Source organism: Sceloporus occidentalis, unplaced genomic scaffold (genome assembly GCF_023333645.1).
Source record: "Sceloporus occidentalis isolate IW3139 unplaced genomic scaffold, rSceOcc1.0.p SCAF_3, whole genome shotgun sequence".
In the NCBI taxonomy this organism is placed as follows: Eukaryota; Metazoa; Chordata; class Lepidosauria; order Squamata; family Phrynosomatidae; genus Sceloporus; species Sceloporus occidentalis.
This window is the reverse complement of record NW_028316983.1, coordinates 43,531,126-43,669,167: the sequence shown is the minus strand read 5'-3', so window position 1 is coordinate 43,669,167 and position 138,042 is coordinate 43,531,126. Positions and strand designations below refer to the sequence as shown.

Sequence of the window (138,042 nt, the reverse complement as noted above, 5' to 3'; positions counted from 1 at the left end):
TCTCATCTATTACCATCTATAGTCGCTGAGAAAAATCAGTGGAGATTTAATTTCTATAAGCGCTACTCAGAGTACAGCAGAAATTTAAGATTTGCAGCTGGGATGGAACATTTCTGTTTGTGTACAAACATAAGCCCACTCTGCAGCCTGAGTGTGCTGGGCAGTGTGCCAGGGAAGAGTATCTTCATTCTCTCTTGTGCTGCTGCCAATTCAACGGGTTGCATGCCAGCTTGGTGTGAAGTCAGTCAATGCTGAGGATCTGGCTGACTCCAAAGGCAGCTGAACTGTTTGTCAGAGGAGTCCAGAGAAATGTCTATATTTGGGCATTTTGCATAGACTGGCCCAAGCAAAACTTCATTCCTTTGCTCTCCCTAATACCCAGAAGCCTTCCAGCTACCCAGAACTGCCAAAAAGAGGTGAAATCGGGATCTAGTTCCCTTATACTGCTCTCTCTGCTGGAGTTGGAAAAGTTACTTTCTTAGGCTTGAGTCCTATTGGTTAGTCTCAACTAGATTAGATTTATTCAATCAATTGCTGACTGGCACCAACATATAGGTAAACCCCATATAATCATGATTATTAGTTTCAATCAAGCCTTTATTACATTTAACAAACCATAAGGCAGAATAATATTTATTTCCTACTCGCCTCTACCCATGAATTGGGTGGGGAACAACATCAAATCAGCAGTAAACAACATGAATTAATACTCATTAATTTGAACACATAATAGTTTAAAAGAACAAACAAGACATTCTGTAGTGGTTTGAGTGCTGGACTAAGATTCTGGAGTCCAGGGTTTGAATCCTGGCTCAGCCTTGTAAACACACTGGGTCACTTTGGTCAAGTCATGATCTCTCCGCCTCAGAGGATGACAATGGCAAAACTCTTCTGAATAAATCTTGCCAAGAAAACCCCATAATATGATCACCATAAGTCACAAATGACTTGAAGGTACACAACAGCAACAAGAAATTCACATTTTAAAACTCATCTGAATAAGTCTGCCATAAGAGACTGGTCTTCAGTGCTGTTTTAAATTTGGACAGTGTAGTCACAGCTGTCAATTCTCCTCTGGCAGGTTGTTCCACAATCTAAGGGTGGCTGAAGAAAAAGTCCTCTGGCTGACAGTTGTCAACCTAGTCCTGGCTGACTCAAGTAAATTCCCCTAGAAGACCTGAGTGTACAGGACAGATTATACATGTGAGGCGATTCCATAAGTAATCTGGCTCCAAGTCATGTAGGACTGTCAAGGTAGTAACCAACACTTTGTACCTTGCCTGGAAACTAATTGGCAGCCATTAATCAATGGGTCTACTCTCAGTAGGACTAACAATAGGATTTAAGCTTTGGATTGCAACCCTAGAATCTCCCAGTCAGTGTGGCCAGTAGGATTCTGAAAATGTTAATCCAAAACGTAATGTTTCCCAAGCTCTGTGCTATACTACATTCACAGACAGACAGACAGACAGTCCTTGCCTTAGCTGGCACTCCTTCCACCTGTGGTCCTCTTGTCATTGCCACAATGTTATTTACCATCTAACAGCACATAGGCAGCTGTCTTCTGTTATGAGAACACCCAGTGGACCTTCTGCTATCACCAGATGCCCCTCGGTTCTTGAAAGGCAGTGCCACATTTCAAACTGTCCCACAGGCGGCACTTGAAAATAGAAAAGCTAGCTGTATTACTTTCATAATATCAGGTTGCATGACCCGGCTAAAACTATTTGATGATTATGTTCAAACACTTCAATTTTTTGACTACCCAAAAACAATGTTTAGCCTGGGGGGGAGGGATAAAGTGTTTTTAATTGTCATATTTTATATTTTACTGTTGTTAACCGCCCGGATTGGTTTGCCAGAGGGCGGTATACAAATAAATATTATTATTATTATTATTAATCCTGTTGGTGTGCTATGCTAGCCATTGCACTTTCCCCCCAGGATTTTGCAGTAGTGGTAAGGGAAGGCAGACAAAATCCCTTCACTTTCTCAGTTTTGTTGTTAACTGCTCTCAAGTCAGCCCTGTGTCATGGCAACCCTATGGATGAGACATCTCCAAGACTCCTGGTCCTCCACTGCTCTGATTAGGTCCTGTAAATTCATTCCATTGATCTCCCTGATTGAATCTATCCATCTGATGCACAGTCTTCCTCTCTTTCTACTTCCTTTTGCCTTTCCTAGCAATATTATCTTTTTTAGTGAGCCATGTCAACTCATGATGTGGTCAAAGTACAACAGCCTCTTAGCTTCCAGGGAGAGTTCAGGGTTGATCTGTTCCAGGACCCATTTGTTTGTCTTTTTTTGGCCATCCATGGTATTGTCAGCACTCTTCTCCAACACCACATTGCAAATGAGTTGGTTTTCTTTCTGTCAGCACTGTCCAGCTCTCAGTATCCGTGCGTAGTAATGTGGAATTAAATTGCTTGGATGATGCTAACTTTAATGCTCAATTGTATATCTTTATGATCTTGTTTAATTCTTTCATCACTGCCCTTCCCATTCCTAATCTTCTTCTTATTTCTTAACTGCCGTCACCATTCTAATCAATATTTGATCCAGAGTACAGGACTCTTTAACTATTTCAATTCCTTCATTGTCTAGGTTGAATTTATGTATGTCTTCTGTGATCATTATTTTTGTTTCCTTTATGTTCAGCAATAAGCCTGCCTTTGCGCTTTTGTCTTTGATCTTCCTTGCTAATTATTTCAAGGGCCATTCACACTATGTTATAAACCGGTTTGCAAACCGGTTTAAAAGGGAGTTGTTCACACTTGCACTGGTTTTTCCTGCCCTAAAATCGGGGGGGGGGGGGGGGCAGGACAAATCCCCCTTAATCCAGTTCTTTTGGGAATGAGAATTTCCCCACTTCTTTTCCAAAACACTGGGTTTTATTGGGTGCCACCAATGGGAACTTGCTCCTGATCCCATTCGGGGCATCCAGGAGGGAGGGGTTAATGTGCAGGGGACAGATCATGCCCACTCCTTTGCTCTCTCCCTGCAAGCCAAGCGCCATTGTTTTTCCATCTCGGCACTCGGTTGCAAGAGTGAAAAAAGCACAAATACAGTGGATTCAAACTTCCCACGCTTTGGAAAGTGATCTCTTTAAAGTGCAGCCTGGCTTTTTTTTCTTTTCTGCCCTTATCTGCACGGAGGTCTGATTTCCAGCCCAGAGCTCACCTAGGGGGTTCTCCTGGGAACATCATTAGACAATGTTTTTTAAAATAAATAAATAAAATTTGTCAGCTTATGCACATCTTTGCTATTGCATGACCACAGTAGATAGCATCTTTAAATACTCATGTCAGCCATATGACAAAAGTGTGCATGATTTGCTTGATACTTAAAAAAAAACAAAAACCTAACAGCAGTGCTGTGGGTTAGAGCTTGTTTTTTCCTATTTCCAAAGAAATAAAACCACAACAGACTCTGCTCCCAAGTTGGTGTACAGACATATTACATTGCATTTCTACCCTACATTTAGGGTTGTTGTGGGGCTTGCCATTGCCATCCTCTGAGGCTGACCGGGGGGGGGGGGGGGGTGTTGGCCAAACAATGTGACAAAGATGCACATCATTTGATTGACAGTGTAAAAAAATGAGAACAATTGAAATGGCGGCTCCATTTTAAATCGATACAGATGGTAATGTGAACTTCATCAGGGTAAACATAATGGGAACTTTGATTCGGTATCACATCATTGAATCTCCCTGGATCAACTCATTACAAAAATGCTAGTGTGAATGGGGCCCAAGTCTGTGATGTTTTCCACTAGTATTATGGAATCGTCCACTTACATTAAATTGTTGCTGTTCCTTCCATCTTCACTCCTCGTTCTTCTGAGTCTAAACCTGGTCTTCTTATGACATTTTCTACATGCAGTTGGCCCTCATTATCCACGGATTTTTTATACACAGATTCAAGCATCCACAGCTTGAAAATATTCCAAAAAAAGTATAATTTCCCAATAGTAAACATTGATTTTTCATTTTATATAAGGGACACTATATTGCTCTGCCGTTATATTTAATGGGACTTGAGCATCCACGGATTTTGTTATCCACAGGGGACCGTGGAAACAAATTCCAGTGGATAACAAGGTCCCATTTTTCTGCTGCTGCTGCTGCTATCTACACTGATGCAGGGTTTGCTGGTTTAAACCAGGTTGATTTAATCAATTACTTTTGAAAAAACACTCCTTTTTTAAAAAAAATATTATTATTCATTTTTTATTGGCTATTCTCAATATTTTCTGTTTTCCTTACTGGAACAGCAATGTTTGAATTCAAACATGTTAACTTTAACAATTCATTGGCAGTTGTTCATTGTTAGACCAGTATCCAGTGTTGGTTGCCTCTTTTTAATCACTTTATTTTATAGTGCAAGAAATGCCATTCAGAAACAAATATTTCAATTCACATAAGTTCAACCAAAACAACTTGCTTTGAAAGAGCACTTTTTAAAGAACAATTATTATTTAAGCTAGTAGCCATAATGTCTGAACTGCAGCTTACTAATGTTCTGATTTAGTCCTATATTGATGTATTTTGATGTGGTGTGGTCCTATATGCCTATGTATAGGCTACTTGTCAATGTAATTCCCAAAGTGTTATTGAAAGATGCAAATCATATCAAAACCCAATAGCCATGAATTGTTAATGTTGGAAAGTATTAAAACGTTTGTTCCATGGTATGGGAACTCTTTACTTCAATTTCCTCATTGTTTAGGTTTCTATCTTCCTAATACCTAAAGCTTTCTAATACATAACATTTCTAGCTTTCTAGCTTTCTAACACATTAGATCAAGCTGTCGAATACATAAAGTATTTTTTCACAGTAGTACTATCAAAAGCAGGATTGAATTTTTTCATTAAAGCATTAATGCAAAAAAAAAAAAAAAACCAAACCACCAAACAAACCAGTATAAACAACAAAAACCCAGGTTTTGAGGGATTTATTTATTTATTTATTTATGCAGACAAAAAATTGTCATGATTGATTAATATCTGGAGAAACTTTATAATTTGAACTGAACTCAAACTGTACATTTTACAATCACACTCTGTTTGTAAACAGTTGGAAAGCCACTGATGACTTTTGCATCTTCAGACACAATAGTTAGAATTAAGGCAATGAAATCAAGCCAGTTTAACAAGCTTCAGGTAGTATGTAAAGTTTTCAATGGTTTGGATTACAGAAGGGTTTCTCTGCTCTTTGTCCTTTTGTTGTTTGTTATTGTATGCCTTCAAGTCGTTTTTGACTTATGGCAACCCTAACGTGAACCTATCCTAGGGTTTTCTTGGCACATTTCTTCAGAGGGAGTTTGCCATTGTCATCCTTAAACCATTTCACTACATTGGACTCACGTTCCTTGAAATATTTTCCTTGAAAATATTTAATTGCTACAAAATCTACTGTGGACAGACCCCTCTAGGTAAGAGAGAAGGTTTGTTGCCCTGCTCTCCAAACCATTATGCAAAAAGAGATGATCTCAGAGGATAACAAAACCAAAAAGCCCTCCCCGTCCCCAATGTACCATCTCATTTTTCTATCCCACAGCATGAAAAATAGTCACTTTCATTCTGCAACAGGGCTGCAGGATTTTCACTATCCTGCTTTGGATCTTTTGGATCTTAGGAAAGACAGCAAGTGATCCTGAGACACCTTAGAGACTAACAGATTGATTACCATAAGTTTTTGTGGGCTACTAGATGATGGAGAATGGCAAGCAGTCTCTGGTTTTTGACTGTGCCTTGGTAAATCATTTTGCATCCAAACAATATCTTTATTGGACCAACCAAAATGCACAATTACATGTTGCAAGCTTTCCAAGTCACACTGGCTTCTTCATCAGGCAAACAGGAGAAAAAAATTGAAGATGTTAGTCATCTTAGGCCTGCGTTTTTCTGTTTCTGGTCTTAGTTCAGACGGTAGGAAGGCTATCTGCAAGCTGGCACCTTGCCCTTTATTTGGCCATGCGGTCACTGGTAGATTTTCAAAGTCAAAGAAATTCAATGTCCATTTGCAATTCAAGGGAGATGTTTCCTTGGAATCCAGCATGTCTTTACTAATCCAGCATTGGTAAAGCTGTTAAACTTTTAAAGTGCCACAAGACTCTGGACACATCATCCATCTTTAAGCATCCCGTGTTTTTCCACTACTGCTGCTGCTTTTATTCTATGTTGCCACACATGAAAATCCATCAAGGGGGAAAGATAATATAGGTGTACAATGAATGCACTAGCAGCAGAAGCACCCTTACCTTTAGGCTCGCCTAATGCAGCAATGCCCCCATGTGGTGGATTCTTACCTCTCATGCTCAAGTGAAGACAGAAACATCAAAAATCTACCAAACAATGATACCCTTATTGGGCCAACCAAAATCTCCATATACAGTACATGTTGCAAACTTTTTTTTTCACATGTCACATGTTGCAAATTTTTGAAGCTCCACTGGCTTCTTCATCAGGCCATACAGGAGAAACCCATTTCCTGAACCTTGAGAATCTCCCATGGCCAGAAGGAGGTGCCAGCCTGCAAAGGATACCACTCCATACCATCTGAACTAAGAACAAAGCAACAGAATGGAGGCCTATGACTAAAATATTCATTTTTTTTCCTCCTGTATGGTTTTTAACACCTTGCCTGATGAAGAAGCCAGTGGAACTTCAAAGACTTGCAACACGTAAATTCTGCATTTTGATTGTCCCAATAAAGGTATCGCTGTTTGGTGAATTTTTGATGTTACTGAATTTGCTATATGGCCAACATAGCTATCCCCTGGATGTGCTCAAGTGAAGAAACACTGTCAGTTCATCCTGACTGCCCAAATGTGGGAGGACATGGCAGTTTTCATCGCTGTACTGTTTTTCTGTCATTTGTAACTTGATTGGGGGAGTAAAGTTTAATTTTTTAATGAAATGATTTGATCATAGATAAGTATGGTGAAGCACTTTGTTGTTCTTGTGTGCCTTCAAGTTGTTTCCAACGTATAGCAATCCTAAAGCAAACCAATCATGGAGTTCTCATGGCAAGATTTATTCAGAGGTTTGCTATTGCCTTCCTCTGAGGCTGAGAGCGTGTGACTTGCTCATGGCCATTCAGTAGGTTTAATGGCTGAGCAGAGAATCGTACCCTGGTCTCCAGAGGCGTAGTCCAAGTGCATCACTCAGGCTCTCTATAATAAGCACATATTTAACTCTTCTTTTGAAATCAGTGAAATTTTAAGTCAGCAATTTTTTATTTACAAGTTGGGAGAATTGTATATACTCATGCATAAGTCTAGAAATTTTAATTAAAAAAGTGACACCAAAAGCCTGAGTCAACTTATCCATGGGTCAATGTAGGTACTGGAAGTATATATTCATGTATGAGTCTAGAAATTTAGGTCAAAAAATTGATTAAAAAAATATGGGTCAACTTATCCATAGGTCAATGTAAGTATTGTATCTTAATTCTTATTTAAAAGACGGAACCATCCCTGGTGAAAGGCATGAGTATAATCTGTCCTGGAAGCACCGACCCCCTCTACTCTCTCATCCATCCAGCCTTAAAAGAAAGCAGAAAGAGGGCTGGTACAGAACGCTGGAAAATGGTAGTCTGCAGGCGCCTATTTTATCTGCAGAGGGACACCGCAGCCACTAGACCACACAACATCCCTCTGGAGTTAAAAGAACCCGGTTTTTCTGGGTTCTTTTACTGGTGCCTGGGTTACGTTGCGAGTGTGCCAATGGTGCACTCGTGAGTAACTGTTGTGCCACAACGTGCGGACACTATGCGTCTGTTACATGAAAATGGTGGCAGCTGTGCGGCCGGGATGAAACCATCAGGCCACTGACATTACATACTAGGGGTCCAGACTGTACGGTTGCTGCATGGTCTGGAACCCTAGTATCGCCACAGCCACGCCCCTTTTGCCCCGCCTCTCTCAGGCCAGAGTTATATCTGCTGGAATTTTCTAAGTTCTTTGACATCATTTTGCTTTGCTTCATCCTTTAGATCCTTTACTATATGCTCCTAAGTCTTAACCTCAGCTTATCCACAGGTCATATCAAAATTCATAATTTTGGCCCTCAAACCTGTCCTCAACTTATACATGAGATTGACTTATAGTTCACTATATATGGTATTTTAAAAAGGAAGCATCCCCTAGTGAAAGGCAAGAGTGTAATCAGGCAGGACTTGGCTATGGGACTATTGTCCCATCTTACTTTACATGAAATTCATTCTTTACTTTCCTCATCCAACAAAAAGAGGGCATTACCTCTCCTGTAAGCCTCTTGGAGTGGCTTTTAAATAACCTTTTAAATAGATTGCAGGGAAGTCTTGCAGTGCTTCACATTAAACAGCTGTGTGTGTTCCCCCCCCCCCCCAAAAAAAAAACTTCTGACCACTTGTGTCTCTCCCCAATTTTTGCCAGTCAGTGTGGCCCCTGAAAGGTCCCAGAGATGGGAAAAAATTAGCTCCTTCACACACAACAGTTTCTCATAGTGTTAGCATGAAATACTTAAATTGTTGGGATAAAAAAATCCTGTTAGGCTTCTTTGCCTGGACAAAATCCATTCAGTGGTAAAAGGAAAGTTTCTTGTGGCAAACATTAGAAAACTGTCTTTTTTATTTCAAATATTTCAAAAAAACACCTCTGTGTATGTGTGTGTGTGAGAGAGAGAGATTGTGAAAACATCCCTGTTAATGACAAACACATTTTGGGACATTAAGATCACTCAATAGTGATCCAAGAACGTATGATCCGTATAACACTAGTTAGGTTGTAGGCTTCCTAAATATCTATGGAGAGAGAGAGAGAGAGTTGTCTCATAATGGGATTGTTGTTAACTGCCCTCGAGTCGATCTCGACCCATGGCGACCCTGCTGATGAGATATCTCCAAGACCCTCTGTCCTCCACTGCCCTGCTCAGCTCCTGCAAACTCATACTCTATAAGAGTCCATCCATCTTGCATGCAGCCTTCCTCTCTTTCTACTTCCCTCTACCTTTCCTAGCATTACTGTTTTTTCCAATGATTCATGCCTTCTCATGATTGTGTCCAAAGTACGAAAGCCTATGTTTTGTCATCCTGGCTTCTAGGGAGATTTCTGGCTTCATCAGATAAACAGTTGCAAACTAAGTCAAGAGCAGGAGATGCTTCTTTTGATCTAGATTGAGGGACAGCCTCTTGAAAGAACTATGTATTTCAAAGACAGAGAGGAAGATCTGAAGTGCTGTAATGTGGAAGAAGAGAACAAACCTGTAAATAAAACACTGGGCTTCAGGAAGGGAAAAAGCTGAAGGGTTTTTTTCCCCTTTTATATCAAGGCTGCAGATCCAAATTGAAGCTTGGTTGCCATGGGGATCAGCTACTTAAAGATACTTTGGCTGGAATCATTTGGTCTAGATTTTTTTTAAAAAAATAATTTCTTCCTTTACAAAGCAAGTCTGTGTACACTTATCTGCAAATAAGTCCCATTGACTTCAAGGGGCCTTACTTCTAACTAGGCATGTATACAATTGTACTGTTAACTATACTGAGAATTTCCATTTTAAGTATGAGTAAAACTTTCCAGTGTTTTGAAAATATTGCTGTAATATTGTTTCCCGGGTCTCTCAATTGCCTATGGGTACTTTTCGCACAAGCAAAGGCGGCCTCACTCACATTCTCTCCCACCTCCTTATTCTCATTTTTCCCTACAAAGTTCTTTATTATTCCAAAATAAGAAAAAGGAAGCTTTTTCCTGCTACAGCACTATTGTCTAAGGTCCAAAACACAGCAGAAATAATCCAGGTCTTTAAACAGAGGCTTGATGGTCATCTGACAGGGCTGCTTTGATTGAGAGTTCCTGTATGACAGGGGGGGTTGGACTAGATGGCCCTTGTGATCTCTTCCAACTTTATGATTCTATGAGTTTGAGACTACTTTAATTGCCCTGGCTCTGTGCAGGAAAACTAGGGAATCCTGGGAATTGTAGTTTATTGTGGCACCAGAGCTCTCTGACAGTGAAGATTAAATGTCTCATAAAACTACAGTTCCCAGAATTCCCTAGCAGTTAAAGCCGTCTCAAATTGGATTATTTCTGCAGTATTTTGGACCTAGGACTATCTGTCTACTATGCCAGAGGCGAGGAACCTTTGGTTGTCCAGATCGTCAGTCTGAAAAAGTCCAAACCAGATGTCCAAAGCTAGTAGAGGGTTAATAACCAATACATCTGGAGGACTAAAGTCATCTTAGCCTGGGTTGCCCCCCTCATTCTACCCACTTGGTATGAGGCCAAAGAAGCAGAATGCATAGCACAGACACACGCACCCTTATTTTCATGGGCCTGGGCTCATCGCCCCAAACTTGTCAGAATCAAGAATATTGCTAGAACCCTGCAGGAAGAGTCATTCTCTTACTTTGTGAAACCTTCCTTTATGAAAGGGTCCTTATTTTGCATAACCACCCTCCAGAAAATGAACACCTGGCCACTTCTGGTATTAAAAAATACAATTTTAGAAGGAGTGAATCTTGCAACAGCTCCTATAGTGATGTGTGTCAAAATTAAGTGACCTACATTGGTAGAACAATACACACAGAGAGAGAAAGCAATAGCTTTAGTATTTACTTGTTTAATCCACATTTAAGCAAACATTTTGTGATGCAAACACCTGCCATTCTGACTCTTACATGACACAGCAGTGGTAAGTGCTGCTGGAACACAGACAGGTCATCCCCACACAGTGGGGGGGGGGAGGCTTGAGCTCAGGCGTTTGAGGCTATAAATCCCTCCTGCCTCCAATTCAGATATTTTCTTACAGTACTCAAAGACATCAAAGCGCAAGAAAAGAGAGACACCCAGAGGATGTTCTCAACACTTAGGTAATAAAGCTCTGGGTCTGCAAGATTGTGCTTTATTTGAGAGACAAAGCCCAAAGCAAAAAAACATAAAAACCCACATGCACAGTGCATTGCCTTTCTTCACAATGGGGCCATTGACTTCCCTAGTTGCTAAGTGTCATGAACCCGTGGTGAATTGCTTCACTGCTGGGAGATCATCATGCAAATGTATTCCCCCATCCTACCTTGCACAAGGACTGCCTTTGTACCCTGCATGGTGCCTTTGTTCCCCAAACTCACCCACACTGCTTTCTCCTGGGGCCTTAATTTTGCTTTAAGAAAATTAAACACAGTTTGCAATACTATCTGGAGAAAAGGCAAAGTATCCCTGCAGCAGGTGAAACATTACCTTGCATCCTCATCTCCACAGACAGAATACTGCCCTTGTCTGAGAGGAAGGACAAGATTGAGTGGCAGACTAGTGAGCTATAGGGCAGCAAGAATACACACAAAGCACTGGGAAGCTCTACAGCAAATGTGGCTTTGCTACAAAGGAGAGAGAACTTCATTTTCAAGATCTTAGTGGACATGCTCCATCCCTACTGACCACAAACAAAGCTGAGACAGCTGAAGTAATCATTGTTATATAAAGGTGCAGATCAAGGAAACAAGAAGAATGGATTAACTGGCTGAGTTAGAATCAGAACTAGTTCTATCCTTGGGTAGAATGAGATGAGCAACTGTTTTAGGCAGTAAATGCAAGAGGTAGCAGTGACAGTCCCTTGACTGCTCCTCCTGAGCTGAACCCAGGTGTTCCACTACTGGAATAGACCTGCATGTACTACATAGCCTGTCTTGATCCTCTTATTCTGCTGTTAGCAAGATTTAACTGACAATGCTATCAGCTTCTATACAGGGGAGTACACTATCTTTTACACATATTTATACATCAGTGGCTATTTGGATGGAAAGAAAGCTATACTCAGGTGCCATCTGACAGCCACTGAACTACTGGGCAAACCACTCATGTAAAGGGGTACTGGATACCTCCTTACCATAACATCATACAAAGCAGATCCACTACTGCAACTCCTAGCTATGTTAGCACAAAGCCTGAACAGGATTCTGGCTACTGGCTATTCTCAAAAGGAACTGAAGTAGGAAGGAAAGGCAATAGGAGCCTGAAAAAGATTCTAAAGGACAGGGAAAGAAAACAGCTGACTGAGTTTATTTGCATTTGACTATCTGATTTTAATCAATGCCATACCCCTAGGTCCAATTTCCTCTCAGCCATATGGTCAGGGTATTCTCATTTATGTGAGGACCTTGTTGCTAAGCTAGTTTCAATCAAACCACCCTTCCACCATTAAGTGCAAGATCCAGCCAGAGTCTGAAAAAGTTTTATTTTGGTGACTCCCACCTCACAGAATGCCCCAGCTGGTACAGTCAGTGGTCATGCTTGCTGGAAGGATTTCTGGAGCGGTAGTCCAAACAAGTAACATTTCTAGGCTCCTGAATCTTCCAGGTACTTTTTGCATTCAGCTTCACTGGTAAAAAATGGGCAATGCCAGTACTTTTAGCTGAATTAACATGTACAAACTAGCAAAACAGGGCTACCGCTTGTCTCATCATGGTTAAAGACTTCATATCCCTGCACACACCAACAGTTGTTTTTCACTTCCAGATATCCAAGCTTCATTTTATTCTACAAAACAGATGCAACCATTTCAGTGTAGCTTTCATCTGAAACCACAACATGACAAGCTTTTTGTGCTCCCTGAAAATTTGAAGTATGCCCATCTACCTTCATTGCCTTTTTTTCCCTTGTCAGTGCCCAAGGAAAACACAGCCTCAGTTTGCAAAAGAACTTCAGAAATGTCCCTTCAAATTTGCAAAAGAAGGACAGAAGGGACACTTGGCCTCAAAATCCTCAAATCCTACAAAGACACTGAAACTTCCTCAGTTTGTGCTAAGCACCACGTAAAACAACACTTTGCCTGCTCCTCCCAGAATCTCATCCCATCTCTTGCAAGGGTTCTGCTCTAGGTATGGAATTAAGTAGGAGGCTCCAGATATTGCACTAGTATTCCCACATTCCCTCATTGTCTATGCTGGCTAGAAATCATAGGAGTTGCAATCCAACAACAATTGGAAAGCCTCATCATCCCTACCCATGTTCTAGGCTCATACACCCTTTCCAATTTATGTTAATATTTTCCTTTTGGATAGCTCAGAGTAGGCTACATAGGACTTCCATATTGTATCCATTCCATACACCAACCACGCTGATACCCATGTGGTTCAATGATGTGTAACAGTATAAAGTTCCTCTGGAATTTTGACATATTCTGGCACTCTCGCATCCATCTTTTTAAAGGATCAGGTCTTTCTGAAGACACCAAACTGCAAGTGGGCAGAAGTGTACAACATGCCACATGACTGAGCCTCATGCTTTATCAGGAAAAAGGGAGAAGCAATGTCCCTATGTGAGAAAGGCTGTCTTCTTGCCAGGTGAAAGGTTGCCTCCCCTTGTTGTCTTGAGACTGCTGCTTTACCAGCTCCCACTAAAGAAGCTGAGGTGGATTTGGGATGGGGGAACATTGATGGCATTTGAACCAGCCTTGGTCATCTGTGTTGGTGCCATAACTTACTGAGCCTGGGTGGGAAATGAAGAGGACTGGGTGCTTCCCTCAGTGACAGTGGCACGAAGTGTGGGGAATGCTGGCAGCAAAGAAGTAGAGTCATAATGCTTCCTACCATGCAGAGCATAAAGGCAGCTAGTAAGGAAATTGGCCAATACTGAAGCTTGTGCTGGAATTCCAGTGCATCAGGAAGTCCATACAAATTCTGCAGAGATGGATCTGACAGGTCCAGAGAGAAAAGCTTTCATTGCATAGTCTCTGCAAGATCCTCCTCAGGTGCTAGCCTGTGATGTCTGTGGTGGGAGATAGGGTGGAGGAGCTGAAAGCAAAAGTAAAACACCAATATGTCAATATGTGTGCTGTGTAATTAATGTATATTTTTATAAATATTATTCAAAATAACCTTAATAAAAATTATTTGGGGGGAAAAAGTAAAACACCAATATTCAGAATATAGCTTGGAGGCACCGACCTGTATGTTGCGCAGGGGTGGACAAAACATGGCCTTCCAGATATTTTTGGAATGCAGCTCCCAGCATTCCTACTAGGCTGGTCCAAACAAATGGGAGTTGCAGTGCAACAATAGGTGCAAGGCTACACATTTGCCTATCTCTGTTGCAATTTATATCTTTATTTATTTTGCACTGCAACACCCAGAATTCATCCAGTAAGCCTAGCAGGCTGACAGGGAGTTCTTGGAGTTATCCTCAAAAAAGTAACTTTTGCAAGATCATCATAAAGGTTTCTGAGATATAAGTAGGCAGTAACCCAGTGTGGAACACACATAAGACACCCTCCCCCCAATTAGAACCAGCCAAAAGGACGTTTCTCAACTAACCTCTATCCTGGAAATACTGGTCTAAAACCAAAATTATTCAATTAATGCTACAATACTCCCTTTCCCACTTGGTAGCTGGTCTCCTTGTAATACTTTCACCTCTAGGGCAGGTCTTCTGCCCAATAATGGGGATTAGATGCTTTTAAGACCCATTTATTAGGAGAAAGTCTAGTATAGTGTTTTGAGTATTGGACTACAGAGATTATTGCACCAGACTTTGAATTGTGGTGTCCAGAGTCTAAGGAGATTATTGTACCACCTTTCCTCCTGTGCTAGATACAGGATGTAAACTTAAATAGGCGCATTTTGTCGTACACCTCTGTGCCCAGGCAGCAGGCATCCTGCGGGAGAAGCCTGGATCGGATATGGGAAGCCCGCTGCCTGGGCACGGGTGTGCGTGATAAAATCCACCTATTTAAATTTACATTCCACATCTAGCATGGGAGGAAAAATGGTGCGTTAATCTCTGGACACCAGGGTTCGAAGCCTGGCTCAGCCATGTCACCCACTGGGTGACCTCGGGCAAGTCACACTCTCTCAGCCTCAGGATGGCAATGGCAAACCCCCTCTGAAGAAACTTGCCAAGAAAATCCCATGATAGGTTCACGTTAGGGTCACTGTAAGTCAGAAACAACTTGAAAGCACACAGCAACAACAATAAATTGCTGCTTCACACTTTTTTCTTACCTGAAGGGTTGTAATAGGGTGGCCCAGGTGGGTATAGAGGATACTGTGCAGCTGGGGCTGTAGGGGGGTATGCAGCCACAGGTGCATATCCAGGATGAAATGGTGCTGGTCCTGCCTTGGGATCCATAGGGTAAGGGCCTGGAGGCTGAGGAGGGTAGCCAGACAATGGGATCTCCTGACCTGGAACCAAAATAAAAATAAAAACACAATTACCTTGAGCGTTTGCTGAGCTGCTGCTCTAACTGAAGCCCTGAGCATTGCAACTCCACCCAGTGCAAGCATACTTCAGAGATGCCCCTTTAAAATCTCTCCATCACAGAAAACAGGAGGGCCGACACTACAAAATTTGAAATCCATTTTTATTTTTAGTAGAACAGCAAGTTCTCAAACCAGAGTCTGGTATGAAACAAACATACACTTGGAATTCAAGAATTCTAAATCTTGAATTTGTTTTGAGTACCAGAACTGAAAACTGCTCATAGTCCTTCCTTCTTATTTTAAAGTGTCCTTCATTTCATCAATATAACTGGGGATGGACATCATTTTATTTCTGCTTCCCTAAGTAATTAGGGGAAGACATCCTTCCAGTTTACTGCTGAACACTTTGATACGGACTTGACTGACTGATTCAATATCCTTCCTTCCCTTCTCCTAGGCAACTTACAACATGAAAACAGAAAAGAACTAAAAGCTGATTAGTTATAACAATGAAAAACAATTTAACAATTAAATAAACTGTCATATTAAGAAAAAACCCAAGTGCTGAAACAAAACAGTTTAAAAGCATTTTAAAAATATAACAAAGGAGGGGACATCTAACAGAATCTGCGGTCTGTCAGAAGATCTGGATCTATCTACTGGCCACTGTCAAATGGTAAATATAAAAGCTGCTCCTGGTTGTTGCAGGATCTTTCAGAGCAACAGTGCAGAGGATAGTGCAGAAGACTGCAGTCAGCAGAAGTACTGGCAAAGACAGGGTGACCAAACTTGCACAAATCTTTTTCATGATAAATAGACTGCACTTACTCTTTGACAACAAAAGTCAATCTCTGACCTTCAGCTTCCAGAGACTGCAAAAGTAGAGATCTGGGCCTTGGGTACATGAGATTAGATTTCTGAAATATCTCTGGTTATGTCTGTACAAGCACATATCTTTTGGGAAAAAGGCAGATTATTAATCTCTGTAAATCTCACTAATGATCTTTCAGCATTGCTTTCAGATAATGCTGCAAATTCTCAATGGACCAGGTAAAGATGGATGTTTGCAGAAGAGCTACAGAGCACATACAGCTGAAAACACACAGTAACCTGGAGACCCACATCTTATAATGTCTTTGAGGAGATTAGTGGCTTAGAATTGTAAAGGAGACAGTGTCAAGACCTGAACAAAATATTATATGAGGATTGCCTTCCTGCATCAGACCAAGGATCACTCAAGTACAGTATTTGCACAACAACTAAGTCAGATGCCTCTGGAAAGATTCTCCATCGGAAAGCTCATCTGCGCAATTCAAGCCCTGCTATAAAATACAGATGTATTAATATGTATGAAATTTGCTTCATGTCCATCACATTCCATAATTAAAGTACTCTCTATATGATTTAAACTCCATTGTGAGAGACAGATGTATCGTAATATCTAGAGCAGGAGCAATCTGTGAGTAAAGATAAAAGCATAATTCCCCTCTCATCTGTGTTCCCAATGGAGAATTTGGCTGGAGACAGAAACAGGATTCCTGAGCAACAGATTGGATTTCCCCAGTCTGAGACTGGAGATAGCAAGGACATTCACTCTGCAGAAAGAAGCAAGAATTCTATATTTCCCTCTGCATGGAGAAGGGGGGAAAGGAGGGGAAGACTTGATGACCTCAGAAGAGGGGGAAGGGATTTGGGGCAATTCAGCCCACTGGCTTGATCCCAAGGAGTAACCCAGCCATCCCCTTGGAGCAATCTATTTCTCCATCTGTGCTTCATGGACCAGTGCCAGTCCCTTAACCACAGTCTACTAGTCCCTGGTGAGTTCCATGAAAGAAAGATTGTAGCTAATGAGAATTAACATGGTACTAAACCCTGGCACACGGGAAAAAACTATTGCTGGTCACCCACATCAGACAGCTTGAGATGCTCTATTGCTGAGTTCAGAAATTTTGGAGGACCTCTGCAGTCTTTTAGTTATTTACCGCTATACATGGCTGGCACATCCTGCAGCAATTCTTTTTTGATTGCCCCAAGCACTGATAATAATCCTAAACACAAAGGCAAATATACAGTATGTGCATTAGACTGTGTCAACTATGGATATTCACAGCATCTTCAGTTTTGGCCAAGAAGAAAGGTATTGTCCACAACAGTAAGAACTTTCTTACCTTGATAAGGTGTCTGGATGTGATGCCGTCGCTGGTACAGGTAGCAACAGGAGCACAGAAAGCAGCAGACAATGGTGGCAACAATGGCCACAAAGAGTATCACAGCTGAAGCAATGCCAGCAATGGTTCTTGGGCTATGGGGAACATATAGAGATGGTAACTGGGCTGTGCATACAGCAGCATTTGATTCCAAATGAAACATTAGTGACTATTCCAATACATTAACTTTTCTGAAATATTTACTCTGCATTTTACAAGTAAACTAGATACCAGATTACTTTTGACTCTACTTAAAAACAGACTCAGCCCTGCTCTTATACTCAAAATTAGAAAGCATAAGAATTCACATTTAATTTAAGATTCAGCACTGAAAGACTGGATTAGATCCTCCAACTATCCTTTAATTATCCTGATGATAGGTGAAAGAACATAAAGGCCTGAATCCTCTTGGTAGCTTACACATGCGTAAGATTCCCTACAAAAAAGGTTGGATATTTTTGTCCAATACAGAATGAACATATTCAGTTCAAGGTAACACAAGCTGAGTTGCAGATGTGCTACCACTGCACATTGTGCATTGCTGGGACTGCAAACTGATGTGCATACATGCTGCACATAGATGCAGTGTTCAGCGTGCATACAAATGTGTGTGAATATTTGGTTGTGCATTCAGTTGCACAACATTGCAATTCACTAGCAAGACAGAGTTGTGCAACTGTTGCATAACTCATGAGTTATGCTCCAACTCCTCAATGTAGATTCTCAATGGGAACTAATTCAATTATGGCATCAGTAGAAAGCCAATCTGGACACACTGGACACAAATGTTAAGGTGCACACTGTGCATTTAATACAGAATTTCATTTAACTCTTAATAACAAAAAATATAAACCATCAAACTGTTTCCACCTCTTTTACCTTATTCTTTAGAGAGGTCTATCAGCCTTAAAGCATAACAACCATATCTCTTCCTACCAGTCTACTTAGTTTTCAAATGTTCTTACTTGAATGCCATGCAGTGCTTTTGCTGCCGCTCAGAGATGAGTTTCCTGAGGTCGGTGCAGCAGTAACGATGATAGCAGTCACCACAGCAGAAATAGGGAAAATAGCAGTCGAAGCCATGATGCAAGGAGCCATTTCTGTCCATGTACCATTTGCAGTCCTCATCAGCTGAGCCTGAAGACATATCAAAGAAGCCAGTCATTAGTTTTTATATGCTTAGACAACTACACAAGATAACAGTTTAAAACTTCTCAAAAACACATTACAATGAAACTATTCATAGGTTTCTTATAACTTAGCCTCCTGAGAGTGAACTGTGGCTTGCATTTAGCAACCCTCCCACTCTATAAAACAGATAAGTCTATTAAATTCAGCCTACTGTTTTAGCCAGAAGGCCATAAACCTCAGGTGGGCAACGTCAGAGGAAGCTCCCCATTTCCCTCCCCACACTGCCACAGTGGGTCATATATCATATTTTAGTGCACTGATCTTCAGTCTCTTTGTTTGTTTGTTTGTTTGTTTGGGAAAAGCTGAATAGGTGGGGGAGGACTCACAGGGTGGGAGAAGTAAATGGTCACAGTTGCAGCTAGTTAGAGTTGACTTCTCGCACTTTGGGATGAAGAATTGACCAGATATCAGTAAACAAAATGTACAAAAAAATGGAGCAGGGCTGGGGGCTTTGAAGGGATTCAGTGGGGCTGCATTTTGCAGTCCCAGAGGCCTCATGCAGCCCACGTATATTTGTCAGAAAAGGCAGTGTTTGGCTTCTTTAGCAAAAGAGGGAGACGGAAGGATTTAGAAGGCCAGACTAACAGACAATCCTCTTTCTGGGTATTTTTCCCACCTAAAAATATAGCAAATCTCTCCTTTTTATAGAAACTTCCATTGCAGTATTTAAATATTATCACCAGCAACAATTGCAGGTAGAAAGAAAGGGAGATAAATTTGCAATCATGTGGGACTCTTGAATTGCAAAGTACCCTCAGATTTTCTAAATGCATCTGAGGAAGTAGGCTTGAGTCTATGAGAGCTCATGCTACCTGTTTCTTTCTTTCTGTTAGTCTCAAAGGTGCTACAAGAGCCCTTTGCATACTAAAACTAATAGTTTATGAACTCCTGCGTATGCAGTGTAATTAAAAAGTTAAGAACAACTGGAGCAAATCAAAGATCATATCTAATCCTGTATCCTGTTTCTCAGACAGCCTATTTGGCTCTACAAACAGAAAAGCACCATGGGGGCGGGGGGTAATCCTGTTGTTCATTAATGCCAGAATGTCACCAGGATTACTTAAATTTCCACTAGTAGATTTGAATCCTTAGTATATTGCGCCCAGTGCATTTGCAGAGTGCATTTTCCTTACCTACTGTGGATCCTTTCCCCCACAACATTAATTCAAACGAGAACAGCAATAATGGCTATTACTAGTACAGTCATCTTTTTTGAAATTATAACCTGCCTTGGGTACTGGACTGAGAGAAAGGTGGGGTTCAGTTAATTAATTAATTATAAAATATAACTGTACTGAAATTCTCAGCAGTATTCAGTATCAGATAGCACACACTAGCTATTTACTCTGGAGCACAAACCACTATCATTTAAACGAAGGGTTTAGGATACATTCTGAGCACCTTGTGTATTTGCTGCTTAGAAACCATTTCTAGAGGGACCAGGACATATAGGATCCAGCATGTGTGTGTATGTGCTTTCAAGTCACTTGTCAACCTTTGGCAACCCCCTGAATTTCATAGGGCTCCCTTAGGCAATGAATACTCAGATGTAATTTAGCCAGTTCTTTTCTCTGAAATACAGCTGGGTATTCATTGAGTATCTCTCTTCCAAGTACTAATCAGGGCTGACCCTCCTTAGCTTCCAAGATCAACCAGGATCTGATGTGGTGTTATATGGCTTCCTCTAAATACAATGGAAATTTCCTGCATGCATACATGCAATTAGAGAGGAAATCAGTTTTTCATCACACTCATCCCTCCACTTATATCACCATGAGAGTGAATCGACTGGTAAAGCAAGAGCAACTGACCCTTAAAAGATTGTACAGTACATGTAAGGCAACAACACTATGGCAAAAGCAGTCCCAAAATAGAATGGTGTAATATAATAGCTACCCTCACAAGAACCTTAGCTCAAAAAGTTCCATTTGTTTGGGAAAGTGAGCTTACAAAAATCTAGCAAACTAGGCAAACCCACCTGAATGTTCCCACCAAAATCTCCTACTGACAAGGATGAGGGAATATTCCAGTCTTTTGCAGACTGCCATACAGCCCCCTGAAACAATATTTCTTATTTTTCTTCAGACCATTTTTATTGTTGTTGTTGTTTTGTTCTTGCCTCCTTATAGTAGCACACAATGAGGTGATAAAAACTGAGTATGGCTGGTATCCTTGCTCTGATTTGACTCAGCTGGGCTCCATACCCTTAAGCTGCACAAAATGATCCAACACGATCCACTGCTGACCTCAGATTTGCCACAGAACTGGTGCTTTCCAAATTATGATTCAGTGACAAGTGAATCAGAATAATTTGTAAATGTGATTTCCCCAAAACCTATCCATTTAAAAGGTCTGGTGTGGGCTCCCAGCCCCTCCTCTTTGGCCTCGTGGAATACTACCATTCACCATAACTCCCTGGCTATTAGCCTTGCCTGAGTATGGTGCTTCTTGTTAATACTTTTTCCTTGGTTTCCCAGATTAATTAAACCAATCTCACAGCCCTCTCTTTGAATTCAAGGCATATGAAGCACAGAGAGGCAATGGCCAAGATCCTATGTCAAGCAGATGGAATGGAATGTTCCCCTGTGCAATTCTACATCCTCTCCTCTGATAGCTATCAGACCCTGGGATGGGATCTTGCTGTTGTTGTAACTTACTGGTAAGGAGGGGAGAGACAATTTGTACAGTGAAAAAGCAGCTGGTCTTGGCTTGTGGGGGATGAAATCAGGGTGAGGTCACAAATACAGAGCTCCCTCAACATTCACTGATGTAGGGGTGAAGAATGCCAGTGAATGTGGAAAAACCACAAATAAAAAAAACATTATTCTTTTTACCTGAAAGAACACCTCTCTAAGAATCTCCAGGTCCTCAGGTGCAACTCTATGATCCACATCTGCCAGAAGTTGATCAGAGAATCATGCTAGAGGAACTACAAATGCCTAGAGAAGTGATTTCTTTAGGAACTTCTAGGCTCTTCAGCACAACTCCATTGTCAACTTCTGGCAGAGTTGCACTGGAGGACCTAGAGATTCCTAGTAAGAACATATTAATCAAAACTGCAAATATTTGTAATCAAATCCCCAAAAGTCAAAGCAGCAAATGTGGAGGGCCAACTGTATCTCTTTTGCTTCACTTGAGAGCCCAGGACAGCCATGTCTTCATTGTCTGGATTGACTACCACTCGTGTAATTGGTAAACCTCAGTTTTTAAATCTGCAATCTATTTTGTATCTGAATTTTGGGGGGAAACCAGGATGATGATGATGATGATGATGATGATGATGATGATGATGATGATGATGATGATGATAGAAGAAGAAGAAGCAGCAGCAGCAGCAGCCACAGCCACTGCTGGTGCTATCTCTCCCTGAGTTTGACAGCTTCCAGAGGGGCACATTTCCAATGGAGTACAAAGAGCTAAAAAATAGTTCCCTGTGCTCCATCCAAAAAGAGACATCTAGTCGGCCCTCCACGAATTCTTCATCCACAGATTCAAGTATCCATGACTTGATTTTGCCATTTTATATAAGGGACACCATTGTACTATGCTATTGTATTTAATGGGACTTGCATATCCATGGATTTTGGTATCCACAGGGGGTCCTGGAACCAAACCCCAGCAGATACCAAGGATCCATTGTATTTGCACATTAGCCACATTTGCCCACACATATTCACTAACAGGATGCTTCCTATGCAAATGGTAAAGGGCTATAGGGATGCATACACAAACTCTACCATCACCATCCCTATCCTCACTGGTTTTACTGTCAAACTTCCTGTGGTAGAAAGGGTCTAAAGGGGACAGGAACTTCTAGGTGTGCTTAATGTGATGTGCTAAGACCTGTAATTTGAAACCTTGATAACTATTGATTTCCTATCATGGAAGGATTCTAACTACTGCATTGCAGTGGTTCCGGTCCTTCCTCTCAGGCAGGTCCCAGAGGGTGCTGCTCGGGGACAGTAGCTCCAGAAAGAGGGAGCTCCTTTGTGGGGTCCCTCAGGGAGCTATTTTGTCCCCAATGTTGTTTAACATCTATATGAAGCCGCTGGGTGAGATCATACGGAGTTATGGTGCTGGGTGCTATCAGTACGCTGATGACACCCAAATCTATTTCTCCATGTCTCGTTCGTCGGCCTCGAATTCTAATGGCACCTCTTCTCTCAATGAATGTCTTCGGGCAGAAATGGGCTGGATGAGGAAAAACAGATTGAAGCTGAATCCGAACAAGACGGAGGTGCTCACGGTAGCGGCCCCGAAACCAAGAATTGGGTTGCAATCACCAGTCCTGAATGGGATCACACTCTCCTCCAGTGACTGTGTTTGCAGTCTGGGGGTGCTTCTTGACTCGTTGCTCCTGATGACAAATCAGGTAAATGTGACGGTCAGGAGCGCCTGTTATCAGCTTTGGCTGATATGCCAGCTGTGCCCTTTTCTCGAAGTAAGGGATCTCGAGACTGTTGTACACGTGCTAGTAACCTCATGCCTTGACTTCTGTAATGCGCTCTACATGTGGCTACCCTTGTGCCTGGTTCGGAAACTACAGCTGGTTCAAAACATGGCAGCCAGGCTTGTGTCAGGAACATCTAAAAGGGACCATATCACTCCGGTTCTGAGGTCCCTCCACTGGCTGCCTATTGGTTTCCGGGCCCAGTACAAGGTGTTGGTTATTACCTTTAAAGCCCTAAATGGCTTGGGTCCAAGCTATCTCAGAGACCGCCTCTTCCCATACAATCCTCCCCGCGCCCTCCGGTCCTCTGGGAGGAACTTGTTGCAGCCTCAAAAACTGAGGCTTGTAGCGACCTCCCGGAGGGCTTTTTCTGCTGTCGCCCCCAGGCTCTGGAGCAGCCTGCTGGACGAGATCCGTCAATTAACATCTTTGGACAGCTTCAAAAAGGCTGTCAAGACGGATCTCTTCAGGCAGGCCTTCCCAGACTGAAATATCCCGGCCTCAGGATCTCAGGATCTCCCCCCTCCTCAGTAATGTCTCCAAAGCCCCCTTTTCTTTTCTTTAGAACTGAAGTTGCAGTGGTTTATTGGTTGGTATTATTCTGTTTAATTTATTGTTGTTTTAACTAGTTATTGTGGTTTTAAATTAGATATGCAGTTTAATAACTTTTTAAGCGGGGAGGGAAATATATTGTTTTTATGCTGTATGTCATTTTAATGTTGTAAACCGCCCGGATTGGTTCGCCACAAGGCGGTATAAAAATAATTATTATTATTATTATTATTATTATTATTATTATTATTATTTCATCTAAACATGCAAACTTCAACTATAAACTCCACCCAAAGTGTAAACTCCTCTGTTCCTCTGCTTTGCTAAACAGGTAAAGCAAAATATCAACAGCAGCATCACTCCTCATCTCCTTCTCTTTCCCTCAGGCTTCATAGTAATGAAAAACAAAATTGACTCTATTGCTCCCCACAAACTTTATAAGGGTACTTTGCTACATTAATTGTAAATAAGCCAAACTGTGCACATTGAATGTGGAAACTGGATGTTTCTGGACAGATAGCAACCTATTTTCTGGCAGGATAGTGCCAGTATTGCAATGGGATATGGTTTACCTAATACATTTGAACTAAATTCACAAACCTAACCCCATCCAACCTTTCTCTGAACAAGTATCCTGTAGATGTGTATCTGCATATGCTCCAAGCAAGTGTTGTAACAAATCAGTCTTTGCCATCATCTTTCACATGTGTATTCTTAGATCCATTTTTTTTCTGCCAGGCAGATGGCAAGAATCACGTGAAGTTATTCTGCTCTTAAAATAAGTAGGTAAGATGCAGATTCAAAACCATGTCCATGGTCCTCGGATACATGGATGAACAAGCACATATGAAAGCTGTCGTAAGAGAGAAAAACACACATACACATAGAGATCAAATTACATTACAGCTAGAACTGCCCATAAGTTGAAGCAGTGTTAGAAGAAGAAATGGAAAACTCCTGCACTTTGCAGAATAGGTTGGGCAGTTGCTGTGTGGTTTCACATTACCAAAGTATTGAATGTTGTAGTTTACAGTCATGCTCCAAGTTCCCTTCTCTTTAAACTGTGATCTCATCATACAGAATATGACCAGCTGTCTTGGAATGCCTAGAGTGCTACCAGTTCAGCTTTGTAAACATATTGCAATTTTGACTGTACTAGCTGTCCAAGTCTGGCAAAGAATCTATGTTCTCATAGATCTTTGTTTTTGACTTTTTGGCTAGTAACCACAATAGATCTTTTATGAAGTTATAGATGGTACACTAGGCATTCAGATTTTTCTTTTTAGTACTAAGAAAAAACCCCAATATTTAACAGTTGCAGAGAGAAAAATAGAAAACAAAAACAAATTATACATATTTGGATGCTATACTAATGATACACTGTTGCATCAATTAATTTAAATATAGTATTATAAACTAAATTTATAATAATTTTGTTTTATTGTTTTACTGTTGCTTCTGAAAGTAGTTGCAAATCAACAGGGTACAGTTATCTGGTTGGAATGCACATGAAATTATTTTCTTATGCCCCTGAATTAAAGTGTTTCAGAATGTGGAAAACTGACATGTGAGAAAGCTAGGCAGGGCTTGGTTTTTCCCTTCTGTCTTTCACCTCTTTAATGTTCATTTAACAACATTAAACTCCAGAAGAAACTGCCCCAGAGATCAGCAACACACAAATCATTTTATCATTGTTTAATTTACTTCCTATTTTTCCTTCAAAACAGCTCAGTGATATCTGTAATTCTCTCCTTGCCCCCACTTTATCCTCAAAAACACCTGTGAGTTAGGTCAAGAGGCAGTGACTGGCCTAAAGTCGCGGGGGAGGGGGGGGGGGTTACATGACTGAATGCAGATCTGAACTGCCCAGTCCTAGGCCAATATCAGTAACCACTACACTGGACTACATTTTATTAAAATAGTATGGAGGCTTTACACAAAAGTGCAGTGTCAAAAAAGAAATCTTTAATGCCTACCAACATTCCCCTTAGAGATCATTTTGGTTTCTTATTGCTAGAGAACATTTTGAAAGATACTTTAATTGCTAGCAGCCTAATTGTTACTTCGAACTACAGTTGATCCACTGGAGAGACAAAAAACACCTTATTACTAACAAGAGTAAGTTCACACTTATGTAAACCCCACTGATTCAATGAATCTATTCTAGTTGGGACCAGCAATTGGATGTGTACACATTGAGTTATGTTTAAATTAATGATTCAAAATTAATGACTCATGATGACTGCAGTAAATGATATTCCTACATAGTGTGTTCTCTTTATTTCAGGTATCCCAATTTTCTGCCATCTGTCCTCAATCCATGCAAGTCACATGGGCATCCATATCCATCGTGCACCACCTTCCCCACTTGGCTACTGACTGGATGAAAAACAGACAAAATCAAAGCAGAGTTTTGTTGACTTGGAAACTGGGCAAGGAATATGGCACTTCAAGATCATATTCATCTGGCCCTCAAACGAACATAATGGAAATAATTATTACTTCTCAGAAAGGACAAACTCTAGGATTCACACATGGTCTGCTCACTCACTGAGCCAGGACAAGTTTGCTGCCCGCCCGCCCGCCCGCCCGCCCGCCCGCCCGCCTGCCTTCTTTCCTTCCTTTTATTTTTCACAGGAGAAAAAGTGTATGTCTCTCTCTCTCTTTCTTTCCCCCAGATGACTGCAGCTACAGCATTCTTTTTCTTGGCACTATTAGACCACAAGGGAGAAAGTGCGCACATAGACACCATTAACACTGTTCTGTTAGTGCTTCATGAGTTTTAATAAGTTGCAGCACAGAGCAGAAACAGCTCTGTAATTACAGGATGAAGAAGTGAAAAACCAAGTCCTGCCTAGCTTTCTGACATGTTGGCTGTCCACATTCTGAAATGCTTAGTTAAGGGGCATCAGGAAATAATTTCATGTGTATTCCAACCAGAAAACTATACCATATGTCCCTCTGTTGATTTACAACTACTTTCAGAAGCAGTCCTGAATAAAATAGGCTTGCTTTTGACTGCATTGTCAATTGCAATGATGACAACAATGCAAATAGCAATACAAGACAGTCTACAGTGTTACCCAGCCAAACCAGACCAAGACTGGCTGTACATGTGAGGTAGACCTATATAAAGCCCACCTCGAGTCTCAGAAAAAGAGGGCCTCTTGCAAGAGTCCTAGAATCTTGTTCAATCAGAGATCTAATGGGAACTTTATACGCTCATGAGAAGACCTACTTATGCCGGACCCTGAAGGCAGTAGCCCCCCCATGGAAAGGTCTTTAGGGTTTGGCACAGGGACAGCCATGCTGGACCTTGAAGGCAGCATTGCCACCACCTGGAAAGACCTTAAGGGTTTGGTGTGGCTGCAGCCATGCCAGACTCTGAAGATAGCACCCCCAAGGCCTTCTGAGTCACTAATAAGCACTAAACACACTCAATAATAAGCACCAAATACTGGCAATATTGTGCAGCACATTATTAAAAGCCCTTTCCTCATAAGCCAGGAATAGGAGAAGCAAAGCCCCCCAAACTCACTTCTGCAGTCTCCCAAGCCCTCCTGATGATTCCCCAAATCTCCCCCCCCCCTCTTTAACATTTTTTCTCTACAATGTTTTTTAAAGTGATTTTTTTGGCTCCAAAATGACCAAAATGCCTCCAAACTACCTGTTAACACAGCAGATTGTGTAATCTGCTTTCCCAGAAACCTCTGGAAAAAACCCTGGAAAAGCAAAAAGAAACTGAGCTGAGATCACTTTCAATGCATCCAAATATACCAGTGCAGCCATGGGGGACAAAATTTGGCCTGTCTCCCCCCCCCCCCCCCCCCCCACCAAACAAACCAAAAGTCTCCACTGCCACCATTAGCTTTGATTAAAATTCATTAGTTTAATTATTTCACTTTTTATGCAGAGGTACTGCCAAGCAATGAATACCCTTTCTCACAACAGAGTTTGAATAATTCACACTGTCAACACTATCTCCATTAGTGCAATGAAAGCATCTCTCCCTTACAGAGAGCCAGAAAACAGTAGATCACTCACACAAATGGATTTTGTGCTTTCACCATTTTTTTATCAGAACATTCTAGAGCTGAGCAGTTTTTTGTGGAATCCCTGCTCTAACTCCTACTGCATACTTCTCCAAGGAGATTTTCAGACTGGGGAAAAAAACAGAAGTAAAAGGCATAATCCCAGCATAATTGTGCAATTGCGCTGAAGATTTTCAGACGAAGTCGCGCTCATCCAGTACTTCTCCCATGAAGAACTCGGCATGCTCCGGCAACAAACCATTCACAGGGAAGTCCAGTGAATGGCTTCTCAATAGCATGAACAAAGCATGATTGCGAGAGTGTGAAAGTTAATTGTCCTTCATTCATGCTATTGGGGAAGCAACCAGGGACATTAACCCAGACAGCATTTCAGTAGAGGCAATCCGTTCTCATTTCCAGAATCGGTTTTGCTGTGGATTTCTGTCTTCTTTTGAAATATAGGGCAGGATTCTGTTTACACTGTATTGAAAGAATGTGGTGAAGAAATAAATTTTATTGTATTGTATTTTATTCCATGCAGGATGGAAACATGATTTGCAGACTTGTGCCGTAGCACCGAAATGGCACTTGCACAAAACGATCAGTTCCAATGTACTAATGATTCATGCATGGATACTGTATGTGTAGAACACGATCTCGATATTATTTGGCATTTATGTCGTGATTGGGTGACTGTGCGAAAATCTTGAGCGATATAGCGCTACTGTTGTGTTAGCTTTCACTACCATGATTATTGCTGAATTGGCCTTGGTGTGATAATCTCCCAAAATACTCTCCTCAGTTCTCTTTCTCCAATCAAACAACTGACTGGGTTTCTTTATCACTATTTTTCTTTTAGTTTACTACTTGTTGTTTCATTTAGTTCCTTGTCATTACATTCCTTGGTTTCAGTCATGCTCTTCCATTATTTTCTATGACTGCTAAGGCCCTATTCCAGATGTGTATCACCTGCAGTGGCAAGATCATCCAGTCTGGCAGATAATCTAAATGCCCCTTCTGCTTTGGCCAAATCTTGTGTGATTTGTCTAGGGTTTATGAAGCAGGGTCTAAGAAATTGCATTTCCTGCCTTTATTTGCATGTCTGGTAATCCTCTCTTAAAATAACTGACAAAGTGGCCCAGAATAAGTCACTTCATGTGAATTCCACATGATCATCTCTCTATAAAAAGCCACTGCAAGGAGTTGGAATGCTTTTGTAAAGAGATGCTAGGCACTTCAGTATGAGGAACAATTTCTCCCCTGGCTCTTTCAACATCTTCTTTAGCTTCTGTATTGCTACTGAGTGCTTAGATACCAACCACCTTGATACCATGTCAGGCATCCATTTTCACAATAGGATAAAATGTCTTGGGTACAACAGCTTCAGCAAGACTGGTGGTTTCCATCCATGTAACCTACACCTGACAGATTATTCATTATTGTTGATATGTGCCTTCTAATTTATGATGACCCAATCCAAAGGTTTTCTTGGCAAGATTATTTCAGGAGAGATTTGTGATTATCTTTGTCTAAGGCTGAGAAAGCATGACTTGTCCAAAGTAGCCCAGTGGGTTTCTATGACTGAGTGGAGATTCAAATCTTGGCCTGCCAAAATCATAGTCCAACAGTTAAAACACTACATCACCATTTCCTAAATCTTGAAAACATCTGTTAAGTATCATCTACCAACATAAGTTTCACAGTCTCCTAAAACAAAGAAGGCAGGTGAACTATGTACAGTGGGCCCTCTCCTTATGCGGGGATCCGTCGTCCCCCCCCCCCCGCGTAAGGAAAAATCTGAGTATGCTCGCGCCCCATAGGAAACAATGGGGATGCACGCACCATTGTTTATATTGTCACGCGGCTTCCGCATGAGCAGGAAGCCATGTATAGTACGCCCACATATGGCGCGAGCGCACTGTATTATCCAGTCTTCCTTGGTCCAATCAATGCCACCACATGCCATCAATACCACTATGTACATTTAGTCTATTGCTTTCAATGAAGCATCAATACAGATAGCAGCCATGATTCAGGGAGCGTTATGACTGCCTATGCCTATACTGGAAAAAATAACTGCAAATACAGAACATCTTTCTCAGATGAAATCTTACGGTTAGCTTAATGTTCCAAAGAGGAAATAATTGATTGATCACCCCCTCATCTTGCACTAACTGCTTCCAGTAATTGATCTGGAATGCATAGAAGGTTGTGGGATATCTATGAACTACAGTACTGAGATCTCTGCATGAATATTAAGACTGAGAACATATGTGAAGAGAACCTCTTCCCAGGCACTATTCCCAATCAACTTCATACAAAGATTACAGAGAAAGGGATTGTTGATCCCTCATTTGTTTCTCCTTCAGGCAGACATCTCCTTACTATTCCAATTGCCTTTGCTACTCCAGTTGTCTGTTCTTCACACAGACTTCTGCTTACCATCATTTCCCCTCTTACTATGACTGGTCCACACTCCATTTTCCATGCAAGAGTCATAGAGATTACTGTACTACTATTCTTCCTATAACTATTGTACACAGTATCTTTTTCCATATTACCATGGTACTTGTTCAGTTCAACTGAGCTACAAGCCTGAGATCTCTCAAGAACCTTTGGCATAATTGCCCACCACCAAGTCATTCAATCAACAGTTCTGTGCATCTGCTACTGATGTAAGCAATTCAGGGCTTAATACCAACAGAAGTAAAACAAGACAAAGAACAGAGCTGCCAATTAACATATCAGTCCCAACACTACTAGTCCCAATGTTTAGTTCTATAAATGCATCATGCTAATCAACTATAACACAATGGCTGCATTCCCACTATGCTGATTATATTATATGACCATCGTTCCCATTTGAAACCAGTTCCAATCCTACTGTGATTGGTTCCAATCACGATGAAACAAGGCAAATGCAAAAAACCCACTCTTTTCTGACACTAGCTCTTCGGCTGTTCTTTTGAAAAGAATAAATTCCGAAGCATGTTAAAAAAGTGGGAACAACAGATCTGAATCACATCATTCTGGAGGAGAGGGACTAATAGCAGAGAGATTTTTTTTTTTTTTTGCCATCCCTCCTCAGTTTTTGGTAGATCCACCATTTCCCCCCACTCTCAGCACTGCATTTGTGCTTGTGGTGTGACCTATGCGCACATGAATTTTTTTAAAAAAAAAATTGATAGAAGATTCAATTCATTGATTTTGCAACTACTTGCAATCAGTGAAACAAGTAAATGCAAAACCAATGAATTGAATCTTCTATCAATTTATATAGTTTCCAAGCTGGGCTGCCCGGGCTGCCACTTACATCACTAATGACGCACAGATGATTGACATGCATTTTAAACTGACACAAACTAGTAAGGATGAGAATCGTGCCAAAAAAGAAGCAATTACAAGGAGATAAGCTTTCACAGTGGAAACAACTGACCTTTTTGAATCGATTTACCAACACGGAGCAATGGTGAATCGCAAACCAGTTCAAATGTAAGTGGGAATGAACCCACAGTCTTCGGTTTAATGCACTATAAGCTCTTTACTGGCTCCAGACATGGCAATTGCCTCAAATATTAACACATAAACTTGCATTGTCCAAACAGGATGACACAAGGCTGGAGGGTACATGGGCCTTTTGGCCCTTGTGGACAGCTCCTAGACCTCTAGGGATGAAAGTTAAATTCCAACCCCATGATCCTGGTTTTCAGTGGGCCAACTGCAACATTTTACAGCCTCTAATGGTAACACTTCTATCTGAGCTGTGGAAATTTATTCCAAAGTCATGGACTGAATCATCTTCTATGTTCCAACTTCCAGACAGACTGAAAGTGTGTGTAGGCTTCAGAAGTATGGTGTAGCTTTCTTTTTCAGCACACGCCCCTTAATTCTGCTGTAGTAGAAGTTGCACAGATAAACAGGAGGGGGGAAAGTGCAATCAGATCCACCTGACAAAGAAAGTTTCAAACTTGACTTTTTGGACAGATGGTTTTACTCTTCCACAGCAATCCCCAAGAGAGTGAGTAAGCATGTATGGCATCATATCAACAGTATTTGTGGGAAGAAAATTACTCCAGTTTTAAACAACCTACTAGAGTTACAAAAATGTTGCCACCTTCTCTCAGTATGAAGTTGACAAATTAAATCAACAAATTAATGTAACATGTCATGCAGCAGACTGCACATCAAAGGACACCACTGCAGTTGTTGCTTTAAGATTATTATTATTTATTATTATTATTATTAACCTTTATTTATGAAGCACTGTAAATTTACACAGTGCTGTACATACAATCTTTTTAATTAGACGGTTCCCTGCCCTCGGGCTTACAATCTAAAAAGACATGACACAGAAGGAGAAGGGAGTGGTGGAGGGAAAGGGTAAGAGGTCCAGCAGTTCCTCTCTACCTCCAAGGCCTGGACCAAGGCAGATGGACTGGAGGGAGGGCTTGGCTTCATAATGGATGGTTAATCTTCTTCCAGGGAAAAGACATACTCTCAAGTAGGATAATACATATACAGTACATAGCAATACAGGAAATGGTTCGATAAACAGGCACCAAAAGAACATCAAATAGTAAGCGACAATTATGCAATGCCTGGGAAAGCGTCTCTGAACAGGATGGTTTTCAACTCCGTTTTGAAGCTGGTTAAAGAAGTGATGGCTCTTGCTTGTGGGGGAAGAAGGTTCCAGGAGTGAGGGGCAGCAAGTGAAAAGGGGCGAATCCGGGATGGGGCAGAGGAAATCCTGGGCTGAGACAGCAGACCTTGACTACCAGAATGGAGGGCCCTAGTGGGAAGGTGAGAAAGAAGGTCTGATAAGTAAGGAGGGGCCAGTCCATGGAGGGCTTTAAACGTCGATAGCAGGAGCTTATACTGAATACGGAAAGGGAGGGGGAGCCAGTGAAGGGATGCCAAGACAGGAGAGATGTCGTCAGAGTGCTGGGCAGTAGTGATAATGTGTGCAGCTGAATGCTGGACAGAGATTAAAGGGCGGAGGTGAGAAAGAGGAAGCCCAGCCAGGAGGACGTTACAGTAATCAAGTTGTGAGATCACTAAGGCATGAACCAGGATCTTGGCAGTAGAGGCGGAGAGATAAGGTCAGATTTTGGCAATATTGTACAAAAAGAATCTACAAGCCTTGGCTGTGGTCTGGATCTGAGAGATACATGACAGAGAAGAATCAAAAATAAAACCAAGACTGCGGGCTTGCTGGACTGGTTGAATAGAAGTGTTGCACACAGAGACAGAAAATGAGTGTTGAAGGGTGGGCTTAGGAGGAAAGACAAGAAGCTCCATCTTGGACATGTTGAGCTTCAAACGCCGATGGCGCATCCACTGCAAGACAGCTGTGAGACAAGACGAGACTTGCTGTTCAAGTGTTGGAGAAAGGTCGGGGTAGAAAGATACAACTGAGTGTCATCGGCATACAGATGGTAGGAAAAACCAAAAGAGCTAATGAGTTTTCCTAAGGACAGTATGTAGAGAGAAAACAGAAGGGGACCCAGAACAGAGCCCTGGGGAACTCCAACAGATAAGGGAACAGGAGAAGAAGTCTGACCACCTGCAACTACTGCAAAAGATCTGCCAGACAAGTAAGATCTAAACCAGTCGAGAACAGAGTCTGAGAACCCAAGGTCAGAGAGTATGTCAACTAAGAGACAGTGATCAACGGTGTCAAAGGCTGCAGGCAAATCAAGAAGGATGAGAACAGAGTGAAGGCCATTAGCCTTGGCCTGTAAAAGGTCATTCGAGATATTAGTGAGAGCTGTCTCTGTGGAATGCCTTGGGCGGAAACCAGACTGAAAGGGATCAAGGATGTAGTTGGTTTCAAGAAACTTAAGACAGTGCAAATAGACAACCCGTTCCAAAACCTTAGAAAGAAAGGGAAGAAGAGAAATCGGACGATAGCTAGACAAAGAGGAGGGGTCAAGAGAAGGTTTTTTCAGAATTGGGGAAATGAGAGCAATTTTTAAAAATGAGTCTTTTTTAGTTCTTCTTGTAGTTGTTACTACAACAAATACTGAAAAATCTTATTAAACTCCTGCTATGAAAACCAGCCCCTAAACACTGCAATTGAATAAAATATAATTCCAGGAGCTAAATTCTTTTAATTGGCTGCTAAATGCCTCTACAGTAGTGTGTTTCTCTGAGCATGGTATCTCATGTATATAACTGGTACACCATTTTTCAAATGATGAATCTGGAAGGGAAAAGTTGTTATTTGAAAAGGTGCTTGTGGGATGATTTAATAAAATTTAGTATCTTGGAGCAGATAATTGAGTCAGGATGGTCCAGTAGCTTATAGCTTTGCCATCAGGGAGTGATTGCAGACATACTAATAGCGGGTGTGGGGTTGGTTGGTTTTCTAAAAATCTTTTCCTCCACCTCTGTGTATGTGTGCCTTTAAGTCACCTGTTGACTTATGAGAGCCCCATGACTTTCATAGTATTTTTTTAGGCAAGGAATACTAGAGATGGTTTTGCCAGTTCCTTCCTTAATCTACAGAGTGAAAAAAATGTAAGTAACAAATGGTCATGTTTCATTGCTCATCTGTTCTTCTGGTTCTGCCATGGCTGTTTTTGTTTGTTTGTTTGTTTGTTTAAAACATTAGGAGACCATTACACATGCCTACTAATATTCCAGTCTGGTCCTAAAACAACACAAAAGGTGTTTAAAAGTAATGCCTTCTCAGCCATAATTATCAGAGCAATTACAAACTGGCAACAACGAAATTCAAAAATCTATCTTATTAATACTTGGCTTTTTCTCAAACTGGCTTTGAGACAAGGGAGAAAGCACTGGGAGCTCTCTAAATGAGTCAAAGTAGACATCCTGCTGTTTATTTCAAATGTTGTTACAATATGTTGTCATATTAAGGAATCATCAGTTGCAATTCTATGTCTCTTATTCGTGAGACAGTTCCACTGGATGTAGCTGTTCAAAGTAAATAACCATGGCATAGTGCTGTGACCTACTAACAATACATATATACCTCTATTTATCAGACTTGTATCACTGTAGTACCAAAAAGTTTTCCAATATTACTGTAGATAAAATGAATTAACATTCCCATGTGTGTGTGTGTTGCTTGCAAAGTCTTTGCAATTTTTACAGGGGAGAGAAAAAGAGAAAACAAGGTAGAACAAAGAATTATATACTGTATGTTGAAAAGGAGATAGAAGTGTCAAGGTTTGAGATGGTTCTCGAACCCTGACAAACTTTTAATGATTCCAAGTGTTAACATCCCATCTAAATATGCTATGTGCAAGTAAGGGTTGAGTTTACACCGACATTTGTCATTTGGATTACAGTGTCATGAAGTCATGTTTTACAAATGTGAAAGACCCTCAATGGACAAGACTTCACAGTTACAGCTGTCCTATAATCTCTTCCATGGAGCTTCAATTGTCTTTAATGATTTTGGTGTTTAATTTGTTTTAATAAGGTTTGTTAGCCAACCTGGGCAGTATTTGTAAGTAGAAAGGCAGAACAAAGTATAATAGATAAGTATGTAGATACCATTCACATACTGAAGGTAAATTACTAGATCAAAATTCACCAATTGATTAAACATAAAGAAATGTGCATTCATGTGGGAATCAGCCTCAAAGCTCAGATTTTAAAGGAATTAGAACTGAGGCTTGGGGACTCTGCTTCACTGTCAACATTTCTATATCTTGCGCGCGCACACACACAAACACACCCCAAAAAACAATACCTTTGCCACACTCAGGTCTCTTGTATCTACTAAAACAAGTGAAAGAGCTAACAGAGCCATTCTCAAGCTTTGTTTCTGTGGCCCTCTGCCTTAGATATGTGGACAAATTTACTGTAAGAACCATGATATAAGAAACTTGACTTTGTGTTCTTAGGTAATTTGTTTGAAGGTAACGGAAAACAATTCAGATGTGCTTATATAACTACCTTGCTCAATGATGTGTCTTCAGCTCCCATGACTCCTCAATAATATTGAATGGGAATGATGGGAGCTGTAATCCAAAACATCGGGGAGGTATATCAAAAGAGGGAAGACTGGCTTAATAAATTAATAAAGATAAAGCATGGGTGAAAAAGAAAAGAGGGAAGACGGACTTAAATGAATCTACAACTCCATCTGCACACACCTTTGGCACCATAAATTGGTCTTCACCCCACATTACACATAGTTGGGACAGACCCAGTTTGAACCAACTGATCTGCCACCACTGTGAGTAGTTTAAGCCTCTGTTACACAAACACATGCTTCACATTCTTTCCTACCACAGTGACTTGCTGTTGTGAGACTGCTTGATTTCTTAAACATCTGTTTGCCAGCTGTATATTCTGTTTAAATGTGTTGTGAACAGCAGCATGAACTTCCCCCTGTAGCAATTCACCCAGACACCCATTATGTGCAGATAGAATATTACACTACCCATAGCCAAAATGAAGCTGTAGCAGATTTTTTGTAATTAAAAGATGAGCAGTTTGTGGGGGAAATGTGAAAAATAATTTACTGGTAAAATCCTTTTGAAAAATCTAAAGAGCTGTGTCTTTAAATCTAGCTGTAAAGTACAGTCACCCGACTTAGACTTGATTAATTTCTGATGTGAACAGGCTACTGTTACAGTGTGAAGACACTAGATTATTTAAGAGAGAACACATCCACTCCATGTGCCAAAGCCTTGGAGAAGACTGTCCTTCCTGATAAATGCTGCACTCTGAAGGACTCTCCTCCTCCCTTGCCACAAAAGTGGAGGAGGGAGGGAAAAACATTGAGGGGGGGAGGGATAAGTTCATTTCCATCTCTAGAAATCATTATGGAAGTTAATGAGAAGGAAGTGGGGCAGAGGTGGGAATGTTACTAGAGGGGGATAAGAGCATCAGGATTCACCCCCCCAGGGACGTAGCCAAGGGGTGGGGTTCTTGGGGTCCAGACCCTCCCCCCTTCCCTTAGAAAAATGAATGGTGCGTGCTGCTGCACCCAAGCCCCAATATAATGGTGGCACTTAGTCTGGACCCCCCCTTCCTAAAATCCTGGCTACATCCCTGCCCCCCCCCCATAAATTTTTCCTTCTGTCCCAAAATTTTAGCATTGTAGTAACATAAAACTTCAATTGAGCACTTAGTGCATATGAAGTAGCCAAAGAAAAGAGGCAGGCAAAATTACAAAGGGAATACAAACACAGCAAAGAATTCTTGGTGCAAATGATTTTCAATGTTTCATTTTCTGCAGTGGTAGAAATTTGGGGATAGAAAGAAAATGTCATGCGGGGGCAGGGGACAGAATTCTCATTTGGAGAAGTCATGATTTCATTCATCAATGCTGAACCATCAGGGCTGTTATAACCTACCAGCACTCTGACTGTAAGTACCACAGAGTAATTAAAGGACATTAACTACATAATTGCCTTAAGGGAACTTGAGAAGAACAGCTGGTACAGCACTCTGGGGACAGGCAATTTGTGAGACTGGGGAATCAGTGGCCTCACTGAGATTTGCCCTGTTAATAATGGGTGCAATATCTGCACAATTGTGGGAAATGGCAGACCTCAGGGGAGGAGATTTATTTTATTCGCGTATTCTTTACATTTTTGGATTGCCCCTTGGCTCAATGAGAGACAAAGGCAAGCAAGAATAACCTATTACAATAAACCCAGGCAGCACTACTGAGATGAGAAAGCAGCGTGAATCATTAAAAGCTTAGCAAAACAATCTTGCCTGCAACAGCCACCTGAAGGGCAGCCAAGAGAGAACTAACATAGCTTATTTAGGGAGGGGTGCTGCTACACATAAGGCCCTGTTTTAAGTACCTCATAAGGGCTTCATATGAGGAATGTAAATTAGGGGCAAGAACCTAGGTGTTCTTGTAGATACCCTGGCTGCAAGCCATTTAAGGTGAAACCCCACAACTTGAATTAGGGCCCACAAGCAACCTAGAAGCCCAAGCAGCCCATTATTGCTGGCACATCAGGTGACACTGGGCAAAGGCACATCTGGCCACTGAAGCCACTAAACCATTCAAGAGCAGTAGTGGCCAAAATACACCTCCAAAGCTGTATACCTCATGTACAATTTATATAATTTTTATACAAGACATATACAAAGATGACTAACATCTTAGATAAAATGTGAAACATAAATCAAAACTAAGTTCTTGCCAAGAGTAGCTCTGCATTTACATTAGGTTTAAGGAAAAAACAATATATGCAGGTAATGAGAGTGGTCTTAGCTTCAGTAACTAAACACAAGCAAAAAGAAAGTCCCATTAGGGGTCAGTCTACAGCAGTAGTATCACTAGGGTTGGTGTCACCCAGTATGGTAACACATGGTGACTAATACCCTTCCACTGACCTCCCCCATACCACACCATACAGAAGCCTTTCTAATGTTTTTTGTACTAATGTTACTCAGAAATTGTAATTCCCATATATTGCTGAACGTAATGGCAATAGTGACATGAGCAACTGGCAAAATTAAAATTATACCTTGAATAATTACCTTATATAATATTTGACCTTATAATTACCTTATAATAATTATACCTTATAATTTAAGTATCATACCCACAGCCTAAATGTATTTATATGTAAACTGTTTCAAGTAGAGTGAAAATTTGGTAAGATGTGTTTTTAAAAAAATAAAATTTCAAAGGGATATATATATATATATATATATATATATATATATATAAAACCTGGGGCCTTCTCTTTCTCTCTTCACTGAGCCTCTTCCCCTCTCACACCATCTCTTCAGCATTTTAAAGGGATGCAGGTGAACACAAAGAGGCTGTCCTGGTTCTAAACCAGTGTCTGTCTTCAGTAATGGACTGGATGAGGGCAAACAAGTTGAAACTTAATCCAGGCAAGACAGAGGTGCTCCTGGTCAGTCGGAAGGCAGAGCCTGAGTTAGATGGGGGTCACACTCCCCCTGAAGACACAGGTTCGCAGTTTGGGGGTAATCTTGGACTCAGCTTTGAACCTGGAGGCCCAGGTCTCTGCTGTAACCAGGAGTGCTTTTGCACATTTAAAACTTGTGCGCCAACTGCGCCCGTTCCTTGAGAAGACAGATCTGGCCACGGTGGTACATGCCTTGGTTACATCCCGTTTGGACTACTGTAATGGGCTCTACATAGGACTGCCTTTGAAAAGTGTTCGGAAAATTCAACTGGTTCAAAGAGCCGCTGCCAGGCTGTTAACAGGGGCAGATTACAGAGACCATACAACTCCTCTGTTGAAACACCTTCATTGGCTGCCAGTTTGTTTCCGGGCACAATTCAAGGTATTGGTTATAACCTACAAAGCTACATGGCTCAGGTCCACACTATTTGGCAGACCATTTCTCCTGGTATGAACCTGCCCAGACTCTGAAATCTTCTAGAGAAGCCCTTCTCTCCATCCCAACACCTTCACAAACATGGTTGGTGGGGACGCGAGAGAGGGCCTTCTCGGTGGCTGCCCCTAGACCCTGGAACTCCCTGCCCAGGGAGATAAGAATGGCTCCCTCCTTGATGGCTTTCCACCGGCAGGTGAAGACCTACCTGTTCAAACAGGCATTTAAGGACAGGCTGGAATGTTGGACTAGTTTAATCATTCTTTTTAATGTACGTCATTTATTTATTTATTTTTAAATGTTTTTAATTGTACTTTTTGTTTGTTTTTTAATGCTGTGAAGCCGCTCTGAGTCCCAGTCCTGGGAAAAGAGCAGGATATAAACAAACAAACAAACAAACAAACACTGCAGCTGAATGCCACAGCCCAGTTCTGTCAAAAGGCAGATGTTTGGGGAGAAGTGATGTTACCCCTCTCTCAGGTTGTCACTTGGTGCGGTCCACACACCCCACACCTCTCTAATGATGCCCCTAGTCTAGAATTAAAGAATCAAGCAGCAGGTAATGACAAAGATGTCTACCTCAGGCCCTGGAGAGCAGCAGACAGACTCAGCAGGCAGTATTGGGACAGATTAGCCAATCAGTACACAGCTTCCTATGTTCGTAAAGGGGCACAATGTGAAAATATTTATCATTTCTAGTATAGAGAAATACCAGCACAATTCATTCCCAGTTCTTCCATGGGATCTGCCTAACATGTTAGCTTTTCATTCATTTTTTTTTGACATGGGATGCCTTAACACATTTGATTTCCCTAACTCCACTCCAAAGTTTTATATCTCTGGCAAGTTTCTAGCACATAGCTTCTCTGAACATTTGAATCAGATCACTACATTTGATATGATTAAAAAATAATATTAACTGTCAGTAAAAATCACATTTGTAAGGACAGTAGCCTAAAGTAACTTCAAACCAGTATCAGACCAACTCTGCTATGTGGTCAGATGATCCCAGTTTTGTAGCAAATAGCAACAAAGAATCAAGAGAACCAGACTGGCTGTCAGCAAGTTTAGCTGTCACCATAATTCCACATTTCTGAAAATAGTTTATTTATTTTAAGAACTCACTGAATAGGATATTTATCTTCCTCGAATTTCCTATAATTCTGGGTTCAGCTTCCTTCCTTAACCACAGACGAAAATAATTTGCACAGAGCCCTGATTCACAGAGCAGTCAAAAAGGATGTGGCAAGACAGTCAAACAGAACCTAGTAATAAATAGATGTAGGCATTTGCATTTTCACTGGCTCGCAAAGGCCTGGTGATGCCCAAAAAGGTGGAAGAGAAGGCATGAACTGTTGCCAGCTATCACAAAATAACAAAAGATGAGCTATCCCCATAGTGGCCAACCAATATGCTGAAAGGTCCAGAAACCATACCCTACGAGGAGCAGTTTAGGGATCTGGGTATGTTCAGCTAGGAGAAGAGAAGGTTAAGAGGTAATGCAAGTTTAAATATCTGAAAAGGTGTCATATGGAAGAAGGAGCAATCTTGTTTTCTGCTGCTCCAGAGACTAAAGACTATCAGACTGGCAAAAAAGACAGGAGCATAATGCTATGCTCCCATCAATAGTGCCCAATAACGCAAAGATTATCACACAACGTCGCACGACGTCTCAATTATCGCACAATTATCCTGTGAATAAAGAGGCATTCTAGTGCTGCTTTTTATTCACAAGATTTTCCTGTAAATAAAAAGCAGTGCTAGAATGCCTCTGTATTCATGGGACAATTGCAGGATAATGGCAACATCATGTGATAATCTTTGCGTTATTGCATGATTTTGATGGGAGCATACTATGAGCCCATCTTTTTTGCCAACCTGATAAAGTCCTAAGACAAGGAGCAATGGATTCAAACAACAGGAAAAGAGATTCCACTTAAACTTTAGGAAGAACTTCCTGATGACAATTGCTGTTTGACAACAGAATACACTGCCTCAGAGAGTAGTGGTTTTTAAACAGAGGCTGGGTGGCCATCTGTCGGGAGGGCTTTGATTCTGTGTTCCTACATGGCAGGGGATTGGACTGGATTGCTCTTGGGGCCTCTTCCAACACTATGATTCTGCCAAGTACTTCTGGGAATCTGCAAGTAGGATGAGAGCATAATAATACTCTCCAACCTGTGTTCCCCACCAAATGATACTGAGAAGTAGAAGCAATACATAAAGTAGAAGCAATACATACCACTGGAAAGTTTCCCTGTGCAAAGTTCACAGATATGAATGAATATACCCTAATTCATGTGCAGTTCCCACTCATTCAAATGCTCCAAAGATTGACCTGAAGATGTATGTTCCAACTCTGAGATACATGGTATTCAGCCAAATGACCCATATGCTGGATCCTCAGGGATCGAAGACCAGAGCAAAAGGACCAACCAAAAGAATCCCTAGTTGTTGAAGGGCTGTTCTTGTTGTTGTGTGCCTTCAAGTTCTTTCTGACTTATGGCAACCCTAAGGCAACACTATCATGGTTGTCTTGGCAAGATTTGTTCCCCTGAGAGAGAGAATGACTTGCCCAAGGTCACCCAGTGGGTGTCATGGCTGAGCTGAGAATCAAACCCTGGCCTCCAGAATGGTAGGACAACACTCAAACCACTACGCCACACTGGTTCTCACTAGGTCTTGCTAATTCAGCCCTCAAACCACTATGCCACGTGGACTCTGACTAGTAGGTCTCGCTTACTCAGTGAGAGAGGCACTTTAGGCATGCTCAGAAGCACTCTTTGCTATGCGTGTACTTTTGAAGCTGCATGGCAAACTGTTTGCAGGGTTTAAATTATGTCCAGAAAAACTACCAACAGTCTTTAAGATGCTGCATCTGGCACTGCAGAAATATTCCAGTTTGACACCACTCTAAGTGCCCGAATTCTGCTCTGGTGCCACAACAAACTGCAATGCCCAGAATGCCATGGCATAGAGTCATGGCAGTTAAAGTGATGTCAAACCAGATTATTTCAATGAATGTTTTGAGATTTTCTTTGGTCATGCCCTCCTTTTTCCTTGAAGGCCCTCCATTCTGAGCAAGAATGAATGAATGAAATATTTATTTATATCCCGCCTCTTCCGTTTTGGGCATCAAGGCAGGTAACAACATTATATAGTACATAAAAATCAAACATTAAAACCCACAAAACCAGAAGACATGAGAAGCATGCATTTTGATTCCTATTAGTGTTTTGGCCTTTTTCTTTGGCCATGCCTTCCATTTTTCTGGAATGTCCTCCATTCTGAGCCTGACCTGGGAAGCATGCATTTCTATTTCTATGGGGTTTATCACAAAAAGGAGATTGGGAGTTTATCCCACGAAGATCCTGGGGAAAAACGCGTAACGATTTCACATGATGTCGCACAAAATTCGCCATTAAAGTGGCCACGTAGAAACATTAAGGGGCATCTTTTTACTTTCAGCAACAACCCATTTCCAACATCACTTTCTTTCTGCGATTGCGTGTGATAATCCTTTGGGCCACTACTTGCCATGTCTGCGTCATTTGCGGGATGCTTTCCATGCCCTTTAATTGCTCTTTAAGGCCGAAATCAGCCCCTTTTTCTTTGGCCGTGCCCTCCATTTATTCTGGGCAGTTCTCCCTCCTGAGCCTGGCATGGCAAGCAGGCCTTTCCATGGGCGCTTGGAGCTTCTCTTGCCCTGAGGGGGGATCATGCAGCCTTCCCAGCATTGGCTCAGCCCTTGAGCCCCTCTCCGGGGGCCTGGCCTCCCCCTCCTCCCCAGCCCCCCAAAGCCCCCTTACCCAGGGTGGCAGCAGCTGCCAGGCTGCAGAGGAGCACCGCTGCCCGGGCCCAGGCTCCCATGGCCAAGGCGGCTCCAAGGGACCCGGCAGGAAGGGGCCAGCCAGGGAGAGCCACCGGCAGCAGGCAGGGCGCCCAGGGAGCGGACCCAGCCCCGCAGCCTTCGCCTCCCCAGCTCTCTCTCTCTCTCGCTCTCTCTGCCAAGAAGGCCGGCTGCTGGGCCTCTGGCCCTTCCTCCTCCTCCTCCTCCTCCTCCTCCTCCTTTGCAGCCCACAGGCAAAGCGCGCCCTCCCCAGGGGCTTCAGGGCAGAGGGGCCTGTCCTCCTCCTCCTCCTTCCAGGCCCAAGGCCCAAGGCCCAAGGCAGGAGTGGACCCACCACAAGGGCCCCAAGCCTTCAGAAAGAAGGAAGAGGCACAAGCACACAACAAGAGCTCAGAGCACTCAGAGAAAGAGGGGAATGCATGCTGCCCACGACATGCTCCCCATGGAGGACCTTCCAGGAAAACGGAGGGCATGGCCAAAGGAAAGCTCCAAACACACAGAAATAGAGTCATGGCCCACATGGAGGACATTCTGGAAATCCTCCTGGACAGAAGGCTGATGTGGAGGACATGTCCTGCAAAAGGAGGACATCTGGCCACTCCTGGCCCAGTTGTCCTAACCGGCAAGGAGGACAAAGAACCTCAAAATGGAGGACCTTCCCGGAAACAAGGGGGGTGTGGCCACATAAGAGCTCAAAACACTCAAATAGAAATATAGAAATAAATGCTTCTCAGTCATGCTCAGAATGGAGGACATTAATGGAAAATGGAGGGCATGGCCAAAGAAAAAGGCCAAAACAGGGAAATATAAAAATGCATGCTTCTCACTCATGCTCCAAATAGGAGGACATTGTGGGTTTCCTCCTGGAAAGAAGCTTGAGATGAAGGACATGTCCTGGAAAAGGAGGATGTCTGCCCACCCTCAGCTAAAAACACTCATAGAAGTAGAATGTATGCTCCTGGCCCAGATAATAATAATAATAATAATAATAATAATAATAATAGATATCCTAACCACCAAGGAGGACCAGGCACCACAAAATGGAGGACCTTCCAGGGAAACAAGGAGAAATGTGGCCACATAAGGGCTCAAAACTCTCAGAGAAATATAGAAATGTGTGCTTCTCCTGTCATGCTCCAAATGGAGGACACTGTGTCTGGCATCTTCAGAGAGGGGGGTTTATATATACTGTGTGGCCCTCGGTAAGGAGGAGTGATTTCCATGTTAATTTTAGTGGTTTTTTAGTGTTGAAGTTGTCTTGGTGTTTGTGGGTTTCAGTAGTTTCGCTGTGCATTCTGACCTGGTAGCTGTTGGCATGGTCCAGAATTTCTGTGTTTTCAAATAGCATTTTATGCCCAGGATGGTTTACAATGTGCTGTGCTACTGCTGATTTTTCTGACTGACCCAGTCTGCAGCGTCTCTTATGGTTCTATGGTTCTTGGTTACTTTTTGTTTACTTACTCCATCCATTCTAAAGGTTCTTGGTTACTTTTGGGAGCAGCACTCACAGAAGACTTCATATCGCCTGTTTGAGCATTCTGTATTGCCCTCCAAAATATTTGTAGATTTCATGTAAAGTTAATTACATAAACTCTTACCATACCAATAATTTTATTTTCTTGTGCTTTTGCAATATCTGAAACCCCGCCCATGGGATAATTCACAGGGCACTTTTACTCTTCCATACATGTGAAACATTTCAGTGACTCTGATAACTAAAATAATGGACAACTTTTGTTTGTTCAAAGACCATTTCCTCCTGTCCAAAATATAACATCTGCTGAACTCTTCCTATGAATACTTGCTCTCTGATACATTTGTGATATTGATTTAGGTAAGAGTAGTTGCCATTGTATTTATAATTTTCTCAAAATCCACTTCTAAGAATAATGCCTCCAGACTGCATCACCGGTGATATCAAATGGTGTTTCCAGACTGACCTTTTAATATGCATTGTGTATGATTCATTACAATAATTTTACAATCACCCACATGACTCCAAGATCCTTTAGTTTTCAGCCCATGTTTTAGCTCCCTTTCATCCATTTTCTGTTAATAGAATAATCTGTTTAACCAGTCTAAGACTCAGGTCAGAAGGACAAATCTTTGGAGGTGTGAATACAAATGTTCCACAGAGCATGACTACCATAGGATGTTGGGTAAGTGGATGCAGTGTCAACTCTTAGCATAACTGCATTTTTATAAAATTTTGGAGTGTATGGAGTTCACTCTGACCTCAAACTGACCTCCTAGTGGACCCGCCATTTCTCCAAAACAAGGAGACCAGGTAAGGGAGGAGGCAAGATCGCTAGAAACAATACACATGGAAATTCCCCAAAGATAGCTTAAGAGTTACTACTGAGGGAGCCATCACCTCCAAAACCAACACAGTGCTGACAGTTTGTTCTTAGTCTCACACTTGATGGGCCAGTGATCAAATCAACGACCCACCCGTTTACTTGTTTGTCTTCCCCCGATTGTGTCAGACTCAACTGCATTGACCAGGCCATCCTACACCTCAGCTTAACAAAACCTAGGCAATCAAACAGCTTTGTCCAGGCTTCGGCCAAACCATTAAACTCACCACCAGAGGCTAGATTTCGCCTATAAGAACCCCTAGATTTGCTCACTCAGGTGCGCTACTTTCAGAATGCAGCTTGGCTCCACATCAGACTGAACTCTGATTTTAATTCCCTCAGTCAACACCCACCCCCACGTTCCAGCAGCCATATTCCATCCATCAAACACTTCAGCACTGAAATCCCAGAGAAGCCTTCAGAAATGAGTATTGTCCATAGTTTTGCCTTTCAATCTATCCCCACTTTCCCTCCTTTCCTTCCATTAAGTCTCGAGTGTGTGTGTGTGTGTGTGTGTGTGTGTGCCCCTTGCTGTATGTGTGTTCCCCCCTTCTTTTAATAAATATTTGGACTTTAATTGGAGAAGCCTGTCTCCGTGTCATCTCTTAAGGGATTATTTGGTTCTTTGGTTTACATTAAGGGACACAGTCTTGCGAGGGCATTGTTACCCCTCCCTCTCAGCAATTTGAGCTAATTAAGAAATTTCCCTAATTAGAGACTTCTTAACGCAACAGTGATACTCTGTATTGGTCTTTTCACCTGCTCACTCTCCAAAACAGCCTAGCTAATGGGAATATATGCATAGCTGTTCATGTGTCTGTGTGTTCATGTCACAAAAAGAAGACACCACCAGAATTTCAAATATATTTCAAGTCTGCCATTTTAAAATTTGTTCATGCTTATTTTTATTTATTTTTTTCATATTTCTAATTTAGTACAGAAGGAACATGTGTACAGAGATAGGCAATCTTATCTGAAAATTCCCTGCCTTATTTTGTCATTAAAGATTTTTCTAACAGAATTCCAGCAGGCAGATGTATCTGACTGTCAACAGTTACTGAAATAAAACAATACATATTATATATTTTATGTTAGACACTGTTAGTGCTCTCTTTCTGAAAACAGAAAAGGCTTTGGAAGAGGTGCCTGGTTTTCCATGCCATGTCAAACCCAATTTCAAAGAAAAAGAGAAGGAATAGTCTCAAGGCACAACAGCAAGACAACTACAGTCATCCCTCTGGATTCACTGACTTCCCATTTGCGGTTTTGAATTTCCACAGACAGGAAGCCAGGAGGGACAAAATTAAAAACAACGGGGCTCCAATATTTGTGTTTTTTCTGGTTCATGGCGGAGTCCAGAATGGATCCCCCATAAATCCAAAGGTACAGCTGTACATAGGTTGTGAGAAGAGAGCAAAGTTCAAAGTAGTGAAATTCTACATTTTGAACTTTTCAGTTTTTTCCAATTTGTTTTATTCCTACCAGAAGAGTGTCTGTTTTTATAAACAGACTTGTTTGTTACAAGGGTTGCAACACAAGTGTGTCCTATGCCCTCAATCCTCCATATTTTCAGGGAAGACAGAGAGGTTGAGATGGGTAGGATGAGTATACAGAAGTTGAAGGGTATCCCATTATTATCTGCCTGCTACTATGAACAGTTTGCAGTGTGTTTCTTTGCACTAAAGTATAATAGAAGAGACTTTTCAGTTCCACAAGCCAGCAAATCCAGAAAACTATGTGAAAAAAGGGTTCATGTCTGGTTCATGCTTGGAAGCAATCATAGCTACAATATCATGGACAATTCAGGTATATGGCTGTGAATCCTTCAGAGCAAACATAATATTTATGTGGATTTCATGTATAAGCATAACTGAAATCAGGTTATGTAATCCAGAAATTTAGCATTTAGTGGATAATCACATTTGCCTTTAGTGATAATAAAAACATTGCCTGCTGGACATGTTTTGAGTTCACATTAGAGCAAGTATTGTATTTACTGTACTTGTATGTTGTGGGTAAAGGTTTGTTTTCAAAAATTAATCTGCAGTTGGATAATCACACCTGTCTGTCTCTTCATCATAGACCAGACCAGCGGGACAATCTATTATATATGTGATTCCATTAGAGCAAGAGTAGTATTTGTGTGGATCTGGGGGATAAACATAGTTACCATCAGGTTTATCGTTACAAAAGTTGTCAGGTAAAACAGTGATAGTTTCAGGAGTGCTGATGGATCCTGGAGTTTCAGTGGGCCAAGGTCCTGATGTTGGCACAATTCCAGAGCCACCACATACTGAAAAAGATATTAGAAAATTGCATCACTGAAGTCTTGAATTGTTGTATTAAAACCAGCCGTATTATTCCAACCACTTCTTAGCAGCCCCTACAGCCTGTGACTATAAAAAAATGTACTCTTTCTGCAATATGCATTGACAAGAGAAAGTAACATTGGGAACTCAACTGCACTGCACTCAACTGTGTCAGGAAAGGTAGCATTTCTTATTGTGGTACTAATTGTTTCTTTTTAAAAAGACAAACAAAATTTTGCTAATTACAGGAACTTTTGGGCTTTTCTCAATGCTTCCCACTCAACTGGAAGCTATGTTCCCCATATCAAGTATTTTCCATTAAAAATATGTATAATATAGTCAGAAGGAGATCACATTCTAGAAGTTCCTTTTAAACATTTGCAAAAGGAGCATACCCTTAATTCCTTGAATGCCCATTTAGAAGCTACTTTGACACTTAGACACACATCAAGAAGTAAAAAAACGGACAAAGGAAAAAGTGGCCAATTGTGTAGGATTTGATGAAACTTTTAAAAATTAAAGATGATGATAATTTAAGACTCATATGAATCCTATAATATTGAAGTCACTTCATGAAAGTGGATGTCAACCAGAATTGCTAATGCATAATATCCCCATGATTAAACACAAGTTCAAAAAAAAATGTGGGACAATTTCAAATGTGGAATATAGCCAACTGATTTTACACACACACACACACACACACACACACTTTTTAATAACAACATTCTCACTCCATAGTTCTTTGGCATCATCTCACCATTGCCTGAAAGAGATTTCTTGAGCTCCTTCATCAGAGGGTAAGCTCCATCATCACAGAAAGAGCCTTTGAAGTCATCCAGGTCAACCGCCCATAGAATGGCGCCACCAAACCTGTTGTCTTTCACAAACTGAGCCTACCAACAAAACCAATTGAGGTCAGTACATAAGCAAGTGGCATAAAGAGATGAATAATGAACCAAGAAGCAAGCAAAAAAGGCCTTACTTTGTATCTAAAACTTCTTCTGTCATCATAGCCAACCCACTCAGAATCTTTGTAGGCATAGGGAACTTTCTGATCTTCAATCCAGCCAACAGTGGCACCCTTTTTTATAAAGTCACAGACCTTGAAAACAAATATACCATGTTGTAACTGTTAATAAATTGGGAAAGCCTGTTTGTGATCTGATGGATTCATTGTAATATTTGGTTCTAATGCTATCAGAGATGTACATGATATTTCAGCAGCGCAACCCATAAAAGGATTAATTCTGAGGAGTTAAAATGAGGTTTCATTTCCAGATATATGGCCAACTGTTTCCCTGGACTCTGCATACTGCTAGCAGATAACTGAATAATGACACCTCCAGCATTTTGTAGTACAAAGTATTTTCAGTTGGCTTGGTTCTGAATGGGCAAAAAGTACTGGCTCTGTGAAAGATCTAATCCTGGGGAGGGAAGAAATCTCTCCAGCTATTTTGTTAGTATGGATCCATGCACCTGCCTCCATTTTTGGACCTTCCTTGGAGCTGCAACTACAGAGAGAGTCATGATGAGCACATGCAGGTTATACATTACCACCATACCACTGGAAAAGACAGGTTTTATTCCTGTCTCTGGGAAAAACCTAGCTGAACAACATCCTTGTTGAATCAGACCAAAGGCCTAGTCCAGCATTCTGTTCCACAAAGACAAACCACATGCCTATGGGATGCCCACAAGCTAAAATATGAGTGCAACAGCACCTTCCCACTTCTGCTCCCCTGGAAACTGATAATCTGAGGCACAGTGGCCCTGATGCTGGAGACAGTATACAGCCAAGATGTACAATAAACAGCCAATATATACAGCATCGCTGTGCCTTGATTTCACCAACTGATGAAAGCTCTTCCCTCTATATCAACTGCCACTGCTATCGCCTCTGGAGGGAGAGAACAGCAGCCAGCATTTGCTGCATTTAATCCCTCCCTCCACTGCCATCCCCTTTTCTTCTAGGTTGTAAACAGGGCAGAGAATAGCCAAATTAACATTTTGTAAACTGCTGTGGGATCTTTTTTGGCTGGAGGGTGAAATATAAATGCTCTATATAAATAAATATGACTAGCAACCACCAACAGCTTTATCATCCATAAATGTATCTAATCCCCTTTTAAAATTGTTCAAATTGTTCAAAACCTGCTGTATCTTGCAGTAGCAAATTCCACTGCTTAATTATGCTCCTTGTGAAGAAGTACTTCATTGAAAATTCTGAAAAACATAGGATGGCAGTGGTAGGCCCAGAAAGTCTGAGAAGCAGAGAATTACTCAAGTTGATTGGGTTCTTTACCTCATAATAAGACCAGAAGCCTTCCTCACGTGTATACGGCCCTGCAGAGGCAGGGCCAGAGGCAGGAGCACCCAGAGATGTGTCATCGGTGCTAAGTCTAAAGGTGCGTCCATAGGTGGGGAATCCCATGAGAAGTTTTGCAGGAGTAGCACCCTTTTCTACCCAATAATTCATGCCGCTTTCCTGAAGGAAGAACAAGAAACGGACTTACAATTACAGCTCACCTTTACTACCCATCACATGAAAAAGAAAATATACAGGATTCCCTGTTCTTACACAATTGAAATATTCATTTTCCTGAGGATGATCACCAGCATGCAGAGGGCTGTTGTGTCCAGTGATTTTTTCAAAAGAACCACCATGGAAATCATAGGTCATTACACCTATGAAATCTAGATATCTGTAATAAAATGGAACTTAGAATTAGAGCAGCTCAAGCAACTCATTAAGAAAGATGTCATTCAAATAGGCATTTATCTTAAGGGAATTGGCAGACAGTGCAACCTTTATATTACCAATTAAAAGGCATTGTGCAGCTATATTACCTTTCCCTTCTTAATTGGTACAAGCTGAGTCTCCCTTATCTGAAATGCTTGGGACCAGAAGCGTTTTGGATTTCAAAATGTTTCATAATTGGGAATATTTGCATATACATAATGAGATATCTTGGAGATGGGACCCAAATCTAAACATGAAATTCATTTATGCTTTGTATACATCTTATACACATACCCTGAAGGTAATTTTATAAATAATATTTTTAATAATTTTGAGCATAAAACAAAGTTTGTGTACACTGAACCATCAGAAAGCAATGGTGTCACTATCCCAGACAGCCATGTTGATAATTTTGGATTTTGAAATATTTCAGGTTTCAGAATTCTGGAAAAGGAATACTCAACCTTTATGTATATGTGGTAAGAAAAAAGAAAGAAGCAACAGCAGGATGATATAGGAAGTTACAAATGAATATCAATGTCTTGATCCCACATAATATCCTGTGAATGGCTATTGCACACTGAAGCACTTTTGGACTATCAGACAGAAATTAAGGCTTGTTCTTGTAGGCTAAAGCATGTGGGTTCATCTGGCACAACTTGCATCCTGCACCTCATGTTTACCAGGGTTTCATTTCACAAAGTTATTTTTTCTTTCAACTTACGTGTTTAATTCTTCAACTTCATATGCTGAATCAATTGTCTCTTTGCCAGCAGCAACTGCTGCACTAAGCAACAGCTTTGTTTGTCCACTTCTCTTGGCTTCTGCTTCAAAAGCTGCTGACATTTCCTAGGAAAGCAAAAAGGTGTGTGAGATATTTGGCTTTTAACTGATGCAAACATGTTGGTAAGCGAATTCTTCTCACCAGTGGAAACATTCCTTCTCCAGTTGCTGAACATAACCAATAGATGGTGAGATCTACTGAACTCGTACCTTGATCAGCGAAGTAAAGTGCTGCTTATCCTCAGGAGGACTACCCCTAGAACCTGGATATTCAAAGTCCAGATCAAGCCCATCAAATTTATATTTCTGCAGAAACAGGATTGCTGAGTCAATGAAGGTTTTGCGATTGGCTGCTGTAGAAAGCATTTCACTGAACCTGCAGGATGAAATTTCTTGATTAAATAACAATTCTGTGCTGAAGCTCAAAGCTTACAGATTGATGAGCCCACAGCGGATCTACACTTATTACTATGCAGACAGATAAATACACCCCCTCTGAAATGTGATCAAGGCCATGATCAACCTGGTTGTTTCTCTTTCCAGGATAAGCTAGCCATACAGATTATGGATTGTCTGACTCTGTAACAATAAGAAGACATCACCTCCCTGCCCTCCTTCACCCCAGTGGTGACTAGTTTCTTCAAAACCACCTCTCTCCTACTTCTCTGTCTAGCTATGCATAAAAGTGCTGATTAAACATTTATAAAAGATAAATGTGTGGGCTATCTGACACACACAAACATCAAAAGTCCAAAACCAAAATCTAAATCCAGTGCAATGCCATTGGTAGGAATAGCAAAATCATGATGCGTGTCTCTAAAGGAGTGAAGGAACACTAGAGAAGCAACAGCAAGAAAACGTCCTTAAAAGGCACTGCATTTCTGCCAATGCATTGATGAAGGGATTGAGATCTGGACCACAGAACTACAGAAATGCAGAAATGTTATATGTAACTCAGTGCAAAATATTTTTCCTCTTTTGGAGGGTATAAGGAGAGACAGTGGAATGGATTTATTCAAAATAAATTAATTGCCCTTACTTTCCATAGGAATTAATTGAAGTTTATAGAATTGAATAGGGTTACACTGGAGAATCTAGAGAGTCCTAGAGAGATAATTTCTCTAGGCATTTGTAGGTCCTCCAGCACAATACCATGGTCAATTTCTGGTAGATGTAGACAATAGAATTGTGTTGGAGCACTTAGAGATTCCTAGAGAGGTGCTCTCTCGGGTTAAAAAATAGGGTATTTTTTTAGTTACAGTTTTTCCATTTTCATGGGGGGTCCTGCACCCCTATCCAAATGTGAAGGGCCCACCGTACATTCCAAAAAGCAAGCCTTGATTTTGCCATTTTATATAAGGGACACCATTTTACTACCCCATTGTATATAATGGGACTTAATCATCTACCGATTTTGGTATCTACTGGGGATCTTTAAAACAACCTGCAATAGATACCAAGAGCCCACTGTACTACAAAATTATTATTCCGGTTTAACTGCCATGGTTCCATCCAGTGGAATCCTGGAACTGGTACACAGTAATGTCACTAGGGGGGTGCAGGGGGTGCAGACCACACCAGGTGACACCCTAAGGGGGGTGACACCACTAGTCCTCAAACATCTGGATTTTGGCAGAATAGGCTGTGGCATTTGCCTTTATCTCTTTAAAATGTTGAAGAGATGGTGTGAGTAGAATGGGGCTCAGTGGGAGGAGAAAAAAGAGGTCCTAGGTTTTTTTAAATAAATTAAAATTCCAAATTTCAAATTTTATTTTTTATTAAAAAATCTTTTAAAACATCCAATTTTACCAAATTTTCACTTTAATCCAACAAAGCTATGTGTATGTAAACACATTTATTCTGTGCATGTGATATTGTAATTGAAAGATCATTTTTATTTTGCCAGTTGTTTATGTCACAACTATTGTCATTAGATTCAGTGCTATATGGGAATTAAGATTTATGACTAAATTAGTACAAAAACATGACTAAGGATTCTGTATGGTGTAGTATGGGAGGAAGACAATGTGTTTGTGTATGGGGGGGGGTGTGACACCATGAATTACCGCACCGGGTGACACCAACCCTAGGGACGCCACTGCTTTAGAGTGATGGGTTTCAATTGTCAGCCATAGCACTCCAGCACCTCACCAGCCTACCAGTCCCAGGCTTCTGCAGGATGGAACCATGGCAATTAAAGTGGATTAAGAGCACTATGACTTATTTATTTATTTATTTATTTATTTTCTTATATCCCACCTTTCTCCCAATACAGGGACCCAAGATGGTGTATATAGTATATATTAGCTCTTGGTAAGGAAAGCAGAGAGATAAGTGCAAATGCAAGAAGGAAGGCAAAGAGTGGGAGAAAGAATAATTCTTCTTCCAAAATCTTTCTCCTCTCTTGTAACACTGCCATTATTTCAAGAGTTGTGGGAATAAACACAGAGCAAGCTTCCAAGTAGGCACCAAAATTTATGAAATAACCTAACCTAAATTAGCCCAAAGGTCCTCAGTTTCCGACCATCTTCTATACCCCTAATTGTACTATTCTTCAGGTCACAGCACCCTAATCATCACTGCCCTAAGCTTCCCCAAAGTCAATGGAAAACTTTACCCTGAGCCAAAGTTCCATCCTCCAACAGCAAGCAGGGTCACCAAGGCTGGATTTCTGTTAAAAGAAAGAAAATATGTTTTTTGTGTTAAGACCAGAACTGGAAACAGGTCTGTGGAGGATGTCTGTAGTTACCGTTACTTCAGAGGGAAACACACACACGTACACCTGAATAATAGTTGGTGTTACAACAACATTTAAGGCTACTGTTAAACAATATGAGTTACTGTATATACTTATGTGTAACTCTTGAAATTTTAGTTAAAAAATTGAACCAAAAAACCTGAATGGACTTATCCACAAGTCAATGGCCCGGTACAGATGGCTCCAGATCATTGCCATGCCAACTGCACAGCCACAGCAACGATCTACTGCCAAAAGGAGCTCCTTCCCACTACACTGCCTAGGTGCCATTTGCACCCTGAGGCATCACAGTGACGTGTCCTGTGCGACACGCAGTTTGGAGGCATCACACAGGACATGGCATGGATGCATGCCCCATGTGAACAGGGCCGCACAACCATGGCGGTGCCCACACATACTATGGCTCGGGAGCATGCAGTTGCAGCGTGCTCCTGAGCCCTAGTATCGGCACAGCCACACTGCTTTTGGCCCCTTTAAACCAGACCAATGTAAGTATGCAACTATTATTTTTAAAGGAACCATCCCCTGGTGAAAAGCAATAGTGTAATCTGGCCTGGAGGCTCCAACCTCCCTCTAGTCTCTCTTCCATCCAGCCTTTAGGGTGAGCAGAAACAATTATGCCGGCTGGAATTTTGTAAGTTCTTTGGCATTGTTTTCCTTTGCTTCATTATTTGGATCTTTTGTTACATGCCCCTAGCTTTTATTCTTAACTTATGTACGGGTCATATCAAGATACATAACTTTGGTCCCAAAACCTGCCCTTGACTTATACATGAGGTTGCCTTATAGATGCAGTCACAGATGCTGGTGAAACATCAGGAACAAACTCTTCTACAACATGGCCACATAGCCCGAAAAACCCACAAAACATCAAACATTGCTTTGTGGGGTGGGTAAAGCATAAATCTTTTCTAGTGCTGGAACTCTGCAAGTTCCTGTTGCTTTCTTATGGCACTTGCAGACCTGTCATGCATGCATACATGCACACACACTGAAACAGAGGATTTGCAAATCAAAATGAAGTGGGTGAAGAAAAACAGCAAAACTAACCCTTAACATATAAGGTTTATGCAAATCTGAAAAAACAAACCTACAGACAGAAACTAAAGCGGGGCGGGGGGAGGGAGAGGAAAAAATATTTCCCAATCAGAGATGCTTCTCTGCAATACTGATCCTATTCTTGAGAAAACAAAGATAAAGGGGAAGTTTTAAAATCCACAAAGGGGGGAAATCTGTGTGTCTATGAGAGATTTAACCTGTTCTCAGAGTATTGTAATTGACAAGATAACCTTTTAATAGGTTACTGTGTTTATATATTTTTTCCTTATTGAAAAAAGTTACTGGGGTCACATGGACTCATTCCAACAGCTGCTGCAATAACTTTCTTCTTGCAGTGGTCCCACTGGGAAGGGTAAGAGTCCGCCCTCTCCTCCTTTGCAGTGCGAGGGAACAATTGGGTGCAAAGTACTTAATTGTTGGTTGCAAAGGCCCCTTCGGAGTCAACTGCAACATGACTGTTGCAGGAGAAGAGGAGACAACCCGTGACTCCTTAAGACAAGCTGAAAACTGTGAATACAAAGAACTGTGGCTTTCCTGGCTAATCTGTGACTGCTGAAAGCTATGCCACCCCCAGTTTCTATTCACACTTGAGGCAAGGCCAGGGGCATTGTACAAGGAGCTACAAGATGCTTCCTTCTGCAACTTCCTTCAAAGTGTATGTGACAGTGGCACTCATAGTTACATCAGCCCATGTCACCTACAGGATCCTGTCCATAGTACTTACAACTCAACAACATTAAATCTGGCTGTGTGTGTGAGCCCTTTCTCTCACCTTCCCTTTCCCTCTGAACCTCTCTCTCATTCTCTCTCTCTCTCTCTTTCTCTATACAAACATCAATATAATATGCTTATACTATTAAATATATATAAAACAAGTAATAATAACAAATATGTATTGATATTGTATGGATGTACACACACGCACACAAAGATATAGGTATATAGATACGTTGTTGAGCTGGAAATCTGATATTTCTTAATACAGTAGAAACCTGTTTCCATTTTTTAAAATAAATGTGTAGCACATTGCAGCGCTTATATAAAACATTAATACCTTTAATACTTGTACTTATTCATTATATTATTGCTGCCATTCTTTTTTTTAAATTGCAATGTACTCACCATGGATCTATAATGTGTAACACTACTGCCTTCTTCATCTCTTTTTTTGTTTAATGTTAAAATTTATTATGTGCTTGTTTAAATTACCTGTACTGTAAAGTGTATCAGGGGCTTATCATGCAGATAGGTAGGAGACAAAGGTATATTCTCTCTCGAACTCTAGATATTCATATTTCAAGTTATTAGAATCTTCAGCTGGTCTGTACTTGATGCTCACCAATATAACAGCAAGCATAGTGAAAGCAGCCATTATTTTCTCATGAACATCTGAAGCAGCAGTGGAAAACCTTTGGCTCTTCCAATGTTGTTGCGCTCAAGCTCCCCCGATACCAGCCACAGACAGCATATAGGCAATTGTTAGTGGCCATGGGAGCTGTAGTTAAACTATGTGTGGAGGGCCACATGTTTTCCACCTTTGTGTAAAGTCAAGCCAAAACCATCACCAGTAGGATTTCCAAGACAGAATTTTAGGGTAAAAACCTAAGATTTAAAAAAAGCCCTTATGATGTCACAAGGGGCAGGTCCTTGTGATATTACAAGAGTGATATGACAATGGAAAGACCCTGGTGATGTCATTAAGCATTAATCTAGTTGTACTGGCATATTATCAAATAAAAACACCAAGTTTAATTAATAATACACATACACACAAGCTTTTCAAGACAGTGCTCTCACCCTGAGATTCCTCTCCCTTGCCATAAGGATTGGAGAAGAGGATCCAGGTCCTGAGATCTGACAGTCCTAAGTACCTGGCTATTTTCATGACTGATTGTGAATCATCTGTATCCAGTCATTCCATTATCTATTTTGTTTGGTTCCACAGAACTCTTCAAGAATTCCTAGGCATTGTACAAGATGTAAAATGCTTTCCCTCCCACCCTACATTTCTACCTGACCTCTGCTTCAGTGCGTTGGTCTCAGCATAGAGAGTCTCGTCGTTCCATTCAAAAGTTACAATCCGATTGTTCTTAATAACCGCAAATGCATAGGTAACATGTGTGCACAGTTTGGGGTCTGTATTTGAAGGCAAAAATTTTGCTGGCGCAGGACGATACTGAGCCCAGTTAGTGATGTAACACACAATGTGGCAAGGATAACCTGGAAAGAAAGTGGGGATTATGTGGATATTTTTTTTAAATCACTGTCAGTTTTCTTTTTGATCAGTACCCATACTGTAACATTGTAGTTTCTCTCTTGCCCCACATTTTCCTCCAAGAATGCTTCCATGCTTGCCCTTTTCTCTGAAATTGCCATCCTTTGTTCATTCACCTTTCGATAGAACATATACATGATGTTCCATTTCATTGCAAGGTTTTCTCAGATACCCTCCTGGAATTGTTACACCTGATTTGTATTGATCTTTGGTAATAAAGTGCAATTGCAGCACTAGATTGTTCAGTGTGGAAAGGGAGAGGACTCAAAGGTTTTAGGACTCCTTTGAGAGCTAGCCTTCATTTCAATAGCATATAGCTCCCTGTAAGAAAGGCCAGTGTGGTATAGTGCTCTCAGTGTTGGACTCGGGCTACATGGGTTATTTACTTTGAATTTCCCCTGGGCTCACTGCATCCCATTTACACAATGCAGGGCCTAAACTCCATAATGTCTGCACCCAGTTTGTTCTTTCCTCCTCTTAACCCAAATTTTAAAATTTTATCTTTTACTCTGTGTTTTCTGCTCTCTCTGCAAAGATGATGGGTGGCTGCCTTACCACATGGTCCCTGTGAGCTGCCTGGCACCAACGCTGCAGGTGCAAGTTGCTCTGAGGTCAAAAGAGGCACCAAGAATCAATAAGGTGGATGGGCACTTTGCTGTAACCTCATTCGATGGCGAATGGGGATCTCATGGGAGGTCAGCTGCTGTCATCGCTACAGGGAAAGCACAGGTAATGAGGGAATTCAAGGGAAATTCAGAGCCAGAATATCATGGGGGCAGCCCAGAGTACTCTGGTCAGTGAAGACTAGCCCTGGAACCCTGAGGTTTGAATCCATTTTGAGACAGGTGGCTTTGGACATGTCACAGTCTCTTATCCTCATAGGAAGGCAGTGGCATATCTTCCTCTGAATAAATCTCACTAAGAAAACGTCTGTCAGGGGTGCCATAAATCAAAGCAAACTTGAAGGCACACAACAACAACAAAGCTCAGGCTACCGTTTTTTCTTTCTGTTGATCCAGACTGAGGCTGCATCTGCACTGCAGAAATAATCCAGCTTGACACCAATTTAACTGCCATGGATCAATGCTATGGAATTCTGGGAAGTGTTGTTTGTTTTGGCACCAGAGGTCCTCAAACTGGATTATTTCTGCAGTGCGGATGCAGCCTGAAAGATAAGAATAGCCTTTTAAAATTTCCCCATGACACTTTCTCTTGTTGTAAGAAGAATGCTGTAATTACAGATTCCCTGTCACTTTCCCTCCCCCTTTCCCCCCTTTTTTTGTATTGGTGAAATAACACTGTTTAAAAAAGAGGGGGATGGGAATACAAGCGCCTCCTACAGGAAGAAAACTGACATTGGGGCGATTTAGAGAAGTCACTTAAGAAGCAAACTTCTGGTGGTAACTTCTTCCTACCAGCATAGACCAAAAGAAAGAAATAAAATACACAAGTGCAAATAAATAACATAAAAGGAATTATGTTATTTATGCCCTGGTGGCGCTGTGGTTAAATGCCTGTACTGCAGCCATTCACTCGAAACCACAAGGTTGCGAGTTCAAGACCAACAAAGGGCCCAAGCTCGACTCAGGCTTGCATCCTTCCGAGGTCGCTAAAATGAGTACCCAGACTGTTGGGGGCAAATTAGCTTACTTGCTAATTAGCTTGCTTCCTGTTCACTGCTATGATCTTTGGAATAGTGATATATAAATAAAACAAATTATTAAAATTATTAATTATTATTATTAAAATATATTTTAATTAATAAATATTTTTAATGTATGAATAAAATGTTGAGGTTGAAAATGAGAGGTCTGTGCTTGGCATTAGAAAAGAATTTTACTGAATGGAATTTGCTTGGGAATGGCAAATAAATGTGGGCCATAGACAGATCACTGCTGAATGATTTAGGTGTATATTCCTGTCACTTTTTAAGTTTTTGATGTGTGCTGGAGAACAGAAGACAAGATCTGGCTTATTCAAACTGCCCAATAGCATGTGGATTTATAAGGTGTTCTAGGTGACAATGTCAAACTACATCAGGATATAATGATTTGTCACTGTGGAAGTGCAGGTTATTAATGAAACAGAGTTTATTAATACGTTTGGCATGAATTTGGGATACAAATAGGAACTTCAGAGGACATTTGTTTCTTAAAGATCATTGCAAGGTAGGAAGGGCACATTATCAGTGCAGCGCTGTCTGAATGCACACGTGCCCAAAATGGTGCTGGGAGAGAGTGGAGCATCCGCACGCTGCGCACTCCCCAGCCTTAATGTTGGCCTCAGGCCACTGAAACGCAGTGATCTGTACCAGGTCTAAATCTTCTCTTTAAAATTCTCATCATTCTAAAGCCTTCAGCAGGATTTGCAGATGCTCAGAATATAGGCACTTTCATATACGTTCACATACTTTCATTTAAACAAAAAGAATCAATAAATGACACACAATGTAAATTCTTTGGTCTAGCCAACTTACCAGCATTAGACTTTTTCCTTAGCTGAACCAATGCATGTTGCTCAATCATGACTTTAGATGGATCCAGAATAAAGACATTTAAAGTTTGTACCTCATGATGCCCAGATACAAAAGTCCCAACTGGTATACCTTAAAAGCACATACATCCTTTATTATAGTAGCATTACATCATTATGGCAGTATAGCAGAAAGATAGAAAGTCAGGGAGATAATAATGAATACTACATATTTGCCAGTAAAGAATAAAAAGAACTAAATGCAAATCAACATAAATCCTAGTCAATTTGCTGTAATTGATTGCAATGCCATCATCAGAGGGAGAGAAAGGCCTGCTAGCTCCATCGGGCCTGGCCTGAACGAAGAAGAAGAGCCCTCCCTCCAATCCATCTGCCTTGATCCAGGCCTCAGAGGGAGAGAAGAACTGCTGGACCTGATCCCCTTCCCCACTACCATTCCCTTCTCCTTTTGTGTTGTGTCTTTTTAGACTGTAAGCTTGAGGTCAGGGAACCGTCTAATTAAAATAATAATTGTAAGGCGCTCTGAGAGCCTTTAGGGCTGAAGGGTGGGGTATAAGTAGTCTAATAAATAATAAATATAAAATAAATAATATACTGTATATTCTCATGTATAAGTCTAGAAATTTTAGTCAAAAAATGACCCAAAAAAACTGGGTCGATTTATCCACGGGTCAATGTAACTACTGTACTTTAACTCTATATAAAGAAGAAGCCATCCCCTTTCTCTGAATAAAAGGCAAGGGCTTAGTCCATCCTGAGAACACCAAAAAGAAGCATGGCTCCCCTCTACTCTGTCATCCATCCAGCCTTTAGGATGAACACAAACAGTGATGCCTGCCAGAATTTTCTAAGTTCTTTAGCATCGTTTTCCTTTGCATCATCCTTTGTTACATGCCCCTAAGTTTTACCCTCGACTTATGCAACGGTCATATCAAAATCCATAATTTTGGCCCCCAAACCTGTCCTCGACTTATACATGAGGTCGACTTATAGTCGAGTATATACAGTATACATACCATTTCAAACCACTTATGCAAAGTTTGCCTGGTCAGTATTATAGGAAGGAGACATACAAAAGCTTCACAATTTAAAACAACATAAATTGTTGTTGGTGTGATTCTCTGCACAAACCAGCACTAACAAAAGAGGCATGCAAACATTTCATAAGTCGGTTCAGCGTAAGATACAACAGATGTAAAAATTTTATACAAGCTGTGATGTGTATGTGTGTATGTACATTGAGCAAAAGGTTTGGAATCCCATCATTATTGCCTTTCTCTCTTATCCAAAGAGTCAAAGCAAGCATAATAATTCACACTAGCCAAGTAGGTATCAACACACTCTGACCTCATTACTGTCAAGAAAATTAGACAAACTATTCTTTTATGGGTATGGAAAGAGATCTTGTAGCACCTGTGAGACTAACTGAATGAAAAAAAGTTGTAGTAAGCTTTCATAGATTTGGAGCCTTATTGCACAAGAAAACAAAGCAGAGACAGCACTGGAGAATTGCCTCATGATGTTGGTAGTGCTTCAGGTCTCTTGCCAGGGAGACAGTTATAAGAGCATGCATTTTATCAAACAGATTTTTCCAGCAGAATAAACGACCCACTTTTATGACTCAAGAAGAGAACTGAAGTGCTATGACATGATGCGGAGAGGCATGGAGAAAGCTGAGAAAGCAGAGGAGTTGAAACTGAAGGTTTGATGTACTTATACCACAACACAGTTATATCTGTTGAAAGAGTAGGTAGTTATTCTCTTTTTACTAGGAGGTTAACTTTGGTCCAAATCACACTGCAGAAATAGTCCAGCTCAAGACCGCTTTAACTGCCCTAGCTTGGTACTAGAGAATCCTGGGAATTGTCGTTTATTGTGGTACGAGAGCTCTGACAGAGAAAGCTAAATGTCTCACAAATCTCAGTTCTCAGAAATCTCTAACATTGACTCGGGGGAGTTAAAGCAGTCTCAAATTAGATTATTTCTGCAGTGTGTTTTGGACCTGAGATATTGATAGGATCCACTATTCCACAACTGTCTTGGTCTTCATTTTAGTAAGAGAAGAAAGCTGGATTCAGGGCCCAGCTGGTTTACCTTTTGTTCCAGGATATTTTCCAACTGCCCATACTCCAATACCAATTGGCTCATCAATGGCAATTTCATCCCAGACAGGGAAAAGTTTTCCTTCAGTTAACACACTCTCGTGAACACACCTGTATAAATTATAAGTTTAGAAAAAACTGTTCTGGAAATCATTTTTATTTATAAATCCAGTATATTAGAAGTGTATTTGTATATTCAGTATATTTGATGGGTCTTCAAGTGCTGTGTTGCCCCCCTCTAATCTGCATTGGCAGCATTGACTAGCAGATTAAATTATTCTTTAAACTGAGTTACAACACCTTAAACTTCAGGCAACAATTGTGTTCAGACAATGATTTTGTCAGCTGGCAACCACAAACGCACAAAAACAGAGGTCTAACTTGAAATGATTATCTTTCCAGTTTAGAGGTGAATGGAATGCCGTGCCTTATGGAACTGTCAATAAAATGTACAACAACAACAACAATAAAATATTTATTTGTATTCCACTTTTTCACAAAGGAATCAAAGTGGATTCAAACAGTATAGTTAAAACATCAAACAATTAAAAATTATAATTTAAAAACCCCAAAAGCCCAACCCTCCCCCATCATAAAAACAGTTATCAACCCATAAAAACAATGTACTCATAGCAATGTACTCATTACACATAGAAAAATAAAGCTGGGTGTCACCACCATACTGGTGGCACCGAGCCCCCAAACCCCTTATCATTTCATCCAGTGATATTCAGTTTCTTTTTTAATTCTTAATTAAACAAACAGAAGAAAACTATTGATCTGGACTTGCCTATAACGATGCACATCAGGGCGTTGCCTGAAGCCTTCAACAACTACATTTCCCAGAGCTTTAAATCCTCGTGGACAAATCATTCCATAAACGGTAAATTCATCTTCCGTATTTGGAGATCTCCAGATTCGACTGAAAATCCAAAGCATCAATGTGTATTATTAGACATGCTAAACTACCACTGGTAATGTGAAGATTCTTTCACTGTGGACAAGGCTGGAGAGAATTAGCTTGTTTAACAAAGCAGATGTGTTCCTGGGCATTACATCTTTAACAGAAAATTTGGCAGAAAAGGCAGAAATATTGTAATTTGGGCAAGCGTTTTAAAAACCTTTGTAAAAAGATTTACTGTCAAAGATTTTGCTAACTGAGGTATCGCCATAATAGCTGTATAACCTGGTAGACAAAATGTATGGTTGTTTTAGCATAGGACTTGCAGTGGCTGCTTTAAACTATAACATGGAGCTTGTAGTGCTTCTGCATAGGCCCTCACATTCTCCCAATCAGATGTTTGCTTGGTTTACCAAGACAATGGTCAAAGGACCATCAGTTACTCATGATATCAACACCTGGGAGCCTCAATGAGCTTATATTTCAAGACTGACAGTCCCATGGAACTGACATTTGGGACCCTGCATGATCTTCATTCCAAGATGTGTGGTCAGGAAGGTTTTGAAAATCTGCCCTATCAGAGATGCCAGCTAATACCATGTTTTACAAAATGCTGAGAAGCTATTATTCAGAGGTGCATCTACATTGTAGAAATAATGCAGTTTGACACCACTTTAAGTGCTATGGTGCCATGCTAGTGACTCCTGGAATTTGTAGTTTTCCAAGGTCTTTAGCCTTCTCAACCAAAGCATGCTGGTGCCTCACAAAACTAAAAGTCCCAGGATTCTGTAGGATGGAGTCATGCCAGTTAAAATAGTGTCAAACTGCATTATATCTACAGTGTAGATGCACCCAATGTACCCTAATTATGCTGAGAAAGTTGCTAATCAACTATGTGTGCCTATAAACAAATATGGTATAAATTGCACCTCATGTCTCATTAATGGGATTGTTTCATGTATGATGTCAGCCTGTCTCATCTTCTTTATTGCAAGAAACATCTATATACACTGTAAGTTTTCTTAAATAATTATTTGCCTCTTTGTAAGTAAAACTGAATCTTGCTTACTGCTTTCTTGAGATCTCCAAACCCCAGAGCCATGGGCCAACAAATACAATAGCTTACAATTAAGAACAATACCTCTAAGACATAGCTCTTTGCATAATAACTGTACACTTTTATAAAATTGTTACTTTCAAAAAGCAATATAACTACTAGTAAAACCATGTTTTAGAATAATGAGTAATATTATGGTACTTCATAAACATTAGTTTGTGGTGTAATTTGGGGGTATTTTTATATACCTAGATTTAACAATGGAAGTAACTTATAAGTAAAACACTAGTAACACAATTACAACCATGTTACACAAAGTAACCAGTGACGAGCAGGATGTTACTTTAAACAAAGTAACATGCACACTAATGCATGTTTAAAAATATTTTCCATGCTCTGTCACTAAGGCCCGGTACACATACGCGGCGAAACACTGCTCCTCTTTGCTGTGCAGCTGTGCAGCAGCAGCAGTCACATGCTGCTGCACAGATATGCACTCAAAAAGGAGTCACTCTAGGCAGCTCCTTTTTTGTGACGTCATAAGGGCTGCAACGCAGCCCTATGATATCGCTTCTGCTGAGAGGCGTCTGTACGCAGTGCCACAGCTGCATAACTGTGGCACCCATCATGTGGACGGGTGCGCACACCTGTGACATCACTAGGGCTGGGTGCGTCTGGACATACATCCTGCTGTTGTCACACAGTGACACCATGAGCCCCTTGCTCTGAGGTCAGAAGGCACCCAGCATCAATCACATGGCTGAGTAACTTGCTTGACCCTCACAGAGCTTTATCACACTAGCAGGCAAATGGGATTTAAACAAGAGCTAAGTAGAGGAAGTTGTGTGATAAACTTCAGCCATTTCCTGGTTTTCTCTAGTTTAACTCTCGTTTAAATCCCATTTGCCCGCTAGTGTGATAAAGGTCATAGCGAGCAACTCACACCAGCAGTGTGACAACCAGTAATTATAACTGAGACAAGGCCAATTCCCGGTGCAGTCTGGGTAAAAATAACCCAGGTACAGCCAGAACAATGGATACAGCAGAGTATAAAAACAAAACAAAACGAAAAAACAGCTATTGGTATTGGCAGTGCACTGACTCCTTTTCACACTTAAAAGAAAACAATCACAGACAGTTGATTCATCCAAAGTTCCTGGAGGCTTTGACCTTCAGTTATTATATACACACACACACACACACACACACTACAATATAATGTAGCATATAGATAGATATAGATATAGATATAGATTTATAATAAACTTCAAAGTCTTCCTCACAGTTCCAAACCTAGTCCACACACACACAGCAATGAGCCACACTGCTGCTTCTATCATAACTCTCAATCAACTGAACATTCCAATTGTCTACTCTCAATTGTCACCTGTCAATCAAAATATTTTTTCTGTTATTTAAAGACAAATTATACCAACACAGTGGTAGTGACAGGTAGCACAGCAGGACTTATTGTTAACAGCCACCTAGCATCGCAACAGAGGGCTCAAGATCTTCCGGGAATATCTGGAGCAAAAAGTGAGGTTTTTTATTCTGTTTTAAGAGGGATATCCCCCAGGTTTGGTGCTGAACAGGCCAGACATTCACACCAGAACTGGGGATTGGGTCCTGTGTCATCCATACTTTTCACCGGGAGAGAAAATTTTGTTTGGGCCATGCAGACAGGTCCTTACTTGAGGTGTTCACACAGAAACTGGATGGCTGTCTGTCAGGAATGCTGCAGTTGCGTCCTCCACTTTGCATGTGGTTTTGTGCATGCATGTATTCCTTTATTATCCTGCCTGTCATCTTAAAAATGAATGTATGGTTCCTAATAAACATGACTAGGTGGTTTCCAAATTCTGGTCCAACTCTCTAATTTTATGCTTCTATTCTTAAAGCAGTGGCCTTTTGAAGTAAAATCTTGCATGGTATCTCATCGCAAATGTGGAGCTACATGTGGAATGAACACACAAATATGAAAAAGGAAGGAGGATTTGCCCCAAGAAACAACAGTTGCAAGAGCAGAAGAGAACTAAAAAAGAAAGGTGAGGAGTGAAGAGTCTAGCAGCACCTGTAAGACTAATTTATTTTGGAATATAACATTTAGTATGCCATCAATGTATCTGCAAAAGTGGACCGAAATCCATAAAAACTCATACTAGACTAGACTCCTCACATCCCCACCTTTCCTTTTTGTACTGCAACAGACTCATACAGCTGTCTCTTTGAAGAAAGACGTGCCAACAGTTTTCTGACCAACATATACCAAATTATGATGGAGTCTGCTTTCCAGTTTTACTGCATTCATAGGTTCAAAAATCAAAGTCACTGTTTACCACAGGTTTGTCTCTTCCACACAATTAAGTACCTGAATGCTGTAGGACGTTGAAGAAAGCCATTTTCCTTATCCTTCACTAAAAAAACTGGGTCTTTAGGTGGACGGAAACCTTGTCTTGCTACTTCTCCAACAGAATAGTAGTCTGGAAGAAAGCAAGGCCAGCAGCTAACACAAATATTGAAGACACATTTTTAAAGAACAAAAGGGGCATCATTACATGGTGGACAGTTTTTCATGCTATGTTCTATAAATACAACTACTTTCTTGTGGCTAGTATCCAAAACTGAACATATGTGTGAGAGCACATGTGCCTTATGGCCACCCCATGAATTTCATATGACTTTCTTAGGCAAGCAATACTCAGAGGTGGTTTGCCATTGCTTTCCTATGAAATACAGCCTACAGCACCTGGTATTCTCTGGCTGTCCCCATCCAAGTATTAACCGGGCCTGAGCTTGTTCGGCTTCCAAAATCACGCAGGATCTGGTATCTTCAGCATGTTTAGGTTGGCCAGTGTAATAAAAGAGAGGTCATAGCGAGCAACTCACACCAGCAGTGTGACAATCAGTAATAATAACTGAGACAAGGCCAATTCCCAGTGCAGTCAAAATCCTCAAAATCCTGAGCTATTTCTGTACACAAGTTACATTTACACATTATCTTCCAGTAGTCAACAATATGAGACCCTTACTTCTTCCTGGTACCCCTCCATGTTTTGCAATGTAGCCATGATGACTGAGGATGACAGCAGTTATAATACAGGACATTTGGAGGCCACCAGGTTGAAAAATGCTTGTGTACAAAGTGGATAGTACAAAGATGGAACTGTACCAGACTCTCTTTAGTCACAGTCCACATAGGACATTTTGCATGCATTCCACTTATGAGGAGCAAAAGCTGGTGACAGTCCTTGAGCACAGATAGGCCTGTGCCCCCCAGTGTATTTGTATGCATTCAGAAACTCTGCATCAATAGTTTTCAGACTCTGTCCCTCGAGACATTTTGGATTTCAACTCTCAGAATCCCTAACCGTTAGCATTGCTGGCTGAGGATTTAAAATATCTGGAGATATCTGAACTGGTTTAAAATATCTGGAGAAGCAAAGCTTAAGAACCACCACTCCAGATCCTATCTTGTGTGCATGTTTACTGAGGACCACCATTCCGTTACATGTGAATTAGTTGCAGTCACTGATGTGTGGCCTTTATATTGAAAGAGATTAAACATCATCAAGAACTACGTGATGTTTATTGAACTGAATGCTAGTCCTATTATGTGGCAACCACAATCATCATACAAGGAAGATTTCTAATTCAAATGACTGAACATTTTCTCTAGGCTAGGGAGGCCAACTAAACCTTGAATTATGTATGTGGCTATTGGCTTATTTCATACATGTAGCAAAGTAGGGGTGGGGGTGGGAAATTTCCCTACATTCATGCTAAAGCTCTTTGTGAGTTTCTGATACTTACTTCTTCTTTTCCAGTTACATGTGAAATGCTCATCCAATAACTTTCCAAGAGGGCATGTAAGAATAATAATATTAAATCATTAATAATTATCTACTTTTTTACCTGGATAATGGCAGTTCACACGCCAGAATGCCATGGGTTTTAGATTTCCACTAGTCTTGCCAACAAGTGCATACTCATCACAACTTTTCAATTTCAATTTTATTTCAGGGTTTTGATCTGCAGGAAAGATCAAATACATATTAACATATGAAACATCCATAAACTGACCATGGAGCCTATTACTACCTACTCTAAGTGGCACCTGGTCACCAAGGTGTCAAGTTAATGTCTTAAACAAAAGGAACTCTCCTGCATGTACCAATGAGTAATTGCAGAAAAGTACCTAAATCCACAAGACTTCCAACTAAGCATCTTACTACTTACTACCACCAGCTTTCTTTTACTTTTCACTCCAGAAACAATTTTGGGTATCATGCTTGCAAGCCTAACCCCACAATGCCAAAGAGTACAGTCTAGACGACAATATTTAGGACCCATGATCTGAGGATTATAGCCTACTTCTTTGGAACAATAATACTATGCTAGTTCAATCAGATTTCTGTGGGTAGGACTTTCATTGTGACTTGCCATAAAGCAATAGGTACTATATGACAGGCTCCTACTGCTATCACTTGAAAGTTATTGTGTAGCTAGTCCATCTTCCCCTCTATTAATTTCCCCTCCCCAGTAAGAAAAAGGATGAAAAGTGTTGAAAAACACAAGAAGTGCACAAATTGAATACAACATGTTCTGGATCTTCCATTAAATTCCATAATTAAAGCAGTGTCATTTCAAAGACAACACCTAGAGCACTTCATCTAGAAGTGGTCCTGGACTTAACAAAGGACTGTTAATTTCTTGGGATATTCAGGTGATGGGCCACATAAACTGTTTGTTAGACAACTGGGTTTTGGGGTGTGTGTGTGTGTGTGTGTGTGTGTTAGAAAAGGAAGTGTAGGGAATATTCCTTCCCAGGAGAGAGCTCTATTACACTACACAATAATAACATTATGATTCTACTTCAATTGCCATTGCTGCATTCTGTCAAATCTTGGTTTTTGTAGCTTGGTGAGGTACTATAGCAATTTGACAGTAAATTTTAAATAACCCTCCCTAAACTGCAAATCCTACGATTCCACAGAATGGAGCCATAAGAGTTACAGTGGAATAATAGAACTATAACTGTGTAAAGGGAAGGTCCCAGAGAGAAAGAATCATTGAATCACAGATTCATAGAGTTGGAAGAAACCACAGAAAGAGAGCAGAATAAAGGGAACACTACCCAATAAAGAGAGAAGAGGTTTCTGGGTTCTGCAAACTCAAAGGAACAGTCTACTTATGCAACTATTTATATCCCATGATGTATGAGTAGGATCGTAGTTTTGATTGGAAGGTTTAAGCTATGCACACCCTATGTTCAACCTGTATATCTGTGAACAAACTTAAATATTATGAATTTTATAAGCATCAGCATCTCCTGCAGCCTCCTTCTAAAGCAAACAAACCTGGATAAGTGTTGTATCCTCACACATCCTCACCATTTTGAGAAATGTAGTGATTTGGGAGTCCAAGAATTTTTAGAGGTTGTCCTGTGGGGCTTGGAGAATCACAACAAAGAAGGGAAGAGCCATACACAGTCACTAACTAAACATTCTCCATCTCCGTTGCAACATATAGGTTTACCACTCATTTAACAATACAGTAAGAGAACCACTTACGTCTGTGGCACTCAATGGATCCTGCAATCAATAAACAGAATAGGGCCAGGAGCCCTTGTGAGAAGTCTGACATCACTGCTAAGACCCCAAAACAGGGAGAGATTTTTCTGCAAAGAAAACCAACAGAATAATTAGGTCTCCATCAGACAGAGAATGGCAATAAAAGGATTTCCTGAAACTTAATCTTTAGCTCAACTTAGAAATTGTATAGTTCTCCATGTATTGTTGAACTGCAGATCCCAGCATCCCTAGCCAGCATTCCCATTGGGGAATAATGCTGACCTCTGCAGCTCAGCAATAGCTGAATGGCCCCATTCTTGACTAAGGTGTTTATCACATGGGAGGGAAGCACCCAAATCCCGTGGATAAAGGGGTTTAAATCGATGAATATCTGACAAGAGTGGGATTGCTTTCAGATGACATCGCACAACTTTGGCATTAACTTCAGGAAAATCCCAAAGTTAAAAAGTGGTGTGATTTTGCTGCTTTTTGCACAGGTTAATCTTGAGTTAATGCCGAAGTGCCCAACATGTCTGAAAACAACCCTGGTCTTGCAGGATATTCACGGGATTTAAACCCCGTTTATCCACAGGATTTGGGCACTTTGCCTCCCATGTGATAAACTCCTTAGATCACAGAGTCTCACACTATTCTCTGATCAAAAAATCCAGAAATCCCTTTCCCAACAGAAGTTATACTGTGCACATCAGATCCAATCAGCCAACTGGAGATGCTACATTAGCAAGCAGAAGTTGATTACATTTTCAACTGCCATGAATGAAACAATTACATGATAGCAATGCATTCCAGAGATCTAATGGAAGCAAACCTAAATTGAAATGGAATTAGAATTTGAGCTGATAATGGCTAGTTGAGCAGGCACTGGAAATTGCATAAAAATGTCCTGATGGTATCAGTCTGAACATTCATGATGGTGTCTGGAGAAAGAGCTGTTGGAACTAAGCCCAGCACAATCACAGCACCCAAAGTGGTGATATGTGATCAGAGTAACCCTTCATGTTTATTGTTGTTCAACAAATCTCTGATCCTATTTAACTTATTTCATATGTACTATATTGTTTTGCTTTATATTCTAGCATATTATTTTGACAACAGGGCTGAAGGAGAGAGCTAAGAGACCCAAGGAGAGCCAGAATGGTTCATGCATTGAATAATGACTCTGGAGACCAGGGTTTGAATCTCCACTCAGCTATAGAAACCCACTGGATGACCTTGAGCAAGTCACACTCTCTCAGCCACAGAGAAACACAAAGGCAAATTACCTCTGAATAAATCTTGCCAAGAAAAAGCTGTAATATAGGTTTGCCTTAAGGTTACCATGTTTATTGTTGTTCATGTGGAACAACAGATCTGCTTTGGCTTCAGATTCAGCAACTCATTGGCCTTTTATGCCCATTTGAATTGCAGACAAAGAGGGCAAACTTATACTAGCTTCGAATTAAAGTATATATGAAGGGAAAGGACTTTGACACCAAGACCTTTATGCATCTCGCATCATCCAACGTATTTCACGCTAATCAGTGCTGCACAAGCCCCTTCTTGCACTGTTGCTGCTACCACAGCATAACAGAGCATACACTTGGGGTGCATCTACACTGTAGAAATAATGCAGTTTGACATCATTTTAAGTGCTGTGGTTCCATCCTATAGAATCCTAGGATTTGTAGTTTTCCAAGGTCTTTAGCCTTCCCTGCCAAAGAGTGTTGGTGCCTCACAAAACTAAAAATCTCAGGATTTTGTAGGATGGAGTCAGGGTGGTTAAGGTGGTGTCAAACTGCATCATTTCTACAGAGTATTATTATTATTATTAACCTTTATTTATAAAGCGCTGTAAATGTACACAGCGCTGTACATACAATCTTTTTAATTAGACGGTTCCCTGCCCTCGGGCTTACAATCTAAAAAGACATGACATAAAAGGAGAAGGGAAAGGTGGTGGGGCTAGTAGGCTAATACATATAAAGTACATAGCAATACAGGAAATGGTTTGATAAAACAGGCACCAAAAGAACATCAAATAGCAAGCAACAATTATGCAATGCCTGGGAACGCTTCTCTGAACAGGATGGTCTTCAACTCTGTTTTGAAGTTGGTTAAAGAAGTGATGGCTCTTGCTCGCGGGGGAAGAAGGTTCCAGGAGTGAGGGGCAACAAGTGAAAAGGGGCGAATCCTAGATGGGGCAGAGGAAATCCTGGGCTGGGACAGCAGACCTTGACTACCAGAATGGAGGGCCTGAGTGGGAAGGTGAGGAGAAAGAAGGTCTGATAAATAAGGAGGGGCCAGCCCATGGAGGGCTTTAAACGTCGACAGCAGGAGCTTATACTGAATATGGAAAGGGAGGGGGAGCCAGTGAAGGGATGCCAACACGGGAGAGATGTGGTCAGAGCGGTGGGCGGATGTGATAATACGTGCAGCTGAATGTTGGATAGAAATTAAAGGACGGAGGTGAGAAAGAGGAAGCCCAGCCAGGAGGACGTTACAGTAATCAAGTCGTGAGACCACTAGGGCATGGACCAGGATCTCAGCATTAGAGGCGGAGAGATATGGTTGGATTTTGGCAATATTGTACAAAAAGAATCTACAAGCCTTGGCTGTGGTCTGGATCTGAGGGGTACACGACAGAGAAGAATCAAAAATAAAACCAAGACTGCCGGCTTGCTGGACTGGTTGAATAGAAATGTTGTCCACAGAGACAGAAAAGGAGTGTTGAAGGGTGGGCTTAGGAGGAAAGACAAGAAGCTCCGTCTTGGACATGTTGAGCTTCAAACGCCGATGGCGCATCCACTGCAAGACAGCTGTGAGACATGACGAAACTTGCTGTTCAAGCTTTGGAGAAAGATCGGAGTTGGAAAGATATAATTGGGTGTCATCGGCATACAGATGGCAGGAAAAACCAAAAGAGCTAATGAGTTTACCTGAGGACAGTGTGTAGAGAGAAAACAGAAGGGGACCCAGAACAGAGCCCTGGGGAACTCCAACAGATATGGGTAAAATAGATAAATAGCATCTACCGAGAAAACAGTAAAACCAAAACTTCACTATCTGTTTAAGAACAATGCAAATAAATACACACTGCTTTAACCTTTTAACCCTATAGAAGATAACAAGGCTAGACAGAAGCGTTCAAATCAGTTGAGTCTTCTTCTTGCAGCATCCAGTCTTACAACAGAAAACTCTGTTGTACAGTCCAGAGAAAGCTGTACAACTGGCCTGAACTTGGTCTATAGCTTTGTCCTAAAGTACATGCCCTTCACGGATTACTATTTATTTTCTCCCTCTTTGTATATTGAAACATTGTGCTATACACCACCGAATCCTCTTACCTCCGCAACTTGTTTACTGGTAATGATGGCTGCCAAATTGAAGAGCAAAGAAAAGCTCTTTAAATATATTTTGTGAAGAAACCCAGGTGGATTTTGATTGGTGAATCTGATATTGTAAGAAGGGGGGTGAAAAATGGGAAGAGGGCCAAAATTGCTAGAATCTATATCAGAGTTAAGGTTAAAGAAGCAAATGCGATACCTTCTGATTATGCAATCCAAACCAAACATAGTTTAGAAGAGTCAATGAGGCATCTGTATTGACAATCAAGGGATTGCTTCATTTTGTGCAAATCTAAAAGGGCTCAGTGACAGTGACCTCTTTTTGCCCCTCTGCCAGAATGCGGAGGGTTCCTGAGTGTCACAGATGAGGTGTTGTTCATGGGCAACCAACAATGTCTTCACACTGAGGCCCAGGTTTGGAGTGACTACTCATAGACTAGAATGGTAGTAAGCCACTGCCTCAGTCAGGGTTGTTAGCCCCACTTTAACACATAGTTATCTTCCAGTAAATAGTCCTAGGATCACCATACGTCAGAAATGAGTTGAAGGCACACAACAACAAAATATGTCAATAAGCTAGTGTAATATAGTGGTTTGAGTGCTGGGCTACAATTCTGGAGACCAGGGTTTGATTCCCAGTTCAGACATAGAAACCTATTGGGTGACCCTGAGTGAGTCACACACTTTCAGCCCCAGAAAATAAACCCATGATAGATTCATCTTGAACAACTTGAAGGCACACACCAACAAAATAAGGTTATATTGCATTGGTGTTCCACACCTGTGAGCTCAGAATACGTATTGACCAATGCGATATAACATGAATACGCTTTGGCCAATGCGTATTCACGGCTGGGTTCCGAACTGCAGGCAGCCGGCTCCTCCGTTTTGCGAGTGCGCAAAATTAGTGGATCGGTGGGATCCGTATTGATGGCCAGTGCGAAACCTCTGCTGCTTTGGCTGGTGTGTACATCCAATCTGCTGGTTCTCCTGAAGACCACCGGGTTACAAATTTCTCATGATGCTGCGCTGGAATTTCCCCCATCTCCTTCCGTTGGCCCTTTCCCCTTTCAGGACAACCGCCGGGGCTGGGGAGCGATTTTTCCACTGAATGTGATAAAGCAGAAACCTTTTGTGGGGGGGGATGTATATGTATGTATATACGTATATGTATGTATGTATGTATGTATACACACACACACACACACACAAAGATGTGTGTGTAAGCATATACATGCAGCGTTACACTTTCGGCTGCTCCACAGTGTGTGTGTGTGTGTGTGTGTGTGTGTACACACACACACATACATATATATATATATATATATATATGTATATGTGTGTATATATGTATATGTGTATATATATATATATATATATATATATATATATATACACACACACACACACAAAGATGTGTGTGTAAGCATATACATGCAGCATTACACTTTTGGCTGCTCCACAGTTTGTGTGTACGTGTGTGTGTGTGTGTGTGTGTGTGTGTGTGTATATATATATATATATATGCACATATATATCTATATATATATGTGTGTGTGTGTGTGTATATATATAGGTATATGTATGTATATATATATACACACACACACACACACACACAAAGATGTGTGTGTAAGCATATACATGCAGCATTACACTTTCAGCTGCTCCACAGTTTGTGTGTGTATATGTCTGTATATATGTATATGTGTGTGTGTGTGTGTGTGTATATATATATATATATATAGGGCAAAAAAGTAATAATGAATTTTATTTGGTTGGTTGACTTGTGCATACTGGTTTGTGCAAACTGTACACACTGCACAATGCTGTTATCTCATTAACATGTCAGAATAGCCTGCCATTTGGAAGCACAGGTGAGTGCTTGTTATCATTGACTTTTGAGTCTCAAATAGTTAGCAATAACAGAAACGAGATATCAGATGGCCTATATGCCATATGTTCAATGGACAACTTAAAGATATGCCAGACACAAATGAAACTAATCCTGACATGAATTGAGCCTAGAAGGTGCGAAATGCTATTTTGTCATCTCCACATTGTCCTGATTCGGACAAGGTGGGCAAAGTGTATACCTCCAGGACACGTGACTATAAACAATGGAACTGCCCTGGCAGCAACATTTTGCACCTGAAAACTAGTGTGATTGCAAGTTCATTGATAGGTTTCCCCTGTCCATGAAAAAGACTATCTAACCACACTTGGGGGATGCAGCAGCTACAGGTTGGAGGGGACATTGTGCAATAGGTATCACCAAAACCACTTTTCCTTTCTGGGTCTAGTCACAGTTTAAAAGCCACCTCTAATCTCATGCTTCAGTCATCTAAGCATTTGGCTTAGACTTTGGTCTGTTGGAGCTCTGCTACTGTAGCCTGTCTGCCCCAAAGCAGGACACAGACAATGATTGGACACTTATTCAAACAACTAAATTTAAATGTAACTTTTTCTCCTTCCCCTTTCTTTTTACAAGAGGATCATTTTTAAAAAAAAAAATCCAAACCAAGATATATATGAACACTGAATTAGCATGTAACATAATAAGAAATGAGTTTAAATATTTCAACCAACTTTAACTTTTTGAAGCACTTTTTGATAGTGTTTCTGAATCTAGCTGGCTTGTAGCTGCAGCAATTAAATCCTAAAATCTGACATGCTTGTCACAGGTCAAAAACTGACCAACATCACATGATGAGATAAGGTGCCTACTATCAGGGTCACTGTGCCCTGTGCCCTGTACTCTATAACATCATCTAGGCCACACAGAAGAAGAAGAAGAAATCAGCAGCTACAAAAGTATGGCCAAATAGAAATCCAGCAGGTGCAAGATATCACTTGTAGAAATCTCAACACAATTAAACTAAAAGAGCTATTAATCTACCTACTGATTTAAAATTAGATTATGAATTATGATTAATAACAGTGACATTTGAAATATATTTCTATAATCCTCTCGTTTGGATTTCTGCAATGCGCTCTACATGGGGCAACCCTTGTACCATACCCGGAAGCTGCAACTTGTGCAGAATATGGCAGCCCGACTGGTCACTGGCACTGCCAGGGCCAGTCATATAACACCAGTCCTTAAAGACCTACATTGGCTGCCTATTCGCTTCCGGGCGCAATACAAGGTGTTGGTTATTACCTATAAAGCCGTAAATGGCTTGGGCCCAGGGTATCTGGAGGACCGCCTCTCTCCGTACAATCCGCCCCGCACACTCAGATCATCAGGGCAGCAATTGTTAAGAGTTCCAGAGGGGAAATACATTTCCACTTCTAAGAGGGCCTTCTCCATCTCGGCCCCCAACCTCTGGAACTCGCTGCCCTTTGAGCTCCGCTCAGCCACTTCCCTAGCCCAATTTTAGAAGGGGCTAAAAACCTACTTATTCGAGCAGGCCTACCCCTGACCTCTGCCCCCAGAATACTTCCTCCCCCCCTTTGGCCAGCACTGTTTTGCCGGCATGAATTTTATTATTTTTATTGAATTGTTTTAACCAATTTTGTATAGTTGCATTGTTGTACTGTTGTATATTTGCTGTACACCGCCCTGATTCTAAGAAGGGCGATATATAAATAAAATTTTTATTATTATTATTATAAATATATATTTCTGATATTTCCAATTGCTCTTTAGCAGCTGTTTCTGACTCAAAGAATTGTTTATTTAGGGTCCAATACTGATCTATTTGAGATGACCTCACTTTATACAGGCTGTATCTGCACTGCAAAAATAATCCAATCTGATACCACTTTAACTGTCATGGCTCAGTGCTGTAGAATTGTGAGAGTTGTAGTTTGTTGTGGCACAAGAGCTCTCTGACAGAGAAAGCTAAATGTCTCACAAAGCGTTAGTTCCCAGAATTCCATAGCATTGAGCCAAAGCAGTTAAAGTGATATCAAACTGGATTATTTCTCCAGTGCAGATGCACACACAGACCAGCATTTAACACTAGCCTCAGGGTAGAGTGGGGGCATGACATCCACACACCGCACATCAGGGACGTAGCCAGGATTTTAGGAAGGGGGGTCCAGATTAAGTGCCACCATTATAATGGGGCTTGGATGTGGTGGCGCAGCAGCACACACCATTCATTTTTCTAATGAAGGGGGGGCGGACCCCAAGGACCCCCCCCTGGCTACGTCCCTGCGCACACCCCAATGCCGCCCCGATGTTGCCCCAATGCCAGTGTCATGCTGCCCACCTGATCACATGGCAGGCAGCAAAAGGGTGTGTCTTTGGCACAGCGTTTAGATGTGCTGCACCAAAGAAACTCCTAAAAGCCCCTGCTGCCGTGACAGACAGCTTTTTGCCCTTTAATTAGGAGCAGCATTTTGCCAGCCCTTTTTGGGCCAGCAATGTGCCAGATTGAGGCTGCAGCATGTGCTTGCTGCGGGCCTGATCCAGTGCTCCCAGGGGCGGCATGGAGCCACTCTTTTGGGATAGTCTGTCTTCCCCACAGTGGGATTTACATTTATAGAGAAAGATATATGACTGATCTATTTGAATTTTTTGGATGTTTTCTGTATTTCATTGTATGGAACACTTTCCTGGTTCACAGTATACTTCAAGCAGGTTTTCCTAGCTAGTAAAAGAGGCTACTATGCTTTTAAAAAGATTAAGGCGGGATACAGACTGCCGCTTTGCGGCGGTCTCCCGCCGGCGCCATTTGCTCCGCGAGGGAGCCGCAGCAGCCAAACCGCGCGGCTCCCGCGCAGAGCAAAAAAGAAGCTCCATTTCGGAGCTTCTTTTTGCGGCGCCTTTATGACGTCGCGAGGCGCCTGGCTCAGCGTCCGATACGTAAACATGGCGGCCCCCATCGCCTGGCTCAGCGTCCGATACGTAAACATGGCGGCCCCCATGTGGAAGGGGCGCCGCCATGTTGTACGTATTCCATACGTACTAGGGTTAGGGGGGTGCGGAAGCACCGCCCCTTCCTAACCCTAGTACGTATAGAAGACGTACTATATGGCGGTCTGTATCCCGCCTAAGAAACTTTAAAACAGCCCTAGGATCATTGTCTAATACTATAGCAAGTACATTTCTATACCACTCATTAGTATACTTAAGCACTCCCTAAGCAGTTTATAATGTGCAAGCTAATTGCCAACAACAAGCTGGGTATTCATTTTAGCGAGCTATAGAAGGATGCTAAGCTGAGTCGAGCCTGAGCCCCTGACTGGTACTGAACTCACAACCTTTTGGTTGAGTGGCCCCAGTATAGGCATTTAACCACTGCATGACCAGGACTCCTCCTATGCATTTTGTTTTTAAATGTGAATATGAATAAATATTTTATAAGGAAAATGTAGGTTAGTACAGAAGAAGGACACAAAGGACTTAACAATCAATACATACAAAAGTCATGTGGAGAAGAAATAGGTTGATCCATCCATCCTTCAACAAGGTTGTCCAAAGGAGGGCGACTATAATGGTGAAGGGAGCTGGGGATGTTTAGTCTGGAGATGAAACAGTTTAAGAGGTGATATGATAGCCCTGTTTCAGTAGTTGAAGGGATGTCATATTGAGGATGGAGCAAATTTGTTTTCTGCTGGTCCAGAGAAGAGAACCCAGAACAATGGATGCAAGCTCCAGGAAAAGAGATTCCACCTCAACATTAGGATGAACTTCCTGACAGTAAGGGCTGTTCAACAGTGGAACACACTCCCTTGGAGAGTGGTGGAGTCTCCTTCTCTGGAGGTCTTTAAACAGAGGCTGGTTGGCCATCTGTCGGGGATGCTTTGATTGAGAGTTCCTGCATGGCAGAATGGGATTGGACTGGATGGCCATTGTGGTCTCTTTCAACTCTATCATTCTATGGTTCTAAGATTCTTGTTGCATGTTGGATGCTATATTTTGTGTGTGTTTTACAAAATATAAGGGCATGAATGGCTATAAGTATTCTTTATAGATAGAATAGACTACATGGCTCTTGTGATCTCTTCCAACTCTATGATTCTATGATTTAACCACATATAGTGAAGGCAATTCTGGACATTCATCAACCTAAGTATAAATATAAATATAATATAAAGAGAGGGATAGTTTAGTTGCGAAACAGAAAAATGCAAAAAACTGAGAAGGTTTATTTCATTGGTACAATAGCTTTTACTCTAGCTGAGTCATATACAAATATGATACATTACGTGACAGCAGGTAGTCAGAATAATGATGACCAGCTACAATCTTATGTTATTGGGTGATTGTATGAAAGGGTCACAATGGACCAGGGGGTGCTGAAAAGTTCTTGACCCAAGCTTTGCATGCGTCCTACATTTCCTTCCCTTTCTCAAGGTTGCCCAAAACATTTGGTCAGATGGAATAACAGTATAATTTCAGATCAGGATAGTTACCTAAGTGGGAAAGGTGTTATTTCACTTAAAATGTAGTTTTAAAATACAAGATCCTGTACAGTTTTTACTTGATGTGAACAGGTTGGAATCATTTATAATGTATTTATAGTAATAATGTTGATTCTGGGGTGAGAGTAATTCAGCATGTCCAGAAACAGAGTGGTTAAAGGGAAGGGTTATGGTACCAATAAGCCTTCGCCAATCATTTCATTCACTTCCAGGCTCCCTGACTGGTTATCTGGATAATCTGCAATACCAATACGCATATGATCATTTTTAACCTCCTCATATCAAAACACAGTGGCAAGTCTGCCATCTGTTGGGGAAAAGGTATGCAGTTTAATAATCATTGTGGATCTTACAAACGTATAACATCAGGCACAATGGAACTGCCCTTAAAGTAACACCCAGGCAAATTAAAGACTTGATCATACTTTGAAAATTAAAACATGTACTTGTGTTCCTGAAAAAGAAGCAAAGCATAGTGTTGGTTTGGAAAATGTGTGTTGGTTGCAAATAAGATGTAGAAAAGATCTTGACTGTCTAATAGACACAGATGACTCCGACATGTTTGGAATGTGGATCAAAATGCATTCTATCCCCTTATTTGTTCAACTTGTATGGATAAAACATCATAAGAAGAACAGGTTTAGACTGAAATGAAGGAGGAGTGAAGATAGGAGGAAGGAGCATCAACAATCTTAGGTATGCGGATGACACCATATTGCTAGCAGAAAACATCACAGACCTGGAGCAATTACTATGGAAAGTCAAGGAAGGAAGTGCAAAGGCAGGCTTGCTGCTGAATATAAGGAAAACAAAAAATAATTAGTACAGAGAATCTATGCAAATTCAATCTAGACAATGAGGAAATCAAAATAAAGAGTTCCCATACCAAGGATCAAACATTGACTAGAATGGGAACTGTAGTCAAGAAATAATAATAATAATAATAATAATAATAATAATAATAATAATAATTTATTTATATACCACTATTCCAAATTAGATCACAGGGGTGTACAGCAAGAAGTGATACAATATAAAAACCCGACATAACACGTATTACCGACAAAATAGTAACAACATCCCATTAGAAGTTACAAACTATAAAACTTACAGATAATTAAAACCACAAAAACAAAGCTAGCTGGATAAAAACATTTGTATATCAGGGGGAGAACAGCATAACATTAGGACACGTGGGGGAAAGCTTGTCGGAAAAGAAAGGTCTTAAGTTTCTTCCTAAAAAGATCTAGGGAGGTGACAGAGCGGAGCTCGTCAGGAAGGGAGTTCCAGATTTGCGGGGCCGAGGTAGAAAATGCCCTTTGTGAGGACGAGATATATCTCGTCTTAGGAACCCTCAACAAATGCTTCCCGACCGATCTGAGAGTGCGGGGCGGATTATATGGGGAGAGGCGGTCCTCCAAGTACCCTGGGCCCAAGCCATTTAGGGCTTTATAGGTAATAACCAACACCTTGTATTGCGCCTGGAAGCGAATAGGCAGCCAATGTAGATCTTGCAGGATAGCTGTTATATGGCTAGTCCTGGAGCATCCAGTGACCAACCTAGCTGCTAAGCAGGCATTTAGAGGAGAGATGCCATCCCTAGTCACTGCATCAGTCGGAGACACAGAGAAACATATTTGGGTGTCATCAGCGTACTGATAACACCGCACCCCGTGTCTCCGGATGATCTCTCCCAGCGGTTTCATGTAAATGTTAAATAGCATGGGGGACAAAATTGCTCCTTGAGGGACGCCAGGTGTAAGCGCCCTCTTATCGGAACAACAGTCCCCCAGCTGCACCATCTGGAATCTGCCCGAGAGGTAGGAACGGAACCACTGGAGTGCAGTGCCACCAATACCCAACTCCCTCAGGCGTTCCAGAAGGATACCATGGTCAATGGTATCGAAAGCCGCTGAGATGTCCAAAAGCACAAACAGGGACACGCTTCCCCTGTCCATGCCCAGACGGAGATCATCAACTAAGGCGACCATGGCAGTCTCAACTCCACAGCCTGCCCGGAAGCCGTTTGAAATGGGTCAAGAAAATCCGTTTCATCCAAGATCACTTGAAGCTGGACTGCAACCACTCTCTCGATCACCTTTCCCAAAAAAGGCAGCAGCGAAACAGGCCGATAGTTTTTCCGAATCAGGGGGTCTAGGGAGGGCTTTTTTAGCAATAGTTTTACAACTGCAGATTTTAGGCTGGATGGAAACCGCCCTTCCTCGAAAGATGAATTAATTATACGGCGCAACATAGTAGTTACAGCCGTACCCCCCTGAGCTGCCAGCCATGAAGGACAGGGATCGAGAGAGCATGTCGTCTTCCTAAAGCTTAGAAGAATCTTGTCCACTTCCTCGGTACTCACAGACTCAAAATGATCCAGTATAACAGGGTCCATGGAAGCTCTGGACGCCTCTACTCTAGGTTCTGAAGAAATACTGGCGTCGAGATCAGCCCTTAGCCGAGAGATTTTATCCGCGAAGAAGTTGTTAAACTCGTCACAGCAGGCTTTAGATGGCTCCAAAATAGGGTTCAAGGAGGGAGGCAGCTGAGTAAGCTCCCTCACTACCCTGAACAGCTCTGCCGGACGCGACTCCGCAGACGCAATACGTGCAGCATAGAACGAATGCTTTGCTGCACTTATTGCCACTCCGTAGGCCTTCAAAAGAGAGTCCAGGAGTGCCTTGTCAGCTAAATGCTGGTGTCTTCGCCAGTTGGGCTCTAGTCATTGCACAGCCCGCTTCCTTTCCCTGAGGTCTTCAGTATACCAGGGTCGTTTTTTTGGAAGCAGGCTGGAAAGGACGCTTGGGAGTGAAACTGTGTATAGCCCTGGAGAGATCTTTATCCCAGGTGTTAGTCAGGGCCTCAACAGAATCGCCGTCAGTTCCAACCATAAACCCCTCTAGGGCTTCTTGGAACCTTTTGGGTTCCATCAGCCTTCGAGGGTGGACCATCCTAATAGGTCCACCACCCCCGGAAGGGATATGAGTAGATGCCTTGAATCTAGCTTCAACCAGGAAATGGTCCATCCATGATAGGGCAGAGACATTACTTACCTCAGCCCACGGAGTCTCCATGTCCATACAAAAGACGACATCGAGTGTATTACCAGCCAAATGCGTAGGCCCCAAGACCAATTGGGACAGGCCCATGGCAGCACCAGTTAGATCATGGCTGGCCTCAAATGGGATGTTGAGGTCCCCCAGGACAAGAAGCCTAGGGGACTCCAACACCAGTTTGGAGACCAGCTGTGTCAGCTCGGCCAGGGAGTCAGTTAGCGCATGGGGTGGCCGGTAGACCAACAGAATCCCCAGACTGTCTCTGGCCTTCAGGGTCAGGTAAATACATTCGATGAAGTCAGTTTTTCGGACATAGTTCCTAGTCAAGGAAAGGGTGTTGTTATCGATCAAGGCAATACCCCCCCCCCCCCCGCCGCCCACCTAACCTGATCTCGTCGTTAACTGAGTACCCAGCAGGTAGGGCCTGTGCCAAACTGCTTCACTCTCAGGCCCAAGTCAGGTCTCAGTAATACAAGCCAGGTCACAGCTCTTATCCTGTATAAGATCGTATATTATGTGGAACTTGTTCCTTAAAGACCTGGCATTGCACAGGAGCAGAGACAGGGTTTGTGGTACGGTTGGACTGACCCTCAGATCTCTTTGGTTAGGAGAGTGGATGGAAGAAGAGATAGATATTACGCATCTCGCCTTCCTTTCCAATATGATTCCATTCTCCTACCGCTATATCTCCCCCTGCCCCACACTACTCCAATAGGTGCTCCAACACAATCACCAGTCACCTCTCCAAGCTGTACATGCTCCATGTCTGGTAAATCTCTCCCCAGCAATACAAAAACGCTGCAGCAGAGGATGACTAGCATGCAAGTCATTCCTCGGCTGCTGGCACAGCTAGCAATACCCCACCCCTGTCCCTTCTGCGACGCTGAGATGGAACAAGCCAGCGGTGTCCCCTGGAATGCGCAGCTGCGCAAGTTCTTACAGTCCAAAGGGACCACTACGGTGGCAGCACACCAGCAACAGCAGCGAAGTCTGCTGGGAGCCTCTGTTGGGGGCGGGATGAAATGCCTCTCTCACAGGCACAGCCCCCTCCCAGCTGAGCAGCAATAAAAATAAAAAGACTAGGAATGGGAAGGGCAGCAATGGAAGACCTACACAAGATCTTAAAGAGCAAAGATATGCAACTGAGCACTAAAGTTAGAATCATCCAAACCATTGCATTCCCTATCACCATGTAAAGATAGATGTGAGATCTGGACAGATAAGAAAAAGGCAGATAAGAGGAAAATCAATGCATTTGAATTGTGGTGCTGGAGAAGAGTGTTGACAATACTGTCGACAGGCAAAAAAGACAAGCAAATACATCCTTGAACAGATAAAGCCAGACATTTCCTTGGAAGCCGAGATGATCAAAGTGAGGCTGCCGTACTTTGGCCTCATCATAAGAAGGCATGACTCACTAGAAAAGACAACAATGCTAGGAAAGGTGGAGGGAAGTAGTAAAAGAGGCAGGCCACATCCCAGATGGATGGACGCAGTCAGAGCAGTCCTGGGCCTGGATTTGCAGGACAGGGAGGATTGGAGGTGCCTCATCCATAGGGTCACCAAGTCAGGGCCTATTTGAGGCCAGTTGGCAACAACAACGTTAAAATCGTATTTACAGTTATCATCTAATAAAAAGATCAATGTCTATTAGGCCAGTCAAAATGTACGTAAGAAAGTGTGCTGCCTTTTGCAATGCCCAGCTCTCTCCAGAGAAATCGTTACAAAAAGCAGGGGTAGAAAGGGGGGGATGCTGTCGTTGTCTCTCAGGAATGGATGGCGAGGTCTGTGTAAATGTCTTCCGGTCGCTTGCTGACTTATGGCAACCCCATGAATAATTCCCCAGGGCTTTATACAGCCCTTCAAATGAGGCTCTCTGAGGCGATGTGTTGGTTTCACGTTTACCCAAAGAGTAGCCCTTGAAGATACGGACAGCAAGGGGGAATGTAATGGCTTTGCTGCAGGTGTCTGCATATTTATCTGAGAATGAATATAACCACTAAACTCCAGGAAGAATTAAGTCAATATACCTGTATGTATATAATGCTGCATTGCTTCATTTTCTTATATGCACCATGAAGGAATTAGAGTAATAAAGTGGGTGCCAATATCAAGAGAGATGCTGAGGTAAATTCTAGGTGCTCATATAAAATTGTTTATATGTATAGTATTTATATTAAAGGGAGATGTATGCATATTATATTCATATAAGCACATAGAGATTGTAGGTTTAGCTGTTTATTATGTCATTCCTTGCCAGTACATAGAAGTAACTGAGACGATGCAGTGCCAGCAATGCATACAGAGACTCTGATCTAGCTCTTCTTCCTGGGGCTCTGGGCTTTATATTAATGATCAGATCCACAGTTGAGAGGAGAGGGATCTGTGTCTTATCAAACACTGAAGCGCGGAGGGAGACAAGCGCGCCGCCGCGCACTCCCCGTTGCTAGGCAACCACAATTAAAGCGGAACCCATCCGCCGTGACGCGTCCCCTGAGCCGGCGCTCTGATTGGCGGCGCTCTTCTTCACGGACGCGGGTCAAAAACAAAAAACCGAGGCGCGGGTTTTCTACGAAGGCGCGCGCGACGCCTCCGGTGACGTCATCCGCCCGCGCCCGATGCGAAGGAGGAGGAAAAAAACGGGGCGCGCGGGCCCGAAGCGCCGGGACTCTCTCCCCTTCGCGGGGAGGGCGACGACGAGGAGGCTCTGCGGGGAGATGGGGCGCCTCCCGCGGCTGAGGAGGAAGCAGCGCCTTTGAGCCGCCCCGGGAGGTAAGGGGAGCCCTGAAGACACTCCCTGCTGGCAGACATCCGCTCCGTGCCAGGGAATCCTGGGATATGTAGTTTGTTGTGGCACCGGAGCTCTCTCTGGCAGAGGAGGCTAAATGTCTCAGAGAACTACACTTCCCAGAATCCCCTGGGGTCGAGTTAAAGCGTTCCCAAACTGGATTATTCCTGCAGTGTGTTGTGGACCCCCATGAAATTCATAGGGTTGCTAGGTCAGCAGGCAACTTGGAGGCATATATATATATATATAGTATATATGTGTGTGTATAGTATAGATATAGTACACACACACACACACACGACAGCTGTTTGGGTATTAGAGCATGCTGCCCATTCATCTCTCCCCCAGCATCAGTCTCCAGACTTTGGCATAAGCTTGCTGTGCCCCCGGGGAACAGGGCTCCTGCCTTGCTGGGCATAGCCATAAGAACTGTGACAGATTTGTAGCGCAGATATTGATTTGCACATTCCTCTTTTGCAGATCTTATCTATCTCTGAGACATTAGTCATAAGGACTGCAAGCAGACACCTTGACATTAAGCTATAGCTGTGACGCCTTCAGCCCTCCAGTTATCTTAGACTTTAGAGCCTAGGAACCTCAGCCATTCTGGGCAAGAAACAAAAGATTAGGCAATGGTTATTGAAAACTTCAACGGTTTCCTGCACTCTGCAGCAGCCCTGTGTCCTGAGTGCTGACCGGCAGGGCTGGTTTTATCAGCTGCGTTGAACATTTTGGATGAAATTAAAGGTATTTTATTGGAGTATTTGTTACACAGAGAGAGAGAGACCTATTCAAGTTAAGTGTGCTAAGAAAGTCTTCTTTCAACAGTAATCTTTCTTGGTAAACATAAGGGAGGTAGATATACTGTGTGTGTATGAATATAATATACATATATACTTCCCTTACGTTTGCCAAAAATGATTACCACTGAAAGAACACTTTCTTAAGACGCTTACTTGAATAGATCTGTGCCTGATGTATCTTGTGTCAGCTGTTTATGTGAATTACCTTGCAGAGGTATCGCCTTCAGCTTCACTCACTTCAAGCTGAGAAACATCTGGATCAATACAGCCAGCTGAACATTATCCTACACTGGCGGCTGTATCTGTTAGCCTTACTTTCCCATTGCAGTGTTGGATGATGATACCAATTTGCATTATAAGGATTTTGCCATGATTATTAAAATTACATACATGAAACGTTTTAAGTTGTTAGAAGCAGGGTGCCCTCCAGGTATTTTGGGCAATGATTCCCCCACTTCTTGGTAGTACAAGCTGGGGATGATGGGTATTGGAATCCAAAACATCTGAACTTTAATCCAGTTGTTAGTTCTAACTAAAGTAAACAAACTGAATCAACAAAACGCATACAAGTTCTCAATGATGCAGTAGGTGTATTCTAGTTGGGAACAACAATTGGATTTGGGCTCTTGGCCAGTAGCAAGTTTCCTAGCAAGTTTCCTCCTGCTGCTTTAGAGTGTTAGATGGTACTTTATAGTAAAGTCGGTCTGAGTTTTTAAACCGTGAGATCTAAGCATATCTTAATAGAAGTTACCTACCTTTTTTACTACTTTGGCAAATACAGACATTTTTTCAGTATATTTTAGCAATGCTTATATGTCTTTTGGTACCCTTATAAATTCTATATTAGTGAAATATAGTCATCCCTCCATTTTCGCAGGGATCCGTCCCCCCCCCCCCCAGAAATGGAAATTCGCATATATTCAAAGCCCATTGACAGAAAAAAGCAGGATGATCTACTAGCCACTTCATAGATAAGTAGAGGAGAGACAAAGTTCCTCATTCTTCACCTTTAGACTTTGTTAAATTTGGCCTCACATTGATGAGATAGCATCAGTGAAGCAGGTTCTTTTCTTCACAGGTTACTCAAACTTTGAACCTGCCTTCTCAGCTCTCTTGTTGGCTGGAGTAACTCACTATGGCTCCTAAAGATATAATGACTAATTCTCATGCCAAGTCAATTCTCAATGCAATGAACTCTCTGCGAAAAAGTAACACATTGTGTGATGTGACCCTGCGTGTGGAACAAAAAGACTTTCCAGCCCATCGTATTGTGTTAGCTGCTTGCAGTGATTACTTCTGTGCTATGTTCACCAGTGAGGTATGAAAAGTGTACAATACACACATTAATTCCTGCAAGTAAAAAAAAATGCTTGCAATATATATTTAACAGTGCAGAAATAACATTAATGCTGCAATTTTGCATGCACATTTCTCACAATGCATTGGTGCTTATTCTGAGTGAAGACATATAAGATTGTGTAGGTTGTTGCAGTTCTGAATCTGCTTAAATGTAAAGTGATGGGACTTGCTTCTAAGTAAATATGGATATGACTTGACTGCGAAAAGGAATATAAAATTGTTTATATACAAGAAATTATGTATTATATCATGAATGAACTGTCATCAGAAACATATTTAAATTATTGAAGAAAAATAGCATTATAGAGTTACTAGATGTGTTTAGAAAGCAACAAAACATTAGGTAATGTTAATTTTTCTTTGCAGTTCACAAGTTCTTCTGCAAATTCCAACTTCTTGAGTTAAGTCTATTAAGAAAATAAGATATTAGATATAAATGTAACTTTATCCATAAAGATATAGGTATAATTTTAAGTATAAGCAGTTTTAATTTTAATATGTTTTATTTGTTTCTGCTAATAATGACATGAACAATTTGGCATGTTTCATTTTCCGTGTGTGTATATTTATTTATTATGAGATTCTAAACATGCTTGGAAACTTTCATATCCTAGAAAATAAAATTGTTTTTCTGATTTTCGACTTGCAGCTTTCAGAGAAGGATAAACCCTATGTAGATATCCAAGGGCTAACAGCCTCAACTATGGAAATATTGTTGGACTTTGTGTACACAGAAACTGTTCATGTGACAGTGGAGAATGTTCAAGAGTTGCTCCCAGCAGCCTGTCTGCTTCAACTAAAAGGTAATGGGGAAAACTATGTAAATTTGGGATGGAACATATCTTGGAGTCATTGAACCTTATTCTCATGTTCATTTATCACAGTAAGCAAGTCATAGAACTAAGTACTCTGTTTTGCCTAGTTTGTTCCACTGCAAGCAGAACTGCTTAGCCAACATGCAACAATACATGGGCTCATATTTAATAAAATGAAATTCTCTTGAATTCAGGCTTGTTGTCTGAATGTGATTGATATAAAGTAGTTTCTTAAGAAAAGAATGTGCTTTATTAAGTTGCTAGTGAACCTGTTACAAACAAAAGACCATTAGGGCACTACCAAAGAAATGGAAGACTAAAGAAACAATAAAGATAGCTTTATATCCACCAAGTTGGCCTGTACAAGAGATGCCAGTTGTATTACTCTGCTATAATTTTCTCACTATGAAAGAGAATCTGGTTCTCTGAAATTGTGGTCATATTGGTGGCTTGACAATCTATTGTACAAACTATTATTATCTTCACAGGAGTAAAGCAGGCTTGCTGTGAGTTCCTAGAAAGCCAGCTGGATCCATCTAACTGTCTGGGCATCCGAGATTTTGCTGAAACACACAATTGTGTTGACTTAATGCAGGCAGCTGAAGTCTTTAGCCAGAAGCACTTCCCAGATGTAGTTCAACATGAAGAGTTTATACTCCTAAATCAAGAAGAAGTGGAAAAGCTCATCAAATGTGATGAAATACAGGTAAAAGTTGGTTTGTCACTGAAGAAAACAGTAACAGAAATGCCACATAGTTCTGGCATATAACAAATCAGAAATAAATGCAAGGTAGGAATTAATGAATGAAATATTTATTAGAATTCTGAGAATTACAGATTTCATTTCAAAATGAAGGTACATTTCTAGCCTTTATGGTTTTCAAGCTTCATTCATATGTGCAATCTCTAAAGTTGCTGATGTGTTCCAGAGTTCTTCATATGCCTGATGGTCCAGACATATATCCTAACCATATAAACCCATGTTAATCCCCATCCCACACTTTACCTTCAGGTTCAAAAACAAGTAGGCAGTGGGGGATTTTGTCTCAGAACCAATGGCCTTGGGCAATAAATTATGTTTTTTTCTTGCTAGATGCAATAAACCTTAGTTCATATAAAAAGAAGTATAAATGACTCCTATGAAGTAGAAAAGAATTCACTTCTGGAAATGAGAGTTTGAGATGCAGTCACAGTATAAATCAAGGGGGAAATTCTGTTTCTCCCATTCAGTAGTACTGTGGAAGGAAATTATGCATCAGCTATCAGCTTATTAATTGACTTTATGGGAATTTAAAAGGGCTGAAACACATTTGAGAAACAGATTTTGCAGGACAAATTGATTCAACAGCTTGAAAAACTATTTGGAAAGACCCTTGGGTATAGTCCACACCAGCTAAAGCTAGAGAACCTGTGTTTAAAAATTCTGAATAAAGCGTATTAAACTCCTGTAAGGTTGAACTACATAAACCGGGCTATTAGTGTCAAATTCTGGAGGAATTGTAAAGAGATAGGTATGTAATACTTTAATATGGTTTCACTGTAACAAAGTCAACAAGTTCATGAGGAAAAGTATTTTAAGAATCTGCCAAAATTATTAAACAGACCCCTAGTTTGGTCTGTCCCTGACTATACTGCTATTAGTAGCTTTTGAAGGAAATTAGTTGTTACTTCATAAGGATATGCTCATTTTTATTTTATTTTTTAATATGAGTTGGAAATTGCAACTAATAGGGCAGGGCAAAGATCACTAGATCTGCCCTCTGACAAAGGAGAAAATTGTGTGTGAATTAACATTAATGGGGAGAAGCTTACTTACCAAATAGAAGTGGTGCAGCATGATAATAGTTTTTTGTGCAGCCTCTGGCTAGTGGAAACACCATCAATGTGCATCTCTTCCCTATCCTGACCCTCTCCAGCCTGCAGATTTGGGGGATAGGATTGTGTTACATTTTTTTAAAAGATTCTGATTTTATTAGTCAGCAAGGAAAACAGGTATCCTATCATCCTTGCTGGTAGGCTAAGAGCATCTAAAACTAGATTTTGAAAAACCTATGCAGTATTTTGTCTAATTCAAAATGGTATGTGAAATGCAGCAATAGTTCATGGATGAACTTTACCGAAATTTCCAGGTATACTGTGATGTCTAAAATAGTAGACAGCCAAAATAAACAGGTGTCTGGAAATGCATTGAGCAAGAATGAGCCATAACTGTAAGGCTAGGGTTGTTGTGGGTTTTTTTTTTAATAGGAGAGAGATATGGGATGATTTAACAAGGGGAGTCTAGAATATCAGGAAGTGTTTCTTAGCCTTCCTGATTGATTAAAGGTTATTTTATTATTATTTTATTATTTAAAGTATTTTATCATCTCCCAGCCCATAAGGGCTATTGAGGCGTTGAATCATAGAATCATAGAGTTGGAAGAGACCACTAGGGCCATCCAGTCCAACCCCCTGCCATGCAGGAAATCCAAATCAAAGCATCCCTGACAGATGGCCATCCAGCCTCTGTTTAAAGACCTCCAAGGAAGGAGACTCTATCACCTTCCGAGGAAGTGCATTCCACTGTCGAACAGCCCTTACTGTCAGGAAGTTCATCCTAATGTTGAGGTGGAATCTCTTTTCCTGTAGCTTGCATCCATTGTTCCGGGTTCTGTTCTCTGGAGCAGAAGAAAACAAGCTTGTTCCCTCCTCAATATGACATCCCTTCAAATATTTAAATAGCGCTATCATATCACCTCTTAACCTTCTTTTCTCCAGGCTAAACATCCCCAGCTCCCTAAGTCATTCCTCATAGGACATGGTTTCCAGACCCTTCACCATTTTTGTCGCCCTCCTTTGGACACGCTCCAGTTTCTCAATGTCCTTTCTGAATTGTGGCGCCCAGAACTGGACACAATATTCTAGGTGGGGCCTGACCAAAGCAGAATACAGTGGCACTATTACTTCTCTTGATCTAGACACTATACTTTTATTGATGCAGCCTAAAATTGCATTGGCCTTTTTAGCTGCCGCATCACACTGTTGACTCATGTTCAATTTGTGAACCTTGGGATTGAAATTAAAATAGTACAAAGATAAAATCATTTTAAAAACACATTAAAATAGTCTTTAAAACTCTAAAAGCAGTCTAATAATGATAATAAATAATAAAATATTTATTTATATCCCGCCTCTTCCGACTGAGGATCGAGACGGGTAACAACAGAGAAAATACAATATACAACAATAAAAACAACAAGCCCCACAAAACCCCGACCCAACCCTCCCTCCCAACTATAAAATTAAACAGTAAAAAAAAAAACAATCCTAGAATCCAGTTTTGAAATTAAAACAGGATTTTCAAACATTGATTGCTATGCAGAACAGCACTGCTTTGGCTGCATGCCAAAAGCTTAAAAGAGGCAGGACTAGCCTAATTTCCATGGGTAGAGTTCACTTGTACCCACCAACCTAACTTCGTGAGGTGGTGGGGCGTGCAATAGGGCCTCCTCTGAAGATCTCAGATTTCTGTCGGGCTCAGATGGGAGGAGGTGGTCTTTCAGATATCTCAGTCTGAAGTCATTTAGGGCTTTGTAGTTCAAGACTAGTACCTTTAATTGAACTTAGAAACAAATTGGAAGCCAGTGCAGTTCTTGCAAGACCAGTGTTATATGGCCCCTAAAATGCACCTCTTGACACAAGTCGGGCTGCTGCATTTTGCACTAGTGCAGCTTCTAAACACTTTTCAAGGGGAGACCCATGTAAAAAGCATTACAGTAGTCTAATCGAGAGGAAAACTAAGGTATGAACCACTGTGGCCAGATCTGTCTTCCCCAAGAAAGGGTACAGCTGGCACACCAGCCAAAACTAGCAAAGGTGCTCCTGGACACTTCAGCAACCTGGTTTTCCAGGAGCAACACTGAGTCCATTAGCACTTCCAAGCTACAAAACTGATCTCTCAGAAGGAGAGCAACCTAATCCAGAAGAGGATGTGATTCCAGTCCCAGGTTGGCTTTCCTACTGAGCAGGAGCACTTCTATCTTGTCTGAATTAAGCCTGAGGCTGTTCACCTGCATTCAGTTTTTATTACATCCAGACAATGATTCAGTGGTACCATAGAGTCCTTGGCATCAAAGCTGGGTATTATCAGCATACTGATGACACCTAGCTCCAAAGCTCTGGATGGCCTCTCCTAACAGCTTCATGTAGGTGTTGAAAATCATAGGAGACAGTATTGACCCCTGTGGAACCACAGGGTAATGGCCAAAATGTTAAACAGCTGTTTCCCAGCACTACCAAGTGGTTTCTTGCAGTGGTTCTGCCAAGAAAGACAGAACCACTGCAAAGCAATACCCCCAAGTTCCATATCAGCCAAATAACCTGTGGTCAATGGACCAACTTCCTGTCCCAGTGTAGATGATCCCCCAAGGCAGCCAAGGCTGTTTCTCTGCCATAACCAGGCCTGAACCCAGATTGGAATGGGCCCAGGCAATCTGTTTGTCGAGAAAGTCTGGAGTTGCTACTGCTCATCCTAGGACCTTACTTAAAAAGGAGAGATTAGAGATTTGCAAATAGTTACTGAGGGAGAAGGGGTCCAGTGAAGTTTTTTTCAACAAAAGTCTTATTATTACTTCTTTTAGAGAGGTTGGAACATAGCCCTCTTTCAGAAAAGCACTACCCAGTTGGCCAGTCCTCCTCTGGCAGCTTTAGTTAGCCAGGCTGTGGTTGGCCTCACCTCTCCAAGCAACATGTCCCTATCATCATGTTGAACTAACTGAAACTTATCCACCAGAGCTAGGCATTGTATGTGCCTCAGTTATTTCTGCAGACACTACCTTCACTATAGAGTCCCAAGTCAGAACAAATTCAAGCAGTTTTCCTCACAAAGTATTTAGTAAATTCATCACAGTACTTTTTTGAGGGCTCCTCCTCAGCTGTTTGAGGTCTGGGATGTAATAGTCCTCCTGGTAAATGTAGATCAACTGCCTGCATGAAACAATGAAACAAGGTTTTGTTTTTTCTTGAATACAATTAGCCATTGCTCTGAGAGTTACAAATTGATACTTTCCCACAAAATATTTTCAGGGGAGGAAACAAGTGGTTTAAAATTTGTGTAAATTGTGGGAAATTGTTCAAGAAATCATTTGCAGCTAAGAAATTATATACTTTCAGAACTTAGCATTTTATATACACTGAAGCTGAATATAAATTGTCCTTGCTAAAGCTTCAAACATAAAACCACTTATGGTTTGTACTCCTGATTTTTCTTTTCAAGCAAAACAAGAGAGATGCTTTTATATTACAGGCATGCTATTCCATATCTTGAAAATGTATTGTTGCTTGGATTAACACTGTAGGCGTTGCTTTTTGCTTTCATTCAAAAATCCCTATTTGTCTCTCTGTTGGGTGGGGGGAATGGTATAAACTGTATATCTTGTCTTCATGCATATCACATCTTTGGCAGTTATGCAACAAAGGCACGAGGCAGAACATCCAGAAAGGACGGTCTCCCGGCACCTAGTTTTGGTCCGTGGGGAAGTCGCAGCCTCCAGACCGTGGGACTTCCTCGTGGACCAAAAAGAACCGGCAAAAAGCGGGTTCTTCTTGTGACGTCATAATGGTGCCGCGACAGGCGACTGCTATGCGTCCGGCACATAACAATGGTGGTGCCCGTCTGTACAGGGTGCCACCATGTTGACGCCCTTGTCATGTGCGAGGGACGTCTAGAAGCACTGTCCCTTGCACATGACGAGGGCGTCCTATCCTGTCCATCTGAACCGGGCCAAAGTTACACTTTGCTTATAAAGATCTTGTACCCATTCAAAAACAATTCTGTTTTCCCAGTTTTCCTACACCAGAAGCACTATCTATGCTTGGCTTCTGAAATGGGCTTTCCTTGTCATCCAGACTCTTCTGTGAAAGACTGATTAGTGCCATGTCTTTTCTTACAGGTTGATTCTGAAGAACCTGTCTTTGAGGCAGTTATTAATTGGGTGAAGCACTCAAAGAAAGAAAGGGAAGCATCCCTGCCAGAGCTGCTACAATATGTGCGCATGCCACTTCTCACCCCACGCTACATCACTGATGTCATAGATGCTGAGGTAGGGTCAGCTATTTTATTATGCAATTGTGCAATCAGAGGTAGACAATGTAGTTTGCTCCAGATGCTTTAAACTGCCTTAATCTCTGATCCTTTGCCATGCTGGCTGGGGCAGATGAGCATTGTACTCTAAAAAATTGTTGAAACACCAGGGCTTATTTCATTTTCTTTTAAGGTTGTAATTCTGCCTCGATCCGTGGGAGAGGTGGGAGGTATAAATAAACTATATTATTATTATTATTATTATTATTATTATTATTATTATTATTTGTTTCACCCTGAGCTAAAAGCTCATATTTCTCTGAATGTGTCTACAGTGAATATAGATTAATGTGTGAACAAACATCCATTCAGAATAATCATAATCCTATCTAATTCAACATATAAGAATTTTTTAAAAGAAGTCTAAAGCCAGTCAATTGATCTGTATCTCAGCAGTAAAGTGAATTCCCTTAACTTTTATTTGCTTTTGTTCAGTAAGGCACATGTTAATGTTGGAAGCAGCAGTAGAGCCTGTGAGTCACAATCAGAGAAGTCAGAAAGAAGTGGCAGTTCAACAGTTTGATAGCTGCTAAGAGTCAACCTAACTCATGCAATAGTTCAGAGACAACTTCAGAACTGTGCCATATTTCTATCTGAGTCCTGCAAGGATAAGATAATAAAACGTATAGATCTGGATTCTGTGAAATGTGAGCAAAAGGAAACTCAGAGAACAGAACTTTGTCATCCTTTTCTTCTCCCTTTCCTGAAGGTGTGTGTGGGATGTCCAACACTTATGGGTTCCTTTTGCACTATATGATTATAACATTATGTTTACACTTTAGCTACCATAGTTCCATCCTATGGAATTCTGAATTTTGTAGTTTGGTGAGGGGCATTTAGAATTCTCAGCCAAAGAGCTTTAGTGCCTCATCAAACTACAAAACCTTCAACATACCCATAGCAGCCTAAGTGGAATCATAGTGATATAATTGTGTAGTGTGAAAAGTCCCTGGAGTGTTGAGGAATCCAATAGTTGAGCTAGATTCCCTGTACTTTCTTCTAACTGCCATAACCAACATGGAACACCATATTTCATGTATGCCACTCACCCTCTTAACAGTAGACATAAAGCAATAGTACTAGTACTATTAGCCTCATTTCTACATTCAGAATAATTAAAAATCCTATGATAGGGTTGCCATAAGTTGGACTCAGCTTGAAAGCACATAACAGCAACAATGGAAACAAAGTTAATTTTTAAATCCTGAGAAATGTATTTGAATCAAGGTTTATGTTGTATGTCCTACCAGCATAAAGCTTTTCTTCTGTATGATATATAATGGGGTGGGCAAAGTTAGGCTGTTTTTGTGGTCCTCAGGGGCCCCCAGGGGTGTGGGTGGCATTTTTGCCATTTTATTGGGGGAGGGGCTGGACCATTTTAAGCCCAGGAAAGGTCTTTTCAAAAACTGGAAGTAAACTGAAAGTGGCTTCTTGTCACTTCCTGCTTTGAAAAAGGCTTTTTCTGGGCCTTAAATGGCCTTATAGGGACTGAAACATGGCAAAATGACCCTCATTTCCTCTACTTTGGATTAGGGGACATCAGGAGGCTTAAAATTTGGGGGAGGGGTGCAGCACACCTATAGTTTCCCAAGGGTTAATGCAGTCTCCTAGTCTTCCACAATTGCCTGCCCCAATCTATATACACAGCACAGGACAATATAAATCTTTAATCGTGTTAATCATTTAAAACCAATGCATCATTCTTATTGTGTAATTAAATTACCTTACAATTGGTGTTGGAAAATCTAAGTAAAAGTCTGTAATAGTAACTTTTTAAACTTGAAGGTAGCCTGACTGTTGGGTTACATTTACTCTATAACCAATATAAAACACCATATTTTGCATATGTCAGTCTCTCTCTTAATGGTACCCCCTAAAAAAACTATTTGGTTAATGAAGAAAACTTATTTGTATAACTCTTTGCACCATATTACTATACCAAGCCCTTTTTTCGGGTAGGAAATCTTTAGTCCTGTAGATGGTTCAGTTGTATGCTAAAATATCTGGAGCACCAAAGATTCCTTAAACCTATGTTATATCATTCTGTGGAACTGAAAAATTTTGTAAGGTGTAAAAGTTGAATAATCTCCCTTTTTGTCTTCCATAGCCTTTTATTCGATGTAGTTTGCAGTGCAGAGACCTTGTAGATGAAGCTAAGAAGTTTCATTTAAGGCCTGAGCTTCGAAGCCAGATGCAGGGACCTAGAACCAGAGCTCGTTTAGGTAAGCACACTTTAAGGAATGCATACAAAAATGTTTCAGAAATTGTGTTACAATTGTGATTTTCCATTCTTTTATTTATTATCTTCTATTATCTGGCCAGCTAGAAATGTTTAACATTATAATTTGTTTTGTCCTTGTTTCAGTATTGCAACATATTTTCGGCTTTGTTCGATTAAAGGATAAATGTGTTTCTGTAGGACATAGTTTTACTGGATGCACATTCCAGGATTTCCAATCTGGCAGATGATAGAAAAAGTCGGAACTGCTAGCATGATGTCAGGCTCTAATGGTCTGGGTAATATGCCTTTAAGGGCATGATAGCGAGCTGCCCATTCTTAGTGAAGTATGGAGCAAAGAGCGAGAGATACTACATATTATGGGGTATCTAGTGGTACAGTAAACCTCTCAGGCATCTGCCATCACTCTGGGTGTGTAATGATTAGATGTTGAGGCAGTAATCTTAACTGCCTCACAAATAGGTGTGTAAAAAATTCTATCTTGCAGTTATTTTTGCTAGTGTGTATCCATATATGCCAATATAGAATATGTGACCTAGAAGAGAATGATCTTATATTTCCCTGCCTGCTTGCCTAGAAGCTATTCTTAATCACGGAAGGCAGTCAGGTAAATTACTGTTGACAAGCCTATATGGATGATAAATGTCATTTTTAGCATGTGCTCCCAGGCAAAAGTAAAGCTGAACATGTGATAAACGAGCTTGTAAGAAGACACTGGCTTGCTGTTTTAGTACTAAATCTCCCAACTGAAGCATTGGGCAAAGAGATACTGGGGGAAGACTGAAGAGTTGTGAAAGGACATCAATTTGGGATTGATTTCAGGAGCTGGACCGTTTGCCTGATTTCATTCATTTTTCTAATATTTAGATGCAGTAAACCTGCAACTTCTTAATAAATTTTAAATTTGTTATTAGTCTCAGAATGTTCTGGAAGTAAGTGAAAGTTGCCATTACTTCATGAACCATTCTGTGTAGCTTGAAAACTAGCTTTCTGTTTGAAATAATTAACTGGAAACAATAGAATTAACTCACCAAAGACAAGAGTAGAATAAGGCAGCAAGCAAACAAAACCCAAGCGTACAGCTGCAACATAGACAATAGGGTTGTTGAAAGAGGTACAAAGAGTATATAACTCAAGATAAATATGAGTCATAATGATGGTGCTGAAAAGAAAAAGGCAAGGATGTTTGGCTTGTTAAAAATGTGGCTTTCATTTTTGCATTAAAATACAACTAGATTGCCACACTGATTTTTCTTGAATATAGGGTTCATTAGTTTCTGAAGCCATAGAAGAAAAGAACAAAATGCAGAAGCATGCTCCATTGGTTGATTCTGCTTGCTTACGTTGGGGGTGGAGAACCTGCAGCTTTCCATATTATGTTAGATTCCAGTTCCCACCAGCCCTAGCAGTAGTCAGATGACAAGAATTAGAGTATAACAACAACAGCCAAGATCCCACCTATTGAAAATAAATGGGTCTATCAAGCCTAAACTTAATATTTGCTGAAATGTGCCCCAAATAGAAACAAGACAGATTTAAGCAGATTTTTGAGAGATGGGGCAAGAACATTGAAATATATTGCTTGATGAGGCTTGAGTCTGTCTTGCTGGGGGGTTTTAAGGGGTTGGACAGTGCTGTTGCTATTGCTTTAAGGCTAGAATATCATTGTAAATCAGCTGGTTATGGTTAAGGAAAGTAAGTGAATTAAAGAAAAATTAAAGGTGTGGTCTGTATTTATGCTCCAGAGTCTTTCTCAAAACAGTGTATAGATACACAAACAACAAAGGATTTCTTCTTGGTGACCTACTGGAGTATTAACCTTCCAGTGATCTATTTTCATTCAGGTGCCAATGAGGTACTCTTAGTAATTGGAGGTTTTGGAAGTCAGCAGTCACCTATTGATGTGGTGGAGAAATATGACCCAAAGACACAAGAGTGGAGTTTCTTACCAGTATGTAATTGTATGCTTTGTCACAAACTTTTTAATAATATGTCATTCACATGTATTGTTAAAGTACATTTGGCCAGTCTGGTTAGGGTTAGTAAGAGTCTACTCCCTAACGCATGTAACAATGCTACTTTGAGAGGGGAAAACTGAGAACAGAGAAGGAGTAAGGCCAGAGTGCTTTACTCTTGTCTTTACCCATTGTTTCTCTTTTCTAAGATTGCTGTGGCTGTTTTCTCTGACAATAGGAAACATATTTAGAGCCCTGTGGGTGAAAACTCTGCCAGACAAGTGCTTCACAATTATGTTTTCTCTCACTAGAAAAAGAAAAACAAGGATATTTGCCTTTAAATCCCCTCTAGACAGAAAAAAGTGTATTATCTATGCATAATGAAACATGTCTCTCTCTAATCATCAGAGGGAATGGGATAGTGACCTTTCTTGTGTATGGGTAGCAGCATTATATGTGTATAGTTTAGGGAAAGGGTAAGCTACTTCCCAGGTATGTGGGCCAAACACACACACACACGAGACCTGCGAGGCCACAAATATGCTTACACACCCTATCCTGAAAGTGATACCTTTGAGTTGTTGGGAAATTTTTGCCGGCTTTTCAGGGGCTCTTTAGGCCTCAAAGGAACTTTTTCCCAAAAAAGGAGAAATAACCAGAAATCATTTCTGCTTTTAAGGTTCTCCCTAAAATAGATTGGCGATGGGATGAGGGCTGGCAGAATTGCCCCCCATGATCCCTAGAGAGTACGAGGGACTATTTTCAATAAAATAAAATTTGAAGGCACAGCAGAGTTCCTGGAAGGGTATCATGTAGCCCTTGCACCACACTTTGCCACCCAGTTCAAATTTCAAATTGAAATACCCAGTTCAAAATTCATTTAACACGTTATTTGAATTTAATCAATTCAGGGTGAGTAAAATATTGAGAGAGTGCATGTGAAAAACCTTGAAAGCATTCTATCTGTATAAATGAGGGGTGGGAAAGGTAGAGCCCTCAATATGTTGTTGGGCTTACCATGGCCTGTGCTGCCTAGGGTTGCTATGATTTGCAGTGCCACATCTGGAGGACCACACTTTGCCTATGCCAGTATAAATAAATAGCTGTAGGAAAGACATCTGTAGAAGTTCAGATGAAAAATCAAGGATGTTCCAGATGAAATTTCAACCTGTTTATACTCCTAAAGCAGTCTAAATATCAAACTGTTCTTTCTTAAATCCCTGGTAAGCTGTTTCCTGTCTTTCAAAACCTTTGCTATTCCCTGCACTCTATTTAGAACGTTCTTAGAGGATGATGAAGCGAATATATGGAAAGGAGAAACCCTATCGCATTAGTCCATTATGATGAGCAAAAGTTTATGTATATAGCCTTTCTGTGGCAGCACTTGGAAATGCAAGTACGGTACCAGTGCCGCTTAGAGATATCAACATTTATTGGTTCCATTGTTTTTCTTTTAATAAACATAGAGCATCAGCCGCAAAAGACGTTATGTTGCCACAGTTTCATTGCATGATCGAATATATGTAATTGGCGGTTATGATGGCCGTTCCCGTCTTAGCTCTGTAGAATGCTTGGATTATACATCTGATGAAGACAGTATCTGGTACTCTGTGGCTCCTATGAATGTTCGACGGGGCCTAGCAGGAGCCACTACTTTGGGAGGTATGTACTGGTTGACAGATTGTCACCATCCCATTACTGATCATTATTGATTTAAACAACTTTGTAAATGTTGAAAGGATTTCTTTCTTTCACTAACCCAAGATAAATTTATATATACTTAGAAAAGAAGTTTAAATTTTTAAATACTTTGATTTGTTCTAGATGGTTAATACACCACAAAATTTCAATCTGTTGAGTGGTCTATGTTTGGACTCAGCAGGCTGCCTCGTTTTCCTGAAGATTTGGAAGAGCAAGGGATATGGGGCATGCCTGTAAAAACAGCTCAGATTCCCATACATTTTAGATTATATTTGTTCATCTTTTTCTTACATATCATAGGCTGGGTTTTTTGTCATTCGGTTCCATCTGTAATAAGCAATTTGTAATAAATTTCATTTTGAGCAATTCTATAAGGGATTCAGTTGAAAGAAATATTTTACTTCAAACTAATGTCATATTCATTGGTGTGAACCTTTCTTCTTTTATGGACTTCTAAGAATAGTCCCAGCTTCAGCTTATTCATTTTAAAAAGTATGCAGGTGTCATAAGATGTCGTACTTAAACATAATAGCTTAGATTTTGCCTTATATCATCATAAGAAGTTGGCAAAGGCTTGTTAACTGAAATGTGTGACTCATTTATAATCTGATACTATGTTACAGACATGATCTATGTTTCTGGAGGTTTTGATGGAAGCCGGCGCCACACCAGTATGGAAAGATATGATCCCAACATTGATCAGTGGAGTATGTTGGGAGATATGCAGACAGCTCGAGAAGGAGCAGGACTGGTGGTTGCTAATAATGTTATTTACTGTCTTGGTAAGTAACCTTAGAGCAAGGATGGGAACCACTTTCTGCCCATGTTTTAGATAAGTGTTTAGGGACTGCAGTCTGGTTGTGTGGGGAGGCCAAAATATCAGCACATTTTAAAGGCCTTGCTATTAGCAACAAAGCCTTGGAATCTATTAGAATGGAGGAAGAATGTACAGAATCAGGGAAACAGCCAAATGAAAATCACCATTTAAGGGACCCCAGAGTGCTGAATTTGGCAGCAGGATCTGAGGTTCCCTATCTCTGCCTAAGATCTCTTCTGCTTTGTGTGTATTAATGTCTCACTAGATTACCGCACTGCACTCTTATAGCTCAGCTATTCTACATTAACTGCTTCTTGTTGCATTGGATTTGCAGTTTAAGGGTGGGAATTTAGAATTCTCAGCCAGAGAGCTCTTAGGCCTCACTAAACTACAAACCTCAGAATACATCAGGAGGCAGCCAAAGCAGTTAAAATGGAATAGCAGCACTATAAGAGTGCAGTGTGGTAATGTGGTCAATCATGTTCTGCTGAGAAAAAGGGTTACAACTACAAGATGTTCTTGCAGATCTCCCACTATTTGCAGGTTTTCCTCTATGATGCAGTATTCATCAACTTTAAAAATGTTATTTCCTGAAATGCCTCTAGATGCAGAATTCTAGAGGCTGACAATGGTACTGAATTTTGGAACTGAATCCAGGATGTTCTTTCCATGGATAAAAGGGCTCTGATCACTGCAGATGCCTCTGTTGTTTTTAAGGATCTCTCCACACTGCACTACAGCTCATTCTACTTAGTTGAGCCTCTGAACCTTCTGTTTAGCATTTTCAGGGGGCTAAAAGGGCAAGGAAGTTTACTCCCAACAGCCCAGGTGCATATACCTCAGTCTGGATCCAATCCTGTGAGTATAAACGTGGAATGAAATTAAAAAATGGGATGTTTTGCAGGATGGAATTGAGAAATGATTACACTACATCTAGTCTTTCTTAATTTAAGAGGTAGCTCAGTTACAGTTGGAATACTGCTATCCTAAACCAATCCCTTTTGGATCCTTAAAAGGTTATCAGCACAGCGGCACAGAAAACATTGAAGCTGAAACTAGAAATGAGATTGTTTCATGAGTATCTAGTTGAAATATATTTTATGAAGTTAAACTGATGTTTCTTGGAACTCGTCTTAGCAACTGAGCTAAAATATTTTGTCAGTATCTTGAACAATAACACAAAAAGAGAAAAACATTGGTGTGCTGCCTGCTAAGATAACTTTGTTCACTGTTGTTTTAAGAACCTGAAAGTTTTACTTAGTAAAGCATAAAGAGAAAGCTCACACTTAATACCTTCTTCCTGCGAAGATTGTCTGCAGTATCCCCAGTGCATTTTTAATAGAGATGCCAGAAGCCAATTCATCTGAAGGAAGGTGGAAAAAGACCAGCCCATTTCCTATTACTTTTAAAGTTACTTGTCCGTCAGATTGTAAAAGTACAGTATGTCTCTGTCTTCATCCTATCTCATATGTGACTCTTTTCTCTCAGCCTTGTGCATAGTCTAAGATATTTAGAGTCAGAGATCCTTCTGTTTTTATGGGTATTGCCAGTCCTTTGGTCTGTAAATGAAATCAATAAATGAGTGTATTTGTTTCCTCAATGTGTTTTCAGGTGGCTATGATGGTCTGAACATTTTGAATTCTGTGGAACGATATGATCCTCACACAGGACACTGGACAAATGTTACTCCAATGGCCACCAAACGTTCAGGTGAGATATCTGATGCATGCCAGAGCTATGATATAAAGTGTATAAACCCTATTGCTGGAAACTCTTCATTCAGGAACCTTGTTGTGCAGTTGCAGTTACTCTGTTAGCCATCTTCAAGTAACATGAATGGTAGTTTAATACAAATCACCTGTGTATTGAAAGATGTTTTTCTTGTTACTGCCTGAATTCCTACTCCTTAATAGCCGTGATTTTTTTCAGATAATGGATTCCAAATTTGCCACTCCTCCCAGTGACCATCATTCTGTTTCTGACATCTCTTCTACTTCCATCATGTCTGAATAATGTTACTAATGAGCTGTCTATTCTCTCCCATTCCCTCTCTCTTATTCCCTTAATGGGGCAATTTAAATGTATAATTTCCTTGAACCCAGCTAAGCAATATTAGATCCTAAATGCTTTCAGCTTAACATTATACAAGTCACTGTAATTGTGCTGGTTCCCACAACTGTACAGCTGGTTACACAACAAGCACCAATGCCTTGACTTCATCCATTGTGCAATGGTTGATTAGCTCCCTATCAATCAGGTCAAATGGAGAAAGAAGGCTATTTGTGTGCTTATGAAATGACTGGCTGCACTAGGGATTTTATTCACATAACCTCTGACAAGTGCAGCCAGTTGTACAATGATTTTTACACTAATATAATGCCCCAATGGGATTCTAACTAAAGCGTTCTGTTCATATTTTATAGTCCAGGGAATAATTTGGGCTATTTTTCCTCTGTCCCCTTAGCAGTGATAACATCTGAACATTAAAGAGGGTGTGGTATTATGATAGATGCACATAGCCTACTGTGTCCTTACAGAAAGCCAAAGGCATTGACTGTCAGTTGTTTTCAGTTGTCTTAATGGTAAGAATCTCATTTACTCTTCATGGTTTCTGTTTGTAGGAGCTGGAGTAGCCTTGCTGAATGATCATATTTATGTGGTTGGAGGGTTTGATGGAACAGCACATTTGTCCTCTGTAGAAGCATATAATATTCGCACAGACTCCTGGACAACAGTGACCAGCATGACGACCCCCCGTTGTTATGTGGGTGCAACAGTGCTCAGGGGAAGGCTTTATGCCATAGCAGGGTAAGCAGGCCAGGCTTCCTTGTCTGGAAAAGACCTTAATTCCCAGGGCAAACCAACTTCATTTTATGGAGTATACCAGCATGTTTTTTATCTTAACACTTTGTTAGTTCACTCCCAAGCTCCTCCTTTGTTGTTTGTGCTCAGGTCCATGTTAGAAGCAGTGTTGCATGCCTGGTCAATTGTTGTCTTATCTGTCTGTCAACACATCTCTGTTCTGATATTGCTTAAGCCTTATCTTGTTGGCCTGTGCATCAGGGAATGATTGACTGGCTCCTGCCATACACTCCATGCACATCTGTATTATTGCAGTCAGACTGCTTGCATGTTTTTCCACTTCTACTTCTTCAGATCATGAGGCAGTAGTTTCCACCCCATGGAGGGGGAAAGGACTGGGAGGAACCCTTTCAGTTACACATTTTTATTAGTTCCTATCCAATACATCTAGCTCTTCTCTCAGGGAGTATTCTTGTATTTATTCATATGCTTGCATTTTTGTATGCAGAGGTGCACAGTGCAAGTCAGAAATAGATATTTTAATGGATAGATGGCTATCTCATTGTCTTTACATATATGCCATACCAAATCAGTTTTCAAATTCATAATAAGATGAAACTGTACTCTGATGTAACCATTCCTACATTACAAAGCACAAAGAAATGTGGACCATTTGCAGAAATATAATGTAAACATTCATCATGTTAGAAAAAAACAAAAATGAACATAGGAATTTTTTCCTTGTAGCGATTTCTTGAAAATAAAGGCAGTGTACACCTATGTTGTGCAGTGGTTTGAAAGCTGGACTACAGCTCTGGAGTACAATATTGAAGTCCCTGCTCATAGAATCATAGAGTTGGAAGAAACTGCTGGGTGGCCTTGGGCAAGGCACACTCTTCTAAGGTTGAGAGAGTATGGACAAACCCTCCTGAACAAATCTTGCCATTATAACCCCATGATCCAGTTACCTTAAGATTGCCAGAAGTTGGAAACAACTTGATGGCATGCACCAGCAACAGTCTTCATCTGATTTAAACAGGTGGTTTTCCTATCCATCTGAAAGTATTTACATGTCTTCACTGATATAAATTCATGTCTTCTACTTCCACGAATTCATGATGTTTTCATTTCTAATCCTCCGTTGCATATAGGTATGATGGAAACTCACTTCTGAGCAGTATTGAGTGCTATGATCCTATTATTGACAGCTGGGAAGTGGTAACATCACTGGGGACCCAACGTTGTGATGCTGGCGTGTGTGTATTGCGGGAGAAATGACTCTAGCGGAAAGCCTTGTGAGAGTACTTCAATGGAATAGAGAAGCTATGACAGAAAGCACCAGCTGACTTGGAGTTTTTGATCTAGTTGTTGATGCCATGACTATTGCATTTGGCCTATGCTGTATGCCCTGCTGCTCATCTTCAAAGCTACTGATTCCAGTTCAGAAACAGACAAACAAAATAAACTACATATGGTACTTTGAGCTGAACATTGAGAAATTACATCCTCATGTATGCTGCCTTGGTGAGCATGAGATTGCAGAGCAAAAAGGACATTTATGCCTTTTGACTTGTTGAGTGCCTAAAATTAAGCAACTCGTCTTGGTTTTTCCCAAATCATCAGTCCACAAAAGGAGATGTGCAGTTCCAAGATAGTGCCTGAATTTTTCCATGTATACAATGTGTTGCAGTGCAGGCATACTGATGGTGAACACTGTGTCTTTTTCAGGTTTGGCACAGACTTGCACAGGGTATTGGGAAGAAGAGCCAGCCACAGGCTAGTACATGCAACTTGCAAATGCAGTCTTTATTTTAAGGATTTTGACCTTCCAACTTAATAACTGAAGAGGGGGAACGGAATGTCTTGCCAGTAGCAATACTCAGTCTACCTGTTAGAAGAATGGCTGCAGGAAAATAATATTTTGGGGGATTTGGTTTTCTACCACAGGCTGGGTACAAAGGAAAGGGAGGGTGATTCACTGCTTGTGAAGGAAAACCTGGTTTCATCTGCTCCTCATGTAGACATTCTATTAGCAGCTCAGAACCTGTATTAAATCTTGGGGGCCTGGGCAGAATAGAGGGGAGCAGGCATACATCTGCAAATGTTGCATCTGCCAGGCTACTTTTCAATGTTTGGATGTTCACTTGCAACAGTCTGTTCCCACAAATCCCAGATTATGTCTTAATCCACACTGTTCACCTCAAAGTCTGCACTGCAAGTAAGACTGAAGTCTGATAGCCCGTGAAAGGCTGTCCAGCATGAACACCATCACCACAGGTTCTCTCTTGCTTCATCTCTGCTTTTTAAAAGACTGTTTTCTGTGCTCCTGTGTAAACAGCAACGGCCAAAGTAGGAGCATATGAAGCTGTGTACCTTTAAGAGCATACAGATGTTGCCAACACATTGTTTTCCTGCTGTCTTTCCAGATGCTGTTACAAGCAAAGATTCTGAATAGTTGTCCGTGACATGGATTGGAACTCTTAAATTTTTGCTCAAGGTATCTTGATGTAGTGTCCTTTAGGATCCCTTTTCTTCCTATTTAATACCCCTCTGGTGTGTATGCATTGTATTAGGTGTGTGAAAATAGTCACATTGCTGGAATAGACACCTGAGCCTGTGGATAATGCAGCTCCATCCCTCAATTATGTGCCCTAAATTTTCAGCATGACCCTAGAGCTCTCTTCCTTAATCTACTGAGCCTCTTCTGTGTTGCCCAATCAGGAACCAAGGGGTGAATGTATTTATTATCTTGGGTGCTGCTGACTCCTTACTTTGGGGCTGTGGCAGCATGGGATTATGATGCACTTTCAAGCAACACTGAGTTTATAAATTCTGTCCTATCACACCAGTGTCTTGTGATTGGTTTCTTATGAATTTTTTAATAAAAGTATCTCTGGTGAATAGTTGTCTCTATGGGAAGATTGGTTTTATTCTTGCGGTACTACATTCATCCCATTTTAAAAAGTCAAACATGAGATAGTCAAGAACATCTTTTATTGCTCTTCAAGGCCTACATAGGTGCTACGCATAGAATCACAAGCATATAGAATATATACAGTAAGCGCTCTTATCTGATGTCCTCTCTCTTTTGCAGTTTATTTCTAAACAGGCACAAGCATATTATTATTTGTTCCAAGAAAAGATGGGAAGATGCTAAATCCCTGTTACAGTATATTTAAAAGCACAATTAGCTTTCCTAAGAGCAGCACACTATTACCTTCCTGTGGTGGTTGTTTAGCCTTGTGATGCAAATACTGCCGTCCTCACTGCATGTCATAAATTACTAGTGTGGCTGGAATTATTAGATCTCAAACAGATTTGTGGCAGCATTTTAAGACCTGGGAATACAGATTTGTATACAATTGGAAGATAATTTGATAGCTACTTACTCTGAAACCCAGTAGCAGGGGTTGCCAGAGGGGGGCAGTCTAGGTAATGGTTCTTGCCCTGATGCTGACACTGCATTTCTCCCTAAGTCTTGACCTGAGAGGGGGAAATGATGCAGCTCAGGCTGCTTGACATACCTGGCTAGAGCAGATTTGGAGAGTTTAGCCAGGTCTGTTCCTAGCCTAAAATGGCAGCTGCATCATTCTTCACCTTAAGGTTTAAAATAAACTGAGGAGTAAAGGGTAAGAAGGAAAGTAGTCGCTCTCTGTAGTAGCATAGCTCCGCTCCGGGCCCACAACAATCTCCAACTCCCAGAATGCCATAGCAAAGAGCCAGACAAAGAGTTAAAGCGGTGCCAAACCGGGTTATGTCTCCAATGTGGATGCATCCAGCGAAGGCTAAATGCTTCACGGAATGTCTCAGAATTCCCCAGCATTGAGCCAAGGGGGTTAAAGCCGTCTCAAAGGGAGCGTGTCTGCGGTGGGTTTTGGACCACAGTGAATGAATTCACAGCCCCAAATGGGATTAATTAGCAATGCCAGGGACACACACGAACACCAGGCTCCCAGCCAGGGCTCCCTCTCAGCCTGAGCCTTGGGCGCTGCTTCAGTCTGACTGACTGGGCCAAGGAGGCCTGGCCTGGAATGGCGGCCTCCCTGCTGCGCATGCGCGATGGCGGCCATGGCGCCTCCCTCCTCCTCCTCCTCCGTCGGAGAGCATAATGGCGGCGGCTGAGGCGGCGCTGGGGCCTGAGGAGCTGGTCTGCGCCCAGGGAAGGAACCGCAAGGCCGTCCTGTGCCAGCGCTGCAGCTCCCGCGTCCTTCTGCCCGGGGCCGCTGTCTTCACCCGGAGGGAGGTAGGAGGAGGAAGGAGCCATGCCTCAGGACTCCCTGGAAGAAATAATAGTAATAGCAATAATAACAGTAAGAGAGAGAGAGAGATCTTGCAGCACCTTTGAGACGCACTCAAAGAAACAACATCCAGGGGTAGCCATATATATATATATATATATATGGTTGACCATATATCCAGTCCAATAAAACCTAAACAATGACACCTTCACTGGACCACCCAAAATGCACAATTACATGTTGCAAGCTTTCCAAGTCACACTGGCTTCTTCATCAGGCAAACGGGAGAAAGAAATGGAAGATGTTACTCTACTCACATAAGAGCCTGTGGCTTCTTCACAAAGGAAGGGGACATGCTGGACTCCAAGGAAACATCTCCCTTGAATTGCAAATGGACATTGAATTTCCTTGACTTTGAAAACCTACCAGTGACCTCATGGCCCCCAAAAAGGGCGAGGTGCCAGCCTGCAGATAGCCTCCCTACCATCTGAACTAAGACCAGAAACAGAACAACGCAGGCCTATGACTAACATCTTCCATTTCTTTCTCCTGTTTGCCCAATGAAGAAGCCAGTGTGACTTCAAAAGCTTGCAACATGTAAATATGCATTTTGGGTGGTCGAGTAAAGGTGTCATTGTTTGGATGTCAAAGAAAGATGTTGCCAGCAGGGGCTTTCCTAAATAATAATAACAATAATAATAATAATAATAATAATAGAAATCTTGTAGCACCTTTGAGATTCAAAAAAAGAAAGAAATTGGCAGCAGGAGCTTTCCTAAACTTCAGTCTACTTCCTCAGATGCATCTGGTGGTCCACTCTTTTATGGGCTAGTGAGTAAGGAGACTGAATCATATCCCTTGACACTTGAAAACAGAACTGGGACACAAACAGATGGTAGGATCTAGCGTAATGTAGTAATTTGAACATGGGACTACAATTCTGAAGAACAGGATTCAAATCCTCACTCAGCTATGGAAACCCATTGGGGGATTTTGGGCAAGGCACATTCTCTCAGCCTCAAAGGAAAGCAAAGGCAAACACCCCTCTGAACAAAACTTGCCAAGAAAATCCCATGATAGGGTCACCAAAAGTCAGAAATGTCCTGACAGCATACAACAGGATCTAGATCCAGGATCTAGTGAGAGAGTCTACTCGTAGCTTGACAGAAGGTATCTCAGTATCCAGATCTCAGTATCCAGGAATATCCAAGTACTGTAATAGCAAGGAGAAAAGGCATCCTGTGAGTGTATGAGTGTTGTTTGCCAACGGCTATGTTATCTACTTTTGTATCTGAAGTTCAACTCTTTCCCAAATCATCCCATAGTTCCTCCAGATGGTGCCAGTTCTCTGTCATGTTTCAGAATACCAACAAGTAACCTGTTTGCCTTCTTCTCTGCTAGCTTTTCCTTCCTGCTATGAAGAAGAAGACAGCACTGGTGGGGAACACTGACCCTGAAGGGGATGTCCTGCAAGACCACTGGCTGGTTGATGACATGTTCTCTTTCGAAAATGTTGGTTTCACCAAGGATGTTGGGAATATAAAATTCCTGATCTGTGCAGACTGTGAAATTGGTCCTATTGGCTGGCACTGTTTGGATGACAAAAAGAGTTTCTATGTGGCTTTGGACCGGGTATCTCACAAATGATGGACTGAATGGTGACCAAAAGACGAACAATGAGCCTCCTGCTGGCCAGCTGGACCACTATAAATAATTCTACTACCCTCTAATGAAGAAATGCCAACTTCATAAAGTCAACATGCAACTTTAAAAAACGGTCCAAATATATGGTGTTTGGGGAAAAAGTAAATTGTTTGTCAAATGGGTTATGATTGCCTTGAACCTCTCTCAAGATAAGTCTTGCTCCAATTGGTTTTCATGTTAAGTTTCTTTTGGTGAAAAAAGGCCTTCCCATGGTGGTTCACCTTTTGTCAATATTGAATGCATTAAAATACTGAGACACACTGAACTGTGTATTCTCTGAAAAATAATCATTGTAAATATGACGGAAAATTAAACAGCTAGCCTTTTTTATTATTATTTTACAGCACAATACCTACATTTATGGGTTTTGGCTGCATTTTGGACCAAAAAAGTACAGACTTCTGACTTTAATGTTAGCAGGCCTGACAGCTGCAGTGTCAGATTCCACATTATGATCATAATCTGATACTGAAAGCCAAGTTCTGGCAAGTTGCAGGAGGACATTTTAAATGTGGGGAAGTCAGATAATGTTCAAAGGGTATCCAAAATGTTCAAAGGGTATCCAAAAGACTCATGATAAAACTGTAAAAATAAAATGTAATTGGAGACTCTTAATCTTTCATAAATATTTGTATTTAATTAAACTTAAACTGAGCTCATTTTGTGTTTTGTGATCTGTAAACATATTATGAGGATGAATGTGATGAATCCTGGATATTTAAAATGAATTTGATGAAATGGGGTTTCCAACAATTAGTCTGCCTTTTCTGTATCGACATCAGTTTTTAACAATTTTTTTCTTCTAAAAGATGAGTCATGAAATAAAAGGAAACAAAATCCTAATGCTAAAACAAAATATATTTGATATATGAAATATATCAAAATAGACATTTGTGGGCAAAGTGTTAAAGAGGGTGGTAGCTTCTCAGCTCCAGGTAGTGTGAGCAAAACCTGACTATTTTAATCCATTGCAATCTCAGTTCCAGGGCACTGTCAAACAATACAGTTGTAGCAGTATGATTTCACTTTACTTTAATTGCTATGGTTGCTTCCTCTGGAAACCTAGGTTTTGCAATTTAGGGAAGCACAAGAGCTTTCTGACAGGGAATTCTAAATACCATTGACTGAACAGCAAATCTCAGGATTCCACAGGATATTGCCATGGCAGTTAAGGTGAGGTTTTAGTGCTATAACTGTGCAGTGTGAAAGGACCCAGAGTCTAGTTTCAGCATAAGGACAGACGTGATCCCCCTGGTGTATTTTTATACTACAAATAGTAGGAAAGGCTTAATCTCAATTTTAATCTCAATTTGTTTAATTCTTTTTTAAAGGGGGGGGGGTATTGTGTATATCATTGTAAGATTTTATATGTTGTTCGCCACTTTGATTGTTTTTACAAAAAGCAGTATACAAATAAAAGTTTTATTTTATTATTACTTGGTTCTGCAGGACTTCTCAGCAGCTTTTAACCACAGTGCTCTTCTGCCCTACTCCAAGGTGACCTTAGAGCTCAGAGTATTAAAATGGCTGTGGTATTTCTTGTATGGTCAAGCTCAGAATTAAAAATAGCATTTTCATGTCTTTTCAAAGTGAACTAAGCACTCTCTAAACAGTTGTGTAAGCCAGTTTCCGCCAACAAACTGGGTATTCATTTTACCGACCTTCAAAAGGATAGAAGGCTGAGTCAGCCTGGAGCCATCTGGGATTGAACTCACAACATTGTGGCATTTAATGTAGATCTGGATTAGATCTCTCTTCAACATGGTCTCTGGTGTCTCTTCAATGTCTATATGAAGCAATTAGAAAAGTTCTCTAGAGTTCTGAGCTATATTGCCATCAACAGATTGATGACTGCTTAGCTTTGCCTCTCTTTTCCACCAGTCAGTCCTACTAATGCAGTAACTGGAAGTGGCAGTATTCAGGAGTGGAGTCTTACCATTTCTTGTTTATATGCTAGCTGCAATTCTTCCTGGAGGCAGCAATACCTATGCTCAATTACCCCTGTTATCTCCATACTAGTCCATACTGGATTGTGAAATTATGTGGCATTGCTTCTGAAGTCAGCTCCCAAATTTCAGTTGGTACAAAATATGGCTGAACTTGCTAGCAAAGTCAGAAAGTCTGAAAAGATGACACCATTCTTGCACCAGTGACACTGAAGACAAAGCAATTTTGATCTTGTTTCAAAGTTCAAGTAGTAAACTTTGGGAACTATGGCTCATTACAGAGCGCCGAAAAGCGGCACTCTGCCTGCGCCGTCATTAGTGCTGGCCAACTACAGAATTTTTTTTATTGCAACATCCATAATCCCTTTGCATTATTAGCTAGCTCTTATGGGACTTGCAGGTGAACATCTGGAAATCCTCAGTTGCCTACTAGAGCCCTAAACAGCTTAGGACTAGATTGCTCTGAAGACTGCTTTCTCATGTCAAGTGCTCTAGGAGTCAACAGCCACAAAAATAGCCCTAGGTCCTCATCCCCACAAAATACTGTATAACGTGGTTTTTAGATGGCTATGGGCCATACATTTTACAGTTCACAACTACTTCCAGCTGACATCTGATATTCTAAATCATGGGTGGCCCGCTTATACCATGGGCAGTTAAGATTTGTAGCATGCCAAGTGAAGTGTGCATCCACTTCAGGGTGAGAAATGTATAGCCCTCCTGATTATGTTGAATGACCCTAGCCATTAAAATGAAGAGGAGATACAGGTGTTGCAGTCCAATATCTAACAGCAACATGTTCACCATCTTTGGTCTACCTCTTTTCCAGCACTCCAGTGTTATCAGCTCTATAAAGGTAAAGCTATCCACAAACCATGATGGGCAGTATCTGCACTGTACAGTAGCATTATGTTCCTTAATTTTTGGCCCAGTCAGAATGGCTAATGGTCAGAGATACTGGGAAGTGAAGTCCAAAACATCTGGAGGCGTAAGTAGTAAAACATCATGGGTGGCCTTGCTTAATGAATTACACACTTTGTACCTACTATAATGAGATTGGCTTCTCCAGTCTCTGCATTAAGTTCTTCAGTGACAGAACCTACCATTTCTCCAAGAAATTGCTTTCGCTGCCAAATTGCTGTTAATACATGTCTTGTGATATTCAAACAAAAATTAGCATCCTATAACTGAAGACATTAAATCTTATCCTGTCTATTGAAACAGAAGAAAACAGGTCTTTGTCCTCCCTTCCATGCACCTGGAATGCCCTGAAAGGTATATATAGTACATGGAATTATTTTTCCTCTAACAATATTTCCATTTCAAATGTTCACCTCACGGTGGCACCACTATTCAAGGACTGCAATGTTTCTTTGCTGAGAGATCCAGAAGAGAACATGGTCTTGTTAAAAGCCATGGCTATGCAGATAGCAACAGCTTCCCATTGCCTTTTGTTACCTCTATTTACATTTTCAATACCTCTTTAACAGAATATATTTCACATTCCAATCTAAAAACTATCGTATTTTATTTTATTTAATAACAGCAACAACAGAGAAAGCTTTCCTGGTCCAGAGTTGGCAATACCTTTATTCAGACCAGCCAAAATGGCACAAAAGTGTCCCCCCCCCCCTCCCAGTTCCAGTTCATTTCATCAAGCTAGGTGACACACTGCAGGAGAAGGGAGGAAACAAGAAAGAGCAAAAAGTGAAACCAGACACTGAGGCCATGTAGCCTGCAGTTTAGTTTAGACTTTAGATGGACTTTGCAGACTGAATGAGTTAGTGGGTATTGCAGAGATCAGATTACAAACAGCAATGCATTTTGGGATAAAGAAGCAAAGGCCAATTTCCATATGTTGAAAACAAAGTCCGAACACTGCTCAGATTTCTTTTGTCTTACTTGAAGTGCGCACGTCTGACGTGACTTGGCACAAAACAAAAGCAGTGAGAAAAACTGAGGTCTCCATATTGGCAATGCTGGAGAGTAATTTTAGGTAGTGCCCAATGTTAAAAAGTATCTAATAAATTGTTATATTACCTAGTGCTTGGAGAGAATGATACCTTAACTGCAAAGTCCTCAAGATTTTAGAAAATCTTGCTCTAGTGGCATATTTTGCCCAAAGCAGCCAAAGGCATTTATTTCCCAGAGTTCATAAAACTATGAAGATGTTGGAGCGTGAATCTAGTTACAGTCGCTGGCATTTGACTGGTGTATTAGAATAATAGAATCTTGTGTTGGAAGAGGCCACAAGTCACCTGGGTCCAAAAAAAGCAGTCTCAAACTGGATTATGTCTGCAATGTGTTTTGGACCCTAGTTAAAGTCCCTACAATGCAGAAATACACAACTATTACAGTCCTGAAGGACTGTGTTAAAAGACACCCCCCACCAAAAAAAAGAGTCTATCATCTCCAAGGCAGACTATTCCATTGCTGAACAGCTCTTGCTTTCAGGAGGCTTTTCCTAAGGTTTAGATGGATTTTTCCCCTTGTAATTTGATTCCACTGATTCATGTTCAGGACTCCATCTGCACTGCAGAAATAATGTAGTTTGACACTGCTTTAACTGTCATGGCTCAATACTATGGAATCCTGGGATTCCAGTGCTTTCTGACTTAGAAGGCTAAATAGCTGACAAAACTACAAAACTTGGATAGCTCTTTTAAAGTTCAAATTGGAAATTTAGGTGTGGTACACAAGGTGCTAAAGCGCCATGCTTGAGCCATGCTAGGGTTATGGGACCGTGCAGTAACTCACGGTCCCTAACCCTAGCACGTACTGGTGGTGCAATAATGGGTACCGCCATTATGACATAACGGACGCATAGTATCCACACATCACGCCTCACCAGTTATGTCACTCACGACATAACTGGCGTGGGGGGAAAGAACCCGTTTTTTGTGGGTTCTTTTTCCTCCTCAGAGAAGCCATGCAGTTTGGCAGCTGCAGCTTCCCTGCGGAGGGAAAAAAGCCACCACCACCACTCTGGACTTACCAAGAGGTATGTACCAGGCCTTAGTGATGGGAGCAAACATAAAGCTGCCCACCCTATACCTCTATGTGTCCATTTGTGATGCAGTAAAGGTAAAGGTATTGCCCATCGACAAGGTTGTCAAGTCGTGTCTGATCGTAGGGGACGGTGCCCATCTCTGTTACTAAGCCAAAGAACCAGCACTGTCAGAGACTAATCTGTGATCATGTGGCCAGCATGACTGCACAGAATGCTGTTTACCTTCCCACTGAAGTGGTACCTATTTATCTACTTGCATTTGCATGCTTTCGAACTGCTAGGTTGGCAGAAGCTGGGACTAGTGACAGGAGCTCACCCCATCATGTGGTACCCAGGCCTTGAACTGCCAACCTGCTGATTTTGCAATCAACAGAGTCGGTGTCTTAACCTCTTGAACCACTGCATCCCAAAAACAATTCTGCTCATAATACCTGAGCGAGGAGATAGCAGAGTTGGAAATGGTGTGGGAAAGGGCAACCAATAGAAAGGAGTGCGAGAGAGATTGTGTATAAACTTGCACACCTTCAGGTTGACTGTTGTCTCATGGTGACCCCATGAATTCCATAGGCTGGCTTTTCTTAGGCAAGAAATATTCAGAGGTGGTCTTGCCAATTCCATCCTCTGAAATATAGCCTGCCACACCTGGTATTCATTGACAGTCTCCCATTTGAATACTAACCAGATCTGACCCTGCATATCTTCCAAGATCAGGCAGGATCTGATCCCTTCAGGGTATTTAGGCTGCTAGACATAGGGGGAAAAGGTAGTGTCTAGGCAGTGGCTGGATATGGCCATCTCTTGGGAGTGCTCTTAGCTGTGTTTGGACTAAATGACCCTTGTGGGGTGGTTCCTTGCATTCCCTTCCAAGCCTACGATTCTGTGATTCTCTCTAACTTCAGAGGAGATTCACTGCCCCACTGACCCAGGAATCACCACTCACTACTGGATGCAAGAATACAAAGATGCCCACTGTTGAGGAAGATTTTACAAGGACTGTACTTTTTTTTAAAGGGAAAAATATTCACATGTGAATTTCATTCTGTGGGAAATAGTTTTCCTCAAACAAACATGCAGTAAAAGGCAATGCAATTGGCACAAATATGGTACCAATTCATGACGCATAAGGAAAAAAGAAGCACCTAAGGAGTGCACAGTCCAAAACACACTGTAGAAATAATCCAGTTTGAGATTGCTTTAACTGCCCTGGGTCAGTGCTAGGGAGTGCTATCAACTGTAGTTTTGTGAGACATTTAGCCTTCTCTGTCAGAGAGCTCTGGTGCTACAATAAACTACAATTCCCAGGATTTCCTGGCATTGAGCCAGGGCAGTTAAAGTGGTCTCCAGCTGGATTATTTCTGCAGTGTGTTTTGGACTTACCTTAATAACAAAGTAGCAACTGTACTTCTGCAACAAAGAAAGGGTATGTTAAATCTTTAATGTTGCAAATAACTAATAAATTGTTGCCTGGATTAAGGCAAAAACATAGCAAATTCTTTTCAATCTAATGGCTGGAGCTAGAAGAATATTGGGGTCTTTTGGATTTAAAAAGAGAAGTTTGGTAAAGGGTTGATTTAAAAAATCTAATGATGGAGCTAAGCCCAGTTCCTCCCTAACAGGCTAGACAAGAAATAAACCAAAGGTGTGCACATTTCAGTGTTCAAAATAACAGTAGGAATGGAAGCCTCCCATTTAAATACTATTGAATATAGTAAGATCAAGTTATAATTTCACATGCCTGTCTGTAATATATTTCTGTAATATATTTCCCACCAGTTAATTAAAAGATGTGGAGAAATACTGGACCAATGATTCTATATTAAGTGAAACAGACCTAAATCGAATGTGGTCATATTGGGATTTCTAGTTCCCCCTGCTGTAGCCTTCTCCAGCACTGAAAACCTGTTCTGGAGACTTTCCCAGCCCCAAGTAGTAGTTTTAGGGCAGATGAGGGCTACAGGAAGGAAGGTTAAATTAATTTATCCTTCCACTTGCACTCAGAGAAATTACTTCCGCAGGTGCAAGGAAAGCACTGAATCCTGCCTGAAATGTTCACCTTATGATCAATATTATTAATAGTTTAATCATCTTTCTTTTACCTGTTCCTTTGCACAAACAGAATAGTGCCTTCTTCCAGTGGCCTCAGGATTTAATGCAGGACAAATTAAATGAAATTAATTTGGTTCCAGTCTCATTGCTGGCTATGCTGCTGTCCATCTGACTGTTTGATTAACAGGGACAAATTTAAAGAAATAAAATTGAAAGAGATTTGCGTAATGCTTTTTGAAAATGTATGATATCTCTGATCCTATTTAACTAATTTCATACATACTATATTGTTTTGCTTTGTATCTAGCATACCATTTTGAGACCTGGCTGAGGAGAACTAACAGACCCAAGGAAAGCCAGCATGATTCAAGCATTGAATAATGATTCTGGAGACCAGGGTTTGAATCTCCACTCAGCCATGGAAACCCACTGGGTGACCTTGGGCAAGTCACACACTCTCAACCTCAGAGGAAGGCAAAGGCAAACCCCCTTGAACAAATCTTGCCAGGAAAACCCAGTTATAGGTTTGCCTTGGGGTCACCATAAAATGGAAATTACTTGAAAGCACAACAACAACAGACCCAAGAATACTGTGTCAATAGTTTTGGAAAATTTGCAAAATATGCTCTTTGCTAACAAAATTATGGCATACAGTCCTCAATTACAACAAAATAGCTGAATACTCCTCTGGAAGACGAAGGCCATTTTGGCAACAAAAAAAAAAGCATACCTTTCTTCTCTTTGGTTAAGAATGATATGCTTTAGGGCTTGGGTGGACAAACTTAAGGTAAGCAAGCTCTGATTGGTTTTTGCCCAGAACTCTAAGAGCCACCTGATATAAGAAACCACACTTATAATTAAATCATTCTAGCCAAGTTCCTACATCAAGCACATGGAGTGTAAGACTTTGTCTGTGCAGTTACATGTCCTCCCTCCCAATTGTCAAACTCTGGAGGGCCTCTGTTGTTGGCTGCCAGTGGAGGAGGGAAGCAATTCAGATAATGAAGGAACAGTTGGTTTTGGTTCATTGGGGGGAAAACAAGGCTCTGCTCACAAAGAAAGTATATGTTCCTTTCCCTTCACCAAAGAGCCCAGAACAACTAGATCTTCATTCTCTGAATTGCTACTTCTCTCCTTACCAGTAAGCAACAGCAACTTTGGGGATCCTCACTGAAGTATGATAGTGAGGAGGGGGGTTGTATGCAGTGCAAAGGGCTAGAGAATAGCTCATTGTACCTCATCCAAGCAAAAATACACCCACATTTACAGTTACATATGTCACCAACAGAATGCTGCCCACAGAGTGCAAAAACCGGCTTTCAGCACTGTAACGGAGGTCCAAAACATGCTGCAGAAATAATCCAGTTTGAGACCACTTTAACTGTCCTGGCTCACTGCTATGTAATTCTGGGAATTGTAGTTTATTATGGCACCAGAGCTCTCTGATAGAGAAAGGTAAATGTCTCACAAAAATACGCTTCCCAGAATTCCCTAGCATTGAGCCAGGGCAGTTAAGGCAGTCTCAAACTGGATTATTTCTGCAATGTGCATTGGACATGAGTGACACTCATGGTCTTTCTACAAAACATCCACTCTTGGCTGGTTCAAAGTTTGTTCATTTCAGCACTACAGGTAATGGGGCCCTTTTCCTGCTGAAAACAACTGAGCATTTTTAAAAATTCTTACCAATCTCTTGCAAATCATCCAGAGATCTACCAGTAGATCTATATTCTGCTTGCCTCTAATCCAGGACATTAGTATGTGAAAAGCAACTGCAGGCTTTGTGTTAGAGATGAGAAGAAGAAAATCACACAGAGAAGAAAGCAAGGCTTGGGCATCAGAAACTTCATAGGAAGTTTCTGCCTGGTTTCTTTACTAGAGGTATGATGTAGGATTTTTGGCGGTCTTTGAAGTATTTAACTTATCAGTGCCTTGACCTACAGAATTGTAAATAAATTCAAATATTATAAAATGTTAATATAGGCATACTCTAGTTAATGAAGTAGATATGTTCTTGAGCTTTATTTCTTTAACAGAAATTATGTTACCAGAGATAGAAATGACATGGAAAAAAATAGAGATAGGTTCTTACACTACAAAAAAAGAAGAGCAGCTGAATATGTTTCAGCAAACCTTTTATTCTAAACTAAAACATAAGGCATACTGTATGTGAAGTGAAACAACCAAGTCCTGTAAGCCTTGAATAAGTAAACAAAAATATTTTAAATTTCAAGATACCACTTGAAAGCTTCTTCCAAAATTCATCCTGAGATTGTTTTTTCTTTCTTTCAACAGCCTCCATTTTTCTGATGATTTTCATTTTTAAGGTGAAATGTATAGATTTGTGCTTTTTTAATATGTCAGGGGAGCTGGTGAGGCAAATTAATCTGCTTTCCACTTTTCTTTCTGTTTGCTCTTCACAGTAAGAGCAAACAGTGATTTTGAAGGCAGCTTTTTACCTTGCCTGTTCTACATAAACACACACAGCTACAGTAGCATCACCAAGAGTAGAATCTCATTCTTTCCCAGGTCAAGCGTTATTGCACTGTTTACTGCAAATACACTGTTGTAACCCAACTCTGAAAGTCTTTCTCCAACCCTCCTTCACTACCTTCCATGTGCCAATGCTGTAAACACACACACAAAAAAAAAAACTTCCAGCTAGACAGAAGACAAGAAAAGGAGTCGGTTAGTTGGGTTCCTGTAAAAAGGTTGTAAAAAAGAATTTCTTTGCCAGATGCTTTTGTTAACTGAAGTATGCCTGTATAGGCCAAACTTCTAAGCATGTGTAGTTCCACTTTCTCCCACCACTTGGCATCTCTCAGATGGGCCTCAGATGCTGGTCACTTACTGGAGGAACAGGGAGGCAATTCACACTATAGAGAAACAGCTGGGTGCAGTTTGGGGAGCGGAAGAAATTATTGTGCACTCTAAAATGGGGTGCACTCACCCTTTCTTTCCCCCAAGAGCTCAGAGTAGCTGGATCTTCATGTTCTGAATTACCCCACCACCACCACCACCTTCTCCACTGGTGAATGAGAGCAGGTAGGGGACAGGGCTTGATGGTGGCTGGGTAATGGGAACTTTTTGGATGGAGTGCAAAGGAAAATAAATTGTCCTCTGTTTCCCATCCAAAATAGGGCTTATGTGTGTGCAAGATGTCAGACACAAACTACTAGCAACCCCCTTTGACAGGGGACCATTCCCAGGTAAGTGCTTCACTCCTGAAAACTGTCCACACTCAATAATAATGGGCTGAGCATAGTATTGTGTACCTTTTTATATTGATAGAATACCTTGATTATATATTGCTGCATAATTGTTTAGAGAAAAACTCACATGGACTTTTTGGACAGCCTCATTGCCCTAGATTGGACTCTGTTTTTCTATTTCTGGCACCAAATGTCCTGGTAGTCTCAAGTGTCCTTCTTCATCATAAGCACAGCAGTATGGTGATGTGCAGTTGGCAGCAGAGGGAAGTGCATCTTACATACTGTGCTTGTGAAACTGTTCCTTCAGGGGAAATAGCAATTCTAGCTATTATGGCTTCATCTAACTATGCCATTAAAAATAGCATTTCTCCTCATAAATCAGCTTTCTGTCATATGCTGGAACACCTCCCTAATCACTAGATAGCGTGCAAGTGCATAGCATGAATCTGGGACTCGTTCCAAAAGCAGATGCTTCACTTGAAAGTGGTGGGATCTTGTCAAAACATGAGCTGAAATCTGCCTTTACTGATAATTGAATCAAATGTTCAGTGTTCCATTCCTTTCACCAGTTCTGAAAACACTTCATGATTTTGGAGAGGTCACTGACAATAAATAGTGACTTAAACTTTTAACAGATAGAATCAGATATTGGTATCACACATTTTTAGTACAAAATCTACTGTACTTTGCTTCAATACTTATAAAGACTAAAGTGCAAAAAATATGAAATACCTTTATATCTATTCCTGAGCATTGTTACCAGGTATGCTTTCAGATATGGTATGAATTCATACACATTCTGAACATATATGCCTATAAGGGACATTTGAACATGGCAGTAGATCATTTAAGACTGACTGGAGTCAATTACCGATATCGACATGTAGAATAATCAAAATATTCATAATGACTGCATAGATCACATATTATGGTAGAGCATCATAAATGGCAAACCGTACGTGTATAACACCAATAGCTAGCACAGTTGCTTCAGGATGGAGAAATATTCAACAACAAGTTCACAAGGCTGAGAGGATGTCGGGTTAAGCATCCTGATGTCCATGGGTTCCTATGAAGAGAAGGGGAAAACAATGGGGCAATAAAGAATTTCCCCTCAATCACATGTATATGCACACCAGAGAGAGAGGGAGGAGACAGAAGAAGGTTTGAAGGTGGCAGAAACTGAGTTTTTTAAGCCGAAATAGACTTTCCTGAAGAGAAGCTGGGAAGCATTGTATTTCTGGCTGGAGCAGACCAAGATGAGAAGGACAGGTTAACCAAGTTCTTGCCAACCCAGAAACACTCCAGACTATAATTTCTTGACATTGTCCCCAGATGTTTCTGATATTTATAAAGAAACTGAAGAGGCTGAGAATTTGGAAACCTTTCATTTGGGCATGTGAAGCATCACCTGTCTAACACTAACACACTTCACAACCAGCTGCAGGATGTCAGGTATACATCAGTGCATCTCAAGAAGTGGATTGATATCCATGAAAACTCATGCTAAAATAAACTGATTAGTCACTAAGGTTGCTGACGTATTCCTTGATATTGCCCCACGCTCTTTTCTAATTTCCTTTGATTTATACCAGGTAAAGGAGAAAGTTGTTCAGCAAGTGACCTGTAGCTTGTTTCACCTCTGGTGTTGTCTCTGTGTCTGATGACCCTGCCCTTCACCCCACCAGTTTCAAAGGACATCAGCCATTCACTGATAGAGAACTTCCAGAGGAGATCTATATTTTCCACTCATTTTGGTACATACAAATATATGGGCTGGCACACAGGAACACAGTTAAACATATGTAAGCAAGAGTTATGCATCCATAACTGCTCTGTATTCATGATCCCTACATAAGTCACAACCATGACACTATTACCGCTATTGTAACTGCCCTCCCAAACCTACTCTATTGAGCATCAGCCATACTAAGAAAAGGAGGTCGAGGGGTGGATGACATTTCCACCCTTTTCCCATTGGTGAACAAAGCTGCCAAAATCAGAAACAGTCACAATGCTGGTTGCAGCCTCACTCACTGGCAGGAGTGGGTTGGAAAACTCATCCACTTTCATTCCAATAACCAGCAGAATGGATTTCTTTCTCTCATTGCAGTTGATGCCCAGTAGAATAGGTTTGGGAGCTCTGGGCCAGGAGACTCTACTTAGTTATTCATACATAACTAAGTAGGTGATGGAGAATTCAAGGCATAATCTTTATTGCACCCTCACCTTAATCTTTATTCTACCCTAATGTGAGATTCATCCAACCTGAACAAATAAATTACCGATGGATTGCTGATTCTGATATAGACAAGATTTAACAAATAATGTCCAAGGACCTATTGTATCCCACAAAATTTCTTAAACTTTGGCTGTATATGGCCAAATGTTAATGTAAAATCCACATTATGATATTACAGGCTGATCAAGTATGCTAAAGGAAAGTGCAGCCCAGCATCCATATAACTCAGTACTGCAAAGCTACTGTAGCAAAGGCAGGAAAAGGTATTAAGCAAGATATATTAGCATAGCAAATGTATTCCATCAGCCTGCATCTACTTTCAATTGCCTTCTCTCCTACACAGATCTTTCAGACGGAGAGTGATACAGTCCCAAAGAATCACATTAAATGTATGTCATAAATCTACTCACATAACCAGTTACTATATCCAAACTCAAGTAAAGTCATAGATGGCAGTTACTGTCAAACAAAACATCAGGTTCAAACAATTTAAAATGTTTAAAAATTGTGATGGACTGTGTTGCAAACCACTGTACTATGTGGATTGCTCCACAGTTATAAAAATAAAAGTCACCAGGTGTACTATGTAGGTGTTTAAAGTTCCTCAAGCTTACCTAACTCACTGAAGAATGTAAAATAATCCCAAGTCTATCTTGCCTGGCCTGCCTGACTAGATAGTAAATAAGTCACATACAGCAATTATAGCAGGCAGGCAACTCCCAGAGCAGTAAATACTCCTCTGGTTTCTTGCCAGGTTCCATCTGCCCTCCCCCTCCATGTTTGTACCTGGCCAAGTGCAGTCCTTCCACAAATCATCCATGATAAAGGATGAATTAAATCATTCAGAGTCATAAGCTCCTACTGGCAAGGGTACAAGTGCAAAATTGATAACGGTTACAGCACTAATTTACATGAGGAAGAGATTCTGGGAGATTCAGAAATATCCTGATAAGGAGTGCGTCTACATTGTAGAAATAATGCAGTTTGCCACCGAGTCCTGTAGCTCCATCCTATGGGATCCCGGGATTTGTAGTTTTACAAGGTCTTTAGCCTTTCTTTCAAAGTGTGTTGGTGTTTCACAAAACTACAAACCCCAGGATTCTGTAGGATGCTTGTGCCAGCTAAAGTAATGTCAAACCACATTATTTCTAAAGTGCAGTGCAGTTCTTCTTGAATGATTCACAATAACCCCCAAGTATAGCAAATCTCATGGTCCATGTCCAAAGTAATGGACATAAAGTAGAAATCTTCCATTCATGTTGCTGTTACAGAACCTCACTAAACAATATGAAACAATCCCTTATTGCCCTAATCTCTTCTTCAACAATATAGGAGTAATTATTAATACTGCAAGGGAGATTATTAGGATTATGGGAAACAACCAGATTTAGATTACACCCAGTGTGAGTAAAACTAGCTGTGATGTCATTATACAGTCATCCCTCCATATTTGCGGATTTGATTATTCACGGATTTCATTAATATGTTCTCTCTAGGACTGTCTAGGTCCTCCAGTGCAACTCTGTGGTCAACTTTAAACGTTGCACTGAAAGACCATTTGTAGCTACTCCAGTGTGATTCTATAGTCAGTGTATGTTGGACATTGACCACAGAGTTGCACTGGAGGACCTAGAGATTCCTAGAGAGGTGTCCTCTCAGGTAAAAACAGTGTTTTTGTTCTTTGTGGTTTTTCCATATTCACGGGGGTCTTGTTCCCCTAACCCTAGCAAATATGGAAGGAAAACTGTAGTTGAAACTAAACCAATTCCAATCAGTTCTCTCTAAATATGAATAATTCTGTAGCCACCCTCTATGGAGGAATGTGAAGGCTGAAATAATCTGGTTTGACATCACTTTAACTGTCATGGCTCCATGCTATGGAATTCAGGGAATGATAGTTCCCTCTACAATTCCATAGCATGGAGCCAAGGCAGTTAAAGTGGTATCAAACCAGATTATTTCTGCAGTGAGATGCAACCTATGTTAGGATTAATCTGCTTGAATTCTTGGCCCAGGATAGTTTTTCAGTATGTTCTGAGTCTTGGAATGCTGTAAGGATCAATTGTTCATGATATTTATTTGTTACATTTATATCTGACATTCCCTTCATGGAAGCCAGTATTATTTTAATGATTCTCCTCCCATTTTCTTCCTGACAGCCTTCTGAGATAAGAAACTGGCTGGAAAGGTTCATGGCTGAGTGGGCATTTGGTCTCTGGAATCCTTATCTAACACTTTACCCAGTAGACTATGATGGCTGTCAAACTACTTGGCAATATGAGCAGGGATGTTTCTGCCACACTGCTGACTCTTATTTCTGATGGTCTCCTTAGCCTTGGCATTTTTATGTGACATATTCATTAGTGATGCTATTGTGGGGTTGAACTTTAATGCCTTTATTCTTATTTTGTGGCATCGTTTCATTATAATCCCAACTATGCAAATTTTAATGCGTTGAAAAATAAAACGATAGATTAGTATAGTTTAGAAAAGCGTTGACGCTTTTAAAGCACTATTTTGAGAAATGCCCAACCTGTCAAATGAAATGACGTACTTATGAAACTTCCAGGCAATTTCATATGAATTAAGAGACAAATGCTTTTTAAGCAGAAAGGTTCTTGTAGTCCTTGAAGAGTCCCTCAGCCAGGGGCTCCGGTCTTCTTACATAGTAGAAGCCTTGGCCATTATTTGTGTTTTAGCTATTAATCACCAATTACACAAGCACTAATGATGCTTCTGTTCACAAAGAGACCCACCCCTGATTAGTAAGGAAACCTGGAGGAATCCCTTTCCGTATGAACTAACTGCCAGGCAATCCTGAACAGGCTGAATCCACCTCTCTCTGAAATTCAGTCGGACTTACTACCGTAGTTAAACGTATGTAGGCCTGAAGTCTGTATGGCTGCATCCGCACTGCAGAAATAATCCAGGATGACGCCACTTTCACTGCCATGGCTCCCTGCTCGGTCCTTCTGGGGACTGTAGTCTATTGTAGCACCAGAGCTCTCTGGCAGGAAGGCAAAATGTCTCACAAAATGGCAGCCCAAGATTCCATAGCATTAAGCCACAGCAGCCAAAGTGGGGTCAAACTGGATTATTTCTGCAGTGTGGATGCAACCTGCATCCACACTGGAGGAATAACCCGGTTTGGCCCCGCTTTAACTCTTTGTCTGGCTCAAAGCTATGGCATTCTGGGAGTCGGAGTTCGTTGTGGGGTCCCTACAATGCTGCGGGTAAACAAACCCCGAAATGCCCTCCTCTCACAGCCCAGTTTGGGAAGCCACGCTGCGGCCCCAAAAGTAACTTTTCCAGGCTGGTCTTCCTCTGTGCCTGTACTCCCCTGTGAAGGGAAAGCAGGGCTGGGGAAGTTACTTTTGGGACTATAGCAGCAGGGATCCCTAAACCGGGGCAGCCTCAGCCCCGGGGCTTTGAGATGGCCTTTGAGGGGACCCTTGTGTCCGGAGAGAGTGTGACTTGACCAGGGTCCCCCGGTGGGTTTCAGTGCTAAGCAGGGATGGGAACCCTGTCAATTCCCTCTTCTACACAGCCATCGAAGAGCCAGCAGGAGTCCATTCCAGTCTGGTGTCGTCGTCTTTGGAAAGCGGGGCGGCAGAAGAAGAAGTGCTTTGGTTGGCGGGAAGGTCCCCCGGGCAGCGTCCAGTTACGAACCGGCCAATGGCTGTCCCGGGAAGGGCCCCTTCATCCCTGGCGCCCAATGAGGAGGCAGGAGGGGCGGTCCCTGCTCCGGAGGGGAGCCCAGCCCTATAAAGGCCGCCCCGGCCCCCGCCCCGCGTTCCCAGCGCTGCAGCCCAGACCCGTCGCACGTCGGCTGGAGCCCGGCACCGGACCTTCTTCCTGCCTGCCTGCCTGCCTTCCTTCCTTCCTCCTGACTGCCTTCTCCGCCTCCGCCAGAAATGGTAAGGGACCAGGGCTGACCCCCTCCCTCTCCCTTCCCTCTCCGCGGGGCTGGCTTTCCCCCTCTTCCCTTTCTCTTATATTAGGCCACTGTAGGGTCAGTGGTGGCCAAAGGGGATCTTGCAGCCCCTCGGAGACCCACGGAAGAGGGATTTTGTAGCCCCTTTGCGAAGGGATCTTGTAGCAGTTCGCAAACTCACTTTGCAAAGGGGACCTTGAAGCCCCTCTTGAGACTCAGGGAAAGGGATCTTGTAGCGCCTCCGCTCTGGGCCCCACAACAAACTCCCTCTCCCAGAATGCCATAGCCTTGGGCCAGACAAAGAGTTGAACCGGGGCCAAACCGCGTTATTTCTGCAGTGTGGCTGCTGCCTCTGAGAAAGCTGGCGCTGCCCACTTTCTTTCTTTCTTTCTTTCTTTCTTTCCCTTCCTTCCGCCAGTTCTGCGGTGTCTGGCGGGATCCCTTTGCAGCCGGGACTCCCACTAGACCCAGGCGGCCACAGATGCCTTTGAATCGGCCGGAAGTGAGCGTTTTAGAAACCCTCTTTCGCTCTTCCTTTTCTATGCCAGCAGCGTTTGACTCACGGAAGGAGAGGAGCTTTGAGCTAATAAAAAGGGGGGACTGTTTATTTTGAACTGTAATTTTATTTCATGATGTTGTTACAGTGCTCAATCCGCCTTGATTCCCAAAGGGAAAAGGCGGACTATAAATAAATCATGTTACTATTATTATTCCCTTGTGCCTTTGGCCCTGGGGCAAGAGGGCGAGGGAAGGAAGGAAGGAAGGAAGGCCCTTGTCGTTCTTCGAGGGGTCTGCCAGATGCTGACTGTATCAAGGGACTTCCTTCTGGGAAACTATCCCAAACAGTGGTGTGCTCTGGATTCAAAGGATCGGGGATCCTTTCTTTGGTCAGGATCAATGGCATCTAAATGGCCACAGGAGCCAGGGATGGCGCCTTTCCCCTTCTTCCTCCCCTTCTCAAATGTGGGTCTAGGGAGTTTGGATGGGATGAACTAGTGGCTATATGTTCGGGGGTCGGTGTCCAAAGCCCGGCCTGGGAGCAGTTTGGTTGGCCTTGCAGTCCTTTCAGACTTAGGGCAACACTATCATGGGGTTTTCTTGGCCAGTTTCCTCAGAAGGGGGTTTGCCATGGCCTTCTCCTGAGGCTGAGAGAGTGTGACTTGCCCAAGGTCACTTGGTGGGTTTCCACAGCCAAGCCAGGATTGAAACCCCGCTCTCCAGAGTCGCTGGAACCACATTCAGAATTCAAAACAATTAATAATTGATTAAAATAATAAATTGATTGTCAAGCTGGTGAATTGCTGGGAACTTTTAGAGCTGGCCAGCCTAGATGTCCATCCACACTGTGGCAATAATCCTGCTATGGAATTCTGGGAACTGTAGTTTGTTGTGGGTTTTTTGGTCTACATGGCCATGTCCTAGAAGAGTTTATTCCTGAGGTGCTGAAGATGCCAGCCACAGATGCTGGCGAAACGTCAGGAATAAACTCTTCAAGAACACAGCCACATAGCCATAAAAACTCACAAAAAACTAATTCCCAGAATTCCATAGCATTGAGCCAGGGCAGTTAACGAGGTCTCAGACTGGGTTATTTCCACAGTGTGAATGCAGCCAAACAACTCCTGAACCTTTCTTTGTCTGGAATGGGAAAAGACAGCAAAGAGAGAGTGAGATGGGGTTTTTCATCCTCTCCTCTCTGTCTGCTCCCATTTTAAAGTCTTTTGGGCCTTCCCGCCTTTTCAGCTCTTTTAAAGTTTTCTTTTAGGATTTCAGAGACCTAATGGTGGCGGCATAACTGTCTGGAGGAGTTTTGGGGCCGGCTTTCCCTCCTCTTCCCTTCTTCCCCCCTTGGCAAGCTTGTTTAGAAAGATTGCTGCAAAATGGTGGGAAGTTTCTAAAGAAGATGGCTGCCTCTCAGAGAGTTCTCCCCATTCTCTGGTGTTTTCACATCTGTGCCGGACGGAAAAGGATTGTCTTTTTTCATTCACAAAGTGAAAAGCTGCTAAAATGGCTTTATCCTCATTGTTTTATCCTGTCAGGTAGCCCAGGTCTTTTTAACTCTTAAGCTGGTGGTTACATTTTATCATATTATTTTTTTGCTACAGGGATTTCTCTACCCACAACTTTCTGCTGTAGCCTTGAACAACAACAAAAGAGAAGCTAATGACGGCAGAGACAGCGAACTTGGAAATTACTGCAAATTATAACTTTAACACATTTTTTTCAACATCTAATTAAGATGTTGCCCTGGATCTGACTATTCAGATCACGGCTTTTGAATACTAGGTGAAAGATGACTTGCATACAATGTACCTCAGCTGTGTGTCACAGAAGCAGAAATAGTATTGCAATCGGGGAACTGATTTCATTTGTAGACCATAGATAGTAGGGAGCAATGTAGCTGACTGTGGAAATTATTTTTGCACTCGTTATCAGGCAAAGAAGGTTGTGATGAGTGGCTTGGTCTCTCAGCCCGGTCCACAAACTCTTAATCTTGCACTGTGAATGAGAATTGTATGACTGACCAGATGTTGTTGAACCACAACTCCCAGGGTTGTTTACCATAGGCAGTGTTGTTTAGGACTGCTGGGAGTTGCAATCCACTAACATCTGGGCGGCTTTACTATCCCCTCCCCTGCCCCGCATTATGAGATTAAGAAGCTTAATTTAAAACAACAATAATAACTAGGTTTGCAGATCTGATGAGATACCGTACTGCAGTCTTGACAGCTGTTTGCACAATTACTTCACACAGGTCAACGTGGTGATCATTTATTTCCTTTGCCTTAGAGAGCATCATTCTGCCTTTGTTTTATTTCTGTTACTCTGGCTTGAGCAGGGAGACACTATATGTCTCAGCCAGTTATCTTTCAGCTTTTGTAGATAGTCTGCTTCCTCAGATGCATGCATTTGAGGAAGTAAACCAAGTCTACAAAAGAGCACGCTATAACTGTTCTTTTGCACAGTTAGTCTCAAAGGTGTTGCAAGATCACTTTGCATTCTGATATTCCAGAGCAACATGGTCTCTGAATTCTACCAGTTATCTTTGTTTTGGAGTACATTTCAGGTACACAGAAGAGCTGGAGGAGTCTACGTATGCCTGGGTGAACTGCATTATATACCTGATGCAATAGTGAGCTCTATGATTAGATGGTTGGGGTGTCCTGTTGAGCCACTTTTCTACTCTATTCATCTCCGGATATTTTTAACAATTCAAATCAGTATCAGCCATGACAGCCAGTGGGCAGAGGTGATGGGGGATAGCGTTGGAAACATCTGGAGGACACAGGTTGGGAAAGAGTCGTTTGATAAAAAGGACAGTAAGTTCAGCAAGCCTCTCTCATTGCAGGAATCCATATCTGTGATGTTCCTTCAGGATATATCTCTGGTGTTCTTACCTTGTGCCTCCAAACCTGTCAGAGAAAAGAAAAGAGAACCTCCTGAATCACTGTCCTTAGGCAATCGCTCAGCTATACATGAACTTAAACAGGGTGGAAAGGATGGGCTCCTTAAAATGGGCCCTTTCCCACTGCGCCCTCAGTCATTTATCCAGCAGCCATTGGGTAGCAACCAAAGAAGCTGAAGGTACAAGGAGAGGAGAGATGTTCTGGAGGGCTGTGGAACAGACAGGCATGTGAAAAACCAGCACAATAGGATCAAGGTGGCTTAGTACTTTCAAAAGTCTATGTAATTATGTTTTTAAAATTGCACGTTGAGCTAAAAATGAAATATGTGGACTGTGTCCTTGAGATTATTGCATGATTATCCTCCTGGGATTTAAAAGAAGATTACCTAATATTTGAGTATCTGATGGAATGACTAAAAATATCCCCAAATAGTTTAAAGTTATTACCTGAGCACCAGGGACATTGGGTCATACTTTACAAATTAGGACCATTGATCAGGCATATTGGGATCTGAAAAGATTACATTAATAATTCTTCCATTTTAAAATAAATAAGCTCAATTGAGTCTCCATTGTAAGTGTATTCAACAGGCTCCTAACAAACTAGACAGGCTTGATTTTAGAGGCTGGATCAAAAAAGAAAATCATTAGAAGTAAAAATGAAATTTCCCCTCATAAAAGCCTACTTATTTCTGGTGTTGAAGGTTCCTCACTGAGAAATGCATATTGGAGCAAAATGCTCACCTTTATATGTCCACACCTTGATTGGTTCTGGTAAAGCATGGGCATTTGGTGTCTTAGCTGCATTATGTGCCTGTGAATAATTGGACTAGATGGCCTAGGAAACTATTGCCTTACTTGCCAAGACAATTGTAAAAGTGGCTGGAATAAATCAGGAAAAATATGGGGTTTGTGTTATTGAAATATAAACATAAAATATCAATATGTTGGGTTATTTTTATGCCTTATATTAGCTGTTGTGTGTTTTCTGAATGGTGGGTTCCTGTGATAGCCATACTATTTTTGATGCTGTGATGCCAATACTGGCCATCCAGAAACCCCTAAACATTTTTTGTTAAATGTCACAGACTTGGCAGCTATATAAAATGTAATTATAGTTTTAATTCAGTCCGGGAGAAGCTGCCCCCTCAAATTCCCAGTTTCATGGATTAAGTGGCAGTTTGCTTTTCAGTTTATGATAAAGAATGGAGGAAGAAGAAATTTGTTCTAACTTCCTTCTCTCTCTCTCTCTCTCTCTCTAGCGTGAGTGTATCTCAATTCACGTTGGTCAAGCTGGTGTGCAAATTGGCAATGCCTGCTGGGAGCTGTACTGTTTGGAGCATGGCATCCAACCCAATGGGACAATGCCAAGTGACAAAACAATTGGTGGTGGTGATGACTCATTTAACACCTTCTTCAGTGAGACGGGTGCAGGAAAGCACGTTCCTCGGGCTGTGTTTGTCGATCTGGAACCAGCAGTCATAGGTAAAGGCCTGTATGATTAGGGTTCAAGAAGTGTTATATTGGTTATCACATGTCAAAACCAGGAAGGTCTGAAGATCCATTTTTCCTTGTTGCATTTTGGATGCTACGTAAATCAAATTGCATGCATTTAACTACAGCCAGACCTTTGGGGGATCCATTCTGGACTTGCCCCAACCTCACAGATGAAAAAGCATTGGACAGCAAGTCCTGTTGTCCCTAATGGTGGCATGATATGTGCATAGCCACTAGTGTGATCGCATACACTCACCACCATTTGGGACAACAGGGCTTGCCATCTGCAGATGCTCAAATCCATGGATGGGAAGCCAGCGGATGGCAAGGTCCCACTGTACAAGTTGATTCAGAGCAAGGCACAGTTGGGATTTATACAAATAGATTCTTAATCTGCACTATTTTAATTTTAGAATTGTTTGAATAATTATCCTTGAGAGATCAGACAAATTAGTATTTGTCTACTATCTACTCTTTACTACAGAGTTCTGCTGCAATTAAATTAACTGTTCTCAAACATCTACAGTGCTTGGTTCTTGAAAGAATAGATTGCAAAAGTAGTACTCAACATTTAAACAAATATGTCTGTCTGCAACTAGGAAAGTATTGTTAACCACACAATACATACACAAAGTTATGAACATAATTATACATACATATGCACATTCAACTTATATCCTGTCTTTCTCGATGAAAAAAACTCAAGTTGCCAACTGATGAGATCAACAATGTTTAAAACAAAATGTGTTTTATATATATATATATATATATATATATATATATATTTTAAACATGGTTAATTACACAAAAGGGCTATTAAAACTATGAACCAAACAATTTCTTTAAAAATCATATTGGATATTAGAGAAATCTCTAGAAAGCCATGCAAAAGTTTTCAGCACAGCCTTCACATTTTTACTAAATATTACATGTGCCTTTAATTTATAATTGTTGTTTTTATTTTGTGTGGGTTTTTTTATACAAACTTTATAATGTTTGAAGGATTGCTGTCCATGTTCAGATTCTATGAAAAGATATCTTCCTATTTCTCACTTCTGCTCCACTGTCAACCACGGCTGCTACAGTGTTCAGTTTTGTTGTAGATTAGAATAACATGCTTTCTGTTGCAGATGAAGTGCGGAATGGGACATATAAACAGCTCTTCCACCCTGAGCAGCTGATTTCTGGCAAAGAGGATGCTGCAAATAATTATGCAAGAGGTCACTACACTGTGGGCAAAGAAATAATAGACTTGGTATTGGAGCGTGTCAGGAAGCTGGTATGTTCTAGTGTTTTTGTGCTGTGAAACATAAAGTGGAACATTTGCACTACTTTTGCTAATTCTGAAGATTTAAAATTCACCTCAGATTTTGAGTTTGTCTAAATGTAAGCATTCTCAGGCTCGTCTTTCCCCCCAAAATCAAGGTGGAAACTGAATATGCAACTGTATAAGGTACTAGCTGTTGCTTCAGGCTACATATTCTGTGACTGGGAGAATGAGGTGATTCTGATGTGACAAGCTCTGTCTGGTTAAATAACAGGGCTTGAACAAACAACCTCCAGCCTGCTAGTGGCCACCCTTCTGTTAGTATAGAGAGGCCCTGTAAGGGGACTGAAATAATACCTTAAATCTGTGCCTGCCACTTCTGTGAGCTTAGTCTCCTCTCGTTGTTTGGGATGGAGCTGAAGAGGGAATGAGAGGCTAATGGTGACAAAATTAAGCTAACAGAAGTTTGAATTCTGAGAATCATATTTGTCTGTGACCTCAGTGTAATAAAAGCACCTTCTCTTTGAACAATAAATGTTTGCTTGGCTAGTTTGGGAACTACTCACAGTTCTTACTATAAACCAAGGGTGGGCAACTTCAGCAGATCTGGGGTTGGATTTTCTGCCCCTGGAATTCTAGGAGCTGTACAGACTTGCAAAAATGAAGTGGGGAAAGACATGGTTAGACGTTCTATTCTGCTTTTTAAAAATGGGTACAGTAGACCCTTCGCATCAGCAGGCTGGAGATCTATGGATTCGACTATCCACAGACTGTCACACCCCATATTATTCAGTGATGGAGCATGCACACTGACACATCTGCATACGCTTTGCTGCTATTGAATAATATGGAGACAACCATCTGTTTTTGTCATGTGTAGATGCCCCGGAAGCAAACCCAATGGTTGGGAAGGGTCCATTGTTTTTCTGCTAAACTGTGATCTATATAAAGGATGAATTTCAGTCTCTAGAGACTTCTGGGGGCATTTCACTATTCAACATAAAAGTGGACGAGGACACAAGAATTATGCTGGGGTTACATGAAGCCCCAGAGCCACATTTTGCCCAACCTTCCTAACTACAGTCTTATATTGAAGGAAATTATCAATTAGAACTCATGTATGCAGCAACACTGTTGTCTATGGTTTTCCTTATAATTTTCTTAGATGCTTAGAAGTGAATCTCGTTTAAAAATCAGAATAATAGTGATTTGCAGTTGTGAGCAAAAGGGCAGATGGATCACTTCCCCCCTCAGAAACTTAAATGTTACCTGTAGCAGTCTGCTATAATGTGCACATTCTTCTTTCAGGCAGACCAGTGTACTGGCTTGCAAGGATTCCTGATTTTCCACAGTTTTGGAGGAGGCACTGGTTCAGGCTTTACTTCTCTGCTGATGGAACGCCTCTCTGTTGATTATGGAAAGAAATCAAAATTAGAATTTGCCATATACCCAGCTCCGCAAGTTTCAACTGCAGTTGTTGAGCCATATAATTCCATCCTAACCACCCACACCACCCTTGAACATTCTGACTGTGCCTTCATGGTTGATAATGAAGCAATCTATGATATTTGTCGCAGGAACCTGGACATTGAACGCCCTACTTATACCAACCTCAACCGTCTGATTGGTCAGATTGTCTCCTCAATCACTGCCTCTCTCAGGTTTGATGGTGCCTTAAATGTGGATTTGACAGAGTTCCAGACAAACCTGGTGCCTTATCCCAGAATCCACTTTCCCTTGGTAACATATTCCCCAATTATATCAGCAGAGAAAGCTTATCATGAGCAGCTCTCTGTGTCTGAAATCACCAATGCTTGCTTTGAGCCCTCCAACCAGATGGTGAAATGTGATCCCCGCCATGGCAAATACATGGCCTGTTGTATGTTGTATCGTGGAGATGTTGTCCCCAAGGATGTCAATGCTGCTATTGCTGCTATAAAAACAAAGCGCACAATCCAGTTTGTTGACTGGTGTCCTACTGGTTTTAAGGTAAGTGATGCTCACTCAATCGAGAAATGACTTCTTATTCATTGCTGTATTTGTATCCAATAGTTTATTAAGTAAGCGTAAGTACACACACTCCCTCAGAGAGTGGTGGAGTCTCCTTCATTGGAGGTCTTTAAACAGAGCTTGGATGGCCATCTGTCATGGATGCTTTGATTGTGATAGCCTGCATGGCAGAGGGTTGGACTGGATGGCCCTTGTGGTCTCTTCCAACTTTATGGGTCTATGATTCTATATAAGCTTGCAAATGATGCAAACAGGATTAAGTACACTGGTGCCTCGGGATACGAAATGATCGGGTTACGAAATTTCCAGGATACGAAAAAGTTGGATTGGCAAAAACTGTTTCGGGTTACGAAATATTTTTCGGGTTACGAAATTCATTTCGGCGCGAAATTCAAATGCTGCAAAGTGCAGCTATAGGCTTTCCGGGTTACGAAATTTTCGGGTTACGAAAGGAATGGCGGAACGAATTAATTTCGTAACCCGAGGCACCAGTGTAATTATTTTCATTGTGGTTAAGATGACCAAGGAGAATGGAAATTAAAAGTACTGGCTGACCATACACTTTTGCATTTTAGTTTCTCCCCCTACTCTTACTTATAGACTAGCTCCTGTTGTTTTATGTATTTAAAAGGGCATGTAGCTGCATATTTTTTTGTTAGTGTGGGAAATCTATTTTAATTGCATCAGCTATATCTGAGAAGTAAAGCAACTCAAACTCAATTAATATATTAACTATGGTGTGGTTATCTTAAATAGTGTGTTAGAAGCTCTAATTAGTGCATGCAGCACTATTCAAATCACTCCTCACACACTGGCTCCAAGATTAATCAAGTGTGCTACTTGGGGAAAATAGCAAGAAAACACTGCAGTTTAAGTATAAATTGGTAAAAGTTATCTCCATAATAGAAGCTCTGGTTCTGTTGGCACAGCCTCATTAAATAGGCATGGTTAGTCATTTACTATGCTTAATCGGTATAAGAAAGGAGCTCAGATTAAATTAATACAAAATTCTGTAATGCCAGTGATTAAAATGCAAAACAATCTCAACGTAGAATTGTCTGTCCTTTGCCCAGATGCAGCTCCCTTCTGAATATAAAGTTTCGGTGCTATAGGAGAGTCATGTCATGTCCATGTTTCTGTTGTCTTGTAGGTGGGTATCAATTACCAGCCTCCAACAGTAGTTCCTGGTGGTGACTTGGCCAAAGTTCAACGTGCAGTCTGCATGCTCAGCAATACTACAGCCATTGCAGAAGCCTGGGCCCGCCTGGATCACAAGTTTGATTTGATGTATGCCAAGCGTGCTTTTGTCCATTGGTATGTAGGAGAAGGAATGGAGGAAGGAGAATTTTCTGAGGCCCGGGAGGATCTGGCTGCACTTGAGAAAGATTATGAAGAAGTGGGCACAGACTCCCTGGATGGTGAAGATGAAGGCGAGGAGTATTAAACTTCACAAAGCTCTGTTGTGTAGCTGTGACCATTTACTGCATTGCTTGTAATAAAAAGTAAATGGGAACACATCTCAAATGTAAACTGTACTCTTATAACCAAGATAATTTTCCAGCTGATGATGCAAGCAATAAAACATCTGGTTGGATATAAATAAAATATTGCATATTAGTTAACTGACATGGCTCTGTCTTGTTACTATGATCAACAAAACATTCTAAAGTAATTAGCTTTTACAAAGAGAGTCTTTAAAACATGTTATCTTGGCTTAGAGATGACAACTTTGTTCAACCTGAAGCTGGCCAATTTTAAATACAAAAGCATCTAGTACCATGGGAGTTAGCAAATGAAGATTAGGTGACACTTTTTGTCTTCATAAAGGACAGGGTCATCTTGTACTCCAATTTAGAAAAAGGATTTTAGATAGCTGCCATTTCTCACTTGTGTATAGCAACCTTACTGTTATCTCATTTCCCTCCTGGGATGACTAAAGACTTATCTTTTTAGTCCTTACCTTTCTGCTTTGTGTGGTGATTGGGAATGACAAATGTAATCAGCAAAGAAAAGGGGAAAGCAGGTAATCCTGCATCATGAGCTATGCCCTTGCATATTTTTTAAAAAATATAGGCAGTTGGCAACTAAATGTTTTTGTCTACTTATATAAGGTTTTCTTTACCAGTTTCATTTTATATGTGTATGTTGGAACTCCGCTTTTTGTGGTTCAGGAACCTATCCCTATTCTTTCTATATTTTGCCTCCAGTTCCAAATTTTCTGTTAAAGGATCAATGCCCAGGAACACATCTACCTTGTTAATTGAGATATATCTCTGTACTACTTGGCCACTTTTGAAATTAGAAGTTGTCTATGAATTCTATTACCACGAACCCTTGTCGTGATAAAATATAACCCAACAAACTGGCCAATATTTTTTAACATTTAATTCATTTACATCCTGCTTTTCTCCCAGTAACGGGACTCAAGGTGATTAACATATTTAAAAGCAGAGCAGATTAACTATTAAAAGTTATTAATAAAATAAGTTAATTAAAATGATTAAGCAATTTATAAAGTTAAACATTAAAATTTATTAAAAGACCAGATGCAAGCCTTAGAAAGTCAGGTGTTTTTTTTAAGCCTGATGGCATAAAATGTTTTAGCCTGAAGGAGAGCAAGGATGGGGCCATCCTGGTCTTTCTAGGAAGGGAGTTCCAAAGCCTGGGAGAAGCCACTGAGAAAGCCTGGGAAGATGGTGGGACAGAGAGAAAAGACTAGATGGCAGAGCTTTAAGATGTCATAAAGGGAGATATGGTCCTCCAAGTGTCCTAGACCCAAGCCACATAGGATTTTATAGATAAAACCCAGCACTTTTGAATTGTATCATCAGCATGTTAATGCTTAGATTCATTCAATAGTGTTTAACAAGATTATTTTTAGTGGCAGTGTGCCACTTGAGTCCTCCAGATATCAGACTTCGATTCCTAGTATCTCAGTATTGTTCGCTTAGCCTGATGGGACAGGCAGTCCAGCTACATCTGGAGGTCCACAAGTTGCCCACACCTGATTTATATGAACAACCTTTTTTAAAACCACAGTTTAAAATGTAATTTTAGAATGAGTTTTGGTGCAGATCAATTTCAAATTAGTATCCTGCAGTGTAAAGGAATGTTCAAAAGAAAGTACTTTGCTATGATGGGTTTATATTGTGCAATGTTAAGCACCCCTGCATAGTCTGCACTATATTTTGGGGTTCTCATATCAGGAGATAGCATGTTTTGGGGGGATCAATGACCTTTCAGGAACACTACGTCAGGTTCTGGGGGGGGGGGTAATTGTTTCCCCTAAGGAATGTGTACATCCAGGTAAACAAAACTATTAAATCTAAAGTGCTCCTTCCACCAAGTAATCTGCATTTCCTCTTGAAACTTGAGACAAAGGATCTCTATATCCAAAGCAGTAAGCCATTCTCTCTCTGCCTAACCCCTGTTGTTTCCCCAGCCAAACTTCTACATCCATCCATCTCGGGGATATCCCAAGGTAATCACTGTTTTTGTGAAACTAAAGTTAAAACCAACCCAAATCTAACCTCTGCATTCAGCTGGCACACCACCCATCCTGCATACACACCCACACTGTATGTTCTGTGTCACCCTCAGACTTCCTAGTCTGAACCACTCCAGCTTTCCATAGCCTTCTTCTTGCCCAGGTAATTATAAACCCACTGCAAAACCCTATAAACTGATATTCCCTTTCCATATTTCCATTTTGGTTAGCTCTGTATGCTGTGTCTGTCTGAATTGCTGTCTTGTATGTGTGATAGCACTCTACATTATCTAAATACATCTATTAATTCACCCCAAACCTGGAGTCCTCCCAGTTAATACTGGTATACACTCATGCACATGGTCCAAAGATTACCCAAGCCTCTTGCAAAGCTCATTTCTCCAACATTTGAAGTAACATTGACAGTTGGGGGGGGGACCCTTCAGGTCCCCCCCACACACACACACATACCTGTTATTTGGGCAACAGCACTATTTCAGATGAGCCTATTTGTCAGCTGAGATGGGAAAGAAATACTTCTAAAATAATATCAAGATTAAACATTTGAGAGTTTTGTGATCCTGTGACTGGCATTTTTAATATGTCTAACCTATAGTAATAAATTTGATATTTATCATTGTTGCTAAGCTAGTCCTTAAAAAATTAATATTTTAAGAATTAATATTG

The 138,042-nt window shown here is 41.2% G+C and overlaps 5 protein-coding genes across 8 annotated transcripts; 3 read left to right on the top strand and 2 right to left on the bottom strand.

Moving 5' to 3' along the window:
- Window positions 1-12,193: 12,193 nt before the first annotated feature.
- On the bottom strand, window positions 12,194-42,901 carry SHISA4 (shisa family member 4). 2 transcript variants are annotated; one of them, XM_089514230.1, is made up of 5 exons: window positions 42,728-42,901; window positions 18,347-18,518; window positions 17,343-17,476; window positions 14,977-15,156; window positions 12,194-13,770 (listed from the first exon to the last, which is right to left on the bottom strand). In XM_089514230.1, the coding sequence occupies exons 1-5, from the start codon at window positions 42,786-42,788 to the stop codon at window positions 13,724-13,726; spliced, it is 594 nt and encodes a 197-aa protein (XP_089370356.1). In that variant the 5' UTR covers window positions 42,789-42,901; the 3' UTR covers window positions 12,194-13,723. The 2 variants fall into 2 exon arrangements, with proteins under 2 accessions (XP_089370356.1, XP_089370357.1); XM_089514231.1 differs by lacking the exon at window positions 42,728-42,901 and adding an exon at window positions 39,498-39,556.
- A 3,170-nt stretch (window positions 42,902-46,071) lies between these two features.
- Window positions 46,072-67,628, bottom strand: LOC149315835 (acidic mammalian chitinase-like). The gene is made up of 14 exons (XM_089518551.1): window positions 67,518-67,628; window positions 65,974-66,085; window positions 62,438-62,569; window positions 61,640-61,758; window positions 59,529-59,657; window positions 56,796-56,997; window positions 53,578-53,631; window positions 51,171-51,336; window positions 50,902-51,026; window positions 50,016-50,139; window positions 49,740-49,922; window positions 48,420-48,539; window positions 48,195-48,330; window positions 46,072-47,418 (listed from the first exon to the last, which is right to left on the bottom strand). Exons 1-14 carry the CDS (start codon window positions 67,549-67,551, stop codon window positions 47,162-47,164), a joined length of 1,893 nt encoding a protein of 630 aa, XP_089374677.1. The 5' UTR covers window positions 67,552-67,628; the 3' UTR covers window positions 46,072-47,161.
- Window positions 67,629-84,561: 16,933 nt separating this feature from the next.
- Window positions 84,562-106,257, top strand: KLHL12 (kelch like family member 12). Of its 3 annotated transcripts, XM_089514228.1 has the most exons (13): window positions 84,562-84,728; window positions 85,225-85,491; window positions 86,626-86,865; window positions 87,556-87,709; window positions 88,210-88,427; window positions 93,652-93,801; window positions 95,950-96,064; window positions 97,926-98,032; window positions 99,503-99,698; window positions 100,361-100,519; window positions 102,166-102,264; window positions 103,176-103,362; window positions 104,508-106,257. In XM_089514228.1, exons 3-13 carry the CDS (start codon window positions 86,683-86,685, stop codon window positions 104,632-104,634), a joined length of 1,695 nt encoding a protein of 564 aa, XP_089370354.1. In that variant the 5' UTR covers window positions 84,562-84,728; window positions 85,225-85,491; window positions 86,626-86,682; the 3' UTR covers window positions 104,635-106,257. The 3 variants fall into 3 exon arrangements, with proteins under 3 accessions (XP_089370354.1, XP_089370353.1, XP_089370355.1); XM_089514227.1 differs by lacking the exon at window positions 85,225-85,491; XM_089514229.1 differs by lacking the exons at window positions 85,225-85,491; window positions 86,626-86,865.
- Window positions 106,258-107,433: 1,176 nt separating this feature from the next.
- Window positions 107,434-109,957, top strand: RABIF (RAB interacting factor). Its single transcript, XM_089514226.1, has 2 exons — window positions 107,434-107,599; window positions 108,996-109,957. Exons 1-2 carry the CDS (start codon window positions 107,465-107,467, stop codon window positions 109,239-109,241), a joined length of 381 nt encoding a protein of 126 aa, XP_089370352.1. The 5' UTR covers window positions 107,434-107,464; the 3' UTR covers window positions 109,242-109,957.
- A 15,624-nt stretch (window positions 109,958-125,581) lies between these two features.
- On the top strand, window positions 125,582-135,490 carry LOC149315832 (tubulin alpha-1C chain-like). Its single transcript, XM_089514224.1, has 5 exons — window positions 125,582-125,671; window positions 130,357-130,579; window positions 131,722-131,870; window positions 133,167-133,847; window positions 135,019-135,490. Exons 1-5 carry the CDS (start codon window positions 125,669-125,671, stop codon window positions 135,310-135,312), a joined length of 1,350 nt encoding a protein of 449 aa, XP_089370350.1. The 5' UTR covers window positions 125,582-125,668; the 3' UTR covers window positions 135,313-135,490.
- Window positions 135,491-138,042: the final 2,552 nt, after the last annotated feature.

Coding starts and splice junctions, on each gene's coding strand:
- SHISA4 (XM_089514230.1), bottom strand. CDS start 42,788: ATGGGAGCCTGGGCCCGGGCAGCGGTGCTCCTCTGCAGCCTGGCAGCT. Junction 18,519..42,727: donor GGCAGCTGCTGCCACCCTGG/GTAAGGGGGCTT, acceptor ATATGTCTTCAG/GCTCAGCTGATGAGGACTGC. Junction 17,477..18,346: donor AAGCACTGCATGGCATTCAA/GTAAGAACATTT, acceptor TGTTCCCCATAG/CCCAAGAACCATTGCTGGCA.
- LOC149315835 (XM_089518551.1), bottom strand. CDS start 67,551: ATGGCATTCTGGCGTGTGAACTGCCATTATCCAG. Junction 61,759..62,437: donor CCTGATGTGCATCGTTATAG/GCAAGTCCAGAT, acceptor TAATTTATACAG/GTGTGTTCACGAGAGTGTGT. Junction 47,419..48,194: donor GAAATCTCTTTCAGGCAATG/GTGAGATGATGC, acceptor TATCTTTTTCAG/TATGTGGTGGCTCTGGAATT.
- KLHL12 (XM_089514227.1), top strand. CDS start 86,683: ATGGCTCCTAAAGATATAATGACTAATTCTCATGCCAAGTCAATTCTC. Junction 87,710..88,209: donor CTGTCTGCTTCAACTAAAAG/GTAATGGGGAAA, acceptor TTATCTTCACAG/GAGTAAAGCAGGCTTGCTGT. Junction 102,265..103,175: donor AATGGCCACCAAACGTTCAG/GTGAGATATCTG, acceptor TTCTGTTTGTAG/GAGCTGGAGTAGCCTTGCTG.
- RABIF (XM_089514226.1), top strand. CDS start 107,465: ATGGCGGCGGCTGAGGCGGCGCTGGGGCCTGAGGAGCTGGTCTGCGCC. Junction 107,600..108,995: donor CTGTCTTCACCCGGAGGGAG/GTAGGAGGAGGA, acceptor CTTCTCTGCTAG/CTTTTCCTTCCTGCTATGAA.
- LOC149315832 (XM_089514224.1), top strand. Junction 130,580..131,721: donor TCTGGAACCAGCAGTCATAG/GTAAAGGCCTGT, acceptor TTTCTGTTGCAG/ATGAAGTGCGGAATGGGACA. Junction 133,848..135,018: donor GGTGTCCTACTGGTTTTAAG/GTAAGTGATGCT, acceptor GTTGTCTTGTAG/GTGGGTATCAATTACCAGCC.